At 39.6% G+C, this 144,179-nt stretch overlaps 2 protein-coding genes across 5 annotated transcripts; one reads left to right on the top strand and one right to left on the bottom strand.

Annotated features, from left to right (window-relative positions):
* Nucleotides 1-9,727: 9,727 nt before the first annotated feature.
* On the bottom strand, nt 9,728-49,553 carry LOC127440785 (gastrula zinc finger protein XlCGF57.1-like). 3 transcript variants are annotated; one of them, XM_051697681.1, is made up of 3 exons: nt 49,529-49,553; nt 49,266-49,385; nt 9,728-15,102 (listed from the first exon to the last, which is right to left on the bottom strand). In XM_051697681.1, the coding sequence occupies exons 2-3, from the start codon at nt 49,318-49,320 to the stop codon at nt 13,775-13,777; spliced, it is 1,383 nt and encodes a 460-aa protein (XP_051553641.1). In that variant the 5' UTR covers nt 49,321-49,385; nt 49,529-49,553; the 3' UTR covers nt 9,728-13,774. The 3 variants fall into 3 exon arrangements, with proteins under 3 accessions (XP_051553641.1, XP_051553642.1, XP_051553643.1); XM_051697682.1 differs by having other exon boundaries at nt 49,514-49,550; XM_051697683.1 differs by lacking the exon at nt 49,529-49,553 and adding an exon at nt 49,461-49,479.
* Nucleotides 49,554-68,391: 18,838 nt separating this feature from the next.
* LOC127440725 (dynamin-3-like) lies at nt 68,392-136,849 on the top strand. 2 transcript variants are annotated; one of them, XM_051697501.1, is made up of 21 exons: nt 68,392-68,638; nt 68,908-69,091; nt 71,433-71,506; nt 71,577-71,726; nt 71,830-72,033; nt 72,686-72,784; nt 74,119-74,279; nt 74,791-74,933; nt 75,763-75,898; nt 76,209-76,276; nt 82,983-83,121; nt 84,626-84,712; nt 84,922-84,992; nt 85,177-85,228; nt 108,456-108,569; nt 113,748-113,857; nt 115,070-115,181; nt 115,439-115,603; nt 131,711-131,949; nt 134,017-134,190; nt 134,757-136,849. In XM_051697501.1, exons 2-21 carry the CDS (start codon nt 68,931-68,933, stop codon nt 134,797-134,799), a joined length of 2,502 nt encoding a protein of 833 aa, XP_051553461.1. In that variant the 5' UTR covers nt 68,392-68,638; nt 68,908-68,930; the 3' UTR covers nt 134,800-136,849. The 2 variants fall into 2 exon arrangements, with proteins under 2 accessions (XP_051553461.1, XP_051553462.1); XM_051697502.1 differs by lacking the exon at nt 68,392-68,638 and having other exon boundaries at nt 69,039-69,173.
* Nucleotides 136,850-144,179: the final 7,330 nt, after the last annotated feature.

Raw genomic sequence — 144,179 nt, 5'->3', positions numbered from 1 at the left:
TAAAAATGAAGTATTCAGCTTTTCACCACAATTACAAAGTACAAATAAATGATAAAAGTCCAATATATACACCTGTACACAAAATTGAAATCCACATTCTATGATAATTAACATTTTCAATATCTTCTTTATTGTCATAATTAAAACAATACTTTACAGTAGGTATGGCATGCCACGGTAAGAGATACTGTCACAGTAGTATCAGTGTCATCATAAATTACAGTAGCAGAGAGTTACTGGTGCATATTTTGGCCATGAATGCAGAATGTAAACATGATAAATTACACATGATCTACTGCATATATATTACTTTAAATCATCATAGAGTGGTTAAAACAGCTTCTTTTACAAATCTCATGGGAATTCTACTCATAGAATGTGTCATGAAGTCATGAACATCACTGTGAGTACTGAGGACTTTACAGCTCTCAAAAGAAAAACTCCACAGAACCCAGTGTTCAGTATGAGTGTCCATAACAGTTGAGTTTTAAGAGACAATAAATTCATAAAAATAAATACTGTAGGCTGCTATACACTACTGTTCAAAAGTTTTACAACACTGAGACATTTGGACAGTTTGTTTTTGAAAGAAATTGATACTTCTGTTTAATTTGATCAAGAATTACAGTAATACATTTATAATGTTACAAATAACTTATTTAAATTAATGCTGTATTCTTCAAACTTTCTGTTCATCCAAGAATCCTCTACTTGCAGCAATGCAAGTGTTTGTCATGTACTGGTCACTGATTCTGCTAGAGACCTGAGGAGTCTCAAACTAGAGGCTCTAAAGTGTTTGTCTTCTTGTTGTTGTGCATCTGGGTCGTCCACTTCATTAAAATGGTTCAAATTAAATCTTTTTCATTCATCAGAAATGGTTTTCTTTCCCGTGTTTCTTTTTTATTTATTTATTTATTTATTTATTTTTGTAAAAATGAAACAGGTTACGTTGAACAGATCATTTCAAAATGCTAAGGTTCTCCTCAGAAAAAATAATGTTGTAAAATGTTTATTAATTGTTATTTTATTGTTAATATCTGAAAATGTTCAGTTTTGTCTGGCCCAAATGCTATTTCACTAGGCATTACTCCAGCTGATTTTAAAAATTGTACAGTCCTGGAAATGATCAGTGTGATCTCTTGAGAATTTGTACATATTCGTACGTAAAGTGTAGCTCTAGCAAAATTACATTTGTTATCGTTTGCATAGACTACAACATCGACAGCATCTAAAACGTAATACTTTTAACCATACAAATACAGACTGAATCAATGAATTTTGAATTCACTTAATCAGTTAATTTGATTGCATTTATAATCAATGAATTAAATGTCATCATTTATTTAACACAGTTGATGCATTTACATAATATGAAATTATAACCGTTTTAATTCTGTTCTGTGTGATTTTTGCTGCCCTACTCAACACATTTCAAAAGATTATCACTTTAACCAAGACTAAACTTTAAATGATTAAAATGAATTAAAATTCTCTTATTGTTTAACCATTCATTAAGCATTTAATTTTTTATTTGTTTGACAAGGAAAATAAATGTTTTCAGAATATGCTGCAACTCGAAGGAAAAAAGGGAGCATTAAACATCAAATAAAACATCAAATATTAGTTCTAATTAAAGCAAATAAGCTAATATTTCGAATTGCTCTGCTTTATGTCGTGCCTATGAACACCCCTTTCCCGTGGTAAAATCCCTCTAATGCACAAACTCGAGTGGCTTGTTGCTTTAATAAAACGGCAATTAAATACACCAGTGTTCATTAAATAATTCACTTTCTGTACAACAACAATAATAATCAGCATAATAAACCATTCTAGTTCCTAAGAACATTCTATGAACGTATATGATCGCTATAAACATAAGATCACTCTTTGACTTTAATGATCAGTATTATTGATTAAATTAATTTGGACATTTCAGTTGATTGTACACGCTGTAAAATAGAGTTAAAACACATTTGTATTTTTCTTCACTGGTGGACCAGAGGTGCTAGTGTTAGGGTAAGTGCGTTTTGATGAGACGGTGCCAAGAGGATGTTGCTCTAGCATCTCCTTTCACAGTAGTTCAGGTGCCAGTACGACTGTAGAGATATCGCTTTGGTGTGCGGTCAGAGCCATCATTTCTCTAGCCTCCAAACCAGCATTGGAAAGTTTGCGCACCGCTGTACTTCATAAACAGTCTGCTTCAATTGCAGCAGCCAGACAAATTCGAGGTAACATAGAGCCAAGGAAGTTTACTTTCATTGTTTATCTGGTCTAAAAAAAATAAATGTATGTTTGATTTAATTTGAGATTTTCGGGCTGGATTTCTATAATTATTTTACCATTTTATAAAATTACTTACCACACGTTGCTGTAATTGCTGCTCTTTGGGTGGATTTAAAAAGCTGGTGGATTTGGAGGGAGCAAAGACAGATAGGTGACAGGACATAGCGTGTCTCTCTGGTTGGGATCTTTGTGGTTTTTGGTGGTTTCATTGAAAGTCAAGGCTGCATACTTGATGCCATTCTCATCCTTGCGAACAACAAGCGATTCAGCACTCAGTTGCCGATTTCCCTATTTTGTTTGATCTTGATAAAATGTTAATTTGTTAAAGCCTGGCTGTGCGTTGTCTTGTCCCTCTCTGTGAAGGTTTTTCACCACTCCATGGAAAACATTGTTACTAGTAGTGAATTCAGGATCTTTCAGTATAAACCAAGACAAACTAAGTGGTGGGTTGTTGATGTACTGGTTCAGTACAGTACAGTGCTGGTACAGTGCCAATCCCCCTGGAGCAACCTGGAGTTAAGTGCCTTGCTCAAGGACACAATGGTGGTGGCTGTGGGGATTGAACCAACAACTTTCTGCTTACCAGTTCAGTGCTTTAGTCCATTACACCACCACCACTCCATACTATACTTGTATGTATAGTGCATACACCTTTTACTGTATATCATAAAACTGCCTCAGTATTTGGTTGAGCTCTGTTTTGGTGATTTTTTTTAAAAATTCAGACCCACGTTTTTTTCTCATTACACCAGGTTTGAAAACAGCAAACAGCCCACATAGTCTGCTTAACGGTCCCAGATTTATTTCTTAATTTCTCCAATTCCTCTATTTCCCTCTTGTTAATTTCAGCATGTCTTGCCATTTTTTTGTGTTCCTCGTGTAAATCAATCTCCTCCCACCATTCATCAAAATTGATCACAAAATCTTCCATGTTTGTGGTATAGTAGCATCAAACACTATAATCCTCCAATTTGGTGCATTGATATGAAATTCAACTATTGTGCGGTTAGAGGTGTGCGTCTGTATTCATTTTACAATGGCTTGGAACACAGCTCATCCAATCAGAATTCAGGGTCAGAACTATCTTTTATATAAAATTAGTTATTTATTGATAAAGTTGCTTCATTGCAATGGGAAAGACAGGTCTACAATTGAGCCCCGTTCACACTGCCAGGGACACTGTCACTCAAAGGCGTGGGAACCAATTTTTAGCAAGGGGTGCAGCAGTTTAGGCAGACGATATACACATCATGTATGGGCAATGAGGGCATCAGAGAACCATGTCTTCCTGGGGATCATGTCTATTACTGTACAAACACACACAAACACACACACACACACACATACACACAAAACAGAATGGAACATTTTCACCAGCAATTAAGTCATTCAATAAGCCAGCCAAGGCGTTAGTTACATTCTACCAATTTCAAAACTGTTGTCATGTCAGTGTGAATGAGAAATAACAATAAAACACAATATAATTGTTCAGACAAAATAGCTATTAAAATGAACCCATATTCTAAAATATTAAGCTATTAAGAAATGTCCTACCTGTAACTTGAAGACCCCAAATGTGGCCTTGTGCTCAGGGGTGTTGCTAATAAAGGTCTTCATGAGATTTTCAGTATCCAAGGTGTCAATGATCTCTGTGTGTATGTGCATTAATCTAACATGTGTGAGTCTTTGCTGGCTCATGCTACTTCGCAGTCAAGTCTTCACCCGTCTCCAGTGATTATATAGGGAAATAAGTGAGGAATACAACAACAACACAAGTGATTCATTTTAAACGCAAAGTTAGGGAGACAGTCCGTTGCTCGGAGGTTTTAGTGTTTTCCAGTCTTGCTCAGCACCCCCCTTCCTGCACCTTTGTTGACACTGGATGTTGCTCTATCACTTTGACATTATTGGTGGACTGCACAATTTGCCATTGCTTTAGAAAATCTGATCACAAATAAAACTAAGATATCAGTTTTCAGCAATCAGTTTTCTTGCCTCTAAAAAAATGATCATTTTGTTTGGGAGTGTTTTTATGTACACCGCAGCAGTGCTCATTGCATCATATCATTAACAAGATGAACGACTTATCAATGTATAAATTCTACTCTAATGCTGACAATTTCTGACACGGTTTTCCACGCTCATTGTTTTGTTATAACCAGAAGTATTTTACAGGAGACGGCTGACACGAGCTCCACTGCCTTCTCTAACATTGGTAGTCCCTCCAGAATGTCGCTCACCATTTGCATAAAGTTAACATTTTCTCAACTTTGTTGTGTCCCGCTCCACACTCACATCTTGTCGCCAATGTTCACTGTCACTCATGTCGCTGGAAGTCACTGTGCTCTGAATGACATCCTGTCTCTTTGTCACTGATGGTGTGAACAGGGCTTTAGTAAGAGAGTTTACAGTTAGAGTTGACAAAGTGAGGACACAACTTTGACAGTTATTTATGGAAAGAATATTGTTTGATATCTTACAGATCCCTATCTTTCATTTGATATTTATATTTATGAATTTGTTGCATTTTTAAACACTTTGTTTGGCAGTTTAACATTGTGACCTCTTGCTGAGGACAGGTTAAGTTACATGTGCTTCCAAGTATAGAGCATGCATTTAAAAAATTCCAATTAAATTCTTTTAAAATATAAGTAATGAATGCCCTGAGTATACATATTTGCTTTAAATTTCACTTTTCCAGTATTTTCATTATGATGAATTTCTTGATTTTTAACATAGAGGACTTTTTTTTATGTAGGACATGTTTTGTCCCTTATCTCAAGAATCAGTGGGCTACTATTTTTTCATAACAAATGCTATAATTAATATTTGTATTTGTTTTTTTTATAAAGACTAGCTACACTGACCTAAACACAGTAATGAGAAGAAATCCATGGTCTTACCTGTGCTTATATATCATAGCACCGTACATAAGCTTCAAGACTTACGGACAAATTATGGACAAAGTTTTGCTCCTGTGCAATATATGTTCTGTTCAAATGATGTTTGATAAATTAAAAATAAAAAAAAATGGCATTATTTGCCTTCAGATCATTACAGTTTTTATCTGATTGCTTAAATTGTTTAATTCTCTGAAACCATTAACACTTGTAGCCAAAGCATTTACCAAGTGCGCCAAACTGAATGCACGTTCTCCGCTTTACACTCAGTTTGTAATTTAATAACACACTTTTTACAGCAAAACTGTAAACACTGGTCTACATTGCTACACTATTTCACCAATTGCCTTTCCACATTGACACACTTTTAGACAATGAGTTCACTTACAAATCAGAGCTTGAGCACTATAAATAGGCCACAAGTAAACATTTAATTTGGACAACTAGTTTTTTCTGGGGGTTTTTTTTCCTAGCAAAAATGTTTTTGTTCCCTACCTGTCACTCACTCGACGTTGGTGTCGATGTAGTGACACTAGGGGTCACTCTTGGGAGCCCGAGACGCCTCTGGTCTTTGATAAAAGGCCAATGAAAATTGGCGAGTGGTATTTACATGCCACTCCCCCGGACATACGGGTATAAAAGGAGCTGGTATGCAACCACTCATTCAGATTTTCTCTTCGGAGCCGAACGGTCATGCTCATTAAGCCGAATACTACTGTTCATTCACCTCTGCTGGATCTGACGGCGCATTTCAGCGGCTTCTCCCTCCTCTGCACTGGTGCACTGCAGAGAACGCCCCTGGGCACTTCGGCAGAAAAACTAGAGAGTATATTTTCTGAAAGAGCTTTTTTCCCCTCTAAAAGAGTATATATTTCTCTAAAAGAGCGTACACGGAACGTCTTCTTAAAGACGCGTCTTTTTAAAGATACCTTTCCGATTGTGTGTTATTCCTGGTTGCGGTCGTTATCTCTCAACTTCGGATGGTCATGATCGCTATCTTTCGGGTCTGGGCGCGACCCGCACGGAGGCAGCGTTTGTGAATGGTTCATGTTCTCACTGCGAGAATACGTCCATGGCAACGTTGTGGTCATAAGAAAGCAAGCCACCCTAGCGGCTCCCCGCCTCGGTCCTTCTACCTACGGGTATGAGGCCAGCACGGCTAGCACTGGGGGCAATTTGGGGACCCCAATGGGATCGTCTCTGCCGGGTATCCCCCCGCGGACCTCCCATTCCCCAGCATGCTCGTCTGCCCCAATCGGGCTTCCGGATGAGTTCGCCGGCTCGTCTGACGGTGAGTCTGGCTTCTTGTTCGGAGCCCACGAAGATGATGAGCTCTCCAGCTTGTCCAGTCAGACGCAGAAGCCTCAGCTGGGCTTCCCCCTTTGGGGACGATTGCCCAGTCACAGGCCAATGCCGAAATGATGGACATGCTCAAGTGGCTGCGGTACCCAACAGTTCAGCAAAAGAGCGGCTTCCTTCCTCCCTGGGTCACATACCCGGTGTGTACGGTCGTCACCACTACTACCGTCCACGGGCTTTTTCTTGCAGGATTGGCGCTCCAGCAGTGGCCTTTCCGCCCCTGAGCGCCCAGCTGTGGAACACAGCCGCCTCCGATGTGGCAGTCTCCACGGGTTACGAGGAAAGGCCTCTTCCTCCCCCGTCCCAGGCTGTTCCGGGGGTGGACACAAGGAGCCAGGTAAGTGCTTCGATGTCCCTAGACTCAGCACGGCCACGACGTGGTGTGGCACCTTGCGCTCCGCCCCGCCGCGAGGCCCCACCTGCCGGTACGTCCGACGACGTAGTCCCCTTGGTCCCCCTCACGCGGAACTTGGACGCGTGGCTCGCGCTTTCCAATCCTTCGCGATGGCTGATCTGGACCGTCCAACTTGGCTACGCGATTCAGTTTGTCAGGCGCCCGCCCAGTTCAGAGCATCTCTTTTCTCGGATTGGAGTTGGACTCAGTCTCCTTGACGGCACGCCTTACAAACGAGCGTGCCCAGTGCCCAGCTGGCCTGTTTGAAAGCGTTCAAACAGAGAACAGCGGTTCCACTGAAACTTTTTCAGAGGCTCCTGGGGCATATGGCATCCTCGGCGGTGACCACCCCGCTCGGGTTGATGCATATGAGGCCGCTTCAGCACTGGTTCCAGACTCGAGTCCCGAGATGGGCATGGCGCCACGGGACACATCGCGTGGCCATCACGGTCTGTCACCGTCTTTTCAGCCCTTGGACTGACCTCTTGTTTCTACGAGCAGGTGTTCCTTTAGAACTGGTCCCCAGGCGCGTCGTGGTCACGACAGATGCCTCCAAAACGGGCTGGGGCGCTGTTTGCAACGGGCACGCAGCCGCCGGCCTCTGGACAGGCCCGCGACTGCATTGGCACATCAACTGCCTCGAGTTGTTGACAATTCTGCTCGCCCTGTGGAGGTTCCGGCCGTTGATCCAGGGCAAGCACGTGTTAGTTCGGACAGACAGCACGGCAACGGTAGCATATGTCAACCGCCAAGGTAGTCTGCGCTCTCGTTGTATGTCACAACTCGCCCGCCGTCTCCTCCTCTGGAGTCAGCAGCACTTCAAGTCGCTGCGAGCTACTCACATCCCGGGCAACCTCAACACTACAGCGGATGTGCTGTCATGGCAGGTTACCCTCAGGGGAGAGTGGAGGCTCCACCCTCAGGTGGTCCAGCTGATTTGGAGTCAATTCGGACGGACACAGGTGGACCTGTTCGCCTTCCAAGAATCCTCCCACTGCCCGCTCTGGTACGCCCTCACCGAGGCTCCCCTCGGCATAGATGCGCTGGCACACAGCTGGCCCCCTGGCCTACGCAAATATGCGTTTCCCCCAGTGAGAGTGCTTGCACAGACCCTGTGGGGGTGGCAGCATCATGTTGTGGGGGTGCTTTGCTGCAGGAGAGACTGGTGCACTTCACAAAGTAGATGGCATCATGAGGAAGGAATATTATGTGGATACATTGAAGCAACATCTCAAGACATCAGCCAGGAAGTTAAAGCTTGGTCGCAAATGGGTCTTCCAAATGGACAATGACCCCAAGCATACCTCCAAAGTTGTAGCAATATGGCTTAAGGACAACAAAGTTAAGGTATTGGAGTGGCCATCACAAAGCCCTGACCTCAATCCGATAGAAAATTTGTGGGCAGAACTGAAAAAGCATGTGCGAGCAAGGAGGCCTACAAACCTGACTCAGTTACTCCAGTTCTGTCTGGAGGAATGGGCCAGAATTCCAGCTACTTACTGTGAGAAGCAAGTGTATGTAAACTTCTGACCCACTGGGAATGTGATGAAAGAAATAAAAGCTGAAATAAATAATTCTCTCTACTATTATTCTGACATTTCACATTCTTAAAATAAAGTAGTGATCCTAACTGACCTAAGACAGGGAATGTTTTCAACGATTTAATGTCAGGAATTGTGATAAACTAAGATAAAAAAGTATATGGCTAAGGTGTATGTAAACTTCTGATTTCAACTGTATATATATATTAAACTTTCATAATGGTATGTCTATAATTCACAGCGTAAATATATTTTGTAATGACAACCTCAGTATATAGTATATAAATAGTATACTGAACTTGGAGCATTGGGCCCTTTGGATCTTCTGCTACATTTACACTGAGATGCTCATGGTTGCTGTAGCTACCTCAACTGTCCAATCACAAAGCGCTTGTAAGCAGCTCCTAATAGCCAAGCCAATCCAATCCTAAAGTAGGAGGCGGGACTTGTCGGAATATGGTTTGAAAAGTAAACAAGCAGTCTAAAATAGAGGTCTGCCTGGGACTGTTTTTTCCATCCCGCACCCGAATGCTCCTGCTGAATTTTACTCCATGTTCACCCGTTCTCTGCCCGCGCTGATTTTCTTCCCAACTACTCCCGTTCCTGCAACCCCGGGTCCTGCGGGAGTTCAGACCTCTAGTCTAAAGTTCTGAGCACACGCAGAACATGTACGAGGAGAGCGATCGAGTGAGATCCTGCACACACACAAACAAATGGAGTAACAAATGTCAGAAATCTGTGCAAATGTTGACATCAGCACACATTCAAACTACTCTATTCACTCTATTTATTCCTCAAAATAAATTGAACATCTCTGGAGAGATCTGAAAATGGCTGTGCACCGACGCTCCCCATCCAACCTGATGGAGCTTGAGAGGTCCTGCAAAGAAGAATGGGAGAAACTGCCCAAAAATAGGTGTGCCAAGCTTGTAGCATCATACTCAAAAAGACTTGAGGCTGTATTTGGCGCCAAAGGTGCTTTAACAAAGTATTGAGCAAAGACTGTGAATACTTATGTACATGTGATTTTTTTTTTTTTTTTTTAATAAATTTGCAAAGATTTCAAACAAACTTCTTTCACGTTGTCATTATGGGGTATTGTTTGTAGAATTTTGAGGAAAATAATGAATTTAATCCATTTTGGAATAAGGCTGTAACATAACAAAATGTGGAAAAAGTGAAGCGCTGTGAATACTTTCCGGATGCACTGTAGAGTGTGAGTGTGTGGGGTGTGGATAACCAATCAGTGGTTCTAATCGAAATAGACCAAGTTTTATTAAAGATCTCATAACACAAAAACAAAATAGTCCAGCAGACAACAACTGCAATAAATGAATAAATTACACCACAGTCCATTTGCATTTATGTAAATATTAGACTATACACTTAGTCAACATGCATCGCCACATCAAAAGCTCCTCAATTCCAACAACACAATAATAAAACAACCAAAACCATGAAACACCATTAAAAACAACACCATTATTGTTATTATTTGAATAATTAACAAGTTAAGTCTGTGCAAGGTTTGGGGACTATTTGTGGATGCTATTAATTGCCATTTACAAGTAATTTGGGGTTATAATTCTGTTTCAAGTTCTGTTTAGAGTTAAATATGTTAAATGAAAATGTTGTTTTAAGTTACTCTTGGAAAGATAAGCGTTTTTCTGAGATAGCTTTGATCCAGTTGCTAAGAATTGTTAGGTAAAATACTAGCATGTTTGAACAAAGAGAGGAAATGATTTATGCTAATATAAACAAAAGGGAGTGATCTGTAAATTATATTCACCCTTTGCTATATTGAAAGCACTACAACTAACAACAACTTTGCCATCAGATGCTTCAGCAAATAATCCAGTACTTTGAGAACAATGTTCCATAAAGACAAATTGGAAGGATTTTGGGCATTTCACCCTCTACAATGCACAATATAGTTAAAACATATAGTGTCAAAACAAGGAATCTTGGTGCGTAAAGGGCAAGACGAATGTGCATGATCTCCGATCCCTCAGACGTCACTGTCTTAAAAAACATAATTAATCTGTAATGGATATCATGTACATGGGCTTGGGATTACTTTAGTAAACCTTTGTTAATCAACACCACTCGCCGCTGCATCCACAGATGCAAGTTAAGACTTTAATATGCAAAGCAGAAGCCATACATCAACACTGTCCAGAAGCGCTGCCAACTTCTCTGGGCTCTGCCTCATCTGAGACGGAAAGTAAAACAGTGAAACCATGTTTTATGGTCCAACGAGTCCACATTTCAAATAGTTTTTGAAAAACACAGCTGTCATGTTCTCCGGGCCAAAGAGGAAAGGACCATCCAAACTGTTATCAGCGTCAGGTCCAAAAGCCACTGTCTGTCACTGTATGGGGGTGTGTCAGTGCCCATGGCATGGGTAAATCTGTGAGGGCACCATTAATGCAGACAGATATGTAAAAAGTTTGGAGCAACATGTACTGCCATCCAGCATGTCTTTTCCAGGGACGTCCCAGCATTTTCCAGCAGGACAACTTCAAACCACATACGAAATTCACACAGGAGAGAAGCCTTTTACGTAACATCAGTGAAAAATGTAGAAAGTAAAGTAGTAGTGGAAGTAGAGCGTGCAGGTGCTAGATTGGCCTGCCTGCAGTCCTGACCATCTCCAATTGAGAATGTTACTTCATAATGGTGCATTATGAAGCGCACAATACGGAAACGAAGACCCCGTACAATTTTGCAGCTGAAGACCTGCATAATGGATGAATGGGGGGACAATCCACTTTCTAAACTTAAACTCGTGTCTTCAGTGCCTAAATGCTTAATTAGTGCTATTAGAAGAAATGGTGATGTTTCACAGTGGAAAACACTCAACTGTCCCAACTTTTTTGGAGCATGTTGCAATCATCTGATTTGAAATGACTGTACTTTTGAAAAAATAAAAATAAATAAAATTCACAAGGTAAAACAGCATTTAACGTGTAGTTGTAGTGCTTTCAATATAGCAAAGGGTGAATATAATTTACAAATCACTCATTTTTGTTTTTATTAGCATTTTTCATACTGTCCCAACTTTTTCAAAATTGAGGTTGTGTATATACACCGATCAGTCACAACATTAAAACCACCTGCCTAATATTATGTAGGTTCCCCTCGTGCTACTAAAACAGCACCAATCCGCATCTCAGAATAGCTATTCTTCTCACTACAATTGTACAGAGCAGTTATCGGAGTTACCATAGACTTTGTCAGTTCAAACCACTCTGTTGACCTTTCTCATCAACAAGAGATTTCCATCCACAGAACTGCCGCTCACTGAATGTTTTTTGTATTTGGCACCATTTGGAGTAAATTCTAGAGACACTTGTGTGTGAAAATCCCAGGAGATCAGCAGTTACAGAAATGCTCAAACCAGCCCATCTGGCACCAACAAACATGCCATGGTCCAAATCACTGAGATTACATTTTCCCCATTCTGATTGTTGATGTGAACATTAACTGAAGCTCCTGACCCGTATATGCATTTATTTTATGCACTGCAGCCACACGATTGGCTGATTAGATAATCGCATGGATGATTGCTTGTGCCAGACGGGCTGGTTTGAGTACTTCTGTAACTGCTGATCTCCTGGGATTTTGACAAGAACAGAAAGCTGAGGCTGCAGTGGGCACAGGCTCACCAAACCTGGACAGTTAAAGACTGGAAAAACATACCCTGGTCTAATGAATCTCGATTTCTGTTGAGGTACACAAATGGTAGGCCCACTGCCGCTTTCTGTTCTTGGCTGACCGAAGTGGAACCCGACGTGGTCTTTCGATGTTGTAGCCCATCCACCTCAAGGTTCGACATGTTGTGCATTCTGAGATGCTATTCTGCTCACTACAATTGTACAAATGTTTTTGGCTCCATTCTGAGAAAACTCTAGAGTCTTTCTGAGCGGCTCTGGCACTAAATTTCCCGTCTCCCACATCTGCTGCTATTATGCAAAACACAAATCTGCAACTGGTGGAGGTGAATCGGACCACTCTGCTCCAGTGTGTAGGATTAAAAATTAACAAAGAATTTCATTTCTGTGTTACAACCCATATTCCTTTGTGAAAACAGACCACCTCTTGCATTCCAAGACATACAGAGGGTGCTCATAGTGATCTATCAGCCTGTTGGCTGAGGTGTTTGTGTATTGGGACTCTGCAAATGGCCAAAATTAGAATACAATGGGGGTTAAAGCTGGTCTGCTCTTTAGTCAGTTTGAATGTATCTGGTCTGTTTATGGTCAAGGAATGGATAAAAGAGGATTATAACTTATGCTCTGGGCTATTTTCTCTTCTCTCTGATCTTGGGTGACTGAGTTACAGGCCATAAGGCCAGACTCTAGCTCTCAATGGCATCTCTCTCTCTCTCTCTTTCTATCCTCCATCCTCTCACTCAGATAATATCCATACTGGTTTCATATACATACACATATTTCATACATCCAATTTGTAACAATTATATCTAAATTGTAACCATCTAAAGTAACCTTTTAACACATTACTGTTATTAAAAATTATCAAATTAATCGATGTCTAGTTTCTAGCACGGTGTAAACTATATACAGTACTTTCAAGTGCTCCATACTGCATAACAATAAGGTCATAGTACGGTTCTAAACAATGCTCTCCCACATTATTAGCTATTCTAACTGTGCTCATTTCCATCATTGGTATAATTAGCAGAAGGTGGTACTAGACTAGAAATGCACGGTTTTATTCAATCTTGCTGTTAACATTTCTTTAGTCACCTCTGCATTCCTCCAGCTCGAACCACTGTAGTTGGAAAAACCCACCTTACAAGTGGCACAATGACAGACTGAGAAGGCAAGACCAGACTCTTCAACTGCAGAAGAGTGGACATTTCACCATGGAACTGCAGCAATATCATTTTGCAAAAATGTTGCCAAAGTCACGTCATTTTCATGAGATAAAGCTGTTATTGTGACAATTTTGGATGGATTCTGGATGGATTCTTCTGTGCCGCTTCAATTCTTTAAGTCTAGTAAAGGCTTTTCCACACTCCGAGCACACATGAGCTCTAACACCTATATGTATTATCTGGTGGACATTTAAATACTTGGCAAACACAAAATTCTTCCCACAAATTTAACACAAGTAGGGCTTCTCATTTGAGTGAGTTTTAAGGTGTCTTCTAAAGTTTGATGAAACAAATTTCTGTCCACACTGATCACAGTTAAATTGCTTTTCTCCAGAGAGAAACTGCTGATGAAATTTGAAACTTTGTGCCCGTGTGAAACTCTTTACACACTGATGTTTTACGTAAAAGGCTTCTCTCCCGTGTGAATTCTTTTGTGACGATTAATTTGTCCTTTTTGTGTGAAACTCTTTCCACACTGAGGGCACGTGAAAGGCTTCTCTCCAGTGTGAATTCGTATGTGCTCCTCAAGGTGTGCTTTATATGTGAAACTCTTCCCACAATGATGACATGTATAACATCTTTCTCGAGAGTGAATTTTTATGTGATACTTCAGGCTCTCTTTTTTTTTTAAACTCTTTCCACACTGAGGGCAAGTGAAAGGCTTCTCTCCAGTGTGAATTTTTATGTGACGGTTCAGTTGTCCTTGTTGTGTGAAACTCTTTCCACACTGAGGGCACGTGAAAGGCTTCTCTCCAGTGTGAATTCGTATGTGCTCCTCAAGGTGTGCTTTATATGTGAAAGTCTTCCCACAATGATGACATGTATAAAGGCTTTCACCAGAGTGAATTTTGGTGTGATACTTAAGGCTTTCTTTTTTTATGAAGCTCTTTCCACACTGAGGGCATATGAAAGGCTTCTCTCCAGTGTGAATTCTCATGTGATACTTAAGGGTTACCTTTTGTAAGAAACTCTTTCCACACTGAGGACATGTGAAAGGCTTCTCTCCAGAGTGAATATTTAAATGGCTTTTAAGATGTCTTATCTGTTTGAAACTCTTTCCACATTGAGAGCACGTGAAAGGCTTCTCTCCAGTGTGAATTCGTATGTGCTCCTCAAGGTGTGCTTTATATATGAAACTCTTCCCACAATGACGACATGTATAACATCTTTCTCGAGAGTGAACTTTTATGTGATACTTGAGGCTTTCTTTTTTTTTGAAACTCTTTCCACACTGATGGCATTTTAAAGGCTTCACTCCAGTGTGAATTTTTATGTGACGGTTCAGTTGTCCTTTTTGTGTGAAACTCTTTCCACACTGAGGGCACGTGAAAGGCTTCTCTCCAGTGTGAATTCGTATGTGCTCCACAAGATGTGCTTTATATGTGAAACTCTTTCCACAATGATGACATGTATAAAGACTTTCTCCAGAGTGAATTTTTATGTGATACTTAAGGCTTTCTTTTTTTATGAAACTCTTTCCACATTGAGGACATGTGAAAATCTTTTCTTCAGAGTAAGTCCTTTTATGATCCTGAAGATGCCATTTTTGAGTTTTTATGCAGGTCAAAGAATTTTCTACTTCTGGTCTTTTTACTGAAAACTTATTCTCAGTCTTTAAGCAAATAGAAGATTCTTCTCCAGTTATGGAATTATAAGGTTCCTGATTCTGGTGTTTCTCCTCCACTTCATTCAGCTCTAGATTTTCCTCTTTCACTTCAATCAGGTCTGAAATGAACATAACATGGAATAAAAGAAATAAGAGTGAGACACAATGTATAGCAGTGAATAGTACAAACATAGCAGTGTAAAACAACAGAGGTCAATTATCTATTTTTATACAATCTCTAATGTACTAAATGTAATTCTGTTATCAAAGTTACAAATTGCTTTTATCATCTGACCATGGCTGAATCTCTCTTCTAGTGCTATTAGACGTTAGTGCTGCCTTCGACACCATAGATCAAGACAATCTCTTGGATAGGCTTGAGAATTATGTTGGCATTTGTGGAGAGGTATTAGCTTGGTTTAGGTCCCATTTCTATGAACGCTACCACTGTTTTGTTTAAATGAGGAATCAAGCACAAGTATGGAGTGCCGCAGAGCTCAGTATTAGGTCCTCTGCTTTTCTCCTTGTATATGGTTCCCTTGGGTGAAATTATCAGGAACCATGGAAATAGTTTTCACTGTTATGCCGATGATAAAAATCTTTATATTTTCGAGACCTGAAGAAAATTTCCAATTCTTGAAGTTAGAAGAATGTATTTACTGTATCAAAGGCTGGAAGGCTAGCAATTTCCATCTAACCAAATTTTAACAAAAGAGAGGTATTAATTATTGGACCAAAAACCTCTAAACATAAGATGATAGAATATGTATTCTCTCAATGGATTTACTGTTACATCGTCTTTTACAGTTAAGAATTTGGATGTAATGTTTGATAGCAAGCTGTCCTTTGAAAATCACATTTCCAATGCTTATAGAACAGCCTTCTTCCACGTTAGAAATACTGCTAAGTTACGACACATGCTGTCTGTTTCTGATGCCGAAATGCTAATTCATGCTAGTGCTGTCAAATAAAATGTGAATATTCATCAAATTAAAGAAAAAAAAAAAAAAACCCTGATATTTAAATGCTAAAACCACGCATTCGAATTTTGGAAGTGTGCCAAGCACTGACGATGACTTCAGACCGATCGCATTCTTGCGGTGTCTCGAGATGCGTTTTAAAAGTTAAAGTTCTTTTTAACTTAAGGCGTTTAATAAACACAGCACTCCTACACACTAAATGAACAAAGAATTGCAGTGAAACATTCAAAAACGTTCTTGTAGCACGTGTTTGCATAGAAAACAAATATTAAGCTACATGGTTGCAAAAGCATTCGGTGTGAACAGTCCTTTGGTGGAGGTCTTTGGCCGTTGTCTCTTGCTCTCTTATCAGCATTTCTCAGATAAAGCAATGGGTTTTTAGAACGCTTTGTCAGGAAAGGAGTTTAATTTGGAAATGTGTATCTCGAGATCCTTGTGTTCTGTTCCAACCTGATGTGAGCCGTCTGTTTGAACAGCCCCTGGCCTGGGCTCATAGTCTGAGCCGCTTCACTACAGCCGAGTTCAGCCGAATAGCACTGCTATCTGGGAATATTACTACCGTACATATAACTGTTATAAATGAAAAACACTGTGGTATCGCCTTTATTATAAAGCTTGAGTTTGGGAGTGCGCACGTGCAGTGAATGGTGATGGCTAATTTTAATTTTTAGTTATCCCTACAACGTACTAAGTCGAGTTTTTTATTATCTAAATTCTGAGACATTTCTGCTGGCATCCAAACAGGAGTTATCGTTCTTGCCGTCCAAGAAAAAAAACAAAGATGAAAACTGACTTCACGTCACCATACCTGAGATACCAGATAAGCAACTTAGAGCAAAAAATATCAGCATGACTAAAATCCTGCGTGAGAAGTTGACAATTTCCAACCGACTCGATCTGCTTGAAAGAGATGTTAAATCTTACAATGACTGATTTGATTTGTCCAAACCACCATGCGAGATATTAAAAAGGACTATATCACAAGCAAGTCCCGTCTGGACGAACTTCAGAAGTTGTTTCTTTACGAAGATAAATCCAGACAAAACAGCTTAAGGCTGTTGGGTTTACGTGAAGGAGCTGAAGAAGGGGATGCAACTTAATTTCTGCAGACCCAACTCCCTACGTGGATTCCAGCTTTGCAGGGTAAGGCAATTGAAACTGAAAGTGCACACCGCCTGTACGCGGATGACTTTGCCTCCAGAAACAGGCCGTGCACTCTGATCTTTAAGCTCCTCCGTTACAACGACAGGCAAGTGACTCTGAAGGGAGACAGAGGCTCTGCACCGCTTCGGTTTGAGGGGGGGGTACCTTGCGTTCTTCCCCAGTTTCAGTAAAGGCATTACTCAAAAAAGGAAAGCCATGTCCAAAAGGAAGGAATCATCTCCAACAACTTGGCATCGAGTCATTTCTGTTATTTTCAGCATCAGTCAAAGTAAGGAATGGTCAAGAGCAGTTGCTTTACAAGACCCCAGGAGACCTTGAGAGGTTCGTCTCCACTCTGGAAGTTAGTCCACAGATGGATGTTGCCTTGCCAACAGAGACTGTGGATGACAAGAACTCAAAACTTTTGAAATAACTGAACTAGAGACTTCAAAGTAGGGATGTAAGTTTTATAATAGTGCTATTTGACATTTGGATGTGAGGAGTGTGAGGATCTGTGCTACCTTGATGTTCAAGTGCATGGCTCAGGGTAATTTTATTTTCCAGGCAGGTAAGAGTGTGTTTTACCTCTCTGCAGGCTACCATTCATAACATGTCCATGTGTTCTTTTTTGGTTCCATTTTTTGTTTTATGTTTTTCTGTAATTCCAAGGTTTGTCACATCATGTCACATCATTACCAGGGATGCTTGTTATGTTTATGTGTACGATCATTACTGGAAAACCCTTGCTCCTCTATAAGACTGTAATCGAATCGCCGAACAACCACGCTGTTTGACTTTAACGTGTTATTGTGGAATTTTAATGGTTTGAACTCTCCCATTAAAAGGTCTTAATGTTTGGATTATCTACATCGTAAACAAGCTGACGTAGCCCTCCTACAGGAATCTCATCTTAGGGCATCAGATGTCACCTGTTGTCAGAACAAGCAATTTAAACTCATAGCCTTTTCATCTCATACTACTGCTTTCATGGGAGTAATTATACACCAGAATAGAAGATTTCCCAATTTCATTGAAAAAATGGGAGGGGATATTTCTGGAGGTCGCGTGGTGCAATGCGGGGGTCGGATGCGTGAACGGGGAGCTCTGCGCACTTTGCTAGTTTTTAAATTTTTGTGTCTTAAACGGGTGAGATTCAATACACCCTGCTACATAACTGTTCTATGAAGTCAACATGACAAAGAATTCGAAATCCTCTGGGTCTGCAGATATTAAAAGACACTTACGTGCTCAAGCTGATACCCCAGACAGGGCTGCAGACCAGGGACTCTGTTTGGATGGTGCGGCAGGAGAGATCTAACACCAACTGTCCAGTATGTCGGTGATGCTGACGAAGGTTGTGGCGGACTTGGAGGATCTTGCGGTAAAAATCGATCACCGTGATGGAGATGAAATTCTCTGAGTTGGTTACAAGAATTGGGTATGTTGATAAACGGATCGATTATCTGGAGTCATCGGAGAGGGAATAAGCTGCTAACCGGCTAGCGACCAAAGTAGATTTGGAACGCGTTTGGGAAAAGCTGGAAGACCTTGAAAATAGTAATCGGCGAAACAACGTCAGAATTGTTGGAATTCCAGAGCATGAGGAAGGCCAAGATATGATAGAAATCCTAGATGAGCTCTTTCCGAGTCTGCTCGACATAACAGGCCATAAAATTGAGCGAGCTCAGAGTGCCGGCTCGGAGATCTGTGGAAGGAGACAGGCCCAGATCAATTCTGGCCAAATTTCTCGTGTTACGCAAGGCGAGGAGTAAAGGAAGGATTTCTTGGAAGAACCAGAACATTTTCTTGTTCCCAGACTTTGTGAATTCGACAAGAGAGAAATGTGATCGATTTAAGGAATGCAAGAAACTCTTACATCAGCGGAAGGTCGCATTTGCACTTATGTTTCTGGCTAAACTGAGAATAGATACTAAGGATGGCCGCAAAATATTTACATGCCCACAGCAAGCATTGTCCTTCATAGAGACAATGGGGTGAGTAAGCCATTTGGAGATTTTCATGTTGCTGCCTAGTGGGCCTGACTTACTGAACATTCACTTGACTGTCTGAGGAAGCTGGGAACCTTTTTGTTTCTTTTTGTGTTGGTTCCGCCTAGCGGCTGGAGTTTGTTTAGTGGAATAACACTCCTTCAAGAAACTTTTGCATAGACGGAATGCAAGAAAATCTTACATCAACGGATGGTCGTTTTTGCACTGATGTTCCTGGCCAAATTGAGAATAGATACTAAGGATGGCTGCAAAATATTTACATGCCCACAACAAGCGATGTCTTTCATAAAATCAACGGACTGAGGAAGTCATGGTGTGTTTCTCACATTGCAGCCAAGTGAGCTTGACTCAATGAACATTCACTTGACCATCCGAGGAAACTGGGCACCTGTTTTGTTTCTTTTTGTGCTGGTTCCGCCTAGCGGCTGGAGTTTGTTTTGTGGAATAACAATCCTTCGGGACAGTTTTGGATGAATCTGCACGTGCCTTGTGTTTATGCCTCCTATTGGCTCGAGTTTGTTTTGTGGAGTATTTTTTGCAGGACATTGGAAGGATTAGGTCATCTGCTGCACTCATGAACAGCCGGCTCACTGAACATTTGTTTGACTGTCCGAGGAAACTGAATGGAATTTTTTGGGGTTTTTCTGTGCTGTTCCGTTAGCGGCTGGAGCTTGTTTTGTGGAGGAACACAACTTCGGGACAGTTTTGTGAATTAATCTACACGTTCTTTGTGTTTATTCTGCCTATTGGCTGGAGTTTGTTTTATAGATTATTTTCTATTATGTAATTCTGTCTCACAAAATTTTTATAGAAACACCAGACTTGAGCAATCCGACGGCAAAGTTGTCGAGGGGACGTTTGAGTTTAGAGGGATGGACACCGGTTGGTGCTGTCGTGCATGGGGTTAATGCGCACGCTTTTCTTTTTTCTGTTTGTTTGGTTCGGGGGGAATTTCGGGGTTTGACTGTTGCCCTAATGTTGGAATGTCGTCTTTATAATTTTATTTTTGACACACAATCTATTTTTTCTCATATGTCAAAATGTCAAATGTTAATATGAGTGGATTGTCTCTCTCCACATGGAATGTGAATGGGTTGGGGCACCCCATAAAAAGAAGGAAGGTTATTTCTTTTCTTAAACGTAAGAAATATGATATAGTGTTTCTTCAAGAAACGCATCTTTCCCCGCAGGAAGCTGAAAAATTTAGGAAGATATGGGGTGGACATGTTTTCTTTAGTGCTGGCTCAAGTAAGAGCAGGGGAGTCATTACATTGATAAGTAAACATCTACAATTCAAATGTCTCAAACAGATTAAAGATAAATTAGGAAGAGTCATCATTATTGTTTTAGCAGAAATTCAGGGGCAAAGGTTGATTTTGGCTAATATTTACGCACCTAATGCTGATTATCAGAGCTTTTTCATAGATCTTGAAGGGATGTTGCAAACCGTTGGCACCCCTCATGATATAATATTGGGAGGAGACTTTAATCTTTTGATGGATTTAGTCCTTGATCATAGTGAAGCAAAAGTGTGTAAGCCCCCTAGATCAACACTGACGCTTCACAGGATGTGTAAAAATCTTGGTCTTACAGATATATGGAGACTTTTAAACCCATCTGGTAGAGACTATAAATTTTTTTCATCAGTCCAAAAGTCCCTAATTTCATCTGTTGTTGATTGTTCAATTGGAAACATCTTAGTCTCAGATCACACCCTGGTGAGTTTAGAGGTGTTGCCACATATGGAGAAAAAGAAATCATATAGTTGGTGCTTTAATGTATCTCTTTTGCAAAATCCTGATTTCCAACCAATGTTAAAGGCTGAAATCAGTGTTTATATGGAGACCAACTGGTCCTCAGTATCCTCTGTGGGCGTGGCTTGGGAGGCACATAAGGCGGTTCATTGGGGTCAGATCATACAGTATGCCTCATTCACCAAAAAATCCAAAGCACGAGAATTCGTGGAGTTGGAAGGGAATATTAAAAGTGTCGTGGCAGAGCTGAACCGCAGAATGTCGTCTGATGGCCTCGGAGAATTGACCCGATTGAAATACAGCTATAATACTATTTTGTCATGGAAGGTGGAGTTTAGGTTATTCAGGGCAAGACAGTCATACTTTGAGCCGGGGGACAAAGCAGGGAAGCTTTTGGCTAGATATATTAAGCAGAGAGTCTTTTTCTACCATTCCTTCAGTGAAATCTGCTGGTGGTGAAATTTTTACCTTGGCCATTGATATTAATAATGCTTTTAAAGAATTCTATCTTGATCTCTATAGTTCCACATCTTCGTCTAATGATGAAGATATTAGAAACTTTGTGGAATCATTAGAACGCCCTAAACTGACGACTGAGCAAAAAATTTCTCTTGATTCTGAGATAACCTTGTAGGAGCTTGGCAAGGTAATTAAGGCCTTGCCTACAGACAAGGCTCTGGGGCCAGATGGCTTTGCTGCTGATTTTTTTTTAGATCTTATGCTACAGAACTGGCTCCACTTAGAAGTTTATACGGAATCATTACAGATTGGAAAGCTTCCGCCAACCATGACACAAGCCCGGATCAGTCTGATTCTTAAAAAAGACAAAGATCCAAGTGAGTGTAAGAGTTATCATCCAATTTCCCTGATCAAGCTAGACATTAAAATATTGTCAAAACTTAATCAGTTAGCCAGAATTTATGACATCACTTATACATATAGATCAGGTGGGGTTTATTCGGGGCTGCAGCTCTTCTGATAACATTAGGCATTTCATCAATATTATGTGGTCAGTGGCGAATGATCAGAAACCAGTTGCGGCCATCTCACTTGATGCCAAAAAGGCATTTGATACGATAGAATGGGATAATCTTTTTAAGATTTTGGAAATATATGGGTTCGGGAACACTTTTATTGGATGGATTAAGTTACTTTATAGACACCCAGTAGTGGTGATTCAAACAAATGGATTAATTTCAGATTATTTTACTCAGGATAGCGGCATCCGGCAGGGTTGCCCTCTTTCCCCATTATTGTTCTGTGTTGCCCTGGAACCATTAGCAGCCACAATTAGAAGGGAAGATGATTTTCCAGGGGTGGTGGTAGGAGGTATGGCGCATAAGCTTTCGCTTTATGCAGATGATATTTTATTATTCATCTCTTACCCCATTAGATCTATGCCTTGCCTCCATAGAATTACTAATTCCTTTTCTAAGTTCTCGGGATACACAGTCAATTGGTCTAAATCCGAAGCTTTGGCTCTGACACCGTACTGCCCAGTAACGGCTTTCCAGCCGGGCGCTTTCCAGTGGCCCAAACAGGGCATTAAGTATTTGGGCATTTAATTCCCAGCAAATTTCTGTGATTTGGTTAGAGTAAATTTTGACCCCTTAATAAAAAGGTTTTCGAGCGATGTGGGCAGGTGGGCTTCATTACATTTATCTATGATTGGGAAGGTTATTGTTACTAAAATGAATTGTGTTCCAAAATTCAACTACTTGCTACATTCTCTCCCCGTTGATGTCCCTCTCTCTTATTTTATGCAATTTGATAGCATAGCGAAGTCCTTCATTTGGAATGGTAAGCGTCCTAGATTGCATTTTAATACTTTATATAGGCCGATTGACAAAGGTGGGCTAGGCCTACCCAAAATTTTGTTTTATTATTATGCATTCGGTCTCAGACATTTGGCTCATTGGTCGCTTCCACCTGAAAGAGCCCCTCCCTGGTTTTGTATTGAACAGTAAGTTCTTGCCCCTATTTTGCCATTGCAAAGCCTTTCTATTAATCTAATCAGAGAAGTTAAGTTACACCCCGTTATCTTGCATTTACACTCGGTATGGACAAAAGTGTCCAGAGTGTTTAATTCGGACATTTATTTAAATGTTGCCTCAAGCATATGGCTGAACCCTAAATTATGTATAAGTCCCCTTTCTGCTGGATAGAGTGCACTGTGAGGGGGGTTACTACACTTGGTGACCTATATAAGAGTGGAGTGTTGAGATTTTTTGAGAATTTGGTTCAACGTTTTGGGATTCCCAGATCTCAGTTTTATAGGTATTTACAGCTGCACCACCTGCCCTGTATTATTTACGGGAGTAGCACACACCCCCCTAAAGCGGCAGATACTCTGGTAGAGGTGATTACTGCTTTTGGAAAAGGTCATGAGGCATCAATGTATTACTCCCTGCTAATTCAGAGTCTGGGGGACGGAGCTCCAACTTCTCTCAAGAGATTATGGGAAAAAGATTTACATTTGTTATTGGAACAGGGAGTGTGGGCTAGGATTCTAAAAAACGTCAAGTCTGCATATAGAGATGCAAGGGTGTGCCTTATGCAAATCTTTTACATAGATTCTATTGGACCCCTCTAGATTGTATAGGCTTGGTCTTAAAGAAACACCCACCTGCTGGCAATGCAAATCAGAAGTTGGAGACACAACCCATGTCGTTTGGAGGTGTGTTAAGATCCAAGAATTTTGGTTGTTTGTGTGCCGTTTTGGGCACTCACATTTTGCTTTGCCCCAGACTTTGTATTTTGGGCGATGGGGCAGTCATAAATTTGGGGGATAAACATAAACTGGGTTCTGACCAATATCATGATTGGCAGAAAAATTATTTTAAGTGGTTAGAAGTCGGACGGAGTGCCATCATTTCCGGAGTGGTGTGCGGAGACGGGTTGGGTGGCAGCTTTTGAGGAGGTGGCAAATAGAAAGCTGGGGTTTGGGGACTTCTTTGTCAGGAAATGGGGTAATTATTTAGCGTTTTTGGGGGACTCTCGGGGAGGAGGAGAGAGAAGTCTAGTTTAATTATGTATGTTTATTATATTAAATTTGTCTTTTTTTTCTTTTTTTGTGTGTGTATTATTATATGTTATCACAGGGGTGTTCATTGGGGGTTAGGGTGGGGTTGGTGATTGGGGAGGGATATTAGTGGGGGTTAAATGTTGATTTGATGTGTGTGTTGTGTTTTTCCTCTGTTGTGTACTTTTGAATCAATAAAAAAATTTTAATTACAAGAAAAAAATGGGAGGGGATGAACATGGTTGGTTTACTTATGTTTTGGGATCTTGGAATAATTTAGAAAATGCCTTAGTTTCAGTATACACTCCTAATAAGTATGATGCACTTTTTTCCCCTTCCCTCACTAAACTTTTGCTTGATTTTGCTGGTTATAGTTTGGTCGTAGGCACTGATGTGAATGCAGTTTGTAATCCCTCTATTGATAGATCAACTTTTCACAGAGACCAAAATACAGCCCTTATTTCTTTGATTTTGAAAAAAGGGAAAGACCCTTTTTTATGTTCTAGTTATAGGCCAATTTCACTCATTTGCATAGATACCAAGCTATACGCCAAAGTCTTAGCTCGTCATGTAGAACAGGTCGCAGGTCATTTAATTTCTTATGATCAGACAGGCTCTCTCAGTGGGCATTTAGCCCCAGACAAAGTAAGGCATCTTCTTGATGTTATTGACGCGTCCAATTCAATTAAATATCCATGTGCAATTTTCTCTCTGGATGAAGAGAAAGCCTTCGACCGGGTCGAGTGGAAGTAGCTGTGGTCGATTTTGGCTCGATTCCATTTCGGCTCTCGCTTTATCCACATGGTCCAAACACTATACACTAATTCTTCTGCCTTTGTGTCAACAGGGTTATGCTGCTCTGCCGTTTTTCAACTTGGCAGAGGTACGAGACAGGCGTACCTGTTATCGATTCTGCTTTTTGCCATTTCATTACAGCCACTGGCGCAAGCAATTAGACAGGATCAAGTAATTTCCCCTATTACTATATTTATTTTGCAGATGACATCATATAGTATCTATGAAATATTTGTACTTCTGTCCCTCAGTGCCTTAAAGTATTCAATGATTTCAGTAGCATTAATAGTCTATGTGCCGTCCACAATTCCAATTAGCAAGTCTCTTATTTAGGAATTCAGATTTTTTTCTTCACTTCAAGTAGTAGTCAAGCATAATTATACTACTTTAACCAGCAACATTTGACAAGATTTGCAGAGATGGGATGATTTCCAGTTTTCTTTACAGGGCAGGATTGTAATCATCAAAATGAATATTCTTCCTAGACTCTCCTTTTTATTTTCTATGATCCCTCTTTCTCCATATAAGACTTTCTTTAAAGATATGGACTCAATGATATCAAAGTTCATTTAGTATAAGAAACACCCAAGAATTAGACTTAAAACTTTGCAAAGAAGAACTGTTAAAAGGAGGGCTGGTGTTCCCAAAATTTCAGCTGTATTTCTGGGCATTTCAATTGCGATCACTTAACATATGGTTGGATGCTGACTCTGAGGTTGCGTGGCGGGAAACAGAAGCTTCAAGTGTGTTTCCACACCTCTCTCAAGATGTATTGCTCACAGGTATTTCAAAGAAAGCCTAGAAGTCTGGACATAACGTAATAGCGGCAAACTCTCTTATTATTTTCTGTGATGTTGTCTGTAAATGTTTTTTATTTTTTTTTATTTACAATTTTTCTACTTTAGTTTTTGACTTTTTACAGCCTGACAAAGACCCAACTGGTTGAAACATTGTTTTTATCTTTTCTATTAAATGATACGGGAGCATTTATAGCAGTGTGCCGTTCTCTTCTTGTTTTTTTAATTATGCCATTTCAAGTTCTCAGCCGAGTCTCCACTTTGGAACAACCACTATACAGGTGCATCTCAATAAATTAGAATGTCGTGGAAAAGTTCATTTATTTCAGTAATTCAACTCAAATTGTGAAACTCGTGTATTAAATAAATTCAATGCACACAGACTGAAGTAGTTTAAGTCTTTGGTTCTTTTAATTGTGATGATTTTGGCTCACATTTAACAAAAACCCACCAATTCACTATCTCAAAAAATTAGAATATGGTGACATGCCAATCAGCTAATCAACTCAAAACACCTGCAAAGGTTTCCTGAGCCTTCAAAATGGTCTCTCAGTTTGGTTCACTAGGCTACACAATCATGGGGAAGACTGCTGATCTGACAGTTGTCCAGAAGACAATCATTGACACCCTTCACAAGGAGGGTAAGCCACAAACATTCATTGCCAAAGAAGCTGGCTGTTCACAGAGTGCTGTATCCAAGCATGTTAACAGAAAGTTGAGTGGAAGGAAAAAGTGTGGAAGAAAAAGATGCACAACCAACCGAGAGAACCGCAGCCTTATGAGGATTGTCAAGCAAAATCGATTCAAGAATTTGGGTGAACTTCACAAGGAATGGACTGAGGCTGGGGTCAAGGCATCAAGAGCCACCATACACAGACGTATCAAGGAATTTGGCTACAGCTGTCGTATTCCTTTTGTTAAGCCACTCCTGAACCACAGACAACGTCAGAGGCATCTTACCTGGGCTAAGGAGAAGAAGAACTGGACTGTTGCCCAGTGGTCCAAAGTCCTCTTTTCAGATGAGAGCAAGTTTTGTATTTCATTTGGAAACCAAGGTCCTAGAGTCTGGAGGAAGGGTGGAGAAGCTCATAGCCCAAGTTGCTTGAAGTCCAGTGTTAAGTTTCCACAGTCTGTGATGATTTGGGGTGCAATGTCATCTGCTGGTGTTTGTCCATTGTGTTTTTTGAAAACCAAAGTCACTGCACCCGTTTGCCAAGAAATTTTGGAGCACTTCATGCTTCCTTCTGCTGACCAGCTTTTTAAAGATGCTGATTTCATTTTCCAGCAGGATTTGGCACCTGCCCACACTGCCAAAAGCACCAAAAGTTGGTTAAATGACCATGGTGTTGGTGTGCTTGACTGGCCAGCAAACTCACCAGACCTGAACCCCATAGAGAATCTATGGGGTATTGTCAAGAGGAAAATGAGAAACAAGAGACCAAAAAAATGCAGATGAGCTGAAGGCAACTGTCAAAGAAACCTGGGCTTCCATACCACCTCAGCAGTGCCACAAACTGATCACCTCCATGCCACGCCGAATTGAGGCAGTAATTAAAGCAAAAGGAGCCCCTTCCAAGTATTGAGTACATATACAGTAAATGAACATAATTTCCAGAAGGCCAACAATTCACTAAAAATGTTTTTTTTATTGGTCTTATGATGTATTCTAATTTTTTGAGATAGTGAATTGGTGGGTTTTTGTTAAATGTGAGCCAAAATCATCACAATTAAAAGAACCAAAGACTTAAACTACTTCAGTCTGTGTGCATTGAATTTATTTAATACACGAGTTTCACAATTTGAGTTGAATTACTGAAATAAATGAACTTTTCCACAACATTCTAATTTATTGAGATGCACCTGTATATCTGGAAATAAACCTTTTGTTTTAAAGCCATGGTCTGATCAAGGTGTACATACCCTGGGTGATATATTCACTATTCAAGTTTTAAGGTAATTTCAGGGCCTGAGATATTTTTTTAATCTTCCCGGACAATCCAACTTTTTGTATTTAAGGTTAAGAAGTCCACCTATGGGGGACTCCTACCACAGGACTCTAATTTAGACTCTCACCCACTGATGGACTGTTTCCTTAATCCACAATATGTTACTTGTCCATGGCTCCCACAATCTTCCCATAACTACTGTGTGGGAAAAATAATTGATACTAACCGGTACTGGATATGGGAAGGCAACCCTCTACAATCATGTTGGAGAAAGAATCATCATTGGCTGGTAAATGTTTTTTTTTTTTTTTTACTCGCCAGACTTTTTACGACATGTAAGCATAATGTAACTAAAAAATATATTAAGCAAACTGAGAGAGGGGGCCTCTTCATATATATTCATGCAATATAGTATATTGTAATTTATTTATTTTTTGATTTTGCTTTATGATTTTAAATCACATTTTAGCTTTTTAAAAATGTACAAATTTCACATTCTATCAATTTATATGATGTCATGAAATCGCATTTTTAATAATGATACATGCTGTTGTCACTGTTTGAAATTTTTTACACATTTTTAACAAAACAATTCACAAGGTAGGAACCTAATAATGAAAATTAGGGGTCATGATTGTGAAATTTGGCTGACAATTTATTGTCAAACAAATAACTGCAATTATGACGATTAATTGCCTGGTTAGGGCTATGATGATTAGGTGTTTCATGATTATGATGTTTTAGGTGTTTCACAAATATGACAATTAATTATCATACAAACTCACTATGTCTGCTTCATGCACACAACTAAGTAATTTATACAAATTTAGCTTGTATCATATAATAAAATAAGGGTATATAATTTCCTTTTAAGGATTCAAAAACGTATGAATGACAGTCAAATATAAAAGTACACAATTTTAAATAATTGAAATCATATTTTAATTATCAAAATATGTCTAAATAACTAAAATATATCTCTCTTATTTGTCTGATTTACTTTTGATCCATTGGACTTTTCAATGTTTTGTTTTCTTTTGCTTCTTTTGTAACCCAGCCAACCTGTATAGCTATTATATTATATTTTATTATATTATGGAATAGTAAAACATTTCTGCCTTAAATTCTTCACTTTCACACATTATTTTAAGGCTCTCTGATTAACTCACAAGCCCTTATTTCTCATGAAGGAAGACTTTGCATTTTATCATCTCCACAGAAATAGAGCAGGGTATCTCCTCTGTCTCACTGCGTGAATAAACCCACAATGACCAAGGACATGTGCATTACATGGCCGTTAAGTGAAACTGGAGCACTTTGCGTTCACAAAATTAATACGTTTATACCTTGTTTATATTTTCACGGGAGTTTGGCGCAAGCCTCTGTAGACGGCATGCACATCAGAGAGCTTGAGAAGTGGTTCATCTTCACACGCTCTCAAGAGAGCTGCTCGTGATGTCCGCGATGCGTTTCCGAGATGCTTGGAGTTCAACTGAATGAGACACAAGTGCTTTTTCCTGCACGCTCATGAGACAGCATGCAGGGAAAGACGAGGCTGAATCCAGCTTCTTAATCAACCGCTTTTTATTCAGTGAAAGGGCTTCGGTGCTTCAACACTACACAACTCGATCACTGGCGAGTGAAATATTAATATTTACTTGCCAGTGGCTAATAACAGATGTTTTTTTGTCGCATAGTGCGAAATTTACTCGCAATGTAGAGGGCTGGAAGGTATTCCTTTCATGTCTAAAAACCCGGCGCATCAACTCATACATTACAAACTCATCCATAAAGCCTACGCTACTACATATGTTTTGTATAAAATGCAGCATGTACCCGGCCCCCTTTTCACATTTGTAATTCTAATAGTTGGGACATATCATATGTTTTATAATTGTCAATGCATCAGCACATTCTGGGACAAGGTTTTTCAGGCTGTGTCAGAGTTTTGTAATAGGGATATTTGAAAACATCCTAGCCTTTGTTTGTTGAATGATGATTACAATCTAAATCTTACTATTAGCCAACACAGAATACTCCACACTGCATTAACAGCAGCCACAAAGGTTATCTTTAAAATATGGCAACAACTTAATTATTCTGCAAATAAAATGTGGCTCATAGAACATAAAAATATTGAATTATTAGAGTGTTCAACAGCGAGAATCAACAAAGCCAAGTCAAGAACTATTAAGGCTTGGATACACTTTATTAATAGCCTCTCTGACCTTAACTCATCAGGATAATTAATTATAGTTTAGAATCAGCCTCAACAGCTATGTTACAATGGTAAGGATCATGCGAGTATGTTATTCTCACCAAGGTGTGGGCAGAGAAAGGTGGTGAGGAGACCACAACCTCAGGAAAGAGTTGAAAGGGGCCACCCCTGTGATTGTAATATAAGGTCACGTGAACACTTAAAGTATGTGGTGTGTGTGGTATGTCTTTGTTTTTTTTCCTCTGTTCTCTGTATAATATATATATCTATATATATATATATATATATATATATATATATATATATATATATATATATATATATATATATATATATATATATATATATATATTACACACACACACACAGTTGTGCTCAAAAGTTTGCATACCCTGGCAGAAATTGTGAAATTTTGGCATTGATTTTAAAAATATGACTGATCATGCAAAAAAAAAAAACTGCAGTGATCATATGAAGCTATTTATTATCACATAGTTGTTTGGCTCCTTTTATCATTATGATTTAAACAGAAATCACCCAAATGTCCCTGATCAAAAGTTTACATACCCTTGAATGTTTGGCCTTGTTACAGACACACAAGGTAACACACACAGGTTTAAATGGCAATTAAAGGTTAATTTCCCACACCTGTGGCTTTTTAAATTGCAATTAGTGTCTGTGTATAAACAGTCAATGAGTTTGTTAGCTCTCATGTGGATGCACTGAGCAGGCTAGATACTGAGCCATGGGGAGCAGAAAAGAACCGTCAAAAGACCTGCGTAACAAGGTAATGTAACTCTATAAAGATGGAAAAGGATATAAAAAGATATCCAAAGAATACCATCCCCACTGTGAAGCATGGTGTTGGCTCACTGATGTTTCGGAGGTGTGTGAGCTCTAAAGGCATGGGGAAATCTTGTGAAAATTGATGGCAAGATGAATGCGGCATGTTATCAGAAAATACTGGCGGACAATTTGCATTCTTCCATATGCATGGGATCTTCAATATGCATTTGCATGGGACGCTCTTGGACTTTCTAGCACAACAATGACCCTAAGCACAAGGCCAAGTTGACCGTCCAGTGGTTACAGCAGAAAAAGATGAAGGTTCTGGAGTGGCCATCACAGTCTCCTGACCTTAATATCATCGAGCCACTCTGGGGAGATCTCAAACTTGCGGTTCATGCAAGACGACCAAAGACTTTGCATGACCTGGAGGCATTTTGCCAAGACGAATGGGCAGCTATACCACCTGCAGGAATTTGGGGCCTCATAGACAACTATTACAAAAGACTGCACACTGTCAATGATGCTAAAGGGGGCAATACACAGTATTAAGAACTAAGGGTATGCAGACTTTTGAACGGGGGTCATTTCATTTTTTTCTTTGTTGCCATGTTTTGTTTTATGATTGTGCCATTCTGTTATAACCTACAGTTGAATATGAATCCCATAAGAAATAAAAGAAATGTGTTTTGCCTGCTCACTCATGTTTTCTTTAAAATGGTACATATATTACCAATTCACCAAGGGTTTGCAAACTTTTGAGCACAACTGATTATATATATATATATATATATATATATATATATATATATATATATATATATATATATATATATATATATATATATATATATATATACACACACACACACATACACACACACACACACACACACACACACACACACACACACACAGTATATATCGATCCCCCACCTGGTCGTCTAATGGTTAGACAAAGACCTGGAGAGGCCTTCAAGCCACAGTGTCTTGCACCCACTGTGAAATTTGGTGGAGGATCTGTGATGATCTGGGGGTGCTTCAGCAAAGCTGAAATCAGCCAGATTCGTCTTTGTGAAGGACGCATGAAACAAGCCACGTACAAGGTTATCCTGGAAGAAAACTTGCTTCCTTTTACTCTGACAATGTTGCCCAACATTAAGGATTGGTTTTTCCAGCAAGACAATGCTCAATGCCACACAGCCAGTTCAATTAAAGCTTGGATGGAGGAGCACCGGATCAAGACCCTGCCATGGCCAGCCCAATCTCCAGACCTGAACCCCATTAAAAACCTCTGGAATGTGATCAAGATGAAGATGGATGGCCACAAGCCATCAAACAAAGCCAAGCTGCTTGAATTTTTGCACCAGGAGTGGCATAAAGTCACCCAACAGCAATGTGAAAGACTGGTAGAGAGCTTGCCAAGACGCATGAAAGCGGTGACTGAAAATCAGGGTTATTCCACCAAATATTGATTTCTGAACTCTTCCCAAGTTAAAACATTAGCATTGTGTTGTTTATAAATGAATATGAACTTGTTTTCTTTGCATTATTCGAGGTCTGAAAACACTGCATTTTTGTTATTATGACCAGTAATCAATTTCTGCAAATAAATGCTCTAAATTACAAAATTTTTATTTGGAATTTGGGAGAAATGTTGTCAGTACTTTAAAAAATAAAACAAAAATGTTCATTTTACTCAAACACATACCTGTAAATAGTAAATCCAGAGAAACTGATAATTCTGCAGTGGTCTCTTAATTTTTTTCCAGAGCTCCATAATTTTACCATTAATTTATTTTTGATAACAATAAAAAGAAAATCCAACGTAAAAATATGCACACAACACGTGCATCAAATTATCCAATATTTAGAGCAGGCTACAGCCAACAGCACTTTACAAGAATGGCAGAGCAAAGCGTGGACCCACTGTGTCATCAAATGATGTGAAATTGGGACTGGAATATGGTCAATTTAAGTGTTAAGAAACCAACCTCAGGCAAGTCAGATGGGCAACAAGTCACACGTCATCTGATAATAGCAATAACAGAAAAATAAAATGTTATTTGTGTACACTAGTCCATTTGTATGGCTTTTGCCCTATGTGGAAAACAAATGAGGTGTTGCGGGATGGGAACAGTCGGGAAGAAAAATCACTGAGGGGTAGATCGGGTGAACATGGAGTAAAATTCAGCAGGAGCATTCGGGTGTGGGATAGAATCTTGCGGAAGCGGGCTGGAAAAAAACAGTCCCGTGCAGACCTCTACTTCAGTGTATTCGGCACCACTGACGCGAGTCATGTGAAAGCCCCTTCCGTGTATACACATTAGTCAGTTTTATGCATTAATAGCTCTTCCGCCCTTTTCTCTCCTTGATGAACAAGGTATACTCACATTCCATGCCAAAGAGAAGGAATAACATGCCCCACTCATTCAGTCGGTCTGTAGTTCTAGCCTGATGACCCCACTGTTTCGGCTCAGAGCTCAGCCTGGATGAAGGAACGCCGTGTTCAGCTCAATCTTACCAAGACAGAGCACCCCCCCCCAATCCATCTGTTGACCACATCTTCACTATTCATTTTGGTTCAATTACACTAGTGCTAAACAAGACAGCCAAGAACTTGGGAGTGGTGTTTGATGACCAGCTTAACTTCACTGCCCACACCTCAGCAACCACCCGGTCTCGCAAGTTTGCTCTTTACAACATCAGGAAAATCAGACCTTTCCTGTCCGAATCTGCTGTGCAGCTCCTAGTCCTATTCTTGTCATGTTAACGCTCTGATGGCGGGTCTCAAAGCTAGTTCAATTAAGCCACTGCAGATGGTCCAGAACGTGGTGGCGTCTTCAATAAACCAAAGAGAACTCACGTCACCCCCCTGCTGATTTCGCTCCACTGGCTACCTGTAGCTGCCCGCATCAAATTAAGGATGTGACTTTAGCCTTCAGGACAGTCAATGGAACAGCATCCACTTACTTCAACTCACTCCTCCATGTGGATGTTCCCTCTTGCTCTCTGCTGTCAACGAATGAGTGGCATCTGGTGGTCCCATCGCAATGAGGCACATATTTTACAATCATTCACTTTCTCTTTTCCTCTGTGGGGGACGGAGCTTCCAGCTGGCACCCAATCTGTGGAAACCATCTCAACATTCAAGAAACAGCTGAAGGCACATTTCTTCTGTAAGCACTTAACCAATCCACAAGCATAACGGTACTTCCTTTTTAATTCATTGTCTGTTCTTCTTTCTTCTGCGCTAGCTTCTATTCTACTCTAGCTACTCTTGGTACCTGGAAGTGATACTACAGATATTTTTGACTATTGTTTGACAAACTGCTTTTCATGCTCCTCATTTATAAGCTGCTTTGATTAAAAGTATCTACTAAATCACTAAATGTAAATGTCTTTTGAATCTAAAACACGAAACACAGCACGACCAATCTAGTCTTTTTCCGGAAAAAAAATTACTTTTATGAGCTGGCTCTCTTTTATTAAATCAAAAACACTTGTACATAGGGTTGCCACCTGTCCCGTAAAATAATAGATTATTCTGTATTAAAAGATGAAATGATGCGTACCGTATCGATACAGAATGTGTTTTTTGTTCCATGTTTTGAAGTTGGGACCAGATCCAGGGTTTTCTGCAATGAAAATATGTTGGCAGCCACCCAAGCAAAATTTCGGCATATTTAATGGTGATGACTGACGCATGAGCCCTTGCATCCACTCTTCGCTATCCACTCTGTGCAGCACACTTTATAAGCACTTCAAATGGACTTACTTCAATATTGCGACACAAACCACAAAACTTGGCAACCCATTTGATTTCTACTGAGAATTTACTAGTTTAAACGCTATGGATTTCAATCTGCTAGCTAGACAATGGGTGTTTCTCAATCGGAAGGCTGCAGCCTTGTTAGATATCTCGGCTGCCACGTCATCAAACATCGAAGGCCATCTCAATTGTGAGGACACTTGGAAGGCAGTCTCGTTTCGCAGCCATTTGAGGATGCATCGGGTGTATCCTTCGTCGCCTTCAATCACCCATAATCCTTTGCACATGTCTGAAATTATAAAAAAAAAAAAAAAAAAAAAAAAAAAAGAGGAAAACGAGTTGCGTGTCTACGGAGGCAGAAACCTTTAAGATGCAGCTTACTTTTTTATCTCTCTCAAGTTTTTATTTGCATTTGCAGCAACGACAATATGTAGAAAAAAAATGAAAGTAGACAATACAACAAATTAGAAGACACAAAGCACCAAAAAAGAAATAAATACAATTAATAAAAAGGCAATTAAATTAATTTGAAAAGCTAGGGTTCCATTTTTATTATTATTGATTTAAATTAAATTTAAATATAAATTCTAAGATCAGTGTTGCAAAATGTTTATATAAAAGGATTTTTGGAGTGACTCTAGCTTTGTGAATAACACAATTTGCTAAAATAATTTAGAGACTAAGGACATCTTTCTCATTTTCTGAATTATATGGGTTTTCTAAAAGTAAAATATCAATGGTTCTAAGCATATGGCTTGCTATGCGCACTTACTAGACTGTCTCATTCCAGCACTGAATGCTAAGAAGTCTAGCCTACAGCTCAGAAGGACTGGCCTAGGCTGCAGCCTTCCATTTGAGAAGCACCCAACAAGACATTATAAACAGCACTGCCTGTAGTTAAGAAATTAAATTCATATTTTTTACTTTAAATTTGACCAAAATTCAAATTAAATTCAAATTTTACAGTCATTAGATTATTAAAATGATGTCGTTTACTTGGTCCACGCGTAATGAATACATATAAACTATGGCTGCAACGGTACACAAAATTCATGGATCAGTACGTACCTCAGTTTTGGGGTCACGATTCGGTATGGTTTTGGTACAGCAGGGACAACAAAAGAATCTTTCTTTAAATTATTTATTTTGAAAACACAGTGGCTGATGGGCAACAATGCTTATTGTGAAGGCTCTATATACATGTCTGCACTATTTCTTCAACAAAATTACAATACAAAACTTAAGAGCATCTTATATAAAAACATAAATAAAAGTTTAAAAAAAGTGCAATTATAATAACTGTAACAAAATTAAGACATTAGCAGTGCAGATTTCTGTCTATTGCCTTTCAGCTCACCACTTGTACTCATCACTCAATTTTCACGTTTTTGTTTCCAGGAAAATCTGAATATCCACAGTATCAGAGGAGAGGGCGGATCTATTAGTATTGACAATGTCCCCTGCTGTTGAAATATTACTCCTATGGCATTTGTTACCGCTTTAGCTCTGTCAGATCTTGCAGCGAGAGGCTCCTTGAACGCTGCGACGAGACTAACTTGCACAGGCTGTTTATGCTTTGCTCCCGTAAATTCAAGAGACACATGTGGATGATGTCGCCGCAAATGAGTCATGTTAGATGTGCTTCGTGTGACATACCTGACTTTGGTGAAACGGAGCTGACACAGCCTTCGTCCTGTTCACTACTCGTTGCCCAGTATTACTGTTTACTGCAAAACCATAATGCTCCCAAACAACAGATTTTAGAGACGGCGGTGGGTCTTCAATCTCTGGCTTATATAAGTCCAACATATTTATATTTTGTTTAGTTCCATCACAGTTGGGGAAAAATAGCAAACTAGCTTGTATAAACTTCACATGCATTTATCTGATCCGCAGTTTCTAGTGTACAATGTAGCGCTCTGTTCTGTTACGTTTTGGTTCCGTGCTGTTTTTTTGTTTTGTTTTTTTCATTTTAGTTCTACGCGGTTTGTGTTGTTCATTATATGTTGTTTTAATATTGGTTTCACGCATGCTAAGATATGCAATCATTTGTGTGACTGCAGGGCTCAAAACTGCGACTAAATGGTCCCATTTTGCGACCATATTTCCTAACAGTGCGATTAAACTTTGCAAGAGGTCGCACTAGTGCAACTACAAAGTTGGCCGACTCTCTGATTGTGCGCTGTTGTTTTTTGTTGCATATGAGAAATATCAAACAGCAAACGTTCAAAACATGAAAGGAAACAGCTCTACCTGGATCAGTCAGCGCAGCTCCAGGCTCAATGGACAGATCAGCGCAGAGACGTGCATTTACACATGGACCGGTCTCGAGCGCTCAGCTGCGCATATCGTCATTAACAGTGCTGCGAGCGGGCTGGGTTGCGGTTTTGGCATTGATTATTTGTTTAAAACCCATAATGTGTCGATGATTAAACTAGTTTAAAATCGTATTAAATGTCCCCAACATTCTAAACAGCATTGCAAAAAGAAAAAAGGAGAAATCTGTATCATGAACTGACAGAAATGGTTGCTAAGGCTTTCAATCCAAACATCACAGATATTAAAAAATATTTACCATGAACTTATTTCAATATATCAATAAATCGGTGTAGTGAGGGAATACAATTTAATTTAGGTGTTTTTCTTATGAAAAATGGCATAATTTGTTTTATGGTTACTGTCCATGTTATCATGGTTTTACTTTTGCCTTTGGTTACTAATCCTGATGAAAAGAAACCGTGGAACAAAACCAGTTCCCACTGTCACACCGTGTCCTAACCAGACACGACACTGCAACAAGCGATCCTACTCTTAACAGTATATTAAAGCTGTGGTGACACTAGCCAGTTCAAAACAACTTTATATTCGTCGAGGATGTCACAGACCTATGGAATGTTGTGTTTGTGGTCTCATTCTCTTCAGCCAGAGACACAGACACACATGCGCACACACAACGGCTCATTTTGAATTTCTCTCCACTTCCTTGTCACATGGAGATTGATGAAATAAAGTACTGCGTGAGTATGTGAACATAAAAAATGGTAATAGACTGAATTTTTGATGCAACTTTGCCCTGTGTGTGTGTGTGATCGTGTACTATCCCCTTGAGATTTGTCATAAAAATTGTATGTCCATACGCAACTTCAGTCCCAAATTTTTAAAATTTTGGGCTGCCGAAGAAAATTTTACAAAAGCGCCGAAAGCAAGATGAATGAGTGCTAAATATGCTTCTCATGTGGTACATGGATGTGTGCGAGGTGACTAAAAACTGGTATCACTTGTGTGTCTCACGATCCAGCGAGAATCTCTAGCGCAAGTGATGCGCTCTTCTCTATCCTACTACTGTACACTGGAGCACATGCACGTGTGTCAACTGGGCTTTGCTCGATATGTGAGCTCCGGTAACAGGATAGCGTAGAGCAGATCAAATGTGCGATAGGGCTGAAATGATTAGTCGACGCTATCGACATGTCGACAATAAAAAATTGTCAACAAAAATTTTCATTTTTGAATAGTCGTTTGATCTCATTTAATGTAACAGGAGATCACATTAAACTCTAATGATGATGACGCACGAGAGCAGCACTACAGTTCGTGCCTGACTGAGGAGAGGAAGAATTACACAGCTCACAATCCAGATGCACTCTTAACTTTCCAAAAAGCTTCAGGTGATGTAGATCGCCAAGTATGAGAGAATTATAATACAAAAATAACAAATAAGTAAATACAGAAGCAATCTCATTGTGAAATAAGTGGAGCTGGAGCTGCCGCTCCGCTGAAGCAAAACTTGCATGACAAGCATCTTTAAAGGAAACACCCTGGTGTAACATCTTAAATAAAGTTATATTTAATGCATTATAGCTTTATTAATGTTCAAATAATACGGAAGCAGATCACGTAAATAACTACAAACTCCGAATCGGGCATTTCTCTGTGCGGTCAGCGCCTCTTCTATGAGTTGTGTGAATGTCCCGATCTAAGGAGGAGAGATTGAAACTGCACACTCTGTTGCTGGGACACTCATCCCTCGAGCGCGCACGCTTGCTGCAACTAGATTAAAACATGATGGCTCGTGACTTGTTGAATCATAATATATGTCATTGTGCATTTATTAATTAGAGAGAGTTTGTTTGTTTGTGAGTTAAAGATGTATTGAAGTGAACAGAAAGGTGAGAGAGGGTAGTCTTCGCCCCATTATACACTGCAACAAATTGTTTTTTATTTATTTATTTTTGTCTTGGCTTGTTTTCCAATATAAATATCTAAAACTCCTTTAAAACAACATACATTTACTTTAGCAGCTATACTGCAGAATAAAAAAAAATTCTCTGAGAATGTCGAATATAATATTAAAAATACAAATATTTGAAAAATCTAAAAATCAATAAAAAAAAAAACTTTTTATAAAAAATTTTTTATTGATAGGAATCAACTTATAACCCTTTATACCCCCCGCACAAATATAAAATAACTAAATACCCACATATAAACAGGCACACAAATAGAAATACATAAGTACATAAAAAAAAGACAAAATTCAACATACAGGGAAAAAAAAATAAATAATAATAATAATTTGTCTCCCTCCACTGCCCCACACTAGGACCTCTCCAAATGAGTCAAATAACTGCCCCATTTTCTGCCATAACTCGACAGGTTCCCCAGCAGTCTGAAGTCATCTCCTCTAAAGCTGCCACTTTACCCAACTCGGTGCACCACTCACGTAATGAGGGTGCATCAGTTGACTTCCAACCCCTATGGATTAGCTGTCTGCCAATCATCACTCTGATTAGGACCCAGCTTTTCATATATTTATCTCCTATATTCAGGACCCCTCCATCACCCAAAATACAAAGTCTGGCGCAAAATGAAAACTGAGTGTCCAGTACGTCACACACAAAACACTGGATCCTCAACCAAGATTCCTGAATCTTAATACAACCCCAAAAAACATGGGTTGTGTCCCCGTCTTCTGACTGGCATAGTGGGTGAGTCTTTAAGACAAAGCCTATACAATCTAGAGGGGGTCCAGTAGAACCGATGCAAAATCTTAAATTGCATCAGATGGATCCTTGCATCTCTAGATGCTTTTTAGGATCCTAGCCCACTCTCCCTCCTCCAATAACAAGTTTAAATCTTTCTCCCATAATCTCTTGAGAGAAGACGAAGAAGCTCCATCCCCCAGACTCTGAATTAACAGGGAGTAATACACAGAAGCTTCATGACCTTTCCTATAAGCAGTAATCACCATTTCCAAAGTATTTGCCACTTTAGGAGGAAGCTTTCCATTCTTTAATGATTCAGTATAAACTTCTAACAAAAGTGGAGCCAGTTCTGTAGCATAGGATCTACAAAATTCTGCGGCAAAACCATCTGGCCCCAGAGCCTTGCCAGTAGGTAGGGACTTAATTACCTCATCAAGCTCCTCCAAGGTTATCTCAGAATCAAGAGCGTTTTTTTACTCAGTTGTCAGTTTAGGAAGATCTAATGGTTCCACAAAGTTTCTAATATCTTCATCAGTAGACAAAGACATGGAACTATAAAGATCAAGATAGAACTCTTTAAAAGCATTATTAATATCAATGGCTGAGGTAAACATTTCACCACCAGCAGATTTCACTGAGGGAATGGTAGAAAGACTCTCTCTGCTTTATATACCTAGCCAAAAGCTTCCCTGCTTTGTCCCCCGACTCAAAGTATGACTGTCTTACCCTGAATAACCAAAACTCCACTTTCCGCGACAAAATAGTATTATATCTATATTCCAATCGTGTCAATTCTCTGAGGCCATCAGATGACATACGGCGCTTCAGCTCTGCCTCTGCACTTTTAATATTTCCTTCCAACTCCACGAGTTCTCGTGCTTTGGATTTTTTGATGAATGAGGCATACTGTATGATCAGACCCCTAAGAACCGCCTTAAGTGCCTCCCAAGCCACGCCCACAGAGGACCAGTTGGTCTCCATATAAACACTGATTTCAGTCTTTAACATTTGTTGGAAATCAGGATTTTGCAAAAGGGATACATTAAGGCGCCAACTATGATTTCTTTTTCTCTATATGTGGCAACACCTCTAAACTCACCAGGGTGTGATCTGAAACTAAAATGTTTCCAATTGAGCAATCGACAACAATAAAAAAAAATAAAAAAAATCTATTCTAGAATAAATCTTATGGACTGATGAAAAACATGTATAGTCCCTACCAGATGGGTTCAAAAGTCTCCAAATATCTGTAAGACCAAGATTTTTACACATCCTGTGAAGTGTCAGTGTTGCTCTAGGGGGCTTGCACACTTTTGCTTCACTGTGATCAAGGACTGAGTCCATCAAAAGATTAAAGTCTCCTCCCAATATTATATCATGAGGGGTGCCAGCGGTTTGTAACATCCCTTCAAGATCTATAAAAAAAGCCCTGATTATCAGTGTTAGGTGCGTAAATATTAGCCAAAATCAGACTTTGCCCCTGAATTTCTGCTAAAACAATATTGACTCTTCCTAATTTATCTTTAAACTGTTTTGAGACATTTGAATTGTAGATGTTTATTTATCAATATAATGACTCCCTTACTCTTACTTCAGCCAGCACTAAAGAAAACATGTCCACCCCATATCTTCCCAAATTTTTCAGCTTCCTGCGGGGAAAGATGCATTTCTTGAAGAAACACTATATCATATTTCTTACGTTTAAGAAAATAAATAACTTTCCTTCTTTTTATGGGGTGCCCCAACCCATTCACATTCCATGTGGAGAGAGACAAACCACTCATTAACATTTGACATTTTGATATAATAGAAAAAATAAATTGTGTGCCAAAAACAAAATTATGAAGACCACATTTCAACATTAATGCAACAATAAAACCCCAAACTTCCCCCCCGAACAAAACAAACAGAAAAAAAAACAAAAAAACAAAACAAAAATCAATCCCTTTAAACTCAAGGAGTCCATGTATGCCTACGAGAGCCCACGTGACAACTTTGCCATCGGATTGCTCAATTTTGCCTCACAAATCTGTAAGGCAAAATTATATAACAGAAAATATTTTGTAAAACAAACCCCAGCCAATAGGCAGAATAAACACAAAGAACGTGTAGACTCATTCACAGAAATGTCTCGAAGGTGTGTTCCTTCACAAAACAAATTCCAGCCGATATAAAGCCGTTCAGTTTCCTCAGTCTGACAAACGAATCTTCAGCTTTCATCTTGAACCCGTAAGTGTCTTTTAATGTCTCCCGAGCCCAAGGATTTTGACTTCTTTGCCATGTTTACCTCAAACAGTAAATGTGTAACTGGGTGTATCAAATTTCATCAGATTATATCATGAAAATAATGTAAAAAAATTAGCAAAGTGCACAGAGCTGTCTCTCACACGTCTGCCCTTTGCATGGCGTCACCGTACTCTCTAGAGAACAGATCTTGAATAAAAGTATATTTTGTCTTTACTGCACTCGCAGAAGTATAACCAAGTGAAATACACTTATTTTTAAAATACACTTATATACAAAATACATTCTCTTAAAGCAAGTCTAAATATCTTATATGCTGCTTCTCAAGTAAATGTATCTTGTTTTAAGGATTTTTAGACAATTTTAAAAACAAGACAAAAACACTTGATAACAACAGGACTTTTTTTGCAGTGAATTTCTTTACTGGATTAAACTTAATAAAAAGCATTTTTTCCTCTTTAATTCAGTGAATGTCATTTAGAGGTATTTTTAAAAGATGATTTTGTCCTCTTTATTTTTAGTAAGCATGCTTAATACAACCTTTTAAGTCAGGGCACAAGCTGAATAATCTGTAATGAGCTAATGATTAAACTTTGTCTATAATAGTCAAATAATCATTCAAATAATCGTAGATTAATCGACGATCAAAATAATTGTTAGTTGCAGCCCTAATGCGCGATTAAACTAGGCTTCCCATGATATCATGGCGTATAACATACCTCAAGCAACCCATTTGAATTCTACATGAGAATTTTCTATTTTAAAGCACTATGGAGCAATTCAACCATTTCAAACGGCTACAGCACTGACATCCTGAACAGCACTGACGAGGGAAAGAGAAAACACCTGCACCAGCATCAATTACAAGACCTTTTACATCTACACATTAACACACCCTTATTTTCATTTATCACAGTAAATTTTAATAGATTTTTATTTTTATTACAAATGTGGTAGTTGTATTAAAATTACATTTTTTAATGCGTTTAGTCTATTATTTTTTCATAACAAATAAACAGTTTATTTTTTAAGAAAGACTACCTAACAAACAACTGAGGAGCAAGCCATGGTCTTAACTATGGTAATTACAAGAGCAAGTAGGCTACAATGTAGAATATAAATAATGAAGAAAGTCATGTGTAATACTGTAATATATTTCCTGTTCTAATGATGTTTCATATTAGGAAACAAACTGGTCTGGTTTGGATTCGTAAATTATTAAGAGTCCGATAAAAGAAAAACCATATCTTTTATGAAGTAGGAAACAAACAACTATAGAAGCACCGTTCCAAATAAGTAAAGTGGTTTACTCATGATAACTAAGCCCTATAGAAATAAGGTGTTAAGTTAGTTTGATTTCCCACCACACCTTGAAGTATAAAAAATTCTGTTGAGTTCAGAAATTTCTAGATGCTCAGATGACAAAAAATAAATAATATTAATTGCAATTATGAAAAAAAAAAACTGCATGGTGAAGAACGTGTACGTCAGCCACCACCGAAGACCATTTTTGACCCAGTAAAGACCCTGTAGATAGTAGTGTTACTCCGGGACAAAGTTGTGAAGAACACAATCTCGAGACACACATTTCCAAATTTCCAAATTGAACTCTTTCCTAACAAAGCATTTAAAAAAAAAAAAAAAACACTGCTTAATCTGAGAAACGCTGATAAGAGAGTAAGACGTAATGTCCAAAGACCTCCACCTAAGGGTCTGTTCACACCAAACATTTTTGCAACCATCCAGTTTACCATTTGTTTTTCTACGTAAACATGGACTAGATCAGGGGTCGGCAACCTTTTTGACATGGAGTGCCATTTTTTCTTTTCTCGGTCAATGGCTGTGCCGAAGCAAATCAGGCGTGTTTACTCGCGCAGTTAACCGAATATGAAGCACTGCCAGCTCGTAATGCATGAATGGCTTGCACGTGCTGCACGAGTCTGTTGGGTATACTGCAGTCTCGTCACATTTTAACTTTTTGTTTAGCCTCCCATTCAGCTCATGAAAACACGCTGCGTGATCATGAGGATTATGTCTAGATGTAGAGTGGAATGCAGTTGTGGAATTCATATGAATAAAATAGTCTACTTCTCTCTCACTGTTGCTGGCACGACAGTGATTACCCCCTCCATAGGTTGCCAATCCCTGGGCAAGATGAACGTCTTTGATTGATTCGCTGTGTTTTTTAAATTTATTTTTTTATTCAACGTCTCATGCAGGTTCACTCTGTTTTTTGATGCTGTGTCAAGTTAAAAAGAACTTTTCAAAAAAATGCATCTTGAAACACCTGCATTCTGTTTAACTGTATTTTTTGCGCTGCATCTAGCCTTTTTAGCTCAAGAATGCGATCATTCTGAAGACGTCGTCAGTGCTTAGCACACATCCAAAATTCGAACGCACAGTTTTAGCATTTGAGTGCGTTTTATTTATATTCAAAATTTCATTTGTTTTGACTATTATTTTTCATAACAAATAGGCTACTATAACGTATTTCTTTAGAAAGACAGGCTTCATTGACCAAACCACAGAAAGGAGGTGCTATCCATGGTCTCAACTCTGGTTATGGCATTAATCCCACAGTTAGCCAAGGGAAGAACTATGGTAAACATAAGGTCAAGTACAATGTAGAATAAAAGTCTGGTTCAATCAGAAAACACTGATCAGCCACAACATTAAAACCACTGACAGGTGAAGTGAATAACATCGATTATCTCATTACAATGGTACCTGTCAAGGGTTGGTATATATTAGGCAGCAAGTCAGTTCTTGAATTTCATGTGTTGGAAGCAGTAAGCGTAAAAAAATGGGCAAGCGTAAGGATCTGAGCGACTTTTTGTGTCGGACAAATCGTGATGGCTAGACGACTGGGTCAGAGCATCTCCAAAACGGCAGGTCTTGTGGAGCGTTCCCGGTATGCGGTGGTTAGTACCTACCAAAAGTTGTCAAAGGAAGGACAACCGGTGAACCGGCGACAGGGTCATGGGTGCCCAAGGCTCACTGATATGTGTGGGGAGTGAAGGCTAGCACCTCTGGTCCAATCCTACAGAAGAGCTACTATAGCACAAATTGCTGAAAAACTTAATGCTGGCCATGATAGAAAGATGTCAGAACACAAAGTGCATCATAAAACATGAATAAAAAGTGTATTACTACATAAAACCATGGTTAATTCTATCAAAACCATGATTTCTGCTAAGAAAACCATGTGACAACAGTCCTTGTTATTTCAGTCATGGCTACTACAATATTACCATAGTAAAACCATAGTTTAAACAATGAATTTGTAGTAAAATCATAGTAACCACAAAATTAACATCTGTCATGGTTACAATACTATAGTAAAATCATGGTTACTATATGGAAACTACAGTATTACTGTTGTAAAACAATGGCTAATTCTATCAAAACCATGATTTCTGCCAAGAAATCAATGGTGACAGCAGTAATTGTTACTTCAGTCATGGCTACTACAATATTACTATAGTAAAACCATGGTTACTATATGGGTACTACAATATTACTATAGTAAAACCATGGTTACTATATGGGTACTACAGTATTATGACATAAAACCATGGTTAATTCTATCAAAACCATGATTTCTGCTAAGAAATCCATGTGACAACAGTCCTTGTTATTTCAGTCATGGCTACTACAATATTACTATAGTAAACCATGGTTAATATTCATCAGGGTCCTTAACTAAAACCTTAACCTTTCTCTAATTACTAACTCAACATTTAACTTAATGCCTGCATTATTACGCTACATGCTTCAACATAAAGTGCATTTCAGACTCAATGTATATTCAACGTTCAGAATCTGTACATCACTATAGAAGAAATAAACTTGCTGTTAAAATGAATACGAGAATGGATGTCATAACGCGACTAGAGTATTTTAATCATATGCGGAAATCCCACATCTTCATCAACGGAGTAAGGGCAACATAACTTTGGCTATGAACACCCCAAGAGTTTTAGTTCTTGTTTCATGTCTGTCCGAACTAGCACCGAGTGCCTGTTTAAAGATGGAAGGGAGTGTGTCTGTGTGCAGTTTCGGGCTCACCTGCGGCTCTGTGCGCACTGCGCACTATATATTCCCAGGTGATGTCAGCGTAAATAAATAATCAAATATCGATGTATTAACCAGTATACGGCACTCGCGTCAAGCAGTGTCTGCAAACGGTTTCTGTTTTGTACAGGTTTTTTGACCATCGCTGTTGTAATTGCAAAAGTTCCCAGACAGGAGACTTAAATGACGCAGGGGCTTCTCTCTTGCAGCTTGTTTTCTCCGCTTGCCATTTTGCCAACTAACACGTGCAGAAATGTGATGTCATCAACCGAGTTAACATACTAACAGTTAATTGGACAGCTTCTCTCTGTAGAAAGTTGACCCACGTAAAAACACAGGCGGAGTGTGTCCATCTATAGAGTCATACAGGTGCATTAGTGGAGGTTACAATGACGCATTTCTATGGCACTTCATGGCAACGGTATTCCATGATGGCAGTGGCCTCTTTCAGCAGGATAATGCGCCCTGCCACACTGCAAAAATACTTCAGGAATGGTTTGAGGAACTTGAGAAAGAGTTCAAGGTGTTGACTTGGCCTCCAAATTCCCCAGATCTCAATCCGATTGAGCATCTATGGGATGTGTTGGACCAACAAGTCCGATCAATGGAGAACCCACCCAACGTCTTGGTGCCAGATACCACAGGACACCTTCAGAGGTCTTGTGGAGTCCATGCCTCGATGGGTCAGAGCTGTTTTGGCGACAAAAGGGGTACCTACATGATATTAGACAGGTGCTTTTAATGTTGTGGCTGATCGTTGTATCTAGCCCTATAGAAATAAGGTGTTAATTACATCAAGTTAGTTTAGATCGATTACCTACAGCACCTTAAAATTACAAAAAAATGGCATAAAAAATGTTAACCTCAAAAGGTTCTTGATGCTTAGCTGATCAAAAATAACTCATATTGGCAATGTAAACATAAAATGTAATTATGTTTAATATAAATAGTAAATATGTGATAAAAACATTGTCATGCATGTGGATTGCGTGCTTAAGTTAAAATGCCTATTATGCTTCTAGAAATTCGGTGTAAACGCACCTTTTACAACAACTGTATGACATTTATATCTAAATTATTCTTCCTCAAAGTAATCATTAATGGAACAGTTAAAGAACCAGTGTTATGGATCAACTGGGGATCATGTTAACTTGGGATGTGCGCATGCACGTGAATAATTTTTCTTGCCTCTTCAGATTTGTTTAATGTTAATTCTCAAGGAGCAAAGACGTTTTGCACATTATAAAAAAAAATGCTGGTTTCATTATTAAACAGAGTTTTTTGCATCGATGTTTGTTCTAATGAATTTGACACAGTTTAAGAGCGATTTTAACCATTTCTCAGGGTAACATGGTTGCCCAGGTTAACATGGGACATTGGTTTGAATCAGGGCTGGAAATGGGGGGGGGGGGATGGCATTCTGGTTAAAACTGTTTATATTTTAAGTGAATGAAGAGGATACTTATTTTTTATCTTTGGTTCACTGAATAGCCAACGAAAGCTATGCGAGTTACGCACATAAATGTTGTGGGCTCTATTGCGTCTTCGGTTGCGTAACTTTTGTGGTGTTGACTTTCGTGAATGGATATAAATTACGTAATACATGCAGCCAATAGGAATACGTCTCTGTCAGTGTGTGAATCTGCATCCTCACATCACCTCAGGCTCAGACTGAGAATTTACTTCAGGAAAGTTGACTGAGTCTAGGGATGCACCGAACAACAACCACGCGCGCGTGTGTGATTGCATAGGAAGGCTTGGACTACACCATCATATGCAGGGATCAAGGCTGGCCAAAGTATGGTTAGACTTTAAAATAGGAAGAGACACAAATAGCATCACTGCGGAAAAAAATTTGGCAACATAAAGGAAGCCATGGACATAAGACAGCAGAGGAAATTATGAGAAAAGCAAAGGAGGGTATCTTAGAGTCCAGTGTTCAAAGACAGAATGCACACTTGGAGAAGAAAAAGACTAATGACAACATCAGCCTATAATTTTTCACATGATAGATCTTCTGCTCATGTCTCTGAGTATGATGACATATTGTCAGCCTGCAGGATTATCTACCCAAGATACTGGCCTGATGATTATGACATTCTGTATGGCGAGGCAGAGGTGGCTTCAATGTGCAAGAGGTTGCATCTCTCTGAAAGGGCAGCAATTAATGGTTTCAGGGACTATAAAGACAGCGGTGGAAAAGTGGTTCTAGAGGATCTGAAACCTCTTGTAACTGCACTGGAATCAGTTGCTGTGTCCACAGCAGAATGTGAGAGAGGATTTAGCTCCATGAACACCACCCTTACTCCACTCAGGAGCTATCTTGGGATCTCCAGACTGAGCTGCAGGGCCGGTTCCAGATTAAAATCACTGAGGGTGCTTCTGAAAATAGTGGGGGTGCTCTGTATAAAGTGGATATGTATCGTAATTTCACATTTTCAAAATATATTAAATCATGTGTAAATGCTACTAAAACAACATAAATAACAGTTTATGTACAAAACATTTATTGCTTCGTTTTTTCCCCACATGATCTGTCGCTGGAAATGACAGCAAAATGCTGCACCTGCAGATTAGAACATGCATTGATGCAGCATTTTGTGTGTTCACAAAATACAGGGATTTTTGTATGTTTGCTGGGATTCAAGGAAATCTGCTTGCTAATTTACAGTATTAGTCTTACATATTCAATTGAGCAGGTGTGTGCGATTATTTTGGTACAGGGGCCATATCAGCCGTTAAGTAGAAAATGGAAGAGAGAAGATGAAAAGTTCTACATAGCTGTATCTTTTAAACCCAGAAGTGCACTCATGCACTCAATGAATGATGCACGATTTTCTGAAGTGTATACAGACTGATGGGACCATTCTGTAATTGCTTGATGTACTGCAGCTACTTTTCTATCATGTGTTAATAAAAATGAATAAAGTCTGAACAAAATTATTAATTGTTTATTTTACCATACTTCAATGCAGTGATAATTTAGTATTCAATTTAACACTGTACATCAGGAGTCTGGTTTAATAGTAAAATGAAATATTCCGAAATTATAGATTCGAAAAGCTTATTTTACCGTTGACTTGTTTTATTCTGAAAACATCAAACCTTTTACACACTCATGGGTCATTATGTGGGTCTCGTCAATGGTTTGTTTGGCACCCCATTCAGCACACCACTGAATAAAACAGGCTGCATGACACCGATAAATGATTACTGCCAGAGTCACATTCACATACAGGTGTGAGGGACTTTGACAAATAACAAAGAATAAATATATTCCTCTCTCACTTGGTTTTGCTCGTGTGTCCCCTCCGTGTGCGAATGATGTGAAGGTGTATTGGGATTTTAAAGTTCATCACTGAAAAGGTTTGCTCGCAGACTTGGCACTGAACAGCACATGGAGCCTCACGATGCATCACACATTTCTTTGAGCTATTTAAGTTTTTTTTCCCGAAGAGGAGAAAGAGCGCAGTATGACATAAGGCGAAATATTTCCAATTTGTGCAAGTATAAATCTCTGATTGGGGTGTTGCACCTATTATCTGGCAACTCTGAGCATATTAAAAGCAGATATAGTGGATAGTGGATGCGCGATAAGTCCCAAAGCCAGATAAATGAAAGATCTAATAAAAAACGGTCATGATAAATTGACCCGCGGGCAGTAGTTTGCCCTGGTCTGCAATTGAGGGTGCTCTAAGGTTCGTTTGAGGGTGCTTAGCACATAATACATAATGAAGAATCCAGAATCGACACCAACCTATCTGTTCCTCCGTATCTTCACTTTTTATTCTGCGTGCTTCTGGTTCACTCATGATTCAAACAACCCCGTGCTGTCCTGACAGCCTCCAGAGATTACGATGATGCGGTTAGCTCCTTACTGAAAAACAACAACACATCAATCACTCCACAGAATACATTACCACATCATATACGTTTATTGTATCTTACTGACACAAAATGTGAACTTCTCAACGTTTTGTATGGCTTTATACTCTAAACACGTACATTTCCCCAATTTACAGCGCAGCCTTTATGACGTCACAACCACACGCGGCGGTTCAGAGGATCAAAATAAAAGCTCTAATCACAAAATGAATCCAAACAAGGGATATATCAACTTAAATACCTGACAAATTCTGTCAAATATATGCTGGAAATGTTTTATTTTAATATAATGTAGTACAGCACTGCTAAAGGCACACCTTAAGGAAAATGAGCTTTTTTCTGGTCACAAAACCAATCAAGATTCAAGAAATACATGTATTTTATTGAATATTGATGAAGCAAAATAATTTGTGTGAAAAGAAAGAACAACAGAAGTTAGTTTTGATTACAATTCATTTTTAAAGGTGGTAAAATCCCTCATTACCCACACCTGGGGTAAAAGGCCCCTAGGGGATTTAAAGTGATAGCATGTTGATACTGGGTCAACTAACGTAAATATTTTTTTTTTTTTTTTTTTTGAGAAACAAATTAAGATGATGCTTCCTCAAAAGAACTACTTCAGAAAAGGGTGCGTCCTTTTCTGGTCATTTCAAACACATTTGGCATTTCATAATATCTCAAGTATTTTATAAACAAATTAATCTCCAGTGTGATTGGATCAGTCAATGTGAGCCCAATTGCAAATACAACATTACACAACAGAGTTACAGTTCTTGTTTCATTTTGAGCTGGACATGCGCTGTATGTTTCATATTTTTTAGTGTTGGCACCAGTGATTTCTACGATCTACTTAGGCTCACGGTGCTTTTAGGAAACGCAGCCCTGTTTGTTTCTCCATATCTTCATTTTCCAATCTGCATGGTTCTTAGACAATCGTCTTCACTCTCATTTTTAACGAACTCTATCTTTAGAGGAGTTTATCATATAGACTTTGTTGACCTGAGTAATACATTGTATAAAAAGCTTTATGTTGGATGAAGATCTAGAGATCTTGATTGATTGCGCCTTTACTCACAGCATTTATAAATGTAGCGCAGCCGCAGAGACCAAATTATCAGGACTTCACATCTTTTCACATTACTAAAGCATATTGTGTCAATGACATTAACTTCATTTTGGAGCAAACCACTTTTTATTATATCTTATTGTTCACTGGACTACAGCCTCTGCTGACCACATGACTAATTCCAAGATATTTAACCCTTGTGCATCAATAAAAAATGTTACTCAGAGGTCCTTAGAGAATAAAAATGTCCGCGTCAAAAAACTGCCATAATAATATTATATATTAATATTTTTTTCCTCTTTCAATGAGCACATTTTTTTAATCAACATCAGTCCTGATAATAACTACCAAATATTAATTCATTTTCAGGATTTTAACCCTTTAAATGCCAGTTTGTTAATATAATGCCACTGTTTGTTATGGAAAAATATATAAAAAATATATTTTCCATATACTAAATGAAATTTTAGGGAAATTGATTGATTGATTGATTGATTGATTGATTGATTGATTTTATTATTATTATTATTATTATTATTATCATTACTATTATTATCACAGTCTGGGATATGTCAATGATTAGCGACAACATTGATTTTGATGCATTATTATTTTTTGTGCAGTGTCACATTAAAAAAAAAAAAAAACTCACTCAGTACCTTAGAGGACCAAAAAACTGCCATAAAAATATTATATATTAATATTATTTTCCACTTTCACTGACAGATTATTATTTATTTATTTTTTTACATTTTTATTGATTCCATACACAAAAACCAATAAACACAACATAAAATACGGAATCCGTTATATAAATTAAAACCACTCCCCCCGAACATCCCCACACCCGACACAAACATGCATTACAGTGGTCTCTTACAATTATAAAAAAAAAAATTGAAACAAACTAAACAAATGCTTATATAATAAAGAGTTAATAAACTTAATTAATAAAGAGTGCATATACACATCAAACTAAAAATTAAAAATCAAAAATCCCTCTCCACTGCCCCTCTCCGAGAACCCTCCAAGAAATCCAAATATCCACCCCACTTCCTCCTAAACAAATCCCACTTTCCCAACCTTCTGTAAATCGCCTCCTCAAATGCCGCAACCTCACTCATCTCCCCGCGCCACTCCCAAAACGAGGGTGTCCCAGCCGTCTTCCACCCCCTGAGGATTATTCTCCTCACCACCATAACTCCAGCCAGGACCCAACCTCTCAAGTGACTATCCCCAAAATTAATGACCTCCCCATCACCCAGAATGCAGAGTCTGGGGCAAAATGAAAACTTGTGTTTTTTTTAACACATCCCCAAAAAACATGGATTATGTCCCCGTCTTCTGATTGGCATCGCCAACAGGTGGGTGTGTCTTTAAGACCAAGTATATACAATCTAGAGGGTGTCCAATATAATCGATGCAAAATCTTGAATTTCATCAGACGCTCCCTTGAATCTCTAGACGCAGACATGACGTTTTTTGGAATCTTAGCCCACACTCCCTCCTCCAATACCAAATTTAAATCTCTCTCCCATAATCTCTTGAGAGAAGTTGAAGCTCCGACCCCCAGACTCTGAATTAGCAGGGAGTAATACACTGATGCCTCATGACCTTTTCCAAAAGCAGTTATCACTACTTCTAGAGTATCTGCCCTTTTAGGGGGGTGTACGCTACTCCCAAAAATAATACAGAGCAGGTGGCGCACCTGTAAGTACCTGAAGAACTGAGATCTAGGAATCCTGAAATGTTGGACCAAATTTTCAAACAATCTCAACCCACCACTCTTATATAGGTCACCGAGTGTATTAACACCCCTCACAATCCACTCCGACCAGCAGAAAGGGGACTCAACAATACGCAACTTTGGGTTTAGCCTTATGCTCGAGGCAACATTTAAATAAATGTCCGAATTAAACACTCTGGACACTTTTGACCATAGCGCATGCAGATGTGAGATAACGGGGTGTAACTTAACTTCTCTAATTAGTTTAATAGAAAGGCTTTGTAATAGTAAAATAGGGGCAATAACTTTCTGTTCAATTCTAAATCAGGGAGGGGCTCTTTCAGGTGGAAGTGACCAATGAGCTAAATGTCTAAGACCGAATGCACAATAATAAAACAAAACCTTGGGTAGGCCTAGCCCACCTTTGTTAATCAGTCTATGTAACTTATTAAAATGTAAGCTGGGACGCTTACCATTCTAAATGAAGGACTTCACTATGCTATCAAATTGCTTAAAATAAGAGAGGGGGACATCTACAGGGAGAGACTGCAGCAGGTAGTTAAATTTTGGAATGCAGTTCATTTTAATAACATTAACCTTCCCAATCATCAATAAATGTAATGAAGCCCACCTGCCCACATCGCTCAAAAACCTTTTTATTAGAGGCTCAAAATTAACTCTGACTAAATCACATTATTTTGCTTGGAATAAAATACCCAAATACTTAATGCCTTGTTTGGGCCATTGAAAGGCACCTGGTTGAAAAGCTGTTACTGGGCAGTACGCTGTCAGAGCCAAAGCGTCGGATATAGACTAATTAGCTCTGTATCCCAAAAATTTAGAAAAGGAATTAATAATTCTGTGGAGGCAAGGCATAGATCTAGTGGGGTCGGAGACGATAAATGATATTAATAAAATATCATCTGCGTAAATAAAAGCTTATGCACCACACCTCCCGCCACCACCCCTGGAAAATCATCCTCCTTTCTTATCGCGGATGCTAATGTTTCCAGGGCAAGACAGAACAATAATGGGGAAAGAGGGCAACCCTGCCGAGTGCCCCTATTCAGAGTAAAATAATCTGAAATTAATCAATTTGTTTATACCACCGCTACAGGGTGTTTATAAAGTAACTTAATCCAACCAATAAAAGTATTTCCGAACCCGTATATATCCAGCATCTTAAAATGATAATCCCATTCTACCATATCAAATGCTTTTTCAGCATCAAGTGAGATGGCAGCGACTGGAGTCTGATCATTTGCCACTGACCACATGATATTAATGAGACGCCTAATGTTGTCAGAAGAGCTGTGGCCCCGAATAAACCCCACCTGATCTATATGTATAAGAGATGTCATAACTTTACTTAATCGGTTAGCCAGAATTTTTGCCAACATTTTTACATCTAGTTGGATCAGGGAGATTGGACGGTAACTTTTACACTCACTTAGATCTTTGTCCTTTTTAAATATCAGACTGATCCGGGCTTGTGTCATGGTTGGCGGAAGCTTTCCATTCTTTAATGATTCCATATAAACTTCTAACAAAAGTGGAGCCAGTTCTGTAGTATAAGATCTAAAAAATTCAGTGGCAAAGCCATCTGGCCCCGGAGCCTTGCCTGTAGGCAGGGCCTTAATTTCCTCGTCAATCTCCTCCAAGGTTATCTCAGAATCAAGAGAATTTTTTTGCTCAGTTGTCAATTTAGGGATTTCTATCTTCATCAGAAGACGAAGACGTGGAACTATAAAGATCAAGATAGAACTCTTTAAAGGCATTATTAATATCAAAATTTCACCACCAGCAGATTTCACTGAGGGAATGGTAGAAAAAGACTCTCTCTGCTTTATATATCTAGCCAAAAGCTTCCCTGCTTTGTCCCCCGACTCAAAGTATGACTGTCTTTCCCTGAATAACCAAAACTCCACTTTCCGTGACAAAATGGTGTTATATCTGTATTTCAAACAGGTCAATTCTCTGAGGCCATTAGACGACATTCAGCTCTTCAGCTCTGCCTCTGCACTTTTAATATTCTCTTCCAACTCCACGAGTTTGCGTGCTTTAGATTTTTTGATGAATGAGGCATACTGTATGATCAGACCCCTAAGAACCGCCTTAAGTGCCTCACAAGCCACACCCACAGAGGATACTGAGGACCAGTTGGTCTCCATATACACATTGATTTCAGCCTTTAACATTTGTTGGAAATCAGGATTTTGCAAAAGGGATACATTAAAGCGCCAGCTGTATGATTTCGTTTTCTCCGTTTGTGGCAACATCTCTAAACTCACCAGGGTGTGATCTGAGACTAAGATGTTTCCAACTGAGCAATCGACAACAGATGAAATGAGGGACTTAGATATATAAAAAAAAATCTATTCTTGAATAAATCTTATGGACTGATGAAGACAATGTATAGTCCCTACTAGATGTGTTCAAAAGTCTCCAAATATCTGTAAGACCAAGATTTTTACACATCCTGTGAAGTGTCAGTGTTGCTCTAGGGGGCTTGCACACTTTTGCTTCACTATGATCAAGGGGACTGAGTCCATCAAAAGATTAAAGTCTCCTCCCAATATTATATCATGAGGGGTGCCAGCGGCTTGCAATATCCCTTCAAGATCTATAAAAAAGCCCTGATCATCAGAGTTAGGTGTGTAAATATTAGCCAAAATCAACCTTTGCCCCTGAATTTCTGCTAAAACAAAATTGACTCTTCCTATTTTATCTTTAATCTGTTTAAGACATTTGAATTGTATATGTTTATTTATCAGTATAATGACCCCTCTGCTCTTGAGCCAGTGCTAAAGAAAATATGTCTACCCCATATCTTCCCAATTTATTCATCTTCCTGCGGGGAAAGATGCATTTCTTGAAGAAACACTATATCATATTTCTTACGTTTAAGAAAATAAATAACTTTCCTTCTTTTTATGGGGTGCCCCAACCCATTCACATTCCACGTGGTGAGAGATAACCTACTCATAATAACATTTGACATTTTGATATAATAGAAAAAATAAATTGTGTGTCAAAAACAAGATTATACAGACCACATTCAAACATTATTTCAACAATCAAACACCTGAACTAAACAAACAAAAAAAAGAAAAACATGTGCATTAACCCCGCGCACATCCGGTGCCCAACAGGCAGAATAAACAGAAAGTACATATGGATTCATTCACAGAACTGTCTTGAAGGTGTGTTCTTCCACAAAACAAACTCCAGCTGATATAAAGCCGTTCAGTTTCCTCTGACAGACAAACAATTGTTCAGTGAGCCGGCTGTTATGAGTGCAGCAGATGACGTAATCATTCCAATGTTCCACGAAAATACTCCACAAAAACAAACTCCAGCCAACAGGAGGCAAAAGCACAAAGAACTAACAGATTCATCCATAACTGTACCGAAGCAGTGTTATTCCACAAATAAAATTTTTTTTTACAAAATACACCATGACTTACTCAGTCCATCAACTTTATAAAAGACATCCTTTGTGTAGGCATGAAGATATTTTGCAGTCATTCTTAGTATCCATTCTTGAAGAAGTCCTGCCACAAAACAAACTCCAGCCACTAGGCGGAGCCAACGCAAAAAGAAACAAATATGGTGCCCAGCTTCCTCGGACAGCCAGAGTAAGTACGAGTAAGAGTTAATCCACTCTGGAGCTACATGAAAAACCCCAAATGGCTTACTCACCCATTGTTTTTCTAAAAGACAGTGCGTGCTTTGGACACGTAAATACCCTGCGACCATCCTTCGTTTCTATTCTCAGTTTGGCCGGAAACATCAGTGCAAAAGCAATCTTCCGTTGATGTAAGTGTTCCCTATCTGTCACTCACTCGATGTTGTGTCGATGTAGTGACACTAGGGGTCACACTTGGGAGCCTGAGACACCTCTGGTCTTTGATAAAAGGCCAATGAAAATTGGCGAGTGGTATTTGCATGCCACTCCCCCGGACATACGGGTATAAAAGGAGCTGGTATGCAACCACTCATTCAGATTTTCTCTTCGGAGCCGAACAGGCATGCTCACTGAGCTGAATTCACACGACTGTTCATTCAACTCTGCTGGATCTGACTCCGCATTTCAGCGGCTTCTCCCTCCTCTGCACTGGTGCACTGCAGAGAATGCCCCTGGGCGCTTTGGCAGAAATAAGAGTATATTTCTCTAAAAGAGTACATTTCTCTAAAAGAGCAGCAAACACGGAACATCTTTTTAAAGATGCGTCTTTTTACAGATGCCTTTCCTTTGTGTGTTATTCCTGGTTGCGCTCATTATCTCTCGCCATCTGATGGTCACGATCACTGTCTTTCGTGTCTGGGCACTGCTCACGCGGAGACAGCATTCATGGATGGTCATGTACTCATTGCGAGGACATGTCCATGTCAATGATGCAGTCGCGGCTCGCCTTCGTAAGAAAGCAAGCCACCCAAGAGGCTCCCCGCCTCGGTCCTTTTACCCACGGTTATGAGACCAGCTCGGCTAGCACTGGGGGCGATTTGGGGACCCTAATGGGACCGCCTCCACCGGGTATCCCCCCCGCGGACCTCCCATTCCCCAGCACGCTTGTCTGCCCCGATCGGGCTTCCGATTGAATCCGCCAGCTCGTCTCACGGCGAGTTCGACCTCTTATTCAGAGTTCACGAAAGTGATGAGCTCTCGAGCGCAGCATTGGAGAGTGGGCTCATCCAGTCGGACGCGGAAGCCTCAGCTGGGCTCCTCCCTTTGGGGACGATTGCCCAGTCACAGGCTGACGCGGAGATGATGACATGCTTTCCCGGGCAGCCGCGAGCGTTGGCTAGAGTGGAACCCTCAGCTCTTCCCTGAAACCTCGCGGCTCAATGATTCGTTCCTGGGCTCGTGGCGCCACTCAAAGCAACGCCCTGCCCCCGTTCCTATCTTCCCGGAAGTGCATGAAAAGCTGACAAGGTCGTGGGAGGCACTTTTTTGCCTCAATGGTGGGGAGGCCAAGGGCTATTCGGCAATCCCCCTGTGGATAAAGGTGCTCGCGGTGCACCTATGCCCGCAGAGCGCCGCAACCTGGTGCAGGTGCCCAAAGCCACCCGTCCAAGGCCTGTAGGTTTACGTAGTCTCTGACAGCCCTGCATGCCATGGCTCTCCTGCAAGTCTGCCAAGGTGCTAAAGGAACTGCACAAGGGTAGTTCCGCCCTGGGATTGATGCAGGAACTGCGCTTGGCGGCCGACCTCATTCTCTGAGCGATGGAGGTCACGGCACGGTCTCTTGACAGTGGAGCAGCAGACGGAGGCGATCCAGCATATCCTGCCCCGGGGCGGCTCAAGATCCCGCACCCTGTCTGCTCGTCGCCAAGGCGTCCCCCTGCGGTGACTGCACTGGCTCCGCTGCAGCCCGCCCCTTTGGCCCAGCCCCGGTGTGGAGCCCACCGCAGGAGGCAGATGCCACCCGTCTTGCGGCCGCCAAGAACCCATGAAAGGCTTCAAAGCGCCCTTGAGACTGGCGACCCAGGGACAACGAAACCTGCTGCTCTCGAGCTGGTAAGCAGACCTCTCCATCCCCCGGTCAAAGGCCGGGAGGAGAATCTTTTTGTTACCTTTGCACTTAATTGCGCTGCATGCTCAAGTGGCTGCAGTACTCAAGAGTTCAGCAAGAGTGGTTTCCTTGTTCCCTGGGTCACGTATCTGGTGTGCACGGCCATCATCACGACCACCGTCTACCACTCTATTTGGCAGGTTTGGCGCTCCAGCGGCGGTCTCCCGCCCCTGAACACCCAGCTGTGGCACAAATCTGCCCCCGATGTGACAGTCTCCATGGGTCACGAGGACAGGCCTCTTCCTCCCCCTTCCCAGGCTGTTCCGGGGGTGGTCACAAGGAGCCAGGTAAGTGCTTTGATGTCCCTAGACTCAGCACGGCCACGACATGGTGTGGCATCTCGAGCTCCGCCCCGCCGCGAGGCCCCACCTGCCAGTACGTCCGACGACGTTGTCCCTTTTGTCACCCTTGAGCGGAACTTGGACGCGTGGCTTGCACTTTCCAATCCGTCGTGTTGGCTGGTCCGGACCATCCGACTCGGCTACGCGATTCAGTTTGCCAGGCGTTTCACTTCAGCGGTATCCACTTCAGCTTGGTGAAGGACGATAATGCTGCTACCTTGCACGCGGAGATCGCTACCCTCCTACGGAAGGGTGCGATAGAATGAAGAAGGGGTTTTACAGCCCCTACTTCATTGTACCGAAAAAAGGTGGTGGTTTGCGGCCAATCTTGGACCTGCGAGTACTGAACCGGGCTTTACACAGACTCCCGCAAAAACGCATTCTGGCGAGCATACAGCATCAAGATTGGTTTGCGGCGGTAGACCTGAAGGACGTCTACTTCCACGTCTCGATTCTACCTCGACACAGACCCTTCCTGCGGTTTGCATTCGAGGGTCAGGCGTATCAGTACAAGGTCCTCCCTTTCGGCCTGTCCTTGTCTCCTCATGTCTTCACGAAAGTCGCAGAGGCAGCCCTTGCCTCGTTAAGGGAAGTGGGCATTCGCGTTCTCAACTATCTCGACGATTGGCTAATCCTAGCTCGGTTTGGAGTTGGACTCAAATCAAATCAAATCAAATCACTTTATTGTCACACAGCCATATACACAAGTGCAATGGTGTGTGAAATTCTTGGGTGCAGTTCCAATCAACATAGCAGTCGTGACAGTGATGAGACATATACCAATTTACAATAACATCAAATTAACACAACACAATTTAAACATCTGTTATACACATAATTACACTCAACAATATACAAATAATAACATACACTGTACAGTATACAATACGCTGTTTTTGTTTTTTGTTTTTTTTGTTTTTTACTATATAGGTACACATTATTCAATAAAAATTAAAAATTAAAATATATATATAAAAAAAAAGTATATATATATATATATATATATATATATATATATATATAGAATGTACAGTATTGTACTGTATTGACATTCAGGCTGTCGGTTGATAGTCAGTTGTTAAGAGAGACATAATATAATAATAATATAATTTATGACAGTCCGGTGTGAGATATAAGAGTAAGAGTAATAAAGTGCAGTGCTGATGTATATTGATCATGAGAGATCAAGAGTTCAGAAGTCTGATTGCTTGGGGGAAGAAGCTATCATGGAGTCGGCTGGTGCGGGTCCTGATGCTGCGATACCGCCTACCTGATGGTAGCAGTGAGAACAGCCCATGGCTCGGGTGGCTGGAGTCTCTGGTGATCCTCTGAGCTTTTTTCACACACCGCCTTGTATATATTTCCTGGAGGGAGGGAAGCTCACCTCCGATGATGTGTCTGGCAGTTCGCACCACCCTTTGCAGTGCTTTGCGGTTGTGGGCGGTGCTATTGCCGTACCAGGCGGAGATACAGCCAGTCAGGATGCTCTCTACAGTGCAGGTGTAGAACTGTGTGAGGATGTGGCGGTTCATTCCAAACTTCCTCAGCCGTCTCAGGAAGAAGAGGCGCTGATGAGCCTTCTTCACAACGACTTCAGTGTGGACGGACCATGTGAGTTCTTCAGTGATGTGGACACCCAGGAACTTGAAGCTGCTGACTCTCTCCACTGGTGCTCCATTGATGGTGATGGGACTGTGTTCTCTGTCTTTTCTTCTGAAGTCCACCACAAGCTCCTTTGTCTTACTGACGTTGAGGGAGAGGTTGTGCTCCTGACACCAGTGTGTCAGAGTGTGCACCTCCTCTCTGTAGGCTGTTTCATCATTGTCAGTGATCAGACCTACCACCGTCGTGTCATCAGCAAACTTAATGATGGCATTGGAGCTATGTGTTGCCACACAGTCATGTGTGTACAAGGAATACAGTAGTGGGCTGAGAACACAGCCCTGTGGGGCTCCGGTGTTGAGGATCAGTGATGAGGAGATGTTGCTGCCTATTCTAACCACCTGGCGTCTGCTTGACAGGAAGTCCAGGATCCAGCTACACAGCGAGCTGTTTAAGCCCAGAGCCCGGAGTTTCTCATCTAGCTTGGAGGGCACTATGGTGTTGAATGCTGAGCTGTAGTCTACAAACAGCATTCTCACATAAGTGTTCTTTTTTCCAGGTGGGAGAGAGCAGTGTGTATTGTAGATGCAATGGCATCATCAGTGGAGCGGTTGTTGCGGTAAGCAAACTGCAGAGGGTCAAGATTGAGTGGCAAGACAGAGCAGATGTAATCTCTGATTAGTCTCTCAAAACATTTGCTGATGATGGGGGTCAGAGCAACAGGACGCCAGTCATTTAAACAAGTTATTTTTGATTGTTTTGGAACAGGCACAATGGTGGATGTTTTAAAGCATGTGGGGACTACAGACAAAGAGAGGGAAAGGTTGAAAATGTCCGTAAAAACACCAGCCAGCTGGTTCGCGCACGCTCTGATGACGCGGCCCGGAATGCCGTCTGGACCCGCGGCTTTGCGGATATTCACCCGTCGGAAGGATCGGGTTACATCCGCTACAGAGACGGAGAGTGAACTAACCTCTGTAGCTTCAGCCGCGAGAGCTCTCTCCGCGAGGGCGGTGTTATTTCCCTCGAAACGAGCATAAAAAGTATTTAGCTCATCCGGTAGAGAGGCAGCGGTGTTCATGGCGGAGTTTTTATTCCCTTTAAAGTCCGTGATGATGTTAATTCCCTGCCACATGCTTCTAGAGTTGGTGGTGTTAAACTGTCCTTCAATCTTGCTCCTGTACTGACGTTTTGCTGTTTTGATAGTTTTTCGGAGGGCATAACTGGCTTGTTTATGATCCTCCGCGTTCCCGGAATTAAAAGCAGAGGTCCGCACATTAAGTGCCGCGCGAACATCGCTATTGATCCACGGCTTCTGATTCGGATAGATTCGCACAGTTCTGGTCGGAATCACTTCCTCTACGCACGTTCTGATGAAACACATTACGCTATCAGCGTAAAGCTCGATGTCGTCATCAGAGGCGGACCGGAACATCTCCCAGTCTTTGTGATCAAAACAGTCCTGTAGCGTAGAGTCTGATTGGTCCGACCAGCACTGGATCGTTCTGAGGGTGGGTGCTTCCTGTTTCAATTTCTGCCTGTAAGCGGGCAGAAGCAGAATGGAAGAGTGGTCCGATTTGCCAAATGGTGGGCGGGGAAGGGATTTGTAGCCATCCCGGAACGGAGAGTAGCAATGATCCAAAACCTGGTCCCCTCGTGTGTTGAAACTAATGTGCTGGTGATATTTTGGTGCGACTGATTTTAAACTGGCTTTATTAAAGTCCCCGGTCACAATGAACGCAGCCTCAGGGTGCGCGGTTTCCTGCTCACTTATTCTCCTGTACAGTTCCTTGAGTGCCCGGTCTGTGTCGGCTTGTGGGGGGATGTACACAGCTGTGATAATGACCGCTGTGAATTCCCTCGGTAGCCAGAATGGTCGACACAGAAGCATAAGAAATTCCAGATCAGGAGAACAGAAAGACTTGATGGAATGAACGTTCCTCTGATCACACCAGGATTTGTTGATCATAAAACATACACCACCTCCTCTAGTTTTACCTGAGAGGTCTTTCGCTCTGTCCGCTCGGTGCATGGAGAACCCCGCGGGTTCAATGGCTGAGTCTGGAATCTCCGCAGACACCCAAGTTTCTGTTAGGCAGATAATGCAGCAGTCCCTCGTCTCTCGTTGGAAAGAGATCCGCGCTTTCAGCTCGCAAAGCTTGTTATCCAGAGACTGAACATTTGCCAGTAGAATAGTGGGTAGCGGGGGTCGATTTGCGCAGCGTCTTACTCTGATGAGAACGCCGGCTCTGTTTCCCCTTTTCCTCTTGCGTTTCTGCGGCCGTGCTGCCCAGACAAAGGGCTCCGCTTGCGTGTTTGTAAACAGTGGGTCGGCATTGAGGAATGTGAAGTCCGGTTTTCGGTGTGAAATTGCTGAACCAATGTCCAAAAGTGTTTGTCTTTCGTAGACAATGAGGCAGACAACATCCAAGACAAAAAACATAAGAATTGTAAACAAAACAAACAAAACATTGCTATGTTGTGTCGGAGCTCGCAACGCAGCAGCCATACTCGGCGCCATCTTGATTCCGACTAAAGACTCAGTCTCTTTGACAGTGCGCCTCATGAACGTGTGCGCACAGTCGGTGCTGGCCTGTTTGAAGGCATTCAACAGAAGTTCCTGCAACAGAAAACAGCGGTTCCACTGAAACTCTTTCAGAGGCTCCTGGGGCATATGGCATCCTCAGCGGTGTCCACCCCGCTCGGGTTGATGCATATGAGATTGCTTCAGCACTGGCTTCAGACTCGAGTCCCGAGATGGGCATGGCGCTGCGGGACACATCGCGTGGTCATCACGCTGGTCTTTCACCGTCTTTTCAGCCCTTGGACCAACCTCTCGTTTCTATGGGCAGGTGTTCCCCTAGAACTGGTCTCCAGGTGCGTCATGGTCACGATGGACACCTCCAAAACGGGCTGGGGCACTGTTTGCAATGGGGACACAGCTGCCAGCTTGTGCACGGGCCCGCAACTGCATTGGTACATCAACTGCCTCGAGTTGTTGGCAATTCTGCTTGCCCTGCGGAGGTTTCGGCCGTTGATCCAGGGCAAGCATGTGTTAGTTCAGACAGACAACACGGCAACGGTAGCATATGTCAACCGCCAAGGTGGTCTGCGCTCTCATTGTATATCACAACTCGCCCGCCGTCTCCTCCTCTGGAGTCAGCAGCACTTCAAGTCGCTGCGAGCCACTCACATCCCGGGCAACCTCAACACTAGAGTGGACGCGCTGTCACGGCAGGTTACCCTCAGGGGAGAGTGGAGTCTCCACCCTCAGGTGGTCCAGCTGAATTGGAATCGATTCGGACAGGCACAGGTGCACCTGTTCGCCTCCCAAGAATCCTCCCACTGCCCACTCTGGTATGCCCTGACCGAGGCCCCCCTCAGCATAAATGCGCTGGCACACAGCTGGCCCCCTGGTCTGCCCAGATATGCGTTTCCCCCAGTGAGCCTACTTGCACAGACCCTGTGCAAGGTCAGGGAGGACGAGGAGCAGGTCATCCTGGTAGCACCCTAATGGCCCACCCAGACGTGGTTCTTGGACCTCACGCTCCTGCGGTGGTAGACACGATCACTCAGGCTAGGGCCCCCTCTATGAGGTGCCTGTATGCCTTTAAGTGGCGTCTGTTCGGTAAGTGGTGTTCTTCCCAACGGGAAGTCCCCCAGAGATGCGCAGTCGGATCAGTGCTTTCCTTCCTGCAGGAGAGGTTGGAAGGGAGGCTGTCCCCTTCCATCTTGAAGGTGTACGTTGCCGCCATAGCAGCACACCACGACGCAGTTGACGGTAAGTCCTTAGGGAAGCACGGCCTGATCATCAGGTTCCTAAGAGGCGCCAGGAGGCTGAATCCCTCCAGACCGCGCCTCGTTCCCTCATGGGACCTCTCTGTAGTTCTTCAGGGTCTACAGAGAGCCCCCTTTGAGCCTTTGCAGTCAGCTGAGCTTAAGGCACTCTCCTTGAAGACTGCCCTCCTGACTGCGCTCACTTCCATCAAGAGGGTAGGAGACCTGCAAGCATTCTCTGTCAGCAAAACGTGACTGGAGTTCGGTCCGGGCTACTCTCACGTGATCCTGAGACCCTGACCGGGCTATGTGCCCAAGGTTCCCATGACCCCTTTTAGGGACCAGGTGGTGAACCTGCAAGCGCTGCCCCAGGAGGAGGCAGACCCAGCCCTGTCGTTGCTGTGTCCGGTGCACGCTTTACGCATCTATTTGGATCACACGCAGAGCTTTAGGATCTCTGAGCAGCTCTTTGTCTGCTTTGGTGCACAGCAGAAAGGAAGTGCTGTCTCCAAGCAGAGGATCGCCCACTGGCTCATTGACGCCATAACTATGGCATATCACGCCCAGGACATGCCGCCCCCGGTTATGCTACGAGCCCATTCTACCAGGGGTGTAGCGGCCTCCTGGGACCTGGCCAGGGGTGCCTCTCTAACAGACATTTGCAGAGCAGCAGGCTGGGTAACACCCAACACCTTTGCAAGGTTCTACAACCTTCGGGTGGAACCGGTTTCGTCCCAGGTAGTGGCACGCAATACAAGCGGATAAGCCCGGGTAGGCCGGGTGGGTGTATCTCTTGCACATTGCGCCTTCCACCTCCTTTTGAGCTGAAGATGTGTGCCATTAATTCCCAGTAGTGTTCACAAACTTTGTTCCCTGGTTGACTTCCTCCGAGCCCTGTGGCAGTCGAGTTTTCGGAGCATGCAAATACCACTCACCAATTTTCATTGGCCTTTTATCAAAGACCAGAGGTGTCTCGGGCTCTCAAGAGTGACCCTAGTGTCACTACATCGACACAACGTCTCGTTCCTTCCATCAGGGAACAGAGGTTACACAAGTAACCATGACGTTTCTTACATTCCTTGAACCGATCGCGTATCTCTCTTGTCACATTCGCAAATTCCGGGAACAAGAAAATATTGTGATTCTTCCAAGAAAGCTTTCCTTTGCTCCTCGCCTCATGCAACACGAGATCTTTATAGGATGATTTCAGAAATTTGGCCAGAATTGATCTGGGCCTGTCTCTCTCAATAGATCTGCAAGCAGGGACTCTGTGAGCTTGCTCGATTTCCAGTTTATGGCCTGTTATGTCGAGCAGACTCGGGAAGAGCACATCCAGGAATTTCACCATATCTCTGCCTTCTTCATGCTCAGGAATTCCAACAATTCGTTTGTTATTCCTTTGGCTCTTATTTTCCAAATCTTCCAGTTTTTCCAAGATTTTTCCACAACTATTTTGGTCGTGGGCAGATTAATGGACAATTTCCTTTCGGATGATTCCAGATAATTGATTCGTTTCTCAACTTCTGTCACTCTTGTAATCAACTCAGAGAACTTTGCTTCCATTGCCGTAATCGATTAACGTATTACAGTGAGATCCTCCAAGTCAGCAACAACCTTCGTCTGCATCACAGAGATGTTGGACAGTTGACACTGAATTTCATCTCCCGACGTGCCATCCAAATCGAGTCCCCGGCTCGCAGGGCCACCAGAGGTTTCATCTTGAGCATGTAAATGTCTTTTAATGTCTCCAGAGCCAGAGGATATTGACTTCTTTGCCATGTTTACCTCAAAGAACAAATATGTAACTGGGTGTATCGAATCTCACCGGTTATAACATGAAAATAATAAAATAAACAGCAAAGTGCACAGAGCTCGTGTTTCACACATCTGCTTCTTGCATTGCGTCACATCGTCTGTCGACTTAGATTTTTTTAACAAACATCAGTCCTGATCATAACTACCAAATATTCATTCATTTTCAGGATTTTGAATAATGTATAATGCCACTGTTGTTTTTTACACACACACACACACACAAACATTTCTCAGTACACACATACAAAACACACTCTGACATCCATACCAACACACACACACACACACAGAATTTTAGTTGCATCATTTATTCAATTGGCCTGCAGTGCTCTCTTATACAGCAAATAGAAAATAGGGAAAAGCTTGTATTTGCTCCATAGGCTAGGCCAGGGCTCCGGAATGAAAGCATAATATCATAGAATTCATGATTATATGCTTTAATGGCACTGGGATCAAATATTGCAGTTTTAATGGGTTTCAATGGGGAAATGTTTGTCCTGAAGGTCCTGAGTGTAACTATTTTGTGTACACAGTGTATTATAGATGTATTATAGGAACTGAGGTTGAAATATCAAAATTCCCCCAAAAATACACACCTTTGGCAAAATGTATGCCATTGGCATTAACACAGCCAAAATGATACAAAAAACAAAAATGAAAAAGACAAAAATGTCCCGAAGGTTGCACAAGGGTTAAGTCTGTTAACTGTCATATCACTGTGTAGTCTGTGTGAATTAAACGTTAACAAATGCTCTCATATGAAATCAGGCAGTACTACAAGAGTAACACTACAAGAGACTACAAATAAAGTTCACTTAAGATATGATTTAATAGGTTTATTTTTTTTTCTTTGTCATTTTTTCATCACCCATTTTCATTTTTGTCTTTTTTTTTTTTTTTTTGCATGTATAATGTTATAGAGCCTTGAATAAAATAATAAAATAATGTGTGAACACTTACACTGACATTTTTTCTGTAGGCTATTCTTGCATAATGATATTTAGAGTACAAAAAAAAAAAAAAAAAAACATTTTGAGGGAATTAAACCTAGCATATTTCAGTACACCATTGTTTTAGTATTACTGGTTATCACACATATTAAATTGAAAATATCTTTGATGTGACAACCAATAATGTAATAGAGCCTTAACATTGCTCTGTAGCAATTTAATGGATGGACGAAGAAGTTTAATTATTATTAAGTTAATCAGCCATATGGGCCACATCCTGTTCTGGAATGAGTGTTAAGACATGTTGATTGGTAATAGGAATTAAATAGGAATAGTGTAAATAAAAAAGTATCCACATATCTGTCCAGTTTTAAAAATATCTGAATACTGAATATGTCGTGGAATATTGAAGACTCTTTTTCTCTCTCAGTAAGAAAACTCTTGAAGTCCGGGGTTCCAGATGTCAAAGGTTAGACTTTATTGAGCAAAACAACAAAGCCGAGACACCAGCTGTATTGTCTGATCCTCTCATTCAAAGCTTACTTGTTTATACACTTCTGTTATCACACATTACCTCATAAGCACACTCCTCCTGTTATCTTAACCAATTTGCATGCTTCTCCACTCTCCTTGTTCGCCACCATTATTTCACAGACTCTCTGACTTCTTTTTTATGGTGGAATTCTGGTAGTTAGTCTATTTTTAAAAATAACCTTTTAAATCAATTTATTACGAAAGTATACAATAAAAACTGTCTGTGCCATTCAGTGCTTTGAAGAGTAATCTCCCCCTAGTATTTTTCTGTCATGGCTGAGTGCCCAGATTTCTCTCAGCAAGGTCACAAAGACCTTTACAGTCTCATCCTTATTTTCCTGGATTAAAATAATGCTCAAGCTATTCTTTATAAGCACTTTTTTGATATATAAAATATACTATAATATATAAAAATATACTATAAATACTGATAAGGGCATGTAAATATAATGTCATCCAAAGTTTCTTAATGTGTACCATTATATGTAGGCCTACACATTGTATTTCTACATATACACTGGTGGCCAAAAGTTTGGAATAATGTACAGATTTTGCTCTTATGGAAAGAAATTGATACTTTTATTCACCAAAGTGGCATTCAACTGATCACAAAGTATAGTCATGACAGCAATATTTGGGAAAGTGATTCTAGTGATTACTGTAAAAAAAAAATAAAATAAAAAAAAAAATTACACACAAGAACCAAATGCACAGAAAATATTTTTACATACTTAGGAAAGGTTCACTTTCTATACATTTATGACAGAGAGAAAGCTATCAGTTCTGGGTATGGATGTAAAATAGAACAACATTTGGAAAATGTAACCTTTAAACACTTAAAGCAATTAAGAAATAAGAAATTAAAGAGATTATTATGTTCTTTCATTTAAATACTTGTTTTTTCGTTTTTCTTTAAAGCTCTATCCAGTGAAACGGGACATTTAGAAAAATATCTCTGGAAGAAATCTAATTCCTTCTATCACTTATTTTTTTGACCACAAGATCTATAAAGCTGCAGTGTTTAAAAGGGGAGAGCACGCGTATTAACAGGTTAAACAGCGCCACCTAGCATCGTTACAGAGACATCAGTCACGACTGTTTTTTCAACAATTATATACTGATGTACTGTATGTCTGCAGATACAAATATAGCTACATTTATTCATGCTGTTTCATTCACTACAAGAAGATGTAATAAGGCCCGTTCATCGGACCAGTGCTTTCTAATAATCTAATAATAATCTAATCGATAATGGTAGAAATCTGATTTACAGACAAAAGGTTTTCAACTGCTTAATAGTGAGCAACCACGAAAAAATATCTATAAAATTGAATATAAGAAAATGAGATGTTCTTCAAGTGTATGGTGTGCTTTTAGCGTTAAGGGTTTCTCCAGACGGAAATCCTACTATAAGAAATGCTGTTCTCATGAATATTCATTACGTAACTGGACGTGCGCCCAGTAGCCCTAACTGATTGGCTGAAAGACAAGTCGTTGGTTAATGACCGTTAGCCTGCTGGCCAATTGGCGAATCCTCCTAGAGTGACGGCTTGAGTCATGAATATTAATCGGATGTCCTGTTGGACGCTCCAGGAGTCTTTTAAACGAACAGTCGTGAGCTAAGGTTTCGCCATACTAGGATTGATAAACCCGCCACCAGACCGTCAGTTATTGGTTACATCTATTAGTGAAAATCTCTTGGCTGAAATAGCGTGACATACAGACGTGTCTGTTCCGATGTGCCGACAATAACAAGTCTGTCGTGCATGGCTTGTGTTCCGCATCAGTAACTGGATTAAACATCGAGATTTAAGGCTGTCGCTGATTTAAAACGGCTGAGGTGGAGTAGGAGAGAACGGTAAGTCTTTCCCTCTGTGAATAATGTCAGTGAATGGAGACGATGCTTCTACATCCCATATTTCATCCCGTATAAATGCATCCATGGCCTTTATATTATCCCGAATACATCTTGATATCCTCCATCATAAATCTGATAAAAACTCATCCTTGAGGCTTTTCACCACCATTATGTACAGCAACAATGACTACTAATAGAAGTAATGCGCTTGAAAATCATTGCTGCCGCGCAGTGTGTGAAGCTGAATGCATCCTCCTCCTCTTCTGTAGTCATCATCATCATCTTCATCATCATGGGGAACCGGGGCATGGAGGACCTGATCCCGCTGGTGAACCGGCTGCAGGACGCGTTCAGCTCCATCGGTCAGAGCTGTAACCTCGACCTGCCGCAGATCGCAGTGGTGGGCGGACAGAGCGCCGGCAAAAGCTCCGTGCTCGAGAACTTCGTGGGCAAGTGAGTGAAGGAACTTCATTTCACCAGCAGCACTGTGATGAACATGTAGGATGACTTGAATCACGGTGTGCATAAAGACAAGGTACAGTTTGAAAATAAACCCCGAAAGGGTTACATCGACGTCTTGTGTCATCCTGAAGGGGGTTATTTTGCTTTAATCACCAAATGACTGTACATTGTCCCACTTATTACACGGCTACCTCTCAAATAAATTGACATTAAATATTGACATGCGTTTAAATGATGTCATTATGTGAGAAGAAAGAAATGGCAGAATTCTGAAAATTACCGCCTGACCGCTCAAATCCAGTTTATTACTTGCCAAATAAATAAATGGATAGGAAACATTGATTGGAGTTCAATTATTTCATTCGCTTACTTGCAGAGATTACAGAGTGATAGAAGAAGTAGGAAAGATGACTCCCAATACCCGGATGAGTGGTCGATATCACTTTATCCCCGGATTGTTATTGAGAAATATCGATGTGGCCCATGCTGATATCGAGAGAGAGCAGAGTTTCGCTGATATAAATATAATGCATGCAGCTACATATATTAATTGTCAAATGTCATGGCTTTTTAACAGAACACCACCAGTTCATACAATATAAAATACAATGATAGCAAATGAGACGTATGCAACAAGAACTCAAAATGAAAACAGAAAATGTTCCTTTGACAAGGGTATCAGATTTTTGGAAGGACATACTTTTGTTAATTGGCCAAAAAAGGTAATTATCACACTTTTTATATATAGTATAATTTTATACTTTTACATACTGTATAGCATACTATTATACTATTAGTGGTAGAACAACATATTGCCCCGGCAGCGTTCCCTGCACCGCTTTCCAACAGCGTTGCTCTGCCGCTACTAAATCCACAGCAAAATAAATGGTTTTGTAAAGACATTTTACCTGAGTTGTGGGGATCTAGCAGTCTAAAATGAATGCACTGAGACAAGAATTAAACCACAAGAAATTTGGAAATTATTGGAATATTATTGGGAGTTAATGGCAAGAAAACATGTCTTTCTATTGAGTTGTCCTCATGGGCTGTGTGTAAAAACAGCGATTCACGATCAAATGACTCTTTTGCCTGTTCTTGTGTGTTCTTCTCGATGCAGACTTTTTCAATGTTATAATACTTTTCCCTATCCCAGCTTCATATGCAGAGACAACTATAAGTAAGTAAGCCATCTGGAGGTCGATTTCCTCGAAAACTAAAAAATTGCTTTGTTTTGAGCGACCCGTCTAGACCGACACAGCAACATTGGCTGTCCAATGGAGAATGTGTTTGTTCGATCAACAGCAGACGTGCGGAGTGTTTGAAAACAATGTTTGTTTTTGCAGTTCTGTTTGATGAGGCTAGTGGCGCAGACTTTACACACTTCAGCTTTAAAAGAGTATTTTAAAAGACTCACGAACTTGATTCAGTCTGATGAAATCTTCACTGAATGATTCACAGAGTCTGAACGACTCACTGTTTAGTCACTTACTGAACTAAAGGAAGCAATACTTTCAGAAATGAACCAAGAGCTGTTTTATATACTTAAACGTGCTGTAAGCGATTTTTTTCATAGAAAAGTATGCAAAAAATGTCCCTACTCCCTTGAAGATATTAATGAAATGAGTGTCCTGAGATATCTCACGGAAAGACTTTCTAAACAGCAAACATAATGTGTCTGCGGATCGCGGACATTGGCGCTTTTCACCTGTCAATCATTTTGCTCGTTCTCATAGTGTTGTATTTGAAGCGGATCGAGGCTGTGATTCATAGTGTTTGTCAGTTGAAGACGCTGTTGTGCCACTGTTGAATTTGACAGCCACAGGAACAAACAATGCCGCTCTTTTGCTCGGTTTTTGGTCTCAAAATGATCTTTGGAGGGCGGGGTTTTGGAATGAGGGGGCGTGGCTAATTCAACGGCTCAGTCACTTCAGAACACTAAAATCGCTTACAACGCCTTTAAGATTTGTGAAGCATACAGTAAATCAGTATCATTACTGACGGTTCTTCATCTGACAACGTGTTGTTATATATAGATATTTTAGTTCAAATATATACTGTTGTACTGAAAAAAAAAAAAAAAAAAAAGAGTACATTAGATGTCATAGTATAAAATCCCTTTCTAATGACTGGCAAGTTACTTTTCAAAACCGTAAACCAGATTAGGCCTGATATTTTGACAAGATTTATTCAAAGACATTTCTATAATGGGGAGAGGAACATAGCCAAGTGTATTGGCCTGTCACAATACATAGTGGACTGCATTGCATGTAGTGATGTTTTCATGTAGCCTTGTTATTTTGAGCTAGTGAAATGATGAGCTTTTTTCTCCCAGGGATTTTCTGCCTCGTGGATCCGGCATCGTCACCCGCAGACCTCTTGTTCTGCAGCTCATCAGTTCCAACACAGGTACAATCAAATCGGTCTGTCTGTCTGTGTAGATATTGTTTTTCTTGAATGTGTCATTTTCTTTCTTCAGAATGGGCCGAGTTTCTGCACTGCAAAGGGAAGAAGTTCACTGAATTCGACGAGGTCCGTCAGGAGATTGAGGCAGAGACAGATCGTGTCACTGGGGCAAATAAAGGCATCTCCCCCATTCCCATCAACCTGAGGGTTTTCTCCCCACATGGTACTGCAGCCAAACACAGATGAAACATTTATTTGACACAAAATTCACCAGAAACAATGTGCTGGTCTGTATCACTCTTTCATGACATGTTCACTGTGCACAGTGCTGAATTTGACTCTGATTGACTTGCCTGGCATCACTAAAGTGCCAGTGGGAGATCAGCCAGTAGACATCGAGCAGCAGATCCGAGACATGATCATGCAGTTCATCTCGAGAGAGAGCTGCCTCATACTGGCCGTCACACCTGCTAATACTGACCTGGCCAACTCTGACGCGCTGAAACTGGCGAAAGATGTCGACCCTCAGGGTGACTATCCTTTATTTGAGAGTATCTTATGCTCTGTGCATGCACAACTCATTCATAACATGACATTCATAACAGTTCTACACGTTCCCCATTATTTGCGTGCTTGTTTGTTAATTATTTTGGCTAATTTCATGATGCTTTCAGTTACCAATAACAGTACCGTACTTTTAGCAGCATTTAACACATTTTACTATGTTTAAATCCCCTCCGCAGATTTTCCCAGTGCAGAAAATTCGATAAAAAGTCTACAGATTCCATCCGGGTCTGCTTATGCTGCATTTATGTGATATCCGAGTTATCATAAATATGAGTTTCTTACTTGGAAATTGCACATGAACACCCTCTGAAGTCATAATTACGACTGGGAAACTCAGGGGTTTAGACATTATTGCACAAGATTATTGCGTCATTGTTCGAACGGTGACGTAAAGCACATGCTCCAGTGGGGCTGCAGGTACAATTCCAGCCTGTCATATGCCGATCCTATTCATCTCCCTCTCTGCTCACTTATCTTCTGTCTCTGCTGTCCTGTCACCTAAAAAGCAGCCAATAAATGCATGAAAAAGTTTTCCGTTTTGACTAAGTGTAATTGTAAGCTTAATAATGTGGTTAGAAAGTGATCTCTTGCTAACTCTTTGTGTTCATGTTACAGGCCAGAGAACTATCGGTGTGATCACTAAACTGGACCTGATGGATGAAGGCACCGATGCCAGAGATGTTTTAGAGAACAGGCTCCTCCCACTGCGCCGAGGTGAGAAACAATTCATGCTGCTTTTGCAATTTTAGCTTTTATTTATATATTTTTTTCAAGCAAGAGTGGTGCACAAAAGCATCTGCCACAGAGGGCTACATCTTCTTTGATCGTTTTTTATTTTAATCTACAGTTTATTACAGGCTATGTTCTCTGCTCTCTTTTTTGCAAGTAACATTTATTATTGATTTTTCACAACACGATAGACGTAAAAACAAAGAAAAATTACACAGATACATATAATAAGGAAAATAATGTGCGTGTTTGAGGGTTTGTGAGGAATACAATCAATAATTGATAAGATACAACACAAAATGTACAAAAATATAGAAGATACTAAATGTGTATACAAAAGTCAATAGCAGTTGATCAATGTTGAACTTTTGTACCATTTCTTTTATTAACACCCACAACATTGTGAATTCACAACATGATTTAACATTTTAGTTACAAGTGGTTCATCGAATTTAATGCCCTTTTAAGACTTCTTAAAGGGATAGTTCACCCACAAATGAAAATTCTCTCAGGACACATTTGAAGAAAAATAGAAAAATATCTCAGCTCAGTAGGTTCTTAAAATGCAAGTGGATGGAGAGCCGACCTTTGAGGCTCCAAAAATTACAGACAGTCAGTATAAACATCATCCATACGACTCCAGCGGTTAAATTAATGTCTTTTAGAGCAAAACGATCACTTTTGTTGCAAAAAAGATCCAAATTAAATATTAACATTTTTAACTCTAAACCATCACTTCCGGTCAGCAGCAGTTGACGAGAGCGCTGAGTTCACGCGGTCTCTCTTGTGACGTATTCGTGTTGCCATGGATACAGAGGTAATCTCACATTTTTCTCTCGGTTGAGACATCCAGGATAAGCACACAAACACACCATTGTGATAAACAAACAGATACAAATACAGATCTAAACCAAAACCAACCAAGCTACTGTACAGTGTTCCTCCTACTCAGTTGTAAACAGCGCTGCTCTTCCGGGTGTGTCGCACGTGCCTCAGTGATTGTGTCGCTTTAGAAGACATTCATTTAACAGCTGGTGTCGTATCGATGATGTTTATGCTGACTGTCTGTGATTTTTGGAGCTTCAAAAAGGGAAATCTCTATTCTGAGCGGAGATATTTTTCTAGTTTTCTTCAAATGTGTTCTGGTGAAGAAAGAAAGTCATACACACCTGGGATATCATGAGGAGGAGTAAATATGTGACAGAATGTTCATTTTGGAAAACTAAAGATCTTTAAAATGGTTATTTGAAATGAAGAGTGAACGCTGATTGTCTTTCTCCGGCCTCCAGCATGCATGATGTTCTCTTTCTGTCACTCAGGTTATATTGGGGTGGTGAACCGCAGTCAGAAGGACATCGATGGGAAGAAGGACATTAAAGCCGCTCTGGCAGCAGAGAGGAAGTTCTTTCTCTCTCATCCATCCTACAGACACATAGCAGACAACATGGGCACCCCATACCTGCAGAAAGTCCTCAATCAGGTACCAACACCTTCCATTCATCTGATCTGTTGTGTAAGAGGTAATGTACAATACCATGAAGTACAAATACATGGAATGAACGTGAAACATTGATTTGAGTGTAAATGATTTTATTATGTGAGAAGAAAGAGAGCATGGAGTGACACGAGAGACATTAAACTAGCACGGCTATGTAAGTTATCGTTTGCCTGCGAGAACTGTCAAATACACTGTTTAGCGGTCATTATACTGAAAAATTTTACCGCCAAATGCAGCCATTGACCAATCACAATCAAATATTCCAGAGAGCTGTACAATATGCAGTTAGAGTAACATTAGACATGGAAGAACTAAACTGAACTGAACTAAACTGTCACTTATAACTTTAAATGATTTAGAGTTTCAGCATAGATTACATAAAAATTTTTAAAAAACAAATGACAAACCATATGTTACATTGAGAATTTCCTAAATGTTTTGTGTAATTTATGTAATTCTGGTATTATGGACATCTGTGTTTGTGTTTCCATAGCAACTGACCAACCACATCCGGGATACACTCCCCACCTTCCGCAGTAAACTGCAGTCACAGCTACTGGCGCTGGACAAAGAGGCGGAAGAGTACCGGCACTACCGGCCCGATGACCCCTCACGCAAGACCAAAGCTCTGCTGCAGTTAGTTCTTCATTTTACACCATACTCACAGCAAATTGATGATGGGTTTTTTATTTTGTCAGCGATTATGAAAAAAACAAAAAGGCACATCTTGAATGTCATATTACATCTGACATCTGCACTGACAATGAACACAAACAGGTGAACTTGAACTGAGGTACACGCTAGTCAGGATGTGTAACTTGTGTTGTGATTACAATGTTTCCAAACATCCCGCCAGCAACAGTTCAAGGGGTCACTGTGTTCATTTAATAACTTGACAGTCTAGCTGTGCAGTAATTGTAGCAATTAGACAGCCTACTTTAAATAACAACAAATGTTTTAAAATTAATTCATGTTTCGAGACTTACGTGCTCATGAGGTGATCGTTCACATTAATTAATCAATGCGTGTTTTTAATGCATTTGGGTCCTCTCGAGCAGTGTCAATCCTAATTAATGTGTGATTTTGACACATTGGAACCCGGTGAAGTTTCAGGCATTGGCCCCACTCAGGACCCCTCTCTCCCCTCCCCTCTATCGCTCCTGATCCATTACCCTGCGAAACAGACATGCAACGCAACCCCCCCCCCCCCACCAAGACCTTAAAAACCTCATGTTTGGAAGAACATTTAACTCTCTTGTAGCACCACACAGTGGACATTACACCTCAGAACTGCCATGATAAAGTGTAATGAACCACGAAATATCATTTTACAAAAGTGTTGTTAATGCCATAATTTCCATGAGATCATGCTGGAAAGACGTCTTATTAGATTTGGCTGTGAATGCTGTTCCATGTTGTCATTAAATATAACAAACGTCTGTTAACCTCTGTGTGTAATTGACAGGATGGTGCAGCAGTTCTCGGTGGATTTTGAGAAACGTATTGAAGGTTCTGGTGATCAGGTGGACACGGTCGAACTGTCGGGTGGAGCCAAAATCAACCGCATTTTCCACGAGCGCTTCCCTTTTGAGCTGGTCAAGGCAAGTGTTGAGAAAACTCTCGAAACATTTTCATTTAGTGTCCATTCCTGCATTAGGTATTTACTGTCTTTCTGCATTGTCAAAAGGTTTCTTCATTCATCATGTTGTAACATCTTTGTTTCCATTCATTGAACATGTCTGAGAAGTCTGGATTAGGAAATGGATTTTATGAGTTTTCAGAGTTCCACTCGATTTTCTTTATCATTTATTAAATTCAAAGTGGTTGAAAATGTGCAATAAACTCATCGCTGCAGGTGTTTTTAACAATTAGTAGTCCTTTAATAAAAACGTATTTTTTTGTGCCACACAGATGGAGTGTGATGAGAAAGAAATGCGCCGTGAAATCAGCTATGCCATAAAGAACATTCATGGTATCAGGTGAGAGTTGATATGTCGATTGAGAATGATGTGTTTCACTTCTATCATTTTGGAACAGATTGTACCCCTGTATCATTATTGTTCAGTTTGAGTATGAAGAAGGGATTTGTAATTGCACACAATGGATGAATCCAGATCAGGTGCTTCATTTATATAGATGTGCGTAGAATCCTATATTTGATTGTACAATAATTTGCCAGATGTTCCTATGCACAGTTTATAAAATGTCTGTATGCACAACAATGTTCTTAAATCCACTCTGCTTTTATTATTCTCATCTTAAAATTATGCGAAGGAGAAAACAGAATTACTTTCTTATAGGGATGTACAGGCATAAATATATAAATACATGACACATATGGGTAGCAGCGTAATACTCACTACGAAAGGAAAGTAAGGCAGTCCTTCCCTCCGCTGTATCCTACCCACTAAGTTCCCCCTTCAGGGCCACGAGAAAACCCACTGCCTTGTGGGTCAGGTATGGAAACTGAAGGCTATGGGATGAAACACCCAGACAGAAAAGCCAGGCCAAGAGACAACCTGTAAGGGCGTTTGTGCTTGCAAACTCCGCAGCTCCTTTGGCCAGTCACTGTTACCACTGCACTGCTGATCTCTTCCTGGATCCCCTTGCCAGATCAATATGCAACCAGTGGTGGAGTGGGCTACTCTGACAACTGGCAAAAATCAGTGTATCCTTAAAGTCTTGCCTGCAAGCCTATGAATCATGAACTCCAATAAATACCCATTCTAGCTGGACATCGCCCAGGATAAAAAGGTCCACCCAACTTACAATTTAAATGTCGCCACTTGGAATGTGCACACAATGCTAGACAGACAAGACAGTGAAAGACCAGAACGCAGAAGTGCAATCATATCGCACAAACTTGCTAAATACAGAATTGACATAGCAAGCCCTCTGGAGACAGGGCTGAGTCAGGAGTGGCCCTGGCTGTCAGAAATGACCTTGTGCCAAGACTGACAGAGGAGCCGAAACCAGTAAATGACAAAATGATCACTCTGAGATTGCCTCTAACCAACAGCCGATATTGTACACTAATAGCTACCTATGCCCCAACAATGACCAACAGCCAAGAATCCATCAGCAGATTCTATGACCAGCTCAGCCAAATACGAAGAACCATACCTAACTCTGACAAAATCCTCCTTGTGGAGGATTTCAACACTCGAGTGGAGCAAAATCACACCACCTGGCCGAAGGTCTTAGGAAAATTTGGATGTGGCTAAACCAACTTGAATGGAGAGCTCCTGCTCTCCCTGTGTATGGAACATGAGCTAGCTATCACAAACACATGCTACAAACACAAACCTGCTTATAAATCCTCATGGATGCACCCAAGATCCAAACATTGGTACCTCATATACTATATCATCACTCGCCAGTGCGACCTGGCCGATATTCTTGACACCAGAGCAATGAGAGGTGCAAACTGCAGCACTGATCACATGCTGATCAAGTCAACCACTAAGCTGAGGGTGCGAAAAAAAATGAAGAAAACAAAACCAAAAACCCAAAGACTAAATGTCATCAAGCTCAAATGCAGCAACACACACCGCGACTTGGAGGTGACTATGAGCGCCAAACTGCATGAAGCATTTGTCCCGTCTGGATCTGTGGAAGCACGCTGGGACGCCTTCAAGTCTGCTGTCTACGAAGCATCTAAGACAACATTGGGCGTTGCCACCAGGAAACATGAAGACTGGTTCGATGAGAACGACAAAGAACTGGCTGCACTCATAGCCATTACGAACACAGTTCAAGTCAATCTTCTGAATTGGAACACACGCTCAAACAAGACAAAATACAGGAATGCCTGCAAGAAACTCCAACAAAGGTGCAGGGAACTAAAGAACCAGTGGTGGACGGATAAAGCAGCGGAGCTTCAGGAGCATGCTGATAGGAATGACACAAAAGGTTTTTACCAAAGTATGAGAGCTGGGGGCCACGACTTAACTACCCTGACCAACTGCTGGCAAATGACAACCAAACGCTGCTCACTAAGATGTGGGACATGCTCAACAGATGGGCAGAGCATTTCAACGTCCTCCTCGATGAAAGCACCTCTGTAAGCCACGATGTCATCGACAGGATCCCGCAGTCTCCAATTCAACATTGGTTGGACGAATATCCCGACCAAGCCGAAGTCTTGGAGGCCATCAATTTGCTGAGTGAATGCAAATCTCCCGGTGCAGATGGACTCCACCCCGAGGTAATCAAGCACAGAGGACAAAAAATGACAGAAGCACTCTATACCATCATCAAGGAAGCATGGAACCATGCTAAAGTCCCACAGGACTGGAAGGATGCCAGATTGGTGACAATCTTTAAAAAGGGTGATAGACGATTATGCGGCAATTATCGCAGTATATCACTCCTTTCAATACCAGGAAAGATTTTCGCGCGTGTCCTTCTAAACAGACTGTCCTCATACGCAGACACCCTGCTGCCCGAGGCCCAGTGTGGCTTCCGCTCTGGTAGAGGCACAGGAGACATGATATTTTTCTCTCAAGCGATTACAGGAAAAATGTATAGAACAAAATATGCCGCTTTACATGGTCTTAGTGTCGAAGGCCTTCGTGAAATCCACAGTCAATAGAGATGCTCTCTGGAAAGTCCTCCGGAGAGCTGGCTGCCCCAAACACTTCACTGACCTTATCGCTGCCTTGCACTCTGGAATAAAAGCTTCAGTCAACATGAAGGGAGAGACCTTAGACCCATTTGAAGTTAACAATGGTGTGAAGCAGGGCTGTGTGCTCGCCCCGACACTGTTTTCGATATATCTCTCTGCTGTCCTGGCCCATGCTTTCAAAGGTCATGAAGAGGGTGTGCGCATACAGACAAGAACAGGTGCAGACTTGCTTAAAGGGAATCAGCTCAAAGCAGCCACAAAAACCAGGACAGTAGTAGTACGTGAACTCACGTTCACTGACGATACCGCCTTTGTAGCCCATCCTCTCAGAGATGCACAGGATATCATCTTTCATTTCATAAGGGCAGCCAGAGCCTTCGGTCTGAAGATCAATATCAAGAAGACGGAGATGATGTACCAAGCACCTCCTGGCTCAAATGACATGGGCAGCCAAATTCAGATAGATGGAGAAGACCTCGCGCAGGTGCACCAGTTTAGGTACCTCGGCTCCACTGTCAGCTGTAACAACAAAATGGACAAAATTACGGAATTAAAAGCCTCAGCAGCCTTTGGAAGACTAAAGGACAGGGTCTGGCAGAACAGATACCTCACCTTGAGAACAAAATGTACAGTATATCAGGCCATTGTGCTCCCAACACTTCTCTATGGGGCCGAATCCTGGACTATATACAGGGCTGCTGCTCACAAGCTAAATGCTTTTATGATGAGGCAGCTCTGGCAGATAATGAACATCAAATGGTGGCAACACATACCAAACAACTCCATCATTGAGCGTGCAACTTTACCAAGCATGTATGAACTCCTTGCCCAGCGTAATCTGCGATGGACTGGTCATGTCTTCCGGCTAGATGACCGACTACCCAAACTAATCCTGTACTCACAACTTCAAGAAGGGTTTCACAGCAGAGGCAGACCTAAACTGCGGTACAAAGACACTATCAAACGAAACCTAAAAGCAAAACAGATTCCTCTCAACATCTGGCAAACTCGCCAAAGACAGAAATTTGTGGAGGAAACAGATTCACAGGATGTCTTCATCGGACACGATGGACAGCTGAATGAATGAATGAATATATATATACATATATATATATTATACCAATCAGCCACAACATTAAAACCACCTGCCTAATAATGTGTAGGTCAGCAGTTACAGAAATACTCAAACCAGCCCATCTGGCACCAACAGTCATGCCACAGTCCAAATCACTGAGATCACATTTTTTCCCCATTCTGATGGTTGATGTGAACATTAACTGAAGCTACTGACCTGTATCTGCATGATTTTATGCACTGCACTGCTGCCACACTATTGGCTGATTAGATAGTCGCATGGATGATTGTTGGTGCCAGACGGGCTGGTTTGAGTATTTCTGTAACTGCTGATCTCTAGAATTTACTCCGAATGGTGCCAAAAACAAAAAACATCCAGTGAGCGGCAGATCTGTGGACGGAAATGCCTTGTTGATGAGAGAGGTCAACAGAGAATGGCCAGACTGGTTCAAACTGACAAAGTTTACGGTAACTCAGATAACCGCTCTGTACAATTGTGGTGAGTTGAATAGCTATTCTGAGATGCGGGTTGGTGCTGTTTTGGCAGCACGAGGGGGACCTACACAATATTAGGCAGGTGGTTTTAATGTTGTGGCTGATCGGTGTGTGTGTGTGTGTGTGTATATATATATATATATACAGTTGTAATCGAAATTATTCAACACCCCCAAGACAGTAAGGATTTACAGAGGTAAGCTTTTCTGATGAATCAGAATTTGTAAACTTTACATCTATATCAGTTGAGTGACACATTCAAAGTCATAGTGTGAATATAGAACCTAATATTTCTAAATAGCAGGATTTTTTAAAAATACAGCCATGTCATAATTATTCAACCCCTGTTGTATGTAGCTGTTTCTTAAATATGTAAGGCTACACAAATAATTGTTTTAAAACAAAATTAAGTTATCAATCCGCAATGGCATTTATTTAAGTTTTAAAATTTAAGTTCAGCGTTGTAAGCAAAAATGTATTTCTATGCAAAAAATGCCATTTAAAAATAAGCTGTCTCAAAAGCTAATAGAGGAGATTATTTCATTACACAAGAAAAGCCATGGCTAAAAGTACATTTCCAAGGCACTTCAATTTCCAATAGACAAAGTTGGCAGCATCATTCATATATTTTTTAAATATGGTACAACAGCAACCTTCTTGGGGTGTGGAAGAAAGAAAAACTTCACCAAGGGAAATGTTGACTTGAATATTCAAGAAGTAATTAGGAAAGACCTGTGGAGTCCTGGAAGAAGGTTTTATAGACGTATGACACTAAACTGAAAATGAGTTTTAGACCCATGGGTCAGCAGTATGTCTGGAGTAAGATGACAAGGTGATGATAAGAACGACACCATCCCCACAGTCAAGCATGGAGGTGGGTCAGTCCTGTTATGGTGGTGTTTTGCGGCTGCAGGAAACAGCTATCCTGACTATGTGACAGACACCATGGATTCTTTCAGGTATCAGGCCATTTTGGCATGAAAAATGTGATGCTTAAGTGAGTAAATTGAATCTCGGTGATCACTGGACTTTCCAGCAAGGCAATAACACCAAGGATACATCCAAGTTGTCCAAAATCTGGTTCAGGGGTAGGTCGTGGAATGTCCTAAAATGGCCCTTTCAGTCCATCATTAAATCCCATTGCAAACCTTTGTTGGGATTTCAAGGAAGCAGTGGCAGCATAGAAACCAAAGAATGTCAATGAGCTAGAAGCTTTTGCTCATGAGACATATTTAAAAATTCTAATAGAGAGGTGTCCTGAGAACACTTACCTGAAACATTTATTTGCTGTTATTAAGGATTAAGGATGCTCCACAAATAATTGACTTTGACATATCATATTTTTGACATGACATTTGTGGAGAGAATTAGTTATTTTTTATTTTAAAATTTGGGTAAACTGAACTCTTTGTTCTCAAAATCACTCAAATGTGTATTAAAAACTTACTTGGACTGTTTACTGAGGTTTTAGTTGATGTGTTTTAATTCACATCACCAGAATGTATTGCTGGTCAGGGGGGTTGAATCATTTCGATGGCAAATGTGTATATATATATATATATATATATATATATATATAAAATCGGAATATGGCCAAAAAACTTGGCGATTCAAAGTGATTCCGTTTAAAATATGTTTGAGCACGTAAATGTGTTCAGTGATTAATTTATGAATTCAGTCGTTCATCACTAACTCACACGTGTGCCACTAAAAGTCTTCAGAAAATCAATTACAGCTGCTTTTCAGTCGTATGTATTGTGTTAATAGAATTCTGTGCTGGAAATGACACTGACGAAGATGACATTTTTAACATTTTCAAATAAAATGACCGTCTCCTTTGTCTTGCTAAGACTAATTTCATAGCTAACATTTCATGTATCCTAAATACACACAATAAAAGAATATTTTTACACTATTTGCGTAATTTGTCAAAATGAAAGCTTGACTGGAAATGACACCCAATAATTTTCTTTGTTTAGTCTCATATTTCATCTCAAAGATGCTCTTCACTGATACTTTTGTCCACTTGGTTAACAAGTACACCAACTTTTGAACAAAACTTCATTCGAGGCAAAATTGTTTGGTGTGGTGGAAATGACGTCACAACTGTGGGACAGTCGAGATTTTTGAAACATTGATAGAAATCATTTTCACACAATATTCATACAACATTTTTTAGATGATCATAGTTTTAAACTTGTAATAATTTGTATTTTTAATACGACTAAAACAGTCCAATCTAAACATAAAAGACATTTGAAAAGTAGCAAAAATAAATGATGAAGGCCTGGTGAAAAGTTTACAAGTTAGTTTTGATGTTAAAAAGTTGAAATCTGTTGGAATCAACCCCTGGGACATGAAAGTGCCCGAAGTTGAACACCTTTACATATGTATGTATAAGAAGCGTGGCATCCCGTGTTTGTTTTTTATCAGTGGTGATGTGAAGACATTTACATGATTACAAATGTTTGTGTGTCTTTCTAACACAGGACGGGTTTGTTCACTCCAGACATGGCCTTTGAGGCGATAGTGAAGAAGCAGATAGTGAAGTTGAAGGAGCCGTGTATCAAGTGTGTTGATCTGGTGGTTCAGGAGCTCATCAACACAGTTCGTCAGTGCTCCAATAAGGTGCTCTTTACACAGAAACACTTCGTTTACCATGCCACAGTTACCATACTGCAGGTTCCTTAATTAACTTTTGAATGTGAACTACTGTATTATTGAGGTACAGTAGTGAATCATTTAATAATGGTTCAGAAAAGATCACAAATGCTGTGAGGTAACAGTAGGGCCCAGTATTGGCAGGTATGTACAATGTGTGTTACAGCGAAGCAGAACTGATGATAAATAAACAGAATAAAGAGGAATATCAGTGATAATTACTTTACAGATATATCGTTTTTTTACCAATTAATCGATACCGATAGTTGCTTTTTGGAACTGTCGGTTATCTGCAAAAATCTGTGCCGATAGCTGCCGATAGTTGTTGTTTTTTTTTAAATCTCCTTCCTGTTCCCCTGTTGCCGGCGCTGAGAAATTCTACAGTATAACAGCGTCCTCTAGAGGTGAAATAAAAACAATCACAGACACCTCCCGGGGATTTACTGCATTAAAATCATTGACAATATTCATCTATATATTTATCCTCACTTCAATGCATATTTTGTTATTTTGATTAGTTTATCAAGTAAGGGCATGCAAAAATGTGACTATATAGTCTCCAACTTTGCATCTTGTGAATAATAATAAACCTTATTCCTCATTAAACCTCATCTGCTAAATATATAGACTATTAAAAGCTTAATTTAGCTAACTTTTATACACAGAGCCTTGTTAAGAAGCCAAGTCTCTGTTATTTCAAAATAAGAGTCCCTGGTGTGTTTCAGGCTTGTTTATAGTTAAAAGTCCATTGTTGTGCACCAATGTTTTTTTTCTGATTATTATTGGAACTGCGTCTGGGATTTTATTAGTTTTGGGCTCTCGTAGCCTCTGTGTTTGTGCCTGTCATGGTAAGGAAAGACTAAGAATATCTGCAATTCTGTAAATCGATTTTAAAAACCATCGACCGATTAATCGGCTATCAGCCTTTTCCGCCACCTTTGTTATCATTTTTGCAAAATCCATGACCAAGCTCTAAAGTAGACTACCTCACAGAGTTCAGTCATTTTTAGAATTATGTGTTTTTCTCAATGCACTTTGCTTTTATTGTGTTTTCACTGGTCCCGTACTAGTCAAGAACTCCTAGACCTTCACCATGACCAATATAACATGGGACACGGGCAAAAGCGGTCCTGTGCGGTTGTTACCTGAAAGGGTCTTTTTCTACTTGATCTGACCTTTTGTTGGTGTAACCCGATGAAGTCAGGTTGATTCAATTATATTAAAATGTTTTGACTTGAATAAAACTAGTTCATTTAGATGTTACCATAGGAAAGACCTTTTTAGGTTGCCTGACTAAACAGTGGAGGAGGTCAGGTTTCAGTTGCAGGTTTTTCTTTGGCTGAGGGTCCATTGAACTAGAGATGTTGTAAAAAAAAAAAGAAAAAAAGACCATGCTGTGACCATTTTAAACCCAGTGATGCATTATCCAAAAAACCATGAATGTGATTTGTTTTTTTTATTTCATTCTAAGCTGGATTCTTTCCCTCATCTGCGGGAGGAGACAGAACGCATTGTTGCTTCTCACATCCGTGACCGAGAGAGTTGCGCCAAAGAACAGGTGCAATAGTACATGCGTACTGACTGTATACAGCGCATATAAACATCTGTACATTTACTTATACATCTATTTCTTTTTAAATGAACAGATTTCTTTATACATAAAACATTTTTGTATGAAGCTAGTGAGCTTGAGATAGCTCAGTAATAATAGTAAATTGATTGATATGTTTACACAGGATAGATGCATAAGTACATGTGTTTCTGCAGGTGTTGCTGCTTATCGATGTCCAGCTCGCGTACATCAACACAAACCATGAAGATTTCATCGGCTTTGCAAAGTATGTGCAACAGTGAAAAAAAAGATCACCAGTTCTACTTTTGATATTGCATTTGTTAACAGTAACAATTGACATAAAGTAAATGAAAAGAGTTTAAAACTGAGTTGTTGTTTTGTTATTTGCCTGATCTGCCTAATGAACATGTATCTCTCATTTCACGTCTCTCTCTCTGTCTGTCTGTCAGTGCTCAGCAGCGCAGTAACCAAGCAAACAAGAAGAGTTCTGCTGGAAACCAGGTCAGTCACTCCTGTGTGTGTGTGTGTGTGAAGGCCATCTACGGCTATGACCAGGGATGCACCGAAATTTTCATCCGAAAATTCTGTTTTCGGTTTTTGGTCAAAAGAGAGAGAAACAAAATCTTGGCCGAAAATCTGAACAAACACTGTTACTTTAAAACCAAGTAACAGAGACACTGACATGAAGAAATGCAGAAAAGTTGTAAACAGCAGTTCATGTTTAAATATACAGTATATTGATGGTAAAAACATAGTGCTTCTAATTGAGATGCGCATCTGTTCAGTGTATGTGTGTGTCCACATGAACGAGCACAACAGCACAAAAACACTCAATGGAGTTTACAGAAAATGCAAACGCACATTCTGTTAGTATTTGCGTTACCTAGTTGCCTATTAAAGTCTACATTCCCAAAAGTAATGAAGCGATCGCTGCCTTGAATATCAGTGCATTAATAAAGAGCGTTTTACCGTGCGTATTCAGAGGCTGTGAGGCACCATCACATCCCCACCTACTGTTGGACCTGAAGCCGCACTCTAAATCAGCTGTGTCATACACCAATCCAATTAAACCCGCTTTCGTCTGAAACTGCACCAGATAAACTCCACTCACAACAATGTTGACAGAATGGATAATGGACAGATACAAGAAAACTATTAGAATAGGAAGGTATGCTTTTGTCCTTTGCTGTGTATTCACAAGTACTTTATTAGCACTTTGTACAATAAATGTTTGCTTATGTTAGGCAAAAGTCAGTATATACATACATATACAGGACAGATAGATAGATAGATAGATAGTTAATAATTATTCCAAAGTCTAATGAAAATATAAGATATATATACAGAATATACACAGTATAAAAAGACATTTTCGGTTTTGGTTTTCGGCCCATTGTCTCCAGAAGTTTGTCTCGGCCCAAAATGTTCATTTCGGTGCATCACTACTTATGACACACCGGCTTTAAAATAACCGTTTTCTGTTGTCATTTTATGTGGCTTTGACTTTTTTATTATCTATATTTTGACTTTTCTTTCTTTCACCCTCATTCCAGCATTGTAGCTTTCACTTTCTCCTTTCTTCAGTGTGTTTTTGATTTGAATCATTGTTATGCTTTTGTCATGTTTTCTCTCTGAGCGAGTGACGGGCCTCATTCATGATGCTGTGCTGTTGTGTTGCTCTGTCAGGAGCTTCAGGTAAGACTGCAGGAGCTCACTCACTGACCTGTGTCATGTGTACGACTCATTTCTGGTGTCTTACTGTTGATTCAGTGTCTGACTGTCTGGCGTTATCCGTCGACTTACACAATGCAGTCACATTTTTGGGACGGGTAAACTGCTCTTGGTTTGTTAGGTAGAGCAGCCAGGAAAAGAGAGTATGAAAATGAGTTTACCAACAGTTTACATCCTACACAACAGCAAAACATCTAAAAGCAGGTTGTTGGAGCAGAACATCTTAAAGACTCAAGAACATGATATTCACTGTAATGATGTATATTTTGAATAATATTATATTTTGTATAATTTACCATGTTTTGAACAGTGATCTCCACAAACGTTTGTTAAACAAGCTTTAATATCATGTAATGTAGGAACATTCTCTTATATATATATATATATATATATCCCCTTTTCTCCCAATTTGGATTGCCCAGATCCCACTACTTAGTAGGTCCTCGTGGTGGCGCGGTTACGCACCTCAATCCGGGTGGCGGAGGACAAGTCTCAGTTGCCTCCGCGTCTGAGATGGTCAATCTGCGCATCTTATCACGTGACTCGTTGTGTATGACACCACAGAGACTCACAGCATGTGGAGGCTCATGCTACTCTCCACGATCCACACACAACTTACCACACGCCCCATTGAGAGCAAGAACCACTAATCATGACCACGAGGAGGTTACCCCATGTGATTCTACTCTCCCTAGCAACCGGGCCAATTTGGTTGCTTAGGAGACCTGACTGGAGTCAGGAGTGGTAGTCAGCATCAATACTAGCTGAGCTATCCAGGCCCCCACATTGATTAATATTGTTTAATAAAAGGGAATGTTTATCACTAACTTCATACATCTGTGTGCATGCTGACATGTTTGTGTGACGTAACGCACCTGCATCTCAGAGAAATCAGAATTGAAGGTTTCCTCATGAGTTTCCAAGTTGGAAATTCCACTTTAAGTGGCGTTCCATTGCACTTTTCCTAGTAGAAAGGTGCAAATTCCAACTTTGTTAGTTGAATGGAGTGCAGCATTAGTCAGACTTTTCTTTAGTTATATCGGAAGCCATGCTTTGTAATGCAGAAAACTGACAGGTTTCTAAGTTAGTTAGTGAGAGTTAATGTGGCACTGTTAAACTTGAGGTCATCATGTGTGTCATTGACACTCAGAGTTTGAAAGATTTTTTGCAGGTCTATGAAACTGTTTCTTAAACTGGAAGTGTTCAGGCAGGCAGGTGCGAGCCAACTAGCTGCTGTAAGCAATTTAAGTAGTGAATGAAGATAGGAGGTGCAGAGCCGGTGGCTGTTCAAGCAAACATCAATGCCTTGAACTTAACTTGAGCAACCAGTCAGCCAGTGCAGTTCGATGAAGTGAGGAGTCACTTCTAAAAGTAGCTCATACTTCACTAAATTCATTAAATGTGTTTATTTCAGGGGCTCATGTTTTCAGGACAGTTTTCTCATGTTGTTTAATCTCACATATTAAACATATTCATCTTTAGTATTTTTCATACATGTTTAAATATTTGTAATTAGTTTATAAATTCTTCAAAATATTTGAATGTAAATGTTTGGTCTGTTACAGTTTTATGGAAGTAAATTCCATGTCTAAAGTCTTTGAAGCATAAAAGCATGTTGAATTGCTCTAATCGAAAAAATATATGCACTGTATTATCAGTGCTTGCAATTTAATGTGTTGAATTTTCAGTGCTTGCATTTTGGGATGCTGAAATTTAACATTGTTGTATTTTTAAGCATTGAATATCTTATTTGGAAACATTTCACAACTAATTCATTATTAAAAATTCAACAATAAATATTCACCTTCCAATACCATCTAGATCTAGATTCAACCTGTTCTATTTTGCAAAATTAGCTTCATCAAATTCAGTGGTTCAAATTCGGTTGGAAATTCCACCTTCCACATCTGGGAACTGCAGGAAAAGCAGCAGAGTGCCGATGCACAATCTCAACCTGGTGCTATTCGTTCTCACCAGTGGGTGGTGCAATGCAATCGGGTGTTGACTGCTGAAGACCAAAGCTACAGGTAGAGAGAACAGCCATATACGTTTTGATAGTTTGTATTTCAATTGAACGGCAACAGCACCACCCTCAACCGCAAAGCACTGCAAAGGGTGGTGCGAACTGCCAGACACATCATCGGAGGTGAGCTTCCCTCCCTCCAGGACATATATACCAGGCGGTGTGTGAAAAAAGCTCGGAGGATCATCAGAGACTCCAGCCACCCGAGCCATGGGCTGTTCTCACTGCTACCATCAGGCAGGCGGTATCGCAGCATCAGGACCCGCACCAGCCGACTCCATGATAGCTTCTTCCCCCAAGCAATCAGAATTTTGTACTCTCACGATCAACATATATCAGCACTGCACTTTATTAATCTCACACTGGACTGTCATAAATTATATTTCTCTCAACAACACACTGGCAACTGACTATCAACCGACAGCCTGAATGTCAATACAACCACTATACAACCTTACTGCACATTTAGATATATTATTTTTATTGTATTGTGTGTATTGTATACTGTACATTGTTTATTATTATTTGTATATTGTGTTGTGAGTAATTATGTGTATATTAGATTCGTACATTGTGTTTTGTAAATCTGTTATGTTTATTGTAAATTGGTATATGTCTCATCACTGTCATGAATGCTATGTTGTTTGGAACTGCACCCAAGAATTTCACCCACTGTTGCACTTGTGTATATGGTTGAGTGACAATAAAGTGATTTGATTTTGATTTGATTTGATAAATAATAGGCCTACCTTTGTGCACGAGTTGGTACAAAGTGGCCACATGATATTGTATTAAACTCCGAAGGAATGATGTCAATGTTATACTGAATCTATGGGGAAGTTGTCTATCTTGGCATGTCTTCCCACATTCCTTCTCTTTACAAACTCTCATCTTCCTCTCTAACAACGAAGGGTGCTATCCCGTGCACATTGTTATGCATTGATGATCAGTTTGGACGCAAAGCGCAGATCTCTGCTTAATCAGTTAATGTTTGTACATTTACCCTATGTTAGTGCTTCCACCACCCTATTGTGCACGTGAAATTGGCCTGCCAACACTTAAACCTCTTTAGACTATTTATATAGTCTTCACAGACCCTAGAAGCTTGCTCCCCGATAGTCGACCCACAGACGATAAATGCCCATCTGACACCAACAATCATGCCACAGTCCAAATGTCTGAGATCTAATTTTGATGGTTGATGTGAACATTAACTGAAGCTCCTGACCCGTATCTGCATGATTATATGCACTGCACTGCTGCCACACGATTGGCTGATTAGATAATCACATGGATGACTGTTGGTGCCAGACGGGCTGGTTTGAGTATTTCTGTAACTGCTGATCTCCTGGGATTTTCACACACAACAGTCTCTAGAATTTACTCCAAATGGTGCCAAAAACAAAAAACATCCATTGAGGGCATTTCTTGTTGATGAGAGAGGTCAACAGAGAATGGCTAGACTGGTTTGAACTGACAAAGTCTACGGTAACTCAGATAACCGCTCTGTACAATTGTGGTGAGAAGAATAGCTATTCTGAGATGCGGGTTGGCGCTGTTTTGGCAGCACGAGGGGGACCTACACAATATTAGGCAGGTGGTTTTAATGTTGTGGCTGATTGGTGTATTTCAGAGGATAAAAAGTGTTGAAAAAATTGCTGTGAAATCAATAGGCAGTCTCCGCAGCCTGTGCATGCAATGTGATAGGTCTAAATGTACATGACACATAATACAGTATAACGTTATATTAGCCTTCTTTGATAAGCATAATTGTAATGGCAATAGAAAGATGACAAGTTCTTATTAAACAGATTATTTAAGACATGTGAGTAATGTCACTAAACTAAATAAATAATTAAAATATAGTTAACAGAGGAGATTAGATCGAGAGTGTGCAATGAGAGATTCCCTCTCTTCCTCGTCTTCTTTCTTCCTCCAGTGGGTGGTTCAAATCGGCTCGCCTATAGTCTTTTTACAAGGCAGTAACAAATTGCATGATGCATGATGGCAGTAGGGCTACAAGTACACAGTACCTTGAACTCTAACCAGATGATCTATTAATATTTAGACAGGTCTATGAGTAGTTCAGTACTGATGCTCGTCATTTTAATCCTGTTCTGTGTGCATTTGTTCAGTTTCCAGCCAAAAAACGTTAGGCTACGTGACAGCCTCTTACGATTCACATCGCGTACATTCACGTTACATGCATTTATTGCGTCACTTTCATTTATCTCTATGATTGAGCATCAATACATCTGAAACTCCATCTTACTAAAGTCATCATTATTTCTTCAATTAAACTCTGTAATAGTTACAAACAACTGCATGTTTTTCAGTATTTCCATCTTATTTTCATTTTGAGAAGACAAAAACCTGGACATACTGGCCAAAGTGATCAGCACATTTGGACTGGACAGCTCCCGTAATGAAGCACTTATGTTCAACTTTATAACGAGCGATATACTTGCTAGTTTGGGAAACAGGCATTACTCCATCGTAAAATAACGAGTGGTGTTATTTAAGATGATTGTTAAACTTAAGTTGCAACGTTATCGGGAAACCCAGCCCTTGTCTATTAAGATGCTCTTAGCTCTGTAGGATTACTCCAGAGCACTAAATCTACGAGCATTTTCAAGTACTACTTAAGTTATGATGGCTTTGGGAAACAGGAGGCAAAACTAAGATGAACTGTAAGATGTATTCTACGATCTCGGCTTATGATGCTTTGTAACGAGGCCCAGAGCTGCGCATTGCAATTAAAAACTTGCAATTAGAAATTTGAGCCCATTCACAGGTGAGCAATAATCTTTGTTTCTATCTTGAAAAATCCACAAATGTAGCATATTGACAGCGTTGCAACAAAGAACTTGTAAAATGCGTCTGATGTCTACTTTGCTATCACAAAATCTCAGACACGTCTTCTGGGTGGAGATAATGGGCATTTTCCAGATGGCATTTTTGTGCCCTTGAAGTGCACTTTATTTTTTCACAAATGGGCCCTTTTACAAGACTTTTAGTGAAGGGTACATTCAAACTGTAATGCCATGCTCTCTTCAGAGAGCCCACATCAAGAGCTTTGTCCTTTGTAGTGAGTAGGGCATAGGGATGATCACTTTCGATTGGAATTCGCCCAATGTTTCCTCTGCGCTGTGGGCCGCGCCCTATCGCGCAGCAGTGCTCAAGAGATGCAATCCATAATGTAATGAGCTGTACGCAAAAACAAGAGCAGGAGAAGTTGAGAGCCTATCAAATAAAATGATGTCATGCATGTGAGTCCTTTATCTAGATGTGAGACTTGAAGAGAACAAGCTGAAAGATGTTGAACTTCGACACAGTAACACTGAATTCCTCTAATAGACTGTTCATATTAGTAGTTGACAGATAATGTATAATTAATATTATAACATTATAATGTATAATGAATGTTAATAAAAATATTTATTAAAATGGTTGTATTTATTCTTGTAGTGTTTACTACAAAGCAGGAAATAGGAAAATGCATATTCTTTGATGTGTTGGAGTGGCTAGAATTTATCTGAACATGAATATTAATAGTAATATAAGTATGTCATTATTATTTCAAAACGTGGTATGTATATGTGTTTGATTATTTTGCACTCTCTATATTTTAGTTTCTGTACTTGTAAAACACTAAACAAGAATGTTTGAATTTGAATTTAATTTGGTCAAAGCTAAGGGTTAGTCCCAGTCTCAGACAGCAGGAAATGGCCACAGACCATTCCCAGCAAGCATGATGTAAATTGCAGCATAAATTGCAAGAGATGTCAGAAAATCCATTCTGATTGGCTGTCAGCTCTTATGAGGTGCACAGGTTTTTATCACTTTATCAGCTAACAATTGTTGTTTAGAAGTTACCAGGCTACAACAATGAGCCCCTCTGTGGAAGAACTATATTTGAAAACTACTTGACTTTTGATTAGATTTGCCAAAGCTTGCAAAAAAACAAACAAACAAACAAAAAAAAGTAGTTAAGAGTACTGCTTTAAACAGATTGTTAAAGTGATTATTTGAATGAGCTACCACTTTGTTTTTATGTCATGCCACATTAAATCAAAAAAACATTGGGGTGCCTCCAAAAGAAATTGCCTAGGGCCTCAAAATGTCTAGAACCGGCCCTGAATCACAGATTACTGTGTAGGTAGACATAGGCATAATGAAGTAGTGTGACCACAGTCCCGAAAGTGGAAGCCTTGTCCTGCGTCCCGTAAGTCATAAGCAGTGTCCCGCATTTCAGTTAATTATCTATAATAATATTTTGTTGTAAAAAAAACAAAAAACATTTATTTACAGCCTACCAACTTAAGGTTGAGAGGGTACTGGAGTCTATCCTAGCTACACGGGCCGTATCAAGGCAGGGAAACAACCTTAACAGGTGGATTAAATTAATGTGTAAGCTGGAACAGTTTTTTTTTTTTTTCTTAATCTAACATTGTACCACGGTGAAAACTGAGACTTTTATTTATTTATTTTTTATTTTTTTTTAGTTTCCCGAACTACGTCAATATCTGTGTATTAATGCCCGGTGCTGAAGTAAATAACAATGTAATTGACAGACATAAAAAATTGAATAAACATTCAAATAATCTTATCTATGCTACCATTATATTAATTTCTAGCAGAGACATCTAGCCTATCTTCATTTGTAAAAGTCAAAGCTCAGTTTTCAGCTTTTCTAATGTTAGATTAAAAAAATAAAAAAATAAAAACATGTTCTTGGGATAGGCTCCAGCACCTTCGCGACCTTACATAGGATTAGTGGGAATAAATTAATGTGTATTTTTTACAACAAAAAATAATATAGGCTGAGTTTCCCGATAACAAGTTGCAACTTAAACTTTTATGATCATCTTAATTAAAGCTGCTCATTCTTTTACATGGAATACTTTTTTCCCAAAACAGCTCTTAGATTGCTCATTATAAATTAGAACTTGAATGCTTCATTACGGGAGCTGTCCGGTCCAACGCTGAAACCTTGGCCAATATGTCCAGGAGTTTGTCTTCTCAACATAACAATAATGCAGAAATACTGACAAGCATGGAAATGATATGTAACCTTGTCGAGACGCCAAAAGTTAATGACAATCACAGCATTTCATTAAATTAAATAATGATGGCTTTGATGACTTCATCAGCAGACGAAGACGTGGAACTATAAAGATCAAGATAGAATTCTTTAAAAGCATTATTAATATCAATGGCTGAGGTAAACATTTCACCACCAGCAGATTTCACTGAGGGAATGGTAGAAAAAGACTCGCTCTGCTTTATATACCTAGCCAAAAGCTTCCCTGCTTTGTCCCCCGACTCAAAGTATGACTGTCTTTCCCTGAATAACCAAAACTCCACCTTCCACGACAAAGTAGTATTATATCTGTATTTCAATCAGGTCAATTCTCTGAGACCATCAGGTGACATACGGCGCTTCAGCTCTGCCTCGGCACTTTTAATATTCCCTTCTAACTCCACGAGTTCTCATGCTTTAGATTTTGTTGGAATTCCTGATTTTGCGAAAGGGATACATTAAAGCGCCAACTATGATTTCTTTTTCTCCATATGTGGCAACATCTCTAAACTCACCAGGGCATGATCTGAGACTAAAATGTTTCTAATTGAGCAATCTACAACAGATGAAATGAGGGATTTAGATATCAAGAAAAATCTATTCTAGAATAAATCCTATGGACTGATGAAAAAAAATTTATAGTCTCTACCAGATGGGTTCAAAAGTCTCCAAATGTCTGTAAGACCCAGATTTTTACACATCCTGTGAAGTGTCAGTGTTGCTCTAGGGGGCTTGCACACTTTTGCTTCACTATGATCAAGGGGACAGTCCATCAAAAGATTAAAGTCTCCTCCCAATATTATATCATGAGGGGTGCCAGCGGCTTGCAACATCCCTTCAAGATCTATAAAAAAGCCCTGATCATCAGCGTTAGGTGCGTAAATATGAACCAAAATCAAACTTTGCCCCTGAATTTCTGCTAAAACAATAATGACTCTTCCTAATTTATCTTTAATCTGTTTGAGACATTTGAATTGTAGATGTTTAGCAATATAATGACTCACATGCTCTTGAGCCAACACTAAAGAAAACATGTCCACCCCATATCTTCCCAAATTTTTCAGCTTCCTGCGGGGAAAGATGCGTTTCTTGAAGAAACACTATATCATATTTCTTACGTTTAAGAAAATAAATAACTTTCCTTCTTTTTATGGGGTGCCCCAACCCATTCACATTCCACGTGGAGACAGACAATCCACTCATATTAACATCTGACATTTTGACATATGAGAAAAAATAGATTGTGTGTCAAAAATAAAATTATAAAGACCACATTCCAACATTAGTGCAACAATGAACCCCCGAACTTTCCCCAGAACAAAACAACAGAAAAAAGAAAAACGTGCGCATTAACCCTGTGCACGACAACGCCAACCGTCGTCCATCCCTCTAAACCCAAACAGTCCATGTACGCCTACAAGAGCCCCCGCGACAACTTTACCATTGGATTGCTCAATTCCGGTGCTTCTATAAAAATGTTGTGAGACAGAATTACACAGCAAAAAATTGCCTATAAAACAAACTTCAGCCCATAGCGGAACCAGCACAAAACAAACAAAAAATACTCAGTTCAGTTCTTCGGGCAGTTAAACTCACTCCAATGTCCTGCAAGAAATATTCCACAAAACCAACTCCAGCCAACAGGAGGCATAAGCACACAAAACGAGCAGTTCATCCACAAGCTGTCTCAAAGAAATTATATTACACAAAACAAACTCCAGCCGCTAGGCAGAACCAGCACAAAAAGAAACGAAAAAGGCTGCCAGTTCCTCGGACAGTCAAGTGAATTTTCAGTGAGATAGGTCCACTAGGCAGCCACATGAAAATCACCAAATGGCTTACTCACTCCAATGTCTTTATGAAAGACAGTGCTTGCTGTGGGCATGTAAATTCTCTATGGCCATCCTCAGTATCAATTCTCAGTTTGGCCGGAAACATCAGTGCAAAAGCGATCTTCCATTATGTAAGAGTTTATTGAATTCCTTGAATTGATCACGCTTCTCTCTTGTCGAATTTGCAAAGTCTGGGAACAAGAAAATGTTGTGGTTTTTCCAAGAAAGCCTTCCTTTACTCCTCGCCTCACATAACACGAGATCTTTATCGGATGATCTCAGAAATTTGGCCAGAATTGATCGGGGCCTGTCTCCCACTGCAGATGTGCGAGCCAGAACTCTGTGGGCTTATGGCCTGTTATGTCGAGCAGACTCGGGAAGAGCTCATCTAGGAATTTCACCATATCTCTGCCTTCCTCATGCTCAGGAATTCCAACAATTCAGATATTGTTTCGTCGATTATGATTCTCCAAATCCTCCAGTTTTTCCCAAACACATTCCAAGTCTACCTTGGTCACTAGCAGATTAGCGATAATTTCCTCTCCAATGACTCCAGATAATCGATCTGTTTCTTGATGTCCGACAATCTTGTAACCAACTCAGAGAATTTTGTCTCCATGGAAGTGATCGATCGACGTATTACAGCCAAATCCTCCAAGCCTGCTACAACCTTCGTCAGCATTAAAGAAACATTCATCAATTCACACCGGATTTCTTTCAGTTCAGTGTCCGAATTGAGTCTGGGGCTTTCGGCTTGTTTCTCAGGGGCATCAGCTTGAGCACATAAGTGTCTTTTAATGTCTCCAGAGCCCAAGGATTTGGAATTTTTTGACATATTGTCTTCCTAGAACAGTTAAGAATCAGGGTGTATCAAATCTCACTGATTTATGACACAAAAAGTATTAAAACTAGCAAAGTGTGCAGAGCTCATCGTTCACACGTCCGAACCTCGCATGGCGTCACATGATTCTCCCATCAATACAAGTTATTAAACGTTTTAAATTTTCTGATAAACTGTGAAAATAAGAAAGATAGATTTAAGTTGCACTTATGACTTTAGAGCGGTTCAAAGTCTTCATTAATTTATGAAGTTTTTACGTTACTACTTTGATAGCGGTGCTTTTTGGGAAACGCGCCATGGAGATTAGTACTGTTTTAGTGATACTAACATTCTACTTAGTGCCACAGGAAACCCAGCCATGGACAAATAAGTGAAATGAGACAAAAAAAAAGCTTCCAATTCGGGACTGGTCACCCCACTACATTAAACGTAATGCCTACTTGCACAGCAGTCAGCTCTTCAAACATCTGAGTTATGTAATAACCTGGACAATGTATCGGCAATCTTTTTATAAAAATTTTTAAAAGCCAATGCATTCCACATACTAGTCTGCGCTTCACTACAATGTATATGCATCTGCTCCACGTGGTCCAGTGGGTTGCGCTGTGTGCAGCTACGCCACACCTTTTGATAGCTGACAGCTAAATAAAACAGGCTGTGTGTCTAATAAGTAGGCTAAGTAATTTTGCGTGCAGATGCGAGGGACATCAATAGGCAATTTCTAAAACAGACTGTAAAAAAGGGTATAGAAACCAAATTATTGGTCCGGTGTTGGATTCCAATAAAATGGCTGAAGGTTTCGGTGTTGTTCTGTCTTTTCTGAGTGCTGAAACAAAAACACGTATTCATTTTCACTTCATCAATTGACTCTGTTATTAATTTTATCTGACTCCAATTTTTTATTAATCTGACTCCAATTTAAGTTGAACCTCTAATTTAGATTTAAGCTCTAATTGATTTCTGATCATTCTTTTAATTTAATCTTTTTAAGTTATTGATTACTCTGAATCGTCCTAACTTTCATTATCCTTTCATTCGGGTCCCGATTGTCACTTAGAGTCACATGCCGACCGATTAATTGCATAGATCTCATGAACACAAAATCGCCAGCCCATTCATAGTCAGCGGTTGCAGGGTTTACTAATATCATCTGGTTCGGCCACCTACTGCTTGCTCATAACCAGATGATTTAACCAGATTTTATTTAGTCACATTTCATACAACTTGCTAAGACGGTGTTAAGCAGTGACTGGTAGTCTTACGTGGTTTTCTCCTATTGTCAGGTGTATTTTGTTGATTCATGTCTTTTATTTTGAAAAGTTTAGTTCCTGTTCCCTTGTCATGTGATTTCTGTTTTCCCTCCATGTTCATGTGTCATGTTTTCATTGGTTTATTCTTTAATTATCTTGTTATCAGTTCTGTTTGTTCATTGGTTTATGTTCCCCCATGTCCATGTATTTAAGCCTCTTGTTTTCCATTGTGTAGTTGTCAAGTATTGAATGTGATGGTATGTGTTTGGTACGCTGTAGTCAAGTCAAGTCCATGTTCATGTTTTGTTTTGTAGTCAGGGTTATTGGTTCACATTTGTAAATAAACTGCACTTGGGTTCTTCATCTTCACATCATCTTCATCATTGTCAGCAGCCAGCAAACGTTACACCTATTCATAAGCTCCAGTAATGATAATTATCCTGGACATAAGTTTGCGGTAACAAAAGGCATCCCTCGAATCTACCAGTGTTAAATTATTTCGGAGGAATACAGAATAAATCAAAAAGTAACAATTTATTTGCCAGGTAGGATTTAAAACGTAAGTTACAAAATCAATCAAAGCCAATTTCACACATGATCAGAATAAATAAACATTCCTAAAAATAAAAGACAAGTCAAAGTAACATACCTGGCAATAGAAAATGACATGCAGCGATAAGCATGAGATATCTGACTACAGACTCCCTGATTCTTTTGTCATCTCTCCTTAAGTACCAAATGATTCTATTGTTATTTCAGATGTGTGTGTTTGATGTTATTCAGGATTTGGTTTACAATTTAGGGGTTTGAAGGTAGACCTTTGAAACTTGTAATTGAGTAGGTCGTTTGATGTTTACAAAGAATGCACCTAATCTGCATACAGCATCTGGTCCCTGTGAGAGATCTGGGAGGGGCATGTCCTTGATAGAATGCAGTATTTTATTGTGATTTGACTTTGCTGAAAGGGAATGAGACCGTTTTACCAGTTGCACTGAGACCTCTTGAATGATACCAAACATGTATGATCAGAAAACCTTTTACATTACAGAACAGGATAATTCATAACTTTAACGAAAGTGACCTGAGGTGAGAGAGGGGGCAGATGTGAGTGAGATTTGCATTTTATGGTCCTTAATCAGTAGGGAGTGTGTGTCTCAGGTGGAGATGCTCTTTTGTGTGAGAGTTTTATGACGTTGGCTCTCACAGAGCCTTTTGGGTGTAGACATCCTTGTGCCAGCCTTACAGACAACTAATATTTATCTGGCACACGAAGGTTGCAGAACCCATGCCTTCAAATCAAATCAAATCACTTTTATTGTCACTCAGCCATATACACAAGTGCAATAGTGTGTGAAATTCTTGGGTGCAGTTCCGATCAACATAGCAGTCGTGACAGTGATGAGACATATACCAATTTACAATAACATCAGATTTACAAAACACAATTTAAAATCTAATATACACATAATTACACACAACACAATATACAAATAATAATATACAATGTACATTATACAATACACACAATATAGAATACACATTATACAATAAAAAAAAATAGTATATATAGTATATATAAAATGTACAGTAGGTTGTATTGTACTGTATTAACATTCAGGCTGTCGGTTGATAGTCAGTTGCCAGTGTGTTGTTGAGAGAAATATAATTTATGACAGTCCAGTGTGAGATTAATAAAGTGCAGTGCTGATATATGTTGATCGTGAGAGTACAAAATTCTGATTGCTTGGGGGAAGAAGCTATCATGGAGTCGGCTGGTGCGGGTCCTGATGCTGCGATACCGCCTGCCTGATGGTAGCAGTGAGAGCAGCCCATGGCTCGGGTGGCTGGAGTCTCTGATGATCCTCCGAGCTTTTTTCACACACCGCCTGGTATATATGTCCTGGAGGGAGGGAAGCTCACCTCCGATGATGTGTCTGGCAGTTCGCACCACCCTTTGCAGTGCTTTGCGGTTGAGGGTGGTGCTGTTGCCGTTCAATTGAAATACAAACTATCAAAACGTATATGGCTGTTCTCTCTACCTGTAGCTTTGGTCTTCAGCAGTCAACACCCGATTGCATTGCACCACCCACTGGTGAGAACGAATAGCACCAGGTTGAGATTGTGCATCGGCACTCTGCTGCTTTTCCTGCAGTTCCCAGATGTGGAAGGTGGAATTTCCAACCGAATTTGAACCACTGAATTTGATGAAGCTAATTTTGCAAAATAGAACAGGTTGAATCTAGATCTAGATGGTATTGGAAGGTGAATATTTATTGTTGAATTTTTAATAATGAATTAGTTGTGAAATGTTTCCAAATAAGATATTCAATGCTTAAAAATACAACAATGTTAAATTTCAGCATCCCAAAATGCAAGCACTGAAAATTCAACACATTAAATTGCAAGCACTGATAATACAGTGCATATATTTTTTCGATTAGAGCAATTCAACATGCTTTTATGCTTCAAAGACTTTAGACATGGAATTTACTTCCATACAGTTTGTGCATATCTTTGCCTTTTTGTTCATTATCATTAACTAAAATAAGTATTTTTGTCAACTAAAATTATATGCCATTTTAGTCTGAGTAAAATTGGCTAAAATGAATAAATATGACATGATGAAATCTTGATTAAATTTAAAGAACATTTTTAAAAGACAAAAATTATTACTAAAATAAAGAACAAACTGTGAAAATGAACACTGCACAAGTGTAAAAACATTGAGGGGTGAATTCATTAAGAATGAATTGCGGAAGGTAAAAGCACAGGTTTTTATTTGCACGCACTGTCTGTGCTGGTTTAGAGGCCAATTTACTAAAGCAATTATGCAGATCAGGCAATGACACAAACACACCCACAAAATCACTGCTGAATGCAATTTGCACGCACAATTCTGATGTTGTGGGCCGATACTGAGCACAATACAATGGATGATGCAGCAGACCACCATAATCTGAAACACTTTGGCAGGACTGAACAGCAGCACTGACTACTGTGATCCAGACACCGGAATCATCTCTTTAACATGCCGAAAGTGTGCTTGACTACACCGCACATCTGGATATATGCCAGGCTATGACACTCATTATTTGAGGAAATACTGCTGATATGAACCATAGAAAAGGAACACACTTGTGTACATTTGGCAGAGAGATTTCTGATTGGCTAACATTCTTGGGCCACATTACAGCACCTTTAAATGGATAGGAAACCATAAAACATTTTGAATTTGATAGCTCTGTTGGACACGATTTGTGTTGGGTGGTCTGAGTGGAAACTGTTGATTAACTGATTGGCAGCAATTTAATTGCCCTTCACGGTTTAGAATAAGTTATTGATTTTGGTCATTAGGATATTAGATACCGGATGTATAAGATTCACCCGCAGAGGAAAACAAAGGAATGTTTAATTGGTGAAGAGCTTCTACCTGCCAGTGCAGGAGGTCATGACTAAATTGTTCATATGGATGGTAGGGAATGGTAAAATCTGAAAGTCTGTCCGCTTTTTTCAGGCCATTCAGAGTTTTTTTTCTTGGAACACAAATGAAGTCATGGGGCCTGAAGTTGACAGGGTCTTTTAATCATGTACTGTTTATTTGTGGCTTTAAATTCTTAGTCAAATACAAGCAGAATTTTAAGTGTACTTTTTTTATATAGTGTGGCAAAGAAAAATTGGAAAATTGGAGAAGTGTGGGGTTTTGGTGTGGGCAAACATAACCCTGTAAAAGCAGTCTCAGTTTTTATACATCAGTACTGTTTTTGGCTTAACTCAGTAGGAGACATTGAACGTAAAATATCTGTCTCTATCTGTCTCTCTCTCTGTGTCTGTCTCTCAGGTATCATCTCCTCCAGCCTCTGGTATAATTGTAAGATTTTCAGGTTCTTGTATCTAAATGCACTGGAGGTCCCTTCATTCATTTCAGATATTTGAGTTTGGATGAACTGGTACACTTGCACTGCATGTGTTTCGACTGCAGTTAAATTAAGTCTTTCTTATGTCTCAAGGCCTTTTTGATAGCAAACACAGAGCACTGCATTGATTAGTGTTTAGTTGTTGCTATTATGTAATGACTAATGTGTCTCACCACCTGAGACAAAAGACTTTAAGATAGACATCACTAAGTTAACTTGACTTGGAGAATATTGGAAGACTAATTGATAGTTAGACTTGAATGACTTATTGAAAAATAATTTATCTATCGTGTGCAAAGTTTACATTCCCTATCTGTCACAACGAGACGTTGTGTCGATGTAGTGACACTAGGGGTCACTCTTGGGAGCCCGAGACACCTCTGGTCTTTGATCAAAGGCCAATGAAAATTGGCAAGTGGTATTTGCATGCCACTCCCCCGGACATACGGGTATAAAAGGAGCTGGTATGCAACCACTCATTCAGATTTTCTCTTCGGAGCCGAAAGGCCATGCTCACTGAGCTGAATTCTACTGTTCATTCACCTCTGCTGGATCTGACGGCGCATTTCAGCGGCTTCTCCCTCCTCTGCACTGGTGCACTGCAGAGAACGCCCCTGGGTGCTTCGGCAGAAAAAAGAGAGTATATTTTCTGATAGAGCCTTTTCCTCTAAAAGAGTATATTTCTCTAAAAGAGCGGCACACACGGAACGGCTTTTTAAAGACACGTCTTTTTAAAGATGCCTTTCCGATTGTTTGTTATTCCTGGTTGCGGTCGTTATCTCTCAACTTCGGATGGTCATGATTGCTATCTTTCGGGTCTGGGCGCGACCCACACGGAGGAAGCATTTGTGGATGGTTCATGTTCTCATTGCGAGAACATGACCATGGCAACGTTGCGGTCGCGGCTTGCTTTCGTAAGAAAGCAAGCCACCCCAGCAGCTCCCCGCCTCAGTCCTTTTACTTACGAGTATGAGGCCAGCGCGGCTAGCACTAGGGGCGATTTGGGGAGCCCCAAATAGCCACAAACTCTAAATCAGCTCTTCCTTTAGGCTGTTTTCTTCAAAATGAGCTATTGTGTACTTGTCTGTAAGTCTGAATATGAAATAGTATGCCTCATCACAAAGCTGAGGATATCAGCTTTCCACTGAGACCTTCTAGTCCACTCGGAGGCCGAGATATTTGACAAAACAGTGGGAAGGTGTGTTGGATCACAAAATAGACTGAATGGGTGCTTCTCGTTTCTGAAACTGTGCATTCTCATTTCCTTTCCTTGCATCTTAGGTCCTCCCTTTTAGAAAACAAGGATGCAAGGAAAAGAAACAAGATGGAGGAATCAAAGCAAGAAGGATTTATTTAAATTCTTGTAAAATGTAAAATGTCCTGCTCACTCACACGTACCTTCAAAGTGCCATCTCTGCACAGCTGCCTTACATTGGAGCATTTGACATTATGTTGTTGAAACTTTTTATTGATATATTTTATTGATATATTCATAATAAATCCTGATAATTCATAATGCACTCTTTAAAGTGTGTGAAAACGATAGTTTATTTAAACCGTAAAGGTGAAACATGGAAAACTGTTATGTCAGATGTGAAGCGGTAGGAGAATTTATGCGTCTGTCAGGTGCTTCGACCAAAACTTCTTCCGCATGCTTCTGTGCTTCCTCGCTCAAGCATCCTCAGGACGCTTCCTCCATCCTCGTTCCTCGCTATGCATGTAGAGAATTGTTACGTCCTTCAAGATGGTGGACTTTGGTTTCCGGCTCACGGGCAGGGTTGGGAGGGTTACTTTTTTAATGCAATCCGTTACAGATTACTTATTACTTAACAATAAATGTAATCAGTAACATAATCCAATTACAGCAATATGGAATTAATGTAATCGGATTACTTTTCATTACTTTTGGATTACCTCAAGGGCACATATGTAAATAAGGTCAAGATAAAATCAGTATGATCTATAAAACTTTTAATTATGCCTTGAATGCAAACACAACATGTTTGAGTAATATTATGAGTACTGTTGTAGCTGTTCCCTATGTCACTCACTCGACGTTTGTGTCGATGTAGTGACACTAGGGGTCACTCTTGGGAGCCCGAAACACTTTAGATCTTTTGAAAAAAAGGCCAATGAGAATTGGCGAGTGGAATTTGCATGCCACTCCCCCAGACATATGGGTATAAAAGGAGCTGGTATGCAACCACTCATTCAGATTTTCTCTTCAGAGCCGAGCAGTTCTATTCATTGAGCTGAATTCATCTGCCGAGTTCATTCACCACTCTCTGCTGGATCTTATGGCGCATTTCAGCGGCTTCTCCCCCTCTGCATCTGTGGTTTGCAGAGAACGCCCCTGGGCGCTTCGGCAGAACATTTAAAAGAGTATATTTTCTTTCTGAAAGAGCGGCACACACGGAACATCTTTATAAAGATGCATCTTTTTAAAGATGCCTTTCCGTTCATGTGTTATTCCTGGTTGCGGTCGTTATCGCTCCGCTTCCGACGGCCACGATCGCTGTCTTACATGTCTGGGCACTGCCCACATGGAGACATCGTTCGTGGATGGATCATGTCCTCATTGCGAGAACATAACCATGGCAACGTTGCGGTCGTGGCTTGCATTCGTAAGAAAGCAAGCCACCCCAGCGGCTCCCCGCCTCTGTCCTTCTACCTACGGCTATGAGGTCATGCTGGTTAGCACTGGGGGCAATTTGGGGACGTCAATGGGACCATACTTTTAGTGTGTATTTTCAGTTACTTATTCCTAATTACTATAAGTGCTGAACATGTTACATTTGCCAGAATGTCTCCGTCAGCCAGACATTTAAACTGTTCTCAACAATAATTTATCAATTATCAATTTATAATACTTTCTTTCCTATGAACTTAAAACATATTTTCAGTTAATTTGGTATTTATGTGTACAATTTGGATTTGTTAATAATGATCAGGGATGCAAAATCATGAGAGGTGAAATAGGAGAAAGGGGATAGTAGATTTTAAATTCTTTCAGTTGATTTTTGTATTGTTGTATTCAAAACTTTTTCTTAAATGATGAAGGTTTAAGTATCTGGGGGAGGGGTAATTTTTTTCAGCTTCAGTATGGAACGGAACAACATACAGGACATCCTGGCTAATATAGTACAGTTCGCATTTGAAACTATGCAAACCAGGGGATTTCTATGCCATACCAGCAATGATGCAAAAATCGTGTCAGTATTGGCTGCTATTCCTGCTCCCGTCAAATGATGAGGGCCACGGATTTCTTTAAGCACTAAGGCTAACTCATTTTAACACATTTTAATATTAACTAATGTTAGCTAACCTAGCTAATTTGGTTTCTGTGTGGCTCTTATTACCTTCAAATTCACAGGTCCTTGGATAATGAGAGCATCTTCACAGCTGGAAGGCATAAATTCCACTGAACTTTAATGTTGTTTAGCATTTCTCTTTTATATAATAATGCATGTTCTTCTGTGGCCATCGCGATGAAGCAGCTGTTTGAATGGAGAGCAGAGTGCTGATGTGAGACAGGTGTTATTTGCGCATGCGACAGTAGGAGGCGCTCCTAACTCAAGTGAGTCATGAGAGAGAACCTGAAGAGAGCGCGCGTCTAAACCATCTCTCACTGTAAACAAACAGCTGTCTGTATCACTTTCAAATTTGTAATCCTGACAGTAATCCCAATTCTTTGAAAATGTAACTGTAATCTGATTACGATGGGTTTTTTATGTAACTGTAACGGATTATAATTACCTAATTGTTGTATCCTGATTACTTAACACCATTACAAGTAATCCATTACTCCCCTAGCCTGCTCACAGGCTCGAGAAAGGAGCGAGGAAAGAGGACGCACAATCAAAGAAATGAGAAGCACCTAATATCTATAGATGAGCTCAAGGCAAGTGCTCAGTTGCGTTAGAGCGCCACCTGCATTTCACATCTGTCAAGTCATTTTTATTTGTATAGCACTTTTCACAACACACATCATTTCAAAGCAGCTTTACAGAAGATCAGTCATTAACAGAAAATGAAACTGTAATATCTATAAAGTCTTAGTCATCATTGTGTAGTTTGATAAAATACGATTGTGTACTGTTTAAAAATAAGTAATTAAATTATAATTGTATTTATAACCCCAGTGAGCAAGCTGAAGGCGAGGAACACAAAAATCCATAAGATGTTGATTAATGGAGAAAAATAACATTGGGAGAAACCAGACTCACTGTGGGGGCCAGTTCCCCTCTGACTAACATCATGAATATAATGCCAATATTACTTATGTATAGTGCAAGTCATGGGGTTTAAAATTATTAAACTAAGTAAGTGTTAAGGGTCAGTGTTTAAAACAAAGATTTTGTATGAACTGTAAGATTAATGACTAATGTCTTTGAAGTCCATCCTGGATTAACTGCAGAAGTTCACATTGATGCATTGTCCTTTGTTAGCTGGCTGATGAAGGGTTTTGTATATTCTGTATATTGTGATGGAAGGTGATAGAGGAATATTTCTATTTCCAAGAATTTGCTCCCATCTAGTGGAATTAACACACACTTTCTGCAGGGACACAGAGCCTGAATCACAGGCTTTCAAAGACAGGATATAAAAAAATAATGTGTGTGTGTGTGTGTGTCTGTGTGTGTGTGCTTTTATGTGTGTTTATCACAACTTAACAAACATATACAATTTTATAAATTAATTATTGGAACCTTTATTTAATTCAGAATCAGCTTTATTGCCAAGGATGCTTACACATACAAGGAATTTGTCTTGGTGACAGGAGCTTCCAGTGTACAACAATACAAAAACAATACAAAAACAGCAGCAAGACATAGATAATAATAAAAAATAAAAACTAATTATACACATACGTACAGACACACACATACATACATACACATAGGTAGTGCAAATCTAATACAATCTGTTATGTACAGTGCAAATTTTTTTTGTTTTGTTTTTTCAGAGGAATGAAATGGCAGAAGAGGTTGGATGTGTTGGATAAATATAAAAAAGACTAAACTGTGTATTGCACATAGTTACTGCTCAATGGGGCAATTTAACTGTTCATGAGATGGATAGCTTGAGGGAAAAAATTGTTCCTGTGCCTGACGGTTCTGGTGCTCAGCGCTACAGTTCAAAAAGGTAATGGTGAGTGGGGTCCAGAGTGATTTTTCTAGCCTTTTTCCTCACTCTGGAAGTGTGTAGTTCTTGAAGGGAGGGCAGGGGGCAACCAATAATCCTCTCAGCAGTCCGAACTGTCCTTTGTAGTCTTCTGATGTCTGATTTCATAGATGAACCAAACCAGACAGTTATTGAAGTGCAGAGGACAGACTCAATGACTGCTGAGTAGAACTGTATCAGCAGCACCTGTGGCAGGTTGAATTTCCTCAGCTGGCGAAGGAAGTACAACCTGTGCTGGGCCTTTTTCACAATGGAGTCAATGTGGGTCTCCCACTTCAGGTCCTGTGAGATGGTAGTGCCCAGGAACCTGAATGACTCCACTGCTGCCACAGTGCTGTTTAGAATGGTGAGGGGGGTCAGTGTTGGGGTGTTCCTCCTAAAGTCCACAATCATCTCCACCATTTTGAGTGTGTTCAGCTCAAGGTTGTTTTGACTGCACCAGACAGCCAGCTGTTCAACCTCCCTTCTGTATGCAGACTCATCGTCATCTCGGATGAGGCTGATGACAGTAGTGTCGTCTGCAAAGTTCAGGAGCTTGACAGAGGGGTCCTTGGCAATGCAGTCATTGGTGTAGAGGGAGAAGAGTAGTGGGGAGAGCACACATCCTTGGGGGGCACCAGTGCTGATTGTAGCTCGCCTTCCTCACCTGCGCCTCCAACTAAAATGTCTAGCAAAACGTCTGAATATTCGAAAACCAGGAAAAGACTGTCTGCTATAAGCTGTTGAATGTTCAGTAGTTCGTCTCTGGTAAAACTGACTGGAAAAAGATTACTATACACAGGACAAACAAACAAAAACAACAAAACAATAGGAGCGCTCCACACCATCCGCATTTTTAGTGAGTTTTCTGTGAAATAAGACCAATATTTCCACTGTATATGTGTAAGGTACGCTTTTAAATTTGTGTTCAAATGCAGGCAGTAGCCAAAATACACAGCAGAGTTTTAGGAGTTAAAGGATGGGTCAGTATGTTGATCTGTATGATAGACAACTTTGTTTATATCTAACAAAAAAATGGAAAGACTGGTGGCTGAGACAAATCTTATAACATCAACTAATGTTATCTAGAAACTGCCAAACACAAAGTTATACACAGTAATGCTGGTAGGTAGGGGCCCTTATAAATCCATGGAAATTCAAAAATATATTAACCCTGTTACTTTAGTAAGATAATAAGCATGACTGAATATACAAGCAAGACTTGTAATTTCTGTAAAATTCTAGATTTAGTTTGAAATATGAGCAGTTAAACTATATGGATATTACCTCTTTGTATCCACTATTCTGTTTTTACATTTCAGGTTTCTTTTAGTTTTATTAAACTAACTAAATCGAATAAATATACTGTGTGCTGTGTATTATTAATTTATTACACTTGAAGTTCAGAACAAAGTTAAACTGTTGCTTTAGGCTTGACTCATGTTTATTCTAATATTACATGAGTCTTGATTAGTGTTTTGTGTGTAAAAAAATAAAACACTTTTCACAGAAGTTTTTATATGTCTAAATGTCCTCCGAAGTGGTATATTCGATATAAATAATATTATTTTAGAAATTTGTAATCCAAGCAATGTACTTAAAAGTAAATAACTTCAAGTCAGTACCTGTGATCTGATTACATGAATTTAACTTTTTTACTAAAAAGTCATTATATGTTTTACTTGAGACTCAAAGGCTTAGACTTGACTCAGTGTACTTTACTTCACATGGACAGTGTTACTCAACCTTGAGTTTATCCTCACTTTGCATCCAATTATGTCAGATTCACAGCATTTATTTGTGTTATTTTCATGTTTTCCCCGTTATTGTTAGAAGTGTGTGTTTACAGTGTTGTCCACAGTGATATCATCTGTGGTTTTCTGTCCTTCAGGTGATTCGGAAGGGCTGGTTGACCATCAATAACATCAGTATCATGAAGGGTGGAGCGAAGGAGTACTGGTTTGTGCTGACCGCCGAGAGCCTCTCCTGGTTCAAAGATGATGAGGTGAGATGTGCTCTTGTCATATTCTAGACTCACTTAGGCTTTGTTCACACTGCAGGGGAAAAAATCTGAAAGTTATTTTGTGGCCAGATTTTAATAGCACGTCCATATTGGTTACCTTGGTAAGGATGCAAACTTGCGTAGATTCACCATGCTTGAAACTTTAGCAATGGATGTTTCACCGTTGATGATGCGTTTCATGGGCGCTGTTTCCAAATCTCAACACAGTAGTTGTTGACAGCAATGTGAATAACAGCAAGGGTGGTAAATGCCATGTTTGTTGCTGCTGTCACTTCTCAAATCTAATGTGACCGTTCAGAGTGAAACGCATGAACAAAAATCAGATATGAACCACCTACAGATGTGATTATTTTCTGCCTGTGTTGAACATAGCCTTTTAGTCAGCATGAAGTCAAAACGAATTTATTGAAAACAATTCATCAGTGCACAAAAATGTTTGTCTTTGAATCTTTTACAGAATGAAACTTGCTTGAAAATAACCTGAGAGTATCATTATTACAAAGACAATAAAAGTAATGTGTTTGTAATGATGCTCAACACAGACACTTCAATCAAACAGGCTTAATGAAATCCGACCAAAAAAACAAATAAGAAAAAAAAAACGTCATAGTTTTCATGTAAAACAAGTCACATTTACTTGAGAAGCCAAATCAGATAAGATAACAAGACTTGTTTTCAAATGATAAGTATGCCTTGCATTAAAGGGATAGTTCAAAAATGATAATAAATTATAAAATGATACTTTCTTCCGTGAAAGACTAAAGTATATTTTTATATTATATTATTAATACCTCCAGTCATGCAGCTTGTTAAGGAGAGGTGTGTTTTTACTTCTGTAAGTAATCAGACCGCAAAAATATTCAGTTGACTTACATTGAAGAAGGGACTCGACTCGAGTCATTGACTTGCGCCAGTAAGCAACCACACCTTAGCAGCTGCATAACAACGCCTTGGCAACCGCCAACACCCAGCATTGTGGTTTTCACAAATATAGATGTGGAATGATGAAAATGGAGTTCATCTGCTGTATTGATGACATTTTAATCTGTTAAAGACAAACATTCTCTCATATTACTGACGATACAACACACATACACACAGCTGAACACATAATCTTTGTGTAACTGGCAGTTGCTCGCACACATTCTTGACTGGAAAATGTAGAACCTTTTAATCAAAACACAAGCAGCCAATGAGCTCTCAGTTCAACACTGCATATACACTAATACTTCTGTCCAAATTCTATGATCATTTTTCACATTACTGGTTGCTAAGCTGTCTTTGAGTCACGAAGGGAATCAGACTGAAGCATATACCGCTCGCTGAGAGCTGAAACTTTTCTAACAGCTGCGACACTCATTACTGTTACTCTCGTGAAATCAGCAGAAAACAGCTTGAAACTCTAACTCACTTACCTTTTGGATATTCTACTATCGTATAGACTCTCCTACAAAGCTAGACCACAGTATCTTTGGCAAAACTGAACTGAGAAAAATGGCTTCAGAGTCTGAAAAGATAGTTGTGCTCCGTTTTCTCTATGTCAGAGCGTAGTTGAGCCAAACCCATCAGTCGCAGGGCAGATTTTGGTCATTGTGGCATTGCAGCGTAGTATAATTACGGGTTCAAGAACCAAAGGTTCTCCGATTTCACTCCTCCTAGATCTTTGGTCCCATTCACCCCAGACTGTGCATGTATCATCTAGAGACCCTCATGACAAATAGCCATTAAAACAATTTTGATTCGTCAACTTGTTCATAAGATATATTTTGATAAACTAAACGTTGTAAGTCTGCAAACATCATACCTACAAAGTAACTAGAGTACTTAGAAACGAAATTACTTCACCCCTGACAGATCTGTTTGTTTTTTCACATTGTAGCAATTTTGGTCATTTTCTCCACTTTTCCAAACTGCTTGGACCCTGATAATTGCTGCTTGTGGCTTTATTGTTTGAAAACCCAGTAAACAATCTCATTTCACATTTCTTTCTAGTTGTAAAAAGAACCAAAATCCTCATGATGCTTTAGTCTGTAATACGCAATATTTAGAATTAAAACGTATACAGGCATGCACCATTTCTACGCAGATCAAAAACAGACCACAGATATCATGCAAAAATAGTACAAATAACCATAAATATGAGCAGAACTGATGCCATCCAAATGTAAAAATGTGTGTCAAAGGCACACAAGTCTGAAAGTGTGTGTTCTTAAATGATTTAAATGGTTTAAACGAGATGATTATTAGTTCAAATGTATAGATGTAGCAATTGCTATTTGCTAAGATTTGACTGATGTACATTGCATGTCCCTGTAATGCTAAAGTGAGGTTTCTTAAAACAAATACATTCCAGAACTTTTACATTTCAGAGACTGCAACTTTCTCATAATCAAAGAAATGTCTTAATGTTAGTTTAAACTTCTGCTCAAGTTACTCTGCTCAACTTTAAGTCTCAAGAATGTTTAAATAATTTAAATTAGACCATTAGACCATGCAGCCGTCAATGAAAAATGCAAACGATTGATCCTTTTGGGCCTCACATTTTGTTCTTGAATCTTTTCTGTTAAAGTTAGATACGTTTGCTCAAAACCACAACATTCCTGAGCTTGCGGAACATTTGAGCACCTCGTTTGGATGTAAGTTTGTAACTAAGCTAAAAGCTTGATGATGGGTTTCTTTATTACCTTTATTTTAAAGCATTTCTGGTGAAATATTCTGATAATAACGCTCAGCTTGACGGCCCTTCAATGTTTAGTGTTGGAACTTGACTTATGTCAACATTGAGCTTAATAAAACCTTGTTCATCAGCATTGAAATGAACTTCATCTTTAACAAAGGGATAAAGAGAAATAAATGACCAGCTTATAAAAGATACTTTAAAAAACTGACTTGCAGACAGTACTGAGAAACCTTTCAGTAGTGAGAAGTGTATTTCCTCACCCAGTCTAACCAATGTGCAGACTACTGTACACACGCGTAACCATGAACAGGTAGTCTGAACACTGGGCAGACGGAGTGTGAAACTGGCAGATGCCTCTTCTTCATTGTCCGTGACTCGACAGCAGGAAGAGGCAATTAGTCCATTAGTTTCATTCAAGGAGACATATGTGGAGTTGCATCCAACCTTCCTGCCCCGCGTCGTCGAAGTTTTCCTCATTTTGCAGTCCGATGTCACTGCAGGCTGAGCGCACGCTATCCAGTCTTGACGTGGCACATTCGCTCAGACAGTCCAGGGAATCTGGAGAACTAGAAAATAATCTCTGGTAGAAGTCAGTGGGGTGGGGCATCTGCAGCCGTGTATAGGACGGACTGTCAGGGTCCAGTGGGGTGCAGGATGCATCTCGAGTCTTTGCATTTCACCAGTAACCCAGACCTGCCAGATTGATGTTTGATGAACTCAGATTCCTGCTTATCGTTGTTCCCTCATCCTTTGCAGTTTTCCTTAGTGCCGTTAAGTACAACTAGATGTTTAGGTTGAATGCCAGACTGCCATTTCATCTCTCTCTCTTGCTCTCTTTCTCTCTCCCTGTGCTAAACTGAGGCAGGAAATGGGCCCCTCTGCAATGTGGGGAAAGTATTTATGAAAGAAATACAGAGAGGGAGAACTTTTCACCGCCCCTTTTAGGTTCACAATATTTCATGTACTGAGACATACTGATTTTAGAGGGTGATTTTATGTTATACATATTATACTTCATAAGAAAATGAAGCCTATTTTAGGGTTATTAAAAAAAATGCTTGCATTGTGCAATGAGTTTTATGACAGTTATGGATAGTCGATGCAGAACATGCCCTTGTTTTTTTTTGTTTTTTTTATCAACATCAAGATTTTAGGTTAAAATGTGTATGAATTAATAAAGGAAAGTGTACTTTATACGGGTCAAGTTTTTCATCATTTTTAATCACCTCTGCCTTCACTGGTTTATTAAAAAAAACAAAAATCATAAGGTGACAAATTATTTTTAAAGTACATGAGGTCATAACATTTATGAGGTCATAAAAGTAGCATGCATGATAATTATAAAAAAATGCAAGTTTATATATATATTCTTCATGAGATTCGCCCAGTATTGTAAAACCTTTATTGTCTCTTCATTTTTGTTTATTATATGGCATCCAAATCTACAAAAAAACAAACAAAATGAGTGTCAGTTTTACTGAATCTTTACTCAAAAAATGCATGTAACCAAGTGAACTTAAATTAACTGAGTTGTTTCAACACTTTCAAGTTTTACTTAATCTATTTGTGTTGGTACAACATGGAAATGTTTTGTTTGGTTAGCTGAAACGGGGCACTTGATAGGGAGAGTAAATGTTCAAATTAAGTGTTATACAATGTGTCTTTGTGCAAGATGAATGTAAAGTGGGAGACTTGTAGTGTTCAATGTTTTGTTGTGTTGAGATTTAGAAGAGTTTCTGTTATGAGTATGAGTTTTGGGGGTTACCTTCAAGGACAGGTACATGTTGAGAATGCTCTACTATATATTGCTTTACTCACTGAGCAATTGCTATGCTAATCATATCATTGTGTTTCCCTTTAGCATGCCTTTAGCATATTAGCATTCACTGCACTAGATAGTTTATAACAGAAAGAGATTTATTTGTGTTCTTTAACCTAATTTAGTTAGGCATGCTCAATTCAATACATTTCCCTCTCCTTCAAGTATTTAAGTTGAGTGGTAACCATGGTAATTTTATTTTAAGAAAACTCGTTTTAAACACGTGGAACTGCTGTCCATGATTGAATCAAGTTCAGCCAAAGAGGGCCTCTGGTCTCAGAGGTTTGACCTGATACCGCAATTTATCAGTCATGTCTCCTGCCAACACAAAAGTGAAACAACTGTGTTCTTCGTCCACAGCATCTTCTAATGACTTCCACATGCTCTTTTCTTCAGCACCTCCCCCTTCATTCTCTACCATCATTGCTTTACGTTTACTCTCCTCTTTTCATTTGCCTCCATTTCTCTCCAACTTTTTGCAGCTTTCTTTATCTTGCATTCCCAGAAGGTGTTGCTTTGAGACTCCCTTAATTATGTTCTTATGTTTAATAAGAGTATAATAGTCTAATGAGGGTGTGATGACATTGTGATCAGTCAACTGAACTAGTTAGTAAAGCCCTCATAGTGCTGTTGCTTATCCTGTGCATTCTCAATCTCACAGGAGAAAGAGAAGAAGTACATGCTGCCCTTGGATAACCTTAAGGTCAGAGATGTGGAGAAAAGCTTCATGTCCAGCAAACACATGTTTGCTATCTTCAACACAGAGCAAAGGTAAGCGGTCATTTACAGTATGTGAATAACTAAGTAAGGTATTTCAATGAGACCCAGCAGTCTCGTTCCGGAAGTAAAAACTCCATTTGTTTTTTCCATAATCAAATTAATTTCCATAGTCATAACTCTTTAAAGACAGTCGTACAGTGAGCTCTGAGGTTGTTAATCGATGGTATATGCTTCTGTTGAAGCCATCAGTCCATGTTATCAGAAACTGTGTTTAATAACGGAATTCCTGCCACACCAGAATTTCATCAGCAAGATGTATCTTATAATATGATTTGTTTTCTATTTTAGTATTTGCAAGTGTTGAGAATATAGCAAAGCCTTTAGAAATGACAGTAGTGGGGAGCCTGGGTATCTCAGCGAGTATTGACGCTGACTGTCACCCCTGGAGTCGCGAGTTTGAATCCAGGGCATGCTGAGTGACTTCAGACAGGTCTCCTAAGCAACCAAATTGGCCTGGTTGCTAGGGAGGGTTGAGTCACATGGGGTAACCTCCTCGTGGTCGCGATTAGTGGTTCTCGCTCTCAATGGGGCATGTGGTAAGTTGTGTGTGGATCGTGGAGAGTAGCATGAACCTCCACATGCTGTGAGTCTCCGCGGTGTCATGCACAACGAGTCACGTGATAAGATGCGCGGATTGACGGTCTCAGAAGCGGAGGCAACTGAGATTCGTCCTCCGCCACAGATTGAGGTGAGTAACCATGCCACCACGAGGACCTACTAAGTAGTGGGGATTGGGCATTCCAAATTGGGGAGAAAATTGGAAAATTAAAGAATTAGAGAATTTTCTCAAATTAGAAAAAAAAGAAAAGAAATGACAGTAATTTTAAAGCCTTTATTTGTTCCCCCCATGTCTTGGATTTGTTTTGCTGGCACTGCCTTTTTATTTAATTTAGGATCGAGGAAGTTAAAAATAATGTGACACATTCAGTTGCCTAAGTGAGTTAGTCTGTTTTTGTCCTACTTTCTAAACATTGTGGGTCCTTTTAAAGAGTTTTGCCTAAAATATTTTGCAGGTATTTGTTAGGTTGTATGTTTTTGTTGATTGCATATTATTAGATGAATGTAATTTTCTTTGTAGAAGTATTTCCTTCTCATCACCACAAGAGGGTTCCAAGAGTAAAAGGTTTCTCTATCTTCTTCAAAATGATTTTTAATTTTTTTTTATTTGAATGATTGAATGTTGCTGGTTTCTCTTCCACCCAGAAACGTCTTTAAGGACAATCGGTTTTTGGAGCTGGCATGTGACAGTCTGGAGGAGGTTGACAGCTGGAGAGCATCGCTCCTGCGTGCAGGGGTGTATCCCGAAAAGGCTGCGGTAAGTGACTGCTAGAATTCCTTATTGTCTCCTAAAGAAACCTGTTGAAATTTCCTATGAAAAGTTCCTCCCAGATGTGATTGTGTAACAGTCTTCTTTTTGTTTATCCCTCCCTTTATATCACTTACATCAGATTCCCTTTAAAACTTTCACCACTTACATCTTCTTTTTGACTTACTGCTCTTATCTTGATCTTCTGATTTTCTTCTGTCACTTTCTCTTTCGGTCCCGTCACTCTTTCCTCTACCTTTCGTCAGGTGGAGAGTGATATTTCTGGTGCATCAGAGAACTTCTCTATGGATCCTCAGCTGGAGAGGAAGGTGGAGACCATCCGTAACCTGGTGGACTCCTACATGGCCATCGTCAGCAAATGCATCCGTGACCTTATGCCCAAAAGCATTATGCACCTCATGATCAACAATGTAAGACCCAAAATCATGTCTGGCATTACAACATACATATACTTTCGGCTGTCCAATGGAAAGCAGGTTGTTCAAGCAGTTCCTGAGTGTCCTGGCTCACATGGCCTCTGGATGCATTGAGTTCCTCTGATGTTTGTGAGACATAGTTGAAGGAAACACGTGGATTATTTCAATCTCTTCAATAGTCACACATGTAACTGCACCTTCCTAAGGACTAACTAGTACTATACTAACTAGTATGCGGAAAACTAGTACTGAGATAACCTTCGTTCTATCATTGGAGAGAGCGTAACGCTGTTACGGTTAGCTAGCATTTTACGACAGTTTGCTCATGTTATACAAATAAATGGGGAGAGCCGTAAACTGACTCCTTCTGGTCGTAAGATTGTCCATTTTAACAGCTATTTTATCGTAGTAAACTCCACACATAGTTCATTCCAAAAGGATTGTTTTTTGTTTGTTTTTTTATTAACACTTTTTATTGATTCTTGTATATTTAAAATAAAAAAAATAAAAAACAGAATAAATATAATATATATATATACAGAATCAACTTTAACCCCCATTATTGCCCCTTCCCCAACCAGTCCCTCAACAAACATCTCTGTGGTCAAAGCCTAAATTACACAATGCACACAAATAAACAAACAAACTAAAGAAATATTTGAGATATTGAAATATTTCAAAAATATAAAAATCAACAAACAAAAAGAAAAGAAGAATTCCACAAAGAACAGAATCCACAATTACAACCATAATTTTGTCCCTCTCCACATGGTCCTCACTGAGAGTCTTCCAGAAAGGTTAAGTATTTGTCCCATTTCTTGCCATACTTGTCCAATCTGCCAAACTATTTATATAACATCTTTTCATATGCCACCACCCTACCCAATTCGGTGAACCATTTTTGAAATGATGGAGTGCCTTTTGACTTCCATCCTCTAAGAATTATCTGTCTGCCAATCATTACACTAGTTTGGACCTAGCTTTTTGTACATTTATCACCTACTTTATGATCCGCCCCATCAACCAATATACATAGTCTAGGGCAGAATGCAATTTGAGTGTCTAAAGCCTCACAGACAAAATTCTGGACTCTTACCTAGAATTCTTGAATCTTAGTGCAGAACCACAAAGCATGGGCTATGTCTCCATCCTCCAACAGACATCAACAGCAGAAACAGTAGGTGTGCCTTTTAAAGCCTAAACAATCTAGAGGGAGACCATCCTCCAATACCAAGTTCAAATCTCTTTCCCATAACCTCTTAAGAGCAGTTAAGGCCCCGTCACCAAGACTCTGCAAGGAATAATACACTGACATTTCATGCTCCTTTCCAAAGGCTGTGAGCACTATACAGAGGGTGTCTGCCACCAAAAAGAATAAAAATTAGATGGCGCAACTGTAAATACATGAAAAATGGAGACCTAGAAATCCCAAATTGCTGTTATATTTTCAAATAATCTCAAAGCTCCATTTTCATAAAGGTCACCAAGTGTAGTAACACTCCTCTTAAACCATTCTTTCCAGCAAAAGCGGGGCTTGTTAATACATCATTTGGGGTTCAGCCATTGACTTGAGGAAACATTTAGGTAAATATCAGAATTGAACATATGAGAAACCTTTGCCACACATTTTTACTTCTCTAGGCAATTTAATAGAAAGACATTGCAGTGGTGAGATTGGAGCAAGGACCGCTTGTTCAATGTTGTACCATGGTGGGGCTCTCTTAGGTGGAAGAGACCAATGGGCCAGGTGTCTAAGATTAAAAGCATAGTAATAAAACAAAATGTTGGGGAGGCATAAACCTCCTTTGTCAATAGCAGGATTTCCGCAGGTCTTACAAAGGTCTTAAATCAGAGCAACAAGTCTTAAATTCATAAGGTCATGGCATTAAATTATGCATAAGGGATTGTTTTCTTGTTGCGTTTAAGTAGGGTGACCAGACGTCCCAGTTTACCAGACGTCATGGTTTAATTCTCTAAAAAATACAATGTACTTATGTCACGGCTTCAGCTGGTAGGCTCACTGATTTTTTTAATTAAATTAAATATAGTCATAGTCCTTCTCGGTATTGTCTCTGGTATCGTTTGCAAAGAAGAGAAGCAATTTTGTTGCGTTGCACGTTGATTTGACGATACTTTCATTCTAGTCTTTCGGCAAATCCACTGAAATGTTTCTGATTACCACGGCAATGATGTTGTGCGCTTAGCGTTCGCGCTCTTTGTCATCGTATCAGTCAGCGCAAGTTAGAAATTCCCATATAAAAAGTGTTTTCAACAACGAGCTCAAAGAAGCCAATCCATTTCTTCACACAAGTGAAAATGTAAGCGAGGTGTTTTGCTGTCACTGTGAATGTTCATTTTCCCCACAAGCATGGAAGTAAATTAGACAAGGTCACATTCAGACAAATACACTGCACTTTTTACAAGTACTTATATGTTGAGATATGGGGATTGTATTTAGAATTTTAGGTTCCAGTGTTGTGAATTTTGTGTTAAAATGTGCACCTGACATGACAAGTCATCTTATAATTACACATGACATCATATGGATAGAATAGGCTACATGGAATTTGTACATTAAAAAAAAAGCTCAAATGTGGTTAAATCATGGGGAAAAAAAATAAATATATATATATACATTTTCATAAACTAAATATACAGTACAGTTAAGTGCAGAAGTTTTCACATCCCTTTCAGAATGTATACAAATATAAGAGATAAAAGATTATATTTTCTATGTAGCACTGCCCTTCAAAAGCTACATAATACAAAATTTACTCTAATATACACAAATAGTCCTGTTCAAATGTTTGTATCCCCTTGGTTCTTGTTTTGCCTTGCCTTCTTGAGCATCAATGAATGTTTGCACCTTTTATATTAGTTGTGTATGAAACATCAATTGCCTAAGTGTCAAAAGCTGGGTATCAATTTCATATAGTCACATTTGGGAAGAACTCAAATGTGCAGAAAATGCTGGGGGATTTTCCTTAAGAAAAGTGGGCAGCTTCACGGCTCAGGACAAAGTAGGGACTCATGAACAATTATTACACAAACAGTCATTAATCTTCTAGAAAGCAACACATCATATTAAGAACCAAGGGAATGTAACCTTTTGAACAGGATCATTTGTGTAAATTCATTCACTATTTTGTCTTGTGGAATATACAGTTTGTGAGTATCTGTTATGTCAAATAGCTTTTTCAGGGCAGTACTAAATAAAAACAAAATGCGATTTTTATCATCCCTCTTATTTAAAAAAATAAAAATAATAAATAAATGAGAATACATCCCCCATTATTATTATATAATATTACTGGCTAATCTAGGACAAGAGATTTGGATAGAAGAATCAGAGGGCGGTTCTTATAACAAAAGAAAAGAGAATCATGTGTGTTCCTTTTGTTAGGGCCCAAGCACCGAAAGTGCGGAGGCCCTATTGTTCTTATAAGGATTATTTTATTATTATTATTATTATCATTATTATTATTATTATTATTAGGGCCCAAGCACTGAAAGGCTCTGTAGCGCCACCTAGAAGATGGGCATGTTCGGAGGGCTCTGTAGCACATCCTTTTTGAGCTACAGTCACCAAACTTTGTACACATATAGATCTCATCAAGCCGGACAACTTTCGCGCTGACAGTCATCAGCTCTGCCCAACAGGAAGTTGGCTATTTTGGATTGTTTGAAAAATGCATGCTCTGAAATTTGAAATACTCCTCCTAGGGATTTCATGTTGTAGATACCAAATTTGGGCGACATCATGCGAAGATACTGATGATGCTAAATTGTTAACGGATTTTTTATATATCGAATGATGTTGCCATGGCGACGCGAAAAAATAACGTCACAAAATGGGAAAAAGGAAGTGTCTCATATCTTCTGCGTGCATCATGTGATTTACATAAAAATTTTGCCAAATGTTTTGCCTTGTGGGCTGATCACATTGATGTGGCTGTTGTGTGTCACGGTCATAGCGCCACCAACTGGTGGAAGGAAGTGTGGCACTTTTAACAAACTTTGAAATATCCCTCTTATGTTTACCTGAATTGCTTCAAATTTTTTTAGAATAATTTCAAGACAGTGCAGATTTAAAATTCTGAAGAGTTTCTTGATATCTTAATGCATTAAATGTCATTATTCCTTTTTATGTATATTCACATGTTTTTTAGGTACTTGGCATGCTTGAATTTTCATGATATTTGCACACACATCAGAGTTGTCGACCAGAAGGTCTGGGCAAAAGTTAACACATGGGCGTGGCTGGGGAGCTCTGTAGCGCCACCTTTTGACAAAAGTGGTGGTTTCAGTTTCTTCTACGGTCACCAAACTTGCTACATATATTGTTCTCATCAAGCTGGACAACTTTCAAAATTACAGTCATTAGCTCCGCCCAACAGTAAGTCGGCCATTTTGGATTGAATATGCATTTTTGGAAAATTGCAGCCCTAAACTTTTGAATACTTTTCCTAGAGGATTCATGTGACTGGCACCAAACTTAGGCAATATTATGCCAAGACATTGAAGATGCTAAATTTCGAACTGATTTTTGATATATTGAACGGTGTTGCCATGGTGAGGCAATAAATTAATGGAAACAGTGGGGAACAGGAAGTGTCCCATATTTTCTGCATGCAGTGTGATTTAGATCAAAATTGAGCTGCATGTTTGGTAATGGGAGCTGATCACAGGGATGTGGCTATTGTGGGTCACGGTCATAGCACCACCAACTGGCAGCAGGAAGTGTGACACTTTCAACAGACTTTGAAATAGACCTGTTATTTTTACCCGAATTGCTCAAAAATTCTAACAAAAATCCGGACAACTTTCAAAGTTATAGTCATTAGCTCCACCCAATAGGAAGTTGGCCAGTTTGGATTGAATTTGGATTTTTTGAAAACTGCTGGCCCTGAACTTTTAAATATTCCTCCTAGGGAATTAATGTGACTGGCACCAAATGTGGGCAACATTATGCCAAGATATTGAAGATGCTGAATTGCGCACAGATTTTTTGATATTTTGAATGGTGTTGCCATGGTGAGGCAATAAATTAAGGGCAAAAATGTGAAACAGGAAGTTCCTTGTAACTTCAGTGTGCATTATGTGATTTTGATGAAAATTCAGCTGTAAGTTTTATAATGGGGGCTGATCACATTTATGTGGCTATTATGGGTCACGGGCGTAGCGCCTCCAACTGGCAGCAGGAAGTAAGGCAACTTTAACAGACTTTGAAATAGTCCTCTTGTTTTTATGTGAATTGCTTCAAAATTCTTTAGAATAATGTCAATACACTGCTGATGCAAAATTGTAAAGGGATATTTGATATCTTAAATAGTGTTGCCATGGCAACACATCAATTGTTATCATTCCTTTCTTCCAATATTTGGGTGTAAACTTAAATGGTTGTAATTCATAAATGCTAGGGAGTACAGACCTAAGCCTGGTCTCTTTTTAAAGAAGACACTTGGCAGTTCATTGTGCAAGTGAATACAGTTTTTAAAGTAAAATAAAAAAAAGAAATTGAAATGTAAGTTTATTGTAATGAATATGTATTGCTCAAACATTTAATTTTTTATATAAATAAAATATACTAAAAATATTAACTGAAATGTAAAAATATTTGAAAATCAAAGCCACATGTCTAATCCAGTTCTGTTCTAAATTTTAGGTTGATATATAAAAATTTCCTTTTGGTGGCAAATTTCAGATGCAGTACCAGAAATGTCCAATAGAGGACAGCCAAGCTCCATTGGTGAATGATTCCCAAAATAACACATCTGCACAACAGACCTTTTTTCAAAGACTGTGATGACACGTCTTTTTTATATTGTACATTTTTTTAATATTGAGTGTAAATGTATAACATTATGCCTATTGTTATATTACCCTGGAATTAGTTTTAAAAAACGAATTACCACAGCTGCGAGGGGGGGCTTGACAGGGCTTTCACTCTGGAAGAGTTTCTATAGCGTCACAGCAGCGGTTCTATACAGAAAAATACTGTGATTTCTATGCTACTAAGGTGGGTATTTATTTTAATAAAGACCATAACTTAAAAAATGGTTATCAGGAGTGGGTCATTGATAAGTAGCTGTAGAGCTGAGGAGGGCGGGGCCGGGCTGGAATGAGACACACCCGGTCCCCAATCAGCCTGATGGGGCGCGCGAGGGATAAAGGCGGCCGGGGACGACAGTTCGAGAGAGAGAGAATTACAGACAGCTGTGCAGTGTAAGGGGGTTTAGCGGAAAGGAGGAGGCGAGAACCGGCTTGACAACTTAAATAATAATTTATTAAACAAAAACCCAACCAAAAACACACAACTAAAAACACAGCACAGCTGTCTGTAATTCTCTCTCTCTCGAACTGTCGTCCCCGGCCGCCTTTATCCCTCGCGCGCCCCATCAGGCTGATTGGGGACCGGGTGTGTCTCATTCCAGCCCGGCCCCGCCCTCCTCAGCTCTACAGTAGCCTATTACAAACTTGATAGTTGTGAAATTTTATTTACATGAGGAGGAGGACCACATTTGCATCTAAAAGGTAAACAGTGGATAACTTTCTGATTCTCCACCTCCACAATCAGTCTGGTATCATCCATTGTTGAAATCACGGTCTGTCACGTGCATGTGTTTACAAGTGAAAGCAAACTCGGCTGTGATTGGGTATTGCTGAAGCCTATAGATGAAGTTACTGTTTACATACAAATGCTCCGCCATGGCTCTTCCGTGTTCTTTTGTTACCCAGAAAAGTACTGCCGTCTATGGGTGCTTCGTGCAAATTGCGCTGAAACTGCCTAAAAAGCGCTGTTTGTGGGGTTGAAACGCCCTGTTTCCCACAGATTATTGGAGATAAGGGCTTCTTTAAATTTCCACCAGATCGTTGCATCAGGAAAAACTCAGGATTTTACATAAATGATGATGATAATTCACGGGTCACGTCATTGTTATCATGTCTGCTGTATTAGACACAGTTGCCCCGCAGCAGCTGTTGGTTGATATTAACTTTTTTACGTAAATTACGTAAACTCTGATTGCAAACTGCTTTTTTATTATTATTTCCAAAGTGCTGTCGCTGTGACAGATATGAGGTCAAATATGATCTAACATCTTAACATGATCTTATCTGATCAAGATCACCATATATGATATAACAGGAGGAACAGATCCCGTCTCCACCACCGCAGAACATGGACTACTGTTTGTGAAAGGATAAATGAATAAAAATAATGTCATACTGCAAAAATGATGTCTTTGCATTTATTTTGAATGCAGTAAATAATATTGTTCAATCAAAAACAGCTGTTATGTTTTGACATGGAATATGATCATACTGAAGTAAGAATATTATTATTTATTGTATGTGGGTTAATAATTTAAGCAGTAAAGACACATTGCATTTCTAGTGGTAGTTTTTTTTTTATATATCACATTTCTTAGGCTTTAGAAGTGTGTTAAACAGTGAGAATGTGTATTCATCAACCTGTTTCATGTCCGACATAATCACACAGGCTCACTGAATCAAGTACAAACTTGTTTTGCTGATATTTCAGAAAAACCCCCCGCATAATTTCTTCACTGTAAACCATAGATAAACCATTTATAATAAGTTTTATTAACATTAAAATATTATCACATTCTATAAAGCTTAAAAGATTATTGAAACTGCAGCGCTGCCTATTTCCACCATTGAAATCTGCTGCTTGAAAGAACCAAGAAGCACGGTTCCCTGCGGTGTGACGTCAGAGTAATTTCATCTATAGACCTGTTTTATGTTTAATAGTAGATGTCTCAGATTTTTGTGGCTCATAAGTTGTAGTTTACTGTAGTTTTCAATGATAAACCATACTATTGATTAAGTTATAGAATTATCATATTTTAAATTGGTTTAAATTGTTAAATCTCCTGGAATTCCTTATTTATTTATTTATTGATTTATTTTTCAGATGTGCGCCAATTCATACAGTATAAAGACACACTAGACTACTAATATGTACTTATTCTGTGCATTGTGTACTTTTTTGTGTCAAATCACATTCATTTTATCCATCAACAGTGCGCGGTCAATTTAATTGAGCGCGAGCGAAGCAGCAAAAATAGACTCGGAGCCGAAACCCCTGCTGCACTGCAGCTCATGCTACACTCTGACACGCTGCTGACGCTTCCGATGTCAATGCTCTAATCTGTTATTATGGACGATGAAAAAAATACACTCTGCTTCTGCGCCGATCACGCTTGGTTGGAGTGGTGGTGGCGTAGTGGGCTAAAGCAAATAACTGGTTCGATCCCCACAGCCACCACCATTGTGTCCTTGAGCAAGGCACTTAACTCCAGGTTGCTCCGGGGGTATTGTCCCTGTAATAAGTACACTGTAAGTCGCTTTGGATAAAAGCGTCTGCCAAATGCATAAATGTAAATGTTGTGATGTGAAACGGTCGTTACACCATAGCACGCAATCTGATAGTTATACTGGTAGCACATCCTGATAGGTATTATCTGGCCTACAAGATGTGCTACTCAGGTTTTTATCATCTTTAATGCTGTTGTAGTATATACGGACAGGTTCTCCCATGCCTCGACATGTGCTACCCAAGTTTAGGCTTTACATATCACTGGTGGTAGCACATCCTGAGCAGGAAGCACAGATTGTCAGAACACCGGCAGTTTTTCTTGTGCACCACCACTTCTCAGATTCTCCCAGTGTGATGTAATGTCTTTATTTAATGTAAGTCAGTGATTCGATGAGGCAAGCCATCACTTTTATCTGACCTTCCAAATGATTTTGATAAAATCGCTGTGGTAAACATCTGAGCCCTCTCTGCTTAAAACTCAGTGGTGAGTTTAACAACACTCAACACGTGCAACAATAGCATCAGCGGTCGTCAAGCTATCCATGGTCCAATTCTGGCCTGGAGCGCGCATGTTTAAGCTTGTTTGGACATAGTTCAGTTACACTCTTTTCCAAAACATGAACCAGCAGCTTTTAGGTGAGCGCATTTTATCGCGTATTATTCAATCAAATGTATTTATGCAAATTGTTTATCCGCTGGGTGCAGTCAAAACTACAGACTAAGCTGTTACAGAAGTGATGTCAGCTCATATGCGCAACCTTTTTTCACAGAAGATAAATCGGTGATGAAAACCAAAGCTTCAGAGAAAATACACAGGAAAATTTGCATTTTATTCTCAATTCTTTTTTGTAGTGCTCGTAAACAGATTAAGTGAAGTGTCACTGAACTTGCCTATGCATAAATCCTGTGTTTAGTTGTATACAGGTTTGGCAGGGTGAGCAAGAGACAGACACAGTGGGTGTGGCGTCAAGCCTCAGAGAGGCATTTATTGGAAACAATAATAAACGTAAAATGTCCAAAAGGGGTAATAAAGTGTCCAAGGGGAAATAGTGTTCATAATAAAGGGGGAGTCTGTCACCAAAATTGGTACATATATTGTTCTCATCAAGCCAGATAGCTTTCATAATTATATTATTAGCTCTGCCCAACAGGAAGTCTGCCATTTTGGATTTTTTGAATATTGCAGTCTCTGAACTTTTAAATACTCCTCCTAGGGGATTCATGAGACTGTCACCACATTTAGACAATGTTATGCCAAGACACTGAAAATGCTAAATTGTGAAGAGATTTTTGATATATCGAATGGTGTTGCCATGGCGAGGCATTGAATTAATGGCAAAAAATAGGAAAGAGGAAGTGTCATATCTTCTGTGCGCAATGTGTGATTTAGATCAAAATTAAGATGTATGTTTAGTCTTGGGGGCTAATCACATGGATGTGACTATTTTAGGTTATGGTCATAGCGCCACCACCAGGCAGCAGGAAGTTTGGCTCTTCCAACAGACTTTAAAATAGTCCTCTTATATTTACGCAAATTGCTTCATAATTGTTTAGAATAATGTCAAATGCCAAATGCTTGTGTCCACCTTGCATTGTTTTCCGAAAGCCACTGGGTGGAAATGGACCCATGGTGCTTGGGCCCATCATCGCTGCTTGCAGCTATATTTGAGCTTCTAGTTTTTATGACCAAAATGTATTTGAATAAATTCTTGTTTTTACATGTTTGATGGAGATTGCTTATATTTTATTCCAGAGCTTTGAGATATATTTTGGGTGTTTTTTTAACACTATTCAAGAGAAACAGCAGTGTCATAGAGGAATATAACTGATACAATGGGTCTGAGCAGAAGGTAACATTTATTTCAACATTCTGTTGGTTGGGAGCAGAGGTATTCAAGCCTCAAGATACTTTTTATAAAATGAGTTAAAAAATAATGGAGTTCTACTGAAAGTTGCATTTTTAAACTTTGAAGTGTTGTTATAAATATGACTCTTCATGTGCTCCCTAGACTTATTGACGTATTTTGCTCCCTTCATTGGTCTATGTAACTTACTGAAATGCAATCGAGGTCATTTACCATTCCAAATAAAAGACTTAGATATTCTATCAAATTGTATAAAATAAGAAAGATGAACTTCTAGAGGAAGAGACTGTAGTAGATAATTTAATTTGGGGATACAATTCATTTTTATAACATTTACCTTCACTGCCATAGACAAATGTAGTGAAGCCCATCTATCCACAAACACGAGAAACTTTTCATTAATGGGTCCTAACTAAATCTCTCAGATTTGCTGGAAATAAAATGCCTAAATACTTATTGCCTTGCTTGGGCCATTGAAAGGTGCCAGGTTGGAAAGCCGTGGCAGGGCAATATGCTGTCAGAGCAAGAGCTTCTAATTTAGAGCAAGTCACCCTATATCCTGAAAATTTGGAGAAAGAAATAATAATTTTATGGAGGCTAGGCATAGCTCTACTAGGGTTTGAGATAAATAATAATATATCATCTGCGTAAAGTAGAAGTTTATGCACCACACCTCCTGCTACAATGCCAGGAAAATCTTTTCTTATTCTGGCTGCTAATGGTTCCATGGCAAGACAGAACAATAAATGGGAGGGAGGACAGCCTTGATGGGTTCCCCTACCAAGAGAAAAAAAAGATGAAATTAATCCATTAGTTTGCACTGCCACTACCGGTTGTTTATAAAGTAACTTAATCCACCCAATAAAAGTGTTCCCAAACCTATAAATTTCCAAAATCTTAAAAAGATTGTCCCATTCCAACCTATCATACGCCTTCTCGGCATCAAGTGAGATGTCAGTGATCGGGGTCCAATCATTAGCTACTGACCACATAATATTTATAAAACATCTAATATTATCAGAAGAACTACGACCACAAATAACCTCACTTGATCTATATGTATAATAGATGTAATTACTCTGATTAGCCAGAATTTTAGACAATAATTTTACATCTAACTGGATCAGGGAAATTGGACGATAACTTTTACATTCATTTGGGTCTTTATGTTTTTTAAGAATGAGACTGATCAGGGCTTGCATCATTGTTGGCAGTAGTTCACCTTTCTTTAATGACTGTGTAAATTCTTAAATAAGTGGAGCCAGTTCTGTGACATAAGAGCTAAAAAATTCTGCAGCAAAACCATGTGGCCCCGGTGCCTTAACTGTTGGCAAGGTTTTAATTACCTCAACAAGCTCCTCCAAAGGAATATCTGAGTCAAGAAAGTCTTTCTGATTACTTGTCAATTTAGGGAGTTCTAATGGCTCTACGAAGTTGCTAATGTCCTTGTTGGTAGACATAGACAAGGAGCTATAAAATCGAAATATAATTTTTTAGAGGCTTTGTTAATATCTGAAGCTGAAGTAAATATATTGCCTCCAGAGGACTTCACTGAAGGAATGGTGGAGAAAAACTCTCTCTGTTTTATGTATCTGGCAATAGTTTCCCTACTTTGTCCCCCAACTCAAAGTATGTCTGTTTTGCTCTACCTTCTGTGACAGAATAGTATTATAGCCATACTTTAGCTGAGTCAACTCTCCAAGACCATTGGATGACATTCGGCGCTTCAGCTGTTTTAGCACTTTAAATACTATTTTCCAATTCTATGAATTCCTGTACTTTGATCTTTTTAATGAATGAGGCATATTGTATGATCTGCCCCCTAAGAACTGCCTTAAGCGCCTCCCATGCCACGCCCACAGAGGACACTGAGGATCAGTTGGTTTCTACATAAACATTGACTTCTGTGTTTAACATTTGTTGAAATGCTGGGTCCTGTAAAAGGGATGAATTATAGTGCCATCTATATGATTTTCTTTTCTCTATATACAGCAACATTTCAAAACACATCAAAGCATGGTCTGAAACTATAATGTTCCCAACTGAGCAGTCAGTGGCAGATGGAATAAGTGACTTAGATATATATATATATATATATATATATATATATATATATATATATATATATATATATATATATATATATATATATATATAAACTATTCTAGAGTAAGTCTTATAAACTGATGAAAAAAAGGTGTAGTCCCTCCCAGATTGATTCAGAAGTCTCCAAATGTCTGTAAGACCATGATTTTTACACATCCTCTGTAGTGTCAACATTGCTTTAAAGGGTCTACACACCTATGCATCACTATAATCAAGGACCGGATCCATTAAATGATTGAAGTCTAAACTGTACATAAATGTGTTCAGTAAAATAAAAAATAAAGTATGCCCCAGTAAACAATAACATCAAACCCACAAAGTGAACAAATGAGCTCAACAGCAATTCAACAGAGGTAGAAAAAAAATAAGAAGGGAAAAAAGAGAGTCAGGCAGAAGTTAGTGGGCAACAGAACAACAAACCCTCTCAGACTGCATCAGTAAAATGCACGATGTGTAGTCTGTATTGTTGATCAATTGCAGGCAAAATTACCCACTCACACCATTGATTTAATGAAGGCCATAGCTTGTCGTGGGCATGTAAATGTCTTGTGTCCATCCTTTGCGTCAGTTCTCAGCTTAGCAGGAAAAAGCAATGCGAAGCTTACCTTTTGTTGGTGCAGTCATTTTTTACACTCTTTGAATACGTCCCGCTTCGCTTGTAGAGCGATCTAGCAAGTCCGGAAAAACCATGATGTTGTGGTCCTCCCAGCACAACTTGCCTTTATTCCTCGATTTGTGTTCTTTGTCCTTAAGCCATTTTGCCACAACTTTGGAGGTATGCTTGTGGTCATTGTCCATTTGGATGATCCATTTGCGAATGAGCTTTAACTTCCTGGCTGATGTCTTGAGGTGTTGCTTCAATATATCCACATAATTTTCCTTCCTCATGATGCCATCTATTTTGTGAAGTGCACCAGTCCCTCCTGCAGCAAAGTACCCCCACAACATGATGCTGCCACCCCCATGCTTCACAGTTGGGATGGTGTTCTTCGGCTTGCAAGCCTCACCCTTTATTCTCCAAACATAACGATGGTCATTATGGCCAAACAGTTCAATTTGTTTTTCATCAGACCAGAGGAAATTTCTCCAAAAAGTAAGATCTTTGTCCCCATGTGCACTTGCAAACTGTAGTCTGGCTTTTTTATGGCGGTTTTGGAGCAGTGGTTCTTCCTTGCTGAGCAGCCTTTCAGGTTATCTCGATAAAGGACTCGTGTGGATATAGATACTTTTCTACCCGTTTCCTCCAGCATCTTCACATGGTCCTTTGCTGTTGTTCTGGGATTGATTTGCACCTTTCACACCAAACTACGTTCATCTCTAGGAGGCAGAATGCGTCTCCTTCCTGAGCGGTATGATGGCTGCGTGGTCCCATGGTGTTTATACTTGCAAATTATTGTTTGTACAGATGAACGTGGTACCTTCAGGCATTCGGAAATTGCTCCCAAGGATGAACCAGACTTGGGCAGATCCACAAGGTCTTCTTTTCTTTTGATTTTCCCCTGATATCAAGCAAAGTGGCACTGAGTTTGAAGGTAGGCCTTAAAATACATCCACAGATACACCTCCAATTGACTCCAATTAGCCTATCAGAAGCTATATGGCTAATTGCCTAAAGGCTTGACATCATTTTCTGGAATTTTCCAAGCTGCTTAAAGGCACAGTTAACTTTGTGTATGTAAACTTCTGACCCATTGGAATTGTGATATAGCCATTTAAAAATGAAACTATCTGTCTGTAAACAATTGTTGGAAGAATTGCCCATGTCATGCACAAAGTAGATGTCCTAAACGACTTGCCAAAACTATAGTTTGCTAATATGAAATCTGTGGAGTGGTTAAAAAATGTATTTTAATGACTTCAACCTAAGTTTATGTAAACTTCTGACTTCAGCTGTATCAGTTTGAACAGTTGTAAATAGTACACATTATGGATGTAAACAATGATCGTAACAATATATGCAATATAATACAGTACATGCAATTTCAAAATGCTTTTAGTGATAGAATATATGGAATTTTTACATAAAAAAAAAAAAAAGAATGAAATTGAATTCACCCAAATTAATCAGAATTGAATTTGAATATAATCAAATTGAGAGCTTGTAAATTGAAATCGAATCTGGAAATCTTTATCATAACTATGCCCTAACAGGTATGTCAATAGATCAAACCAATACTGACTGATCATTAATCATCAATATTAATGATAACGTTAAATTATATTTAGTCTTTGGTACACATCATTGGTTTTGTGTTGATGAAGGGGTACTTGAGCCTTACTGAGTACTGAGTGTGGGGGTATTTAAAGGTGCACTCAGTAACTTTTTGTTTGTTATCTTGCTAACATATGTTTCAAAATTAAAATGATTTTTTTTTTTTAGGGCTGGGAAATTTAACGCGTTAATTTCTGTGGTTAATATTTTTTGTTTAACTTGTAAAAATAAATAAATAACGCAATTAATGCTGTATCCATTTTTTTTTTTTTTTTACTTTCTGAAACTTCACGTGATAGGAGAAAGGTGTCCTGAGTAGTTTCTGGCAGACTATCAGCCTTACAAGCTCTGATCATGGTGGGGGCAGGGTTAGGGCATCTGCTGCCTGTCAAGAACAAAGCCTGGCACATTTGTACAATGGGCGAATCTGTGGCTAAAACTGGCATATATACATTTTCAGGAGGCATTCGCTTGACTCAACTGCACATTCTCACACAAAAACTGATTGTATGGAGCAGTGCACGCTTATTAATTGCACGCGACACATAGGCTAATAAACGCCAGCACGCATTTACTGTACGGAGAATGAAGACTTCACCCGCAAGCGGGCGACAGATATGGGCAAGCTGCTGTATCTCTTCGCATTACCTGAAAACGCACACTCACTTTCATCTGAACCAGTTTCAAATGCGAAACCACCCGAGTGAGACCCAACGTGTGCATGATAAGAGACTGAGAAGGACCTGGACGTTCAGCAAGCTACAGTCAGGTATACTTATAGAGACTGAACGGCAGCCAGAGAAAAAATAGTTTTGAGAATTTAAATTTCAGCCAATTAAACTTCAGCATTTCATTTGTTTTATATCTGTATGTATAGTGTCTAACAGTGCATTGGCAATGTACACTTAAGTATCTCTTGCCAATAAAGTTTGATATAAATTGAATCTGCCCATTTGATCCTATTATTAAAAAAAAGTCCAATGGAAAACAGCAGAAGATTTTGCCCAAATTGTAATTACAGCATGTCCACTGATTTTATGGCATGTATACATATAATTGTATCAAAGATTAATACCTGTAAATGTGTCTAATTAATTATATCCACCAAAAAGAAAAAGAAAAATTTACCTTTTAACATGTACATATTTAAATAATTAAAATAAATGATGACTAAACAATTCTTGCAAGTTCTTTGAGACAAAGTATAAAGTAAATACATTTATGATGATTATTTAAGTTTGTTGTAATGTATCGTACCATAAATTAATCGCAATTAATCACAGAAAAATTTGATTAATTAGTTAAAAAATTGTAATCGATTCTCAGCCCTATTTTTTTTTTTTTTATGAGAAAAAAAATACTGAATGCAACTTTAAGGCAAAAAAAAAAAAAAAAAAATGTTGGGAAGCACTGAGCTAGACCAGCACTAATCAGCCTGAACCAGCATGAAAAGTCATGCTGGTCTAAGCTGGTCTTTTTAGCTCAGACAAAATCTATAAGATGTATAATCAATGTAATATATTTAATAATAATTTGCATGACTGTATGAACTTATAAACATCCTGCTCTTCTTAAAGGTGAAAGACTTCATCAACGCTGAACTTCTAGCTCAGCTTTATTCAGCTGGAGATCAGAATGCTCTGATGGATGAGTCTCAGGATCAGGTACAACGCAGGGAAGAAGTTCTGCGCACTCATCATGCCCTGAAGGAGGCTTTGGCTATCATTGGAGATATTTCCACTTCCACTGTCACAACTCCACTGCCTCCTCCTGTGGACAGCTCATGGCTACATGCCGGCCCGGGGGGCTCTCGCAGGTAACTCTTCCAGTGTGACCTTCATACTGACCTTCTTAATGGGGATTGACCTTCTAGTAGCAGAAGGAATGGGGTGAAAACAAAATCACTCAACCCAGAGGGTGGTAACCCACAATAATACTTGTGAAAAAAGGAGGGATAGTAGGTGTGGCGGGTTCACAGTTCTCTGTGCTCAGTGGATCGGGAGTATTTTCAATCTTAGTCAGTCACTTCTTGGAACAGAGAGGACACAGTTTCCTCAGTGGAGATCAAACTCACCATACTGGGATTTCTTTAGTTATCTCCACTGATTAGTAGTGATGTAGAACAGGTGTTGTATGATAAAGTGGACGTCCTGTAGTGCTAGGAACCATTGTGTCAAGTTATTAAAGTACTGTAGGCTGCTTCTGGTTTCAGAACCATTAACGTTCTACTGAACCAGGTGCCCCTTTATTCTATGATGCATCGGTTGTATTGTGTCCCCAGTAGCCTGTTGGCGAGCCTCGGTAGGGCCACTTGATGCGACTTGGGAAAGTGAAGATGTTGTGCTGCACAATAGAGGTCTGTGTGGGACTGTTTTTCCATCCCGCTCCCAAAAGTTTCTATCCCATACCCGAATACTCCCGCTGAATTTTTCTCCATGTTTACCCGATCTTTGCCCACAGTTATTTTCTTCCTGACTGCTCCCGCAACCCCGAATTTGTCTTCCACATAAGGCAAAAGCCATACAAACAGACAATAAGTGTACCCAAATAACATTTTATTTTTCTGTTATTGCTATTATCAGATGACATGTGACATGATGCCCATCTGACTTGCCTGAGGTTGGTTTCTTAATACTTAAATTGACCATTTTTCAGTCCAAGTTTCACATCATTTGATGACACAGTGGGTCCACGCTTTGCTCTGCCATTCTTGTAAAGTGCTGTTGACAACAGCCTGCTCTAAATAGTGGATCATTTGATGCACATGTTGTATGCACATTTTTACGTTGGATTTTCTGTTTATTGTTATAAAAAATAAATTAATAATATATATATATATATATATATATATATATATATATATTGTTTTTTTGTATTTTTTTTGTTTTTTTTTTGCCTTCATAAATTATTAATATAAAAATAGATATCCGCCTGCTCCTGCACACAACTCATGGATGTACCGTCCACTTCCGCCTTCAACTTGGTAATTTAATCCCGTGCCGCAAGAAATCTGATCGGTACCCGCGGGAGTTCCGTGGGATTGCAGACCTCTACTGCACAATGCACTCGGCTATTCTCAGATCTTCCCATGAGGTAGGACTCAAGCCAGTATGGTGCAGTTCCTGTGATGGCCAGATCAGACAGGTCTAGCAAGATGAGGATGGAAGAATTGGAGGTAGCTCTCAGCATTTGCAGGGTTTGTGTGATGGACATCAGGTTGATTTCTATGAGGTACCCCAGTGGTTAGCTAATAACTTAGACACTCTTCCTCTTCAGGAAGTACCTTGAAGTATCTGCCCGTGCGGTAGGATTCAAGGCAGTGAAATGCAGTTCCTGTGATGCCCATATCAGACAGTTCTAGAAAGATGAGCATGGATGATTTAGAGGTAGCTCTCAGCATTTGCAGGGTTTCAGCGAAAGACAGCAGGGCTATCTCCGTAGAATGTCCACTTTAGTACAGTGGAGTGGTTGTTCTGTGGAAGAACTCTAACAAACAACTCTTGAGCGATATTTGAAAGGATTGGTTGGAGTAAGACTGGTCTGTAGTGTCCTATTATTGTAGGGTTAAGTGTAGGGCAGGGCTATTTAATTCTGTTCCTGGAGGGCCACCTCCTGCAATGTTTACTTCAAATTCTTCTCTAACACACCTGCCTGTAGTTTTCAGGTAATCTTGAAAACCTTGATTAGTTTGTTCAGGTGTATTTGATTAGGTTTGGAGCTGAACTTTTTAGGACGTGGTCCTCCAGGAATGGGATTGAATAGCCCTTGTGTAGGGTTTTTTGTGCAGTGGGATAAAAGGTCATACATGAGTTCCAACAGTAGCCATATTGTGCATTTTTTCCTCCCTATTCTTTGCTGAGAACATCCCTTCTCATCTTTGCAGGTCTCCTCCACCTAGTCCTACTGCTCCACGCAGGATGTCTGCAGGCCAGAGACCTGCTGGTAGGGGGGCCCCTCTGCCGCTATCTCGCCCAGGACCATTAGGGCCCTTTAATAACAATGCTGACAGCCCACAAGTCCCCAGTCGGCCCAACAGGGCGCCTCCTAGCATTCCCAGGTGAAACCTTACCCACTAGCATTATTAGATAAGCCCCTTTTATTTGTAATTTTGTCTCCAGCTAGTGATTCCTTTACTCACTAATTACTCTTAATAGAATTATTTTGCATTATTCAAAAACATTTCATAGTTGAATTAAGTATTCTTTCTACATGCCATGGTATTGTTTTAAACCAGAAACACTCTCTAGGCAAGAATACTCTAGGCAAGTAGTTACAGTTAAAGCATGCTTTAGCACCCCATGTGGCAATTCTGATAATGTTAATAACTTGTACTTACATTGCGTTATCATCCAGGCTGTGATGTAGTGTGCCATTAATATACTGAATTGTACAATATGCATTAACATGTCAGCAACGATATTCTGACAGTACCTTACAAATCTGTTTTACTTTCATAACTAAATACTACATTTATTTCAGATACTAATTCTATCTTTTTTGTCTCTTACCCCATCATCCATACCAATGGATTTCTCAACCATTCTTTCTCTGATACAACCATTACTTCTCAACCATTACTTCTGCTGATACATTTTCTTCTTATTCCCCATTTTTATAACATAGCCGTCGGCCACCACCTTCCCCAACCAGACAAGTCCCTCCTTAAGTGGCTAAAGGGTATTTTCTCTTTCCTCTTGGAACATGATATTTGAGACCATTCTTGTTTTGAACAATACACCAACATCTGTCCTGTACCAAAGCGCTGACTAACTCCTTATCCCAGAGGTCCCAGCCCAACTCCTGCATGTCCTAGTACTCACCTATCCTTGTGATATCTCGTTACATGTATCCCTGCTCCAGTGTGGTGGCGTCTTTGATTGCAGTGCTTGTTTTGTGTTGTTTGTCAGTGCCTGTGATTCCGTCTGGTACAGATGAACTACCACTCAGACTTTTGAGTCTATCCATCCTATCTAACCTTAACCCTAACCCTAGCAGGCTCTTATCTTCTGTTCTGCCATTGTGAAATCATTTGTGGCAGTGCTGTGCTGTCCATTCCTTGAATCACACTGCACAATATTGAAGTTTTTTTAAATGCATGTTTGTTTATTTCTCTAGGGTGTTGATATGTGTGTCCACATGTTTGTGTAACACTATACCATAGTGTGTGAGTGATATATCTTAGTATAAGTGTGTGCGAGTGTGTGTGTGACTAAACTGTGGATAAATTGAAAGATTAACATGTAAAATAGTTTAAGGTTATGTAATATGTGTAAGTTTTGTCTGATAGCAGTTAATGTTTTGACTGTGATATGTTTGTTTGTTGTAATGTTGTCTATCATTACAGATGCTTAAACAAGAGCTTTATTTCCCTTAGTTGTTACCATTCGCCTGTTCACCTGTTTTGTTGTTGCAGTCTCGCTTACAGCAAATACAGAGAATTTAGCTGTAGTTACATTTAGATGTTATAATCTGCAATTACTTATGATTCTTTGACTATGCCACCTGCCTTGCAATACTAGTTCAGTTAATCAAAACATACAACCAAAATCCCTGGAATTACATGCCTATATACAGTCTGTAGTAAGTCAATTATATCTGCAGTGTATGTTTCAGAAAATGTCAATGACATACAATTATTCAAAATCCGATACAGGTATCCTATAACTTAATTCTAGTAATTTGTGTTCCAAAAGTAGTTTTGTACTGTAAGTGCCCCTGAGATTTGATGTCTTTATGGTTCTGTCCATTAGGTGATTTTTAAGCGATTGAAGTGTTCAATCATTGATGATGCAAATATTTTGATCAGACTTCATTTGAAAATAATAATTCATTATACAGTATTTCATATTTCATGGGACTAGTTAAAGTAAGACAAGCATGTGGGGACCCATGGGAAAAGCTGATTATTGATTAATTAAGGTATTTATTAAAAACATGTATATATGGATATGTTATCTGTAGGTTTGTGACTCAGAGACTGAACTTTGTACTTGTTCCTAAGGGGTGTAATGGTGTTGCCACATAGTATTTAACTGAATATTCCGTTTAAATTCTACACTACCCCCAACTCGCTCAGGTAATGGGATAAAACTACTGTACCTTAATGTACACTCTCACAAAGTGATGTAGGCAAGAGAGCAGGGATATATACGGACTGAACAGAGAAGGAAGTTTATCATGACCCCAGAGTTTCAACATCTCCAAGCCAAACAAACAGCAAGCAAAGCTGAAGAAATATACACACAAATGCCACAGTTAATACACTCCATGACATGGTGTTTTTCAACATATTCCCATGTATGGATTATGGATTAATCTATCTATTTTTCAGACTGTTTATATGCACAAAGGAAGTACGTTTGGAACAGAGCTGATGCATTGTCAGTGATCACAGTTACACATGTTGAATAGAGCTTTAACATTTGGGGCTTAAAAATGAATGCTGGAAAGCGTGCTTTAGCAGACTCTTACTGGTACTCTTCAGACATATGCTCTGATGTTCTGAGATAAACACCCATCAAACAGTCATTGCATATATTTTAAATGCTAAAAAAAAACACCTTATCGAAGCGTTTAAGGAGCAACGAATCTGTATTGGAAAGTGTTTACAGTATGAAGTGGTAAGAATGTTTCACTCTTTGTATGTTTCAGTATGGCTTGATGTACTGTACCTCCAAATGTATGAAATGAAATGAATTAAAGAAAACTAAAGAATATCATCTGCAGTGTTTATTTACTTTCAACTTCAATTGGATGGTGATAGAATCTTTCTTTTTAAAAAGGCTAAATTTATGTTTTCAAAATTCCATCAAATTTGTCAATTTTGAGATTGTCACAAAAAGCAGTTCTACAAATTTTCTAATTGGGAATTTAAAACATCTAAGTTGTAAAACTTCTGTCATCATGGCACAAGTATTTATTTCAAAAAAAAAGAAAAGGAAAAAAAGTCAGTATTTTACATATCCTTAAAAATCTTTTGTTTTCAATTTAGGTCATGACAAAGGAATAGAAGTCACCTTTTTAATTTATTTTTCTGGTGCATTTATTACATAGTATCCAATAGAACAAAACAGGAAAAATGCAAAATACTGCATTAATTACTTATAACAGTTATTACACTAATTTTTGAATTAGCCTACACATTTTGATAGACATGAGAAACTAGCCAATTTTCCACAATCGTGCCAAACGGTTTCCAATTGAGCACAGTTCTGCATGCACGATTATCAACGTTCTCAGCCCGGAATTCTTGGCACAGATAGCTAACCATACTCAACCATTCTCAACCGTGCTGGTGAAATGGCTTTAGTACATGGCTTTAGTACTAGCTCATTAAAACTCAAAATACATCAATATATTCTCAAATATATTCATATAATAATTATATTATATTTAATCATAATTATCTAATATTTTGTCTGTAAATATCCTTTTTAGCTAATCTGGGAACTTGTACCCTTGTGTGTTAGTGTCCAGTGGCATACACAAGCCCAAACATCAGAGGTTTCAGCCAATGAGCATTAAACTGTGTCATCAGTAAGACGTTTCCCATCGTGCTTTCACAGTTGGGAAAAACCTACTGCGGCCCCTCACTCCAAAGAATGCTGCCACCTCGCTCTCGCGAGAATATTTTTGACATACGTCATCACGATGAGCCCATTGTCTCCATCTCCCTTCCCTTAAAAAATGTTTTAACCTGATGGTTTGCTTGTGCTTAATATAAATTACCTCAGGATTACAAACAGCTGAGCGACCCAAAAAAAATGGAAAGTCCCACCCTAACCAATAAACACCACCAATCAGCGTTCAGAACATCAGCGCTGTTCTGAGAACAGTTTTGGTATTCACTATGGCTATTCTGCATTGCGCGTCTAACACAAAGTTAAATAAAGTAGTGGAAATAACTAGAAACAAACAAAAACATACTAGAAAGTATCAGGGGATAAAAATCCTGGGTGTCAGAAAAGAGTAGAAAACAATGAGCGGGAGACCAGGAGAACTGCAGCACTCCAGTCTATCAAGACATTCTTTTCCAAGACAGGTTAGCGCAAAATAGGGATGTCAAACGGTATGGGACCTAAACATTTTGCCATCTGATTTTGTCATGGTTGTGTAGGGAAGAGACGAGAGAGTGAGGATCCAAACGCAGAACTTTTAATTATAAACAAACAGAGGAGAATATAACTATGAAGGAATCTTATAAAGAAGGTAACACAAACATAACAGCAGTATGCTGGCTAACAAAGCGCTACATACAAATAGAGACCCGCACCAGCTGACTTCATGACAGCTTCTTCCCCCAAGCAATCAGACTTCTGAACTCTTGATCTCTCACGATCAATTATACATCAGCACTGCACTTTATTAATCTTATTATCTCACACTGGACTGTCATAAATTATATTCTCTTAACAACACACTGGCAACTGACTATCAACCGACAGCCTGAATATCAATACAGTACAATACAACCTACTGTATATATACTTTATATACTATTTTTATTGTATAATGTGTACTGTACAATTTTCTATACTGTGTGTATTGTATACTGTATATTGTATATTATTTTTTGTATATTGTGTTGTGTGTAATTATGGGTATATTAGATATGTAAATTGTGATGTGTAAATCTGTTTATTGTAAATTGGTATATGTCTCATCACTGTCATGACTGCTATTTTGTTCAGAACTGCACCCAAGACTTTCACCCACTATTGCACTTGTGTATATGGTTGTGTGACAATAAAAGTGAAGTGAAGTGATACAAACATACCAACAAGAACCAACCAGCAACAAGAGAAAAATGAGGACTAAATATACGTACACAAGGACTGATAAGCTAAATGAGACACAGTTGAAAACAATGAGGATGGGAAACAGAAGACATGACAAAGATGGCAGTAGTACATTTCAAAATAAGAAAACTGGCTCGCCGGTCCCCGAAAATGCCGTCACCTGGTCCTCAGCCACTCCTCTGACCTCTGGCGGACAACAGCTTGCTCCTCCCCTGGTGGACAGCAGCGAGTCCTCCGACCCCTGGCAGACGGAACGTCTCCTCCCCTTTCTCTGCGGATGACAGCAATTCCTCCGACTCTTGGCAGCCGGCAGCAACTCCTCCATCCCCAGGCAGACGGCCGCGGCTGCTCCCCAGGTGGATGGCAGCGGCGAGGACTCCACAACAGCGCATCCCTCCTCCTTCCCGGGTTTCGGCACCAATGTAACGGGTTCAGGATGGGCAAGGAGGAGGCGGGAACCGGCAGAACAGTCAACATAAACTTTAATGACATAAACTTAAAACATAAAACACATAGACGCACACACACACAAACAACGGCCGCGTTGTGTCTCTCTCTCGAACTGGCACCTCCGGCTCATCTTTATCCCCCTCCCAGCCAATTACCAAGATTCAGGGCCAGGTGTGTCCTCGCAGCCCACCCTCCTCCTCGTCATACCACTGTATAAAAATTGAATATTCAAAAAGAAGCAATAATACTCATAATAACAATTATGTAGTGCTAAATGGTTATATTATTAGGGCCCAAGCACTGAAAAAGTGGAGGCTCTATTGTTCTTCTAAGGATTATTATTATTAAGGCCCATGCACTGAAAGTGTGGAGACCCCATAGTTCTTCCAAGGATTATTATTATTATGGCCCAAGCATTGAAAATGTGGAGACCCTATTGTTCTTCTAAGGATTATTAGGGCCCGAGCACCGGAGGTGCAAAAACCCTATTGTTTTTGGAATGTTTTTTCTCAATTATTATTATTATTATCAGGGCCCGAGTACCGAAGGTGCTAAAGCCCTATTTGTTTTTTTTGAATGATTTTTCACAGTTATTTTTAATGCATTCACCCATTTGTAAGGCATTCATCATGCTTGAAAACTCAGACCTGCGTAAAATCAAAAAGTTATATAGTGTTTAGGCTTGCGTGTGGTCGAGGAGCTCTACAGCGCCTCCAAACGCAGGCAATGAAGTTGAAGTTGAAGTATGAAGTTGCTCAGACGTGCACAAGATTTGGTATGGTTACTGCTCTCATCATGCTAGACAAAATTCACTTGGTTGTATTTGACTATGCCCAACAGGTAGTCAGCCATGCAATGTGGGATTTTCAAATTTTCCTGTGGTGTTTTGAGGGGCTTACAATGGCTGAAAACGTATGAAAGTTTACACATACATTTGTCTTAGGACATCTTTTGATTTGATATTGCAGTTCAGCATAGACGTGCCTCATTGTTTCCACAGTCCCCCCAGTTCGTAAATGCTTATTACATTTTTCAAAACTAGATTTTATCATTCTTTTGTCATTTGTGTTGGGTGTGGCCAGTGGACACCATAGCACCCCCTAACATTTTGAATGAGTTTATCACTGTGGTTGCCACAGAGTTTGTCTGATATTCACAAGTTTTGGTGAGGACATTATTCTCACCATGACAGACATATCTCCCATTGGCTTGTATTAGCTCTGCCCAACAGGAAGTCGGCCATTTTGGTTTGTTTGTAAAATGCATGCTCTGAAATTTGAAATACTCCTCCTAGGGGATTTATGTGACAGGCACCAAACGCTGTATTCGGTTACACAATTTTATATGTTATAGAAACACGGTTATGTATGTGAAAATGTACAATGAATTGCTTTATGTGTTCTGAAATAAACTGGCATAACTTGTGCAATGGTAGTATATTTAGATGTAATTCTCTTGTACACATGATCAATCAATGTTCCATTTTCAGTGGTAGGTTCTTTGACACATTGAACATAGCCTAGGTTTGCCATGAATGTAGACATTGCATGCGTTTTCAATTCATCATGGTTCCAATCACCAATTAAAAAGATATTATCTGACATATTATTTAATGTATTGCAGAGTTTGGTAATATATTTTTGAAACAAAGATAAGTGATATTGTGGTGGCCTGTAAAAAACAACTATTATTATATCAAGTTTGTTGAGATGACATATTATGCACTCTATGTTAACATTGGGAATGTCCAAAATATCGTAATCAATATTAGTTCTACAGTATATGCCAACACCATCATGTTTTTGGTATCGAATTGAGTTTAACAGAGGGTTGTCTGTACTGTAAGCAAAACAATGTGGAGCACTGTGAAAGTGGTTGCCTTCAATGCAAGTGGATTCACTTGATATGTTTGCAGGCAGCCATGTCTCTGTTACAGCTATACAGCTATAATTATATGATTGGAGTGAAGCCGTTAAATCTAGCAAATGGTAGTGTAAACCCTGAACATTCATTAGGAAAATTGAAAAAGAGTTGTTGGTGTTATGTGGTGAAATATTATAAAGTTCAAACTGTGGCATTATGTTGATACATTCTTGGATGTTGTTTTTGCAATAAATTGTTTATCAGCAAAATCTTGAATGATCAACACACTTAAAGTCTTGACTCGACTTAAAGCAACACATGCCTGTCCAGCTGCAAAAATATTTTTTTGTGATATGACTGCTTCATTGACAGTTAATCCTACAGTGCAAGCCCATGCCAACTTTAATGGGAACTGCTTACACAACCCACCCTTGCTGTTAATTTGCTCTTCCTCTAAAGTAATTGGAGTGGAATTCATGATGTTTCTAGGTGGTGGTATACGCTTTGAAGTGGTATACCCAACTTTATCATCATCAAACTGAACAAATACTACATTCACAATTGTGTTGTTTGTATGAAAGGCCATGTCTGTTACAGTACCACAGACACTATTTACAAGCCCATCAGTGACGTCAATATTCTTAATTAACATGACTCGCGCACCTTTACCTAATAGCACCAGTAAACAGGAATTTAAAACTTAAGTGTCCATATTTAAGTTGCATTTGTCCAGTTTGTTGATTTTTCTCAAAATCCTGAGCCTCTACGCAAATGTGGTCTGGGCAATATGCAATAATCTGTTTGATGTTATGCTCTTCCACTTGCGTATTTGTTTGGAAAATGTGTAAAGTGGAAGAGGTTTGCCCAGTTTCCCTACCTTTGTGCATATTTAAGTCATTAAGTGATAGTGGGAAACTCTTGCTACACATACACAATCTATTCAGTATTTCCACAAAAGCCTGAGTGTTTTTGTCTAACAATGATTGTTAATTCTGACAGTGCAAATGTGCTGTTCCACAAATCCAATAGAGCATTTTGCAAATACAATGGTTTTCCACTCACAAGTGGCAATTGGAAAAAATCTCCCACAGCAATTATACTGACTTTACCAAATGGAGAGTAGTCACCTGTCTGCTTTATCTGTCTAAGCCTACCATGGACATAACATTCATCTATAATCAGTATATGCAAGTCACTAAATACCACAGGCTTTGAATTTATTTTTCTTCTCCTAAAGGTGTGTAAGGCAATTTTACATCTGTCCCGATTGAAAATGTACTATGGATGGTCTTGGCACCCAAGTTGAAAGCAGCAATTCCAGTAGGTGCTGTCAATAGAACAGAAACTTTGTCTGGTGCAGTTGCAGTTTGGGATAATAATCTGGTCGCTTCATAATGAATAGCTCTGATTAAATGTGACTTTCCTGTTCCTGTAACAAATACATGGAAAGGCTCTGGCTTTTTACCTCTAACTTTCTCTAAGCACCACTGTGTCACTTGATAGAAAATATCTTTTTGTTTGGAGTTCAGAGACCTAAGTAGATTGAGAGCATCTGATCTACACAAGACATTCAAACTAGATTCAAATCGATTGCTTCTTTCAGTTTGAATGGATAGATCAGGAATTATATCAACATGCTCATCAAGTTCTTTTGATGAATCTCTAATTTCTTGTTGACATTCCAAGCGCTCTGACTCCTGCTCAGGACACATCTCAAACGTTTGCCAGTTTGCTCTGGCTACATTTTACGAGGGCCCTATGTCCCCCTGTGACAGGGGGACCCCTCGTTATTATTAATATTAGGGCCAAGCACTGAAAGTGTGGAGGCCCTTTTGTTCTTCTAAGGATTATTATCATTATTTTCAAGGTGTCAGGGGCTTTTGGGGCACTTAACATGCTCAAAAACTCATGACGCACACGTGCCAGAATCATTGGCCATTAGGTTGTGGCAAAAGTTCATACATGGACATGTAGAGGGGGCTTTGTAATGCCACCTAGAAGATGGGCATGTTAGGGAGGCTCTGTAGCACATTCCTTTTGAGCTACAGTCACCAAACTTTGGACATATATACAGGTGCATCTCAATAAATTAGAATGTCGTGGAAAAGTTCATTTATTTCAGTAATTCAACTCAAATTGTGAAACTCGTGTAATAAATAAATTCAATGCACACAGACTGAAGTAGTTTAAGTCTTTGGTTCTTTTAATTGTGATGATTTTGGCTCACATTTAACAAAAACCCACCAATTCACTATCTCAGAAAATTAGAATATGGTGACATGCCAATCAGCTAATCAACTCAAAACACCTGCAAAGGTTTCCTGAGCCTTCAAAATGGTCTCTCAGTTTGGTTCACTAGGCTACACAATCATGGGGAAGACTGCTGATCTGACAGTTGTCCAGAAGACAATCATTGACACCCTTCACAAGGAGGGTAAGCCACAAACATTCATTGCCAAAGAAGCTGGCTGTTCACAGAGTGCTGTATCCAAGCATGTTAACAGAAAGTTGAGTGGAAGGAAAAAGTGTGGAAGAAAAAGATGCACAACCAACCGAGAGAACCGCAGCCTTATGAGGATTGTCAAGCAAAATCGATTCAAGAATTTGGGTGAACTTCACAAGGAATGGACTGAGGCAGGGGTCAAGGCATTAAGAGCCACCACACACAGACGTGTCAAGGAATTTGGCTACAGTTGTTGTATTCCTCTTGTTAAGCCACTCCTGAACCACAGACAACGTCAGAGGCGTCTTACCTGGGCTAAGGAGAAGAAGAACTGGACTGTTGCCCAGTGGTCCAAAGTCCTCTTTTCAGATGAGAGCAAGTTTTGTATTTCATTTGGAAACCAAGGTCCTAGAGTCTGGAGGAAGGGTGGAGAAGCTCATAGCCCAAGTTGCTTCAAGTCCAGTGTTATGTTTCCACAGTCTGTGATGATTT

This window comes from Myxocyprinus asiaticus, chromosome 5 (assembly GCF_019703515.2).
Source record: "Myxocyprinus asiaticus isolate MX2 ecotype Aquarium Trade chromosome 5, UBuf_Myxa_2, whole genome shotgun sequence".
Lineage (NCBI taxonomy): Eukaryota > Metazoa > Chordata > Actinopteri > Cypriniformes > Catostomidae > Myxocyprinus > Myxocyprinus asiaticus.
This window is presented reverse-complemented; position numbering and strand designations above follow the sequence as displayed.

Excerpts from the sequence above, each read along its gene's own strand:
- LOC127440785 (XM_051697681.1), bottom strand. The coding sequence starts at position 49,320 with ATGAGTGAACCAGAAGCACGCAGAATAAAAAGTGAAGATACGGAGGAA. Across the intron at positions 15,103-49,265 it reads AGATACGGAGGAACAGATAG|ACCTGATTGAAGTGAAAGAG; the intron begins GTTGGTGTCGAT and ends TGTTCATTTCAG.
- LOC127440725 (XM_051697501.1), top strand. The coding sequence starts at position 68,931 with ATGGGGAACCGGGGCATGGAGGACCTGATCCCGCTGGTGAACCGGCTG. Across the intron at positions 71,507-71,576 it reads GCTCATCAGTTCCAACACAG|AATGGGCCGAGTTTCTGCAC; the intron begins GTACAATCAAAT and ends TTCTTTCTTCAG. Across the intron at positions 71,727-71,829 it reads GAGGGTTTTCTCCCCACATG|TGCTGAATTTGACTCTGATT; the intron begins GTACTGCAGCCA and ends CACTGTGCACAG.